Source organism: Urocampus carinirostris, chromosome 4 (assembly GCF_059441175.1).
Source record: "Urocampus carinirostris isolate Australia breed hairy pipefish chromosome 4, RoL_Ucar_1.0, whole genome shotgun sequence".
NCBI lineage: Eukaryota > Metazoa > Chordata > Actinopteri > Syngnathiformes > Syngnathidae > Urocampus > Urocampus carinirostris.
The window spans coordinates 52,228,268-52,364,426 of record NC_142352.1 but is presented as its reverse complement, the minus strand read 5'-3'; the positions used below and the strand labels follow the sequence as shown (position 1 = coordinate 52,364,426).

General features: G+C 40.9%; 1 protein-coding gene and 1 long non-coding RNA gene across 3 annotated transcripts; one reads left to right on the top strand and one right to left on the bottom strand.

Annotated features, from left to right (window-relative positions):
* The first annotated feature begins 76,316 nt into the window (after positions 1-76,316).
* Positions 76,317-131,770, top strand: chs1 (chitin synthase 1). Of its 2 annotated transcripts, XM_088334888.1 has the most exons (35): positions 76,317-76,363; positions 80,660-80,795; positions 80,890-81,075; positions 81,150-81,351; positions 81,440-81,600; positions 82,628-82,703; positions 83,118-83,236; positions 83,354-83,531; positions 83,601-83,697; positions 88,944-89,040; positions 90,434-90,555; positions 94,084-94,179; positions 94,263-94,427; positions 97,026-97,173; positions 99,107-99,169; positions 99,232-99,404; positions 104,834-104,892; positions 105,677-105,877; positions 105,940-106,108; positions 107,837-107,952; positions 109,192-109,371; positions 109,456-109,560; positions 109,655-109,772; positions 114,284-114,365; positions 115,169-115,356; positions 121,179-121,276; positions 121,351-121,432; positions 124,728-124,881; positions 125,204-125,308; positions 125,553-125,663; positions 127,409-127,546; positions 128,394-128,473; positions 128,556-128,622; positions 130,476-130,478; positions 131,699-131,770. In XM_088334888.1, the coding sequence occupies exons 1-35, from the start codon at positions 76,317-76,319 to the stop codon at positions 131,768-131,770; spliced, it is 4,194 nt and encodes a 1,397-aa protein (XP_088191014.1). The 2 variants fall into 2 exon arrangements, with proteins under 2 accessions (XP_088191014.1, XP_088191013.1); XM_088334887.1 differs by lacking the exon at positions 130,476-130,478.
* LOC148368158 (uncharacterized) lies at positions 104,203-108,976 on the bottom strand. The gene is made up of 3 exons (XR_015850374.1): positions 108,872-108,976; positions 105,889-106,100; positions 104,203-105,801 (listed from the first exon to the last, which is right to left on the bottom strand). It is a non-coding gene; the product is annotated as an uncharacterized LOC148368158 (long non-coding RNA).
* Positions 131,771-136,159: the final 4,389 nt, after the last annotated feature.

The window sequence follows — 136,159 nt, the reverse complement described above, 5'->3', positions numbered from 1 at the left end:
ACTCCAAAAGTTGAGCTTTTTTCACCAAATCTGCACTAAATATAGAAAATTCAGAAGATTTCCAACCCAGGAAAGCAAGAATCATGATTCTAGCATGCATGGTTCAAAAGTTATTGTCATTATTAAATGATTGCTTTTTTTGACGTTTCAGGCGCAGATACGCGTAAAGGAGAGCTTTTGAGCCTGCAAGTAACACTTGCATGAAAACTTGCATAACTCAAAACGTTGAGCTTTTTTCACCAAATCTGCAATCAATATAGAAAATTCAGAAGATTTCCAACCCAGGAAAGCAAGAATCATGATTCTAGCATGCATGGTTCAAAAGTTATTGTCATTATTAAATGATTGCTTTTTCTGACGTTTCAGGTGCAGATACGCGTAAAAGAGAGCTTTTGAGCCTGCAAGTCACACTTGTATGAAAACTTGCATAACTCAAAAAGTTGAGCTTTTTTCACCAAATCTGCACTAAATATAGAAAATTCAGAAGATTTCCAACCCAGGAAAGCAAGAATCATGATTCTAGCATGCATGGTTCAAAAGTTATTGTCATTATTAAATGATTGCTTTTTCGGATGTTTCACAGGCGCAGATACGCGTAAAAGAGAGCTTTTGAGCCTGCAAGTCACACTTGTATGAAAACTTTTATAACTCAAAAAGTTGAGCTTTTTTCACCAAATCTGCACTAAATATAGAAAATTCAGAGGATTTCCAACCCAGGATAGCAAGAATCATGATTCTAGCATGCATGGTTCAAAAGTTATTGTCATTATTAAATGATTGCTTTTTCGGACGTTTCAGGCGCAGATACGCTTAAGAGAGAGCTTTTCAGCCTGCAAGTCACACTTGTATGAAAACTTGCATAACTCAAAAAGTTGAGCTTTTTTCACCAAATCTGCACTAAATATAGAAAATTTAGAAGATTTCCAACCCAGGAAAGCAAGAATTATGATTCTAGCATGCATGGTTCAAAAGTTATTGTCATTAATAAATGATTGCTTTTTTGGACGTTTCAGGCGCAGATACGCGTTAAAGAGAGCTTTTCAGCCTGCAAGTCACACTTGTATGAAAACTTGCATAAATCAAAAGGTTGAGCTTTTTTCACCAAATCTGCAATAAATATAGAAAATTCAGAAGATTTCCAACCCAGGAAAGCAAGAATCATGATTCTAGCATGCATGGTTCAAAAGTTATTGTCATTATAAATGATTGCTTTTTCGGACGTTTCAGGTGCAGATACGCGTAAAAGAGAGCTTTTGAGCCTGCAAGTCACACTTGTATGAAAACTTGCATAACTCAAAAAGTTGAGCTTTTTTCACCAAATCTGCACTAAATATAGAAAATTCAGAAGATTTCCAACCCAGGAAAGCAAGAATCATGATTCTAGCATGCATGGTTCAAAGGTTATTGTCATTATTAAATGATTGCTTTTTCGGACGTTTCAGGCGCAGATACGCGTAAAAGAGAGCTTTTGAGCCTGCAAGTCACACTTGTATGAAAACTTGCATAACTCAAAAAGTTGAGCTTTTTTCACCAAATCTGCACTAAATATAGAAAATTCAGAAGATTTCCAACCTAGGAAAGCAAGAATCATGAGTCTAGCATGCATGGTTCAAAAGTTATTGTCATTATTAAATGATTGCTTTTTCGGACGTTTCAGGCGCAGATACGCGTAAAGAGAGCTTTTGAGCCTGCAAGTCACACTTGTATGAAAACTTGCATAACTCAAAAAGTTGAGCTTTTTTCACCAAATCTGCACTAAATATAGAAAATTCAGAAGATTTCCAACCCAGGAAAGCAAGAATCATGATTCTAGCATGCATGGTTCAAAAGTTATTGTCATTATTAAATGATTGCTTTTTCGGATGTTTCACAGGCGCAGATACGCGTAAAAGAGAGCTTTTGAGCCTGCAAGTCACACTTGTATGAAAACTTGCATAACTCAAAAAGTTGAGCTTTTTTCACCAAATCTGCACTAAATATAGAAAATTCAGAGGATTTCCAACCCAGGATAGCAAGAATCATGATTCTAGCATGCATGGTTCAAAAGTTATTGTCATTATTAAATGATTGCTTTTTCGGACGTTTCAGGCGCAGATACGCTTAAGAGAGAGCTTTTCAGCCTGCAAGTCACACTTGTATGAAAACTTGCATAACTCAAAAAGTTGAGCTTTTTTCACCAAATCTGCACTAAATATAGAAAATTTAGAAGATTTCCAACCCAGGAAAGCAAGAATTATGATTCTAGCATGCATGGTTCAAAAGTTATTGTCATTAATAAATGATTGCTTTTTTGGACGTTTCAGGCGCAGATACGCGTTAAAGAGAGCTTTTCAGCCTGCAAGTCACACTTGTATGAAAACTTGCATAACTCAAAAGGTTGAGCTTTTTTTCACCAAATCTGCAATAAATATAAAAATTCAGAAGATTTCCAACCCAGGAAAGCAAGAATCATGATTCTAGCATGCATGGTTCAAAAGTTATTGTCATTATAAATGATTGCTTTTTCGGACGTTTCAGGTGCAGATACGCGTAAAAGAGAGCTTTTGAGCCTGCAAGTCACACTTGTATGAAAACTTGCATAACTCAAAAAGTTGAGCTTTTTTCACCAAATCTGCACTAAATATAGAAAATTCAGAAGATTTCCAACCCAGGAAAGCAAGAATCATGATTCTAGCATGCATGGTTCAAAGGTTATTGTCATTATTAAATGATTGCTTTTTCGGACGTTTCAGGCGCAGATACCGGTAAAAGAGAGCTTTTGAGCCTGCAAGTCACACTTGTATGAAAACTTGCATAACTCAAAAAGTTGAGCTTTTTTCACCAAATCTGCACTAAATATAGAAAATTCAGAAGATTTCCAACCTAGGAAAGCAAGAATCATGAGTCTAGCATGCATGGTTCAAAAGTTATTGTCATTATTAAATGATTGCTTTTTCGGACGTTTCAGGCGCAGATACGCGTAAAAGAGAGCTTTTGAGCCTGCAAGTCACACTTGTATGAAAACTTGCATAACTCAAAAAGTTGAGCTTTTTTCACCAAATCTGCACTAAATATAGAAAATTCAGAAGATTTCCAACCCAGGAAAGCAAGAATCATGATTCTAGCATGCATGGTTCAAAAGTTATTGTCATTATTAAATGATTGCTTTTTGGGAGGTTTTAGGCGCAGATACGCGTAAAAGAGAGCTTTTGAGCCTGCAAGTCACACTTGTATGAAAACTTGCATAACTCAAAAAGTTGAGCTTTTTTCACCAAATCTGCACTAAATATAGAAAATTCAGAAGATTTCCAACCCAGGAAAGCAAGAATCATGATTCTAGCATGCATGGTTCAAAAGTTATTGTCATTATTAAATGATTGCTTTTTCGGACGTTTCAGGCGCAGATACGCGTAAAAGAGAGCTTTTGAGCCTGCAAGTCACACTTGTATGAAAACTTGCATAACTCAAAAAGTTGAGCTTTTTTCACCAAATCTGCACTAAATATAGAAAATTCAGAAGATTTCCAACCCAGGAAAGCAAGAATCATGATTCTAGCATGCATGGTTAAAAAGTTATTGTCATTATTAAATGAATGCTTTTTCGGACGTTTCTGGCGCAGATACGCGTAAAAGAGAGCTTTTGAGCCTGCAAGTCACACTTGTATGAAAACTTGCATAACTCAAAAAGTTGAGCTTTTTTCACCAAATATAGAAAATTCAGAAGATTTCCAACCCAGGAAAGCAAGAATCATGATTCTAGCATGCATGGTTAAAAAGTTATTGTCATTATTAAATAATTGCTTTTTCGGACGTTTCAGGCGCAGATACGCGTAAAAGAGAGCTTTTGAGCCTGCAAGTCACACTTGTATGAAAACTTGCATAACTCAAAAAGTTGAGCTTTTTTCACCAAATCTGCACTAAATATAGAAAATTCAGAAGATTTCCAACCCAGGAAAGCAAGAATCATGAGTCTAGCATGCATGGTTCAAAAGTTATTGTCATTATTAAATGATTGATTTTTCGGACGTTTCAGGCGCAGATACGCGTAACAGAGAGCTTTTGAGCCTGCAAGTCACACTTGTATGAAAACTTGCATAACTCAAAAAGTTGAGCTTTTTTCACCAAATCTGCACTAAATATAGAAAATTCAGAAGATTTCCAACCCAGGAAAGCAAGAATCATGATTCTAGCATGCATGGTTCAAAAGTTATTGTCATTATTAAATGATTGCTTTTTCGGACGTTTTAGGCGCAGATACGCGTAAAAGAGAGCTTTTGAGCCTGCAAGTCCCACGTGTATGAAAACTTGCATAACTCAAAAAGTTGAGCTTTTTTCACCAAATCTGCACTAAATATAGGAAATTCAGAAGATTTCCAACCCAGGAAAGCAAGAATCATGATTCTAGCATGCATGGTTCAAAAGTTATTGTCATTATTAAATGATTGCTTTTTCGGACGTTTCAGGCGCAGATACGGATAAAAGAGAGCTTTTGAGCCTGCAAGTCACACTTGTATGAAAACTTGCATAACTCAAAAAGTTGAGCTTTTTTCACCAAATCTGCACTAAATATAGAAAATTCAGAAGATTTCCAACCCAGGAAAGCAAGAATCATGATTCTAGCATGCATGGTTAAAAAGTTATTGTCATTATTAAATGATTGCTTTTTCGGACGTTTCAGGCGCAGATACGCGTAAATGAGAGCTTTTGAGCCTGCAAGTCACACTTGTATGAAAACTTGCATAACTCAAAAAGTTGAGCTTTTTTCACCAAATCTGCACTAAATATAGAAAATTCAGAAGATTTCCAACCCAGGAAAGCAAGAATCATGATTCTAGCATGCATGGTTCAAAAGTTATTGTCATTATTAAATGATTGCTTTTTTGGACGTTTCAGGCGCAGATACGCGTAAAAGAGAGCTTTTGAGCTTGCAAGTCACACTTGTTTGAAAACTTGCATAACTCCAAAAGTTGAGCTTTTTTCACCAAATCTGCACTAAATATAGAAAATTCAGAAGATTTCCAACCCAGGAAAGCAAGAATCATGATTCTAGCATGCATGGTTCAAAAGTTATTGTCATTATTAAATGATTGCTTTTTTTGACGTTTCAGGCGCAGATACGCGTAAAAGAGAGCTTTTGAGCCTGCAAGTAACACTTGTATGAAAACTTGCATAACTCAAAAGGTTGAGCTTTTTTCACCAAATCTGCAATAAATATAGAAAATTCAGAAGATTTCCAACCCAGGAAAGCAAGAATCATGATTCTAGCATGCATGGTTCAAAAGTTATTGTCATTATAAATGATTGCTTTTTCGGACGTTTCAGGCGCAGATACGCTTAAGAGAGAGCTTTTCAGCCTGCAAGTCACACTTGTATGAAAACTTGCATAACTCCAAAAGTTGAGCTTTTTTCACCAAATCTGCACTAAATATAGAAAATTCAGAAGATTTCCAACCCAGGAAAGCAAGAATCATGATTCTAGCATGCATGGTTCAAAAGTTATTGTCATTATTAAATGATTGCTTTTTTGACGTTTCAGGCGCAGATACGCGTAAAAGAGAGCTTTTGAGCCTGCAAGTAACACTTGCATGAAAACTTGCATAACTCAAAACGTTGAGCTTTTTTCACCAAATCTGCAATAAATATAGAAAATTCAGAAGATTTCCAACCCAGGAAAGCAAGAATCATGATTCTAGCATGCATGGTTCAAAAGTTATTGTCATTATTAAATGATTGCTTTTTCGGACGTTTCAGGTGCAGATACGCGTAAAAGAGAGCTTTTGAGCCTGCAAGTCACACTTGTATGAAAACTTGCATAACTCAAAAAGTTGAGCTTTTTTCACCAAATCTGCACTAAATATAGAAAATTCAGAAGATTTCCAACCCAGGAAAGCAAGAATCATGATTCTAGCATGCATGGTTCAAAAGTTATTGTCATTATTAAATGATTGCTTTTTCGGATGTTTCACAGGCGCAGATACGCGTAAAAGAGAGCTTTTGAGCCTGCAAGTCACACTTGTATGAAAACTTGCATAACTCAAAAAGTTGAGCTTTTTTCACCAAATCTGCACTAAATATAGAAAATTCAGAGGATTTCCAACCCAGGATAGCAAGAATCATGATTCTAGCATGCATGGTTCAAAAGTTATTGTCATTATTAAATGATTGCTTTTTCGGACGTTTCAGGCGCAGATACGCTTAAGAGAGAGCTTTTCAGCCTGCAAGTCACACTTGTATGAAAACTTGCATAACTCAAAAAGTTGAGCTTTTTTCACCAAATCTGCACTAAATATAGAAAATTTAGAAGATTTCCAACCCAGGAAAGCAAGAATTATGATTCTAGCATGCATGGTTCAAAAGTTATTGTCATTAATAAATGATTGCTTTTTTGGACGTTTCAGGCGCAGATACGCGTTAAAGAGAGCTTTTCAGCCTGCAAGTCACACTTGTATGAAAACTTGCATAACTTAAAAAGTTGAGCGTTTTTCACCAAATCTGCACTAAATATAGAAAATTTAGAAGATTTCCAAACTAGGAAAGCAAGAATTATGTGTCTAGCATGCATGGTTCAAAAGTTATTGTCATTATTAAATGATTGCTTTTTCGGACGTTTCAGGCGCAGATACGCGTAAAAGAGGGCTTTTCAGCCTGCAAGTCACACTTGTATGAAAACTTGCATAACTCAAAAAGTTGAGCTTTTTTCACCAAATCTGCACTAAATATAGAAAATTCAGAAGATTTCCAACCCAGGAAAGCAAGAATCATGATTCTAGCATGCATGGTTCAAAAGTTATTGTCATTATTAAATGATTGCTTTTTCGGATGTTTCACAGGCGCAGATACGCGTAAAAGAGAGCTTTTGAGCCTGCAAGTCACACTTGTATGAAAACTTGCATAACTCAAAAAGTTGAGCTTTTTTCACCAAATCTGCACTAAATATAGAAAATTCAGAGGATTTCCAACCCAGGATAGCAAGAATCATGATTCTAGCATGCATGGTTCAAAAGTTATTGTCATTATTAAATGATTGCTTTTTCGGACGTTTTAGGCGCAGATACGCGTAAAAGAGAGCTTTTGAGCCTGCAAGTCCCACGTGTATGAAAACTTGCATAACTCAAAAAGTTGAGCTTTTTTCACCAAATCTGCACTAAATATAGGAAATTCAGAAGATTTCCAACCCAGGAAAGCAAGAATCATGATTCTAGCATGCATGGTTCAAAAGTTATTGTCATTATTAAATGATTGCTTTTTCGGACGTTTCAGGCGCAGATACGGATAAAAGAGAGCTTTTGAGCCTGCAAGTCACACTTGTATGAAAACTTGCATAACTCAAAAAGTTGAGCTTTTTTCACCAAATCTGCACTAAATATAGAAAATTCAGAAGATTTCCAACCCAGGAAAGCAAGAATCATGATTCTAGCATGCATGGTTAAAAAGTTATTGTCATTATTAAATGATTGCTTTTTCGGACGTTTCAGGCGCAGATACGCGTAAATGAGAGCTTTTGAGCCTGCAAGTCACACTTGTATGAAAACTTGCATAACTCAAAAAGTTGAGCTTTTTTCACCAAATCTGCACTAAATATAGAAAATTCAGAAGATTTCCAACCCAGGAAAGCAAGAATCATGATTCTAGCATGCATGGTTCAAAAGTTATTGTCATTATTAAATGATTGCTTTTTTGGACGTTTCAGGCGCAGATACGCGTAAAAGAGAGCTTTTGAGCTTGCAAGTCACACTTGTTTGAAAACTTGCATAACTCCAAAAGTTGAGCTTTTTTCACCAAATCTGCACTAAATATAGAAAATTCAGAAGATTTCCAACCCAGGAAAGCAAGAATCATGATTCTAGCATGCATGGTTCAAAAGTTATTGTCATTATTAAATGATTGCTTTTTTTGACGTTTCAGGCGCAGATACGCGTAAAAGAGAGCTTTTGAGCCTGCAAGTAACACTTGTATGAAAACTTGCATAACTCAAAAGGTTGAGCTTTTTTCACCAAATCTGCAATAAATATAGAAAATTCAGAAGATTTCCAACCCAGGAAAGCAAGAATCATGATTCTAGCATGCATGGTTCAAAAGTTATTGTCATTATAAATGATTGCTTTTTCGGACGTTTCAGGTGCAGATACGCGTAAAAGAGAGCTTTTGAGCCTGCAAGTCACACTTGTATGAAAACTTGCATAACTCAAAAAGTTGAGCTTTTTTCACCAAATCTGCACTAAATATAGAAAATTCAGAAGATTTCCAACCCAGGAAAGCAAGAATCATGATTCTAGCATTCATGGTTCAAAAGTTATTGTCATTATTAAATGATTGCTTTTTCGGATGTTTCACAGGCGCAGATACGCGTAAAAGAGAGCTTTTGAGCCTGCAAGTCACACTTGTATGAAAACTTGCATAACTCAAAAAGTTGAGCTTTTTTCACCAAATCTGCACTAAATATAGAAAATTCAGAGGATTTCCAACCCAGGATAGCAAGAATCATGATTCTAGCATGCATGGTTCAAAAGTTATTGTCATTATTAAATGATTGCTTTTTCGGACGTTTCAGGCGCAGATACGCTTAAGAGAGAGCTTTTCAGCCTGCAAGTCACACTTGTATGAAAACTTGCATAACTCCAAAAGTTGAGCTTTTTTCACCAAATCTGCACTAAATATAGAAAATTCAGAAGATTTCCAACCCAGGAAAGCAAGAATCATGATTCTAGCATGCATGGTTCAAAAGTTATTGTCATTATTAAATGATTGCTTTTTTTGACGTTTCAGGCGCAGATACGCGTAAAAGAGAGCTTTTGAGCCTGCAAGTAACACTTGCATGAAAACTTGCATAACTCAAAACGTTGAGCTTTTTTCACCAAATCTGCAATAAATATAGAAAATTCAGAAGATTTCCAACCCAGGAAAGCAAGAATCATGATTCTAGCATGCATGGTTCAAAAGTTATTGTCATTATTAAATGATTGCTTTTTCGGACGTTTCAGGTGCAGATACGCGTAAAAGAGAGCTTTTGAGCCTGCAAGTCACACTTGTATGAAAACTTGCATAACTCAAAAAGTTGAGCTTTTTTCACCAAATCTGCACTAAATATAGAAAATTCAGAAGATTTCCAACCCAGGAAAGCAAGAATCATGATTCTAGCATGCATGGTTCAAAAGTTATTGTCATTATTAAATGATTGCTTTTTCGGATGTTTCACAGGCGCAGATACGCGTAAAAGAGAGCTTTTGAGCCTGCAAGTCACACTTGTATGAAAACTTGCATAACTCAAAAAGTTGAGCTTTTTTCACCAAATCTGCACTAAATATAGAAAATTCAGAGGATTTCCAACCCAGGATAGCAAGAATCATGATTCTAGCATGCATGGTTCAAAAGTTATTGTCATTATTAAATGATTGCTTTTTCGGACGTTTCAGGCGCAGATACGCTTAAGAGAGAGCTTTTCAGCCTGCAAGTCACACTTGTATGAAAACTTGCATAACTCAAAAAGTTGAGCTTTTTTCACCAAATCTGCACTAAATATAGAAAATTTAGAAGATTTCCAACCCAGGAAAGCAAGAATTATGATTCTAGCATGCATGGTTCAAAAGTTATTGTCATTAATAAATGATTGCTTTTTTGGACGTTTCAGGCGCAGATACGCGTTAAAGAGAGCTTTTCAGCCTGCAAGTCACACTTGTATGAAAACTTGCATAACTCAAAAGGTTGAGCTTTTTTCACCAAATCTGCAATAAATATAGAAAATTCAGAAGATTTCCAACCCAGGAAAGCAAGAATCATGATTCTAGCATGCATGGTTCAAAAGTTATTGTCATTATAAATGATTGCTTTTTCGGACGTTTCAGGTGCAGATACGCGTAAAAGAGAGCTTTTGAGCCTGCAAGTCACACTTGTATGAAAACTTGCATAACTCAAAAAGTTGAGCTTTTTTCACCAAATCTGCACTAAATATAGAAAATTCAGAAGATTTCCAACCCAGGAAAGCAAGAATCATGATTCTAGCATTCATGGTTCAAAAGTTATTGTCATTATTAAATGTTTGCTTTTTCGGATGTTTCACAGGCGCAGATACGCGTAAAAGAGAGCTTTTGAGCCTGCAAGTCACACTTGTATGAAAACTTGCATAACTCAAAAAGTTGAGCTTTTTTCACCAAATCTGCACTAAATATAGAAAATTCAGAGGATTTCCAACCCAGGATAGCAAGAATCATGATTCTAGCATGCATGGTTCAAAAGTTATTGTCATTATTAAATGATTGCTTTTTCGGACGTTTCAGGCGCAGATACGCTTAAGAGAGAGCTTTTCAGCCTGCAAGTCACACTTGTATGAAAACTTGCATAACTCCAAAAGTTGAGCTTTTTTCACCAAATCTGCACTAAATATAGAAAATTCAGAAGATTTCCAACCCAGGAAAGCAAGAATCATGATTCTAGCATGCATGGTTCAAAAGTTATTGTCATTATTAAATGATTGCTTTTTTTGACGTTTCAGGCGCAGATACGCGTAAAAGAGAGCTTTTGAGCCTGCAAGTAACACTTGCATGAAAACTTGCATAACTCAAAACGTTGAGCTTTTTTCACCAAATCTGCAATAAATATAGAAAATTCAGAAGATTTCCAACCCAGGAAAGCAAGAATCATGATTCTAGCATGCATGGTTCAAAAGTTATTGTCATTATTAAATGATTGCTTTTTCGGACGTTTCAGGTGCAGATACGCGTAAAAGAGAGCTTTTGAGCCTGCAAGTCACACTTGTATGAAAACTTGCATAACTCAAAAAGTTGAGCTTTTTTCACCAAATCTGCACTAAATATAGAAAATTCAGAAGATTTCCAACCCAGGAAAGCAAGAATCATGATTCTAGCATGCATGGTTCAAAAGTTATTGTCATTATTAAATGATTGCTTTTTCGGATGTTTCACAGGCGCAGATACGCGTAAAAGAGAGCTTTTGAGCCTGCAAGTCACACTTGTATGAAAACTTGCATAACTCAAAAAGTTGAGCTTTTTTCACCAAATCTGCACTAAATATAGAAAATTCAGAGGATTTCCAACCCAGGATAGCAAGAATCATGATTCTAGCATGCATGGTTCAAAAGTTATTGTCATTATTAAATGATTGCTTTTTCGGACGTTTCAGGCGCAGATACGCTTAAGAGAGAGCTTTTCAGCCTGCAAGTCACACTTGTATGAAAACTTGCATAACTCAAAAAGTTGAGCTTTTTTCACCAAATCTGCACTAAATATAGAAAATTTAGAAGATTTCCAACCCAGGAAAGCAAGAATTATGATTCTAGCATGCATGGTTCAAAAGTTATTGTCATTAATAAATGATTGCTTTTTTGGACGTTTCAGGCGCAGATACGCGTTAAAGAGAGCTTTTCAGCCTGCAAGTCACACTTGTATGAAAACTTGCATAACTTAAAAAGTTGAGCGTTTTTCACCAAATCTGCACTAAATATAGAAAATTTAGAAGATTTCCAAACTAGGAAAGCAAGAATTATGTGTCTAGCATGCATGGTTCAAAAGTTATTGTCATTATTAAATGATTGCTTTTTCGGACGTTTCAGGCGCAGATACGCGTAAAAGAGGGCTTTTCAGCCTGCAAGTCACACTTGTATGAAAACTTGCATAACTCAAAAAGTTGAGCTTTTTTCACCAAATCTGCACTAAATATAGAAAATTCAGAAGATTTCCAACCCAGGAAAGCAAGAATCATGATTCTAGCATGCATGGTTCAAAAGTTATTGTCATTATTAAATGATTGCTTTTTCGGATGTTTCACAGGCGCAGATACGCGTAAAAGAGAGCTTTTGAGCCTGCAAGTCACACTTGTATGAAAACTTGCATAACTCAAAAAGTTGAGCTTTTTTCACCAAATCTGCACTAAATATAGAAAATTCAGAGGATTTCCAACCCAGGATAGCAAGAATCATGATTCTAGCATGCATGGTTCAAAAGTTATTGTCATTATTAAATGATTGCTTTTTCGGACGTTTCAGGCGCAGATACGCTTAAGAGAGAGCTTTTCAGCCTGCAAGTCACACTTGTATGAAAACTTGCATAACTCAAAAAGTTGAGCTTTTTTCACCAAATCTGCACTAAATATAGAAAATTTAGAAGATTTCCAACCCAGGAAAGCAAGAATTATGATTCTAGCATGCATGGTTCAAAAGTTATTGTCATTAATAAATGATTGCTTTTTTGGACGTTTCAGGCGCAGATACGCGTTAAAGAGAGCTTTTCAGCCTGCAAGTCACACTTGTATGAAAACTTGCATAACTCAAAAGGTTGAGCTTTTTTCACCAAATCTGCAATAAATATAGAAAATTCAGAAGATTTCCAACCCAGGAAAGCAAGAATCATGATTCTAGCATGCATGGTTCAAAAGTTATTGTCATTATAAATGATTGCTTTTTCGGACGTTTCAGGTGCAGATACGCGTAAAAGAGAGCTTTTGAGCCTGCAAGTCACACTTGTATGAAAACTTGCATAACTCAAAAAGTTGAGCTTTTTTCACCAAATCTGCACTAAATATAGAAAATTCAGAAGATTTCCAACCCAGGAAAGCAAGAATCATGATTCTAGCATTCATGGTTCAAAAGTTATTGTCATTATTAAATGTTTGCTTTTTCGGATGTTTCACAGGCGCAGATACGCGTAAAAGAGAGCTTTTGAGCCTGCAAGTCACACTTGTATGAAAACTTGCATAACTCAAAAAGTTGAGCTTTTTTCACCAAATCTGCACTAAATATAGAAAATTCAGAGGATTTCCAACCCAGGATAGCAAGAATCATGATTCTAGCATGCATGGTTCAAAAGTTATTGTCATTATTAAATGATTGCTTTTTCGGACGTTTCAGGCGCAGATACGCTTAAGAGAGAGCTTTTCAGCCTGCAAGTCACACTTGTATGAAAACTTGCATAACTCCAAAAGTTGAGCTTTTTTCACCAAATCTGCACTAAATATAGAAAATTCAGAAGATTTCCAACCCAGGAAAGCAAGAATCATGATTCTAGCATGCATGGTTCAAAAGTTATTGTCATTATTAAATGATTGCTTTTTTTGACGTTTCAGGCGCAGATACGCGTAAAAGAGAGCTTTTGAGCCTGCAAGTAACACTTGCATGAAAACTTGCATAACTCAAAACGTTGAGCTTTTTTCACCAAATCTGCAATAAATATAGAAAATTCAGAAGATTTCCAACCCAGGAAAGCAAGAATCATGATTCTAGCATGCATGGTTCAAAAGTTATTGTCATTATTAAATGATTGCTTTTTCGGACGTTTCAGGTGCAGATACGCGTAAAAGAGAGCTTTTGAGCCTGCAAGTCACACTTGTATGAAAACTTGCATAACTCAAAAAGTTGAGCTTTTTTCACCAAATCTGCACTAAATATAGAAAATTCAGAAGATTTCCAACCCAGGAAAGCAAGAATCATGATTCTAGCATGCATGGTTCAAAAGTTATTGTCATTATTAAATGATTGCTTTTTCGGATGTTTCACAGGCGCAGATACGCGTAAAAGAGAGCTTTTGAGCCTGCAAGTCACACTTGTATGAAAACTTGCATAACTCAAAAAGTTGAGCTTTTTTCACCAAATCTGCACTAAATATAGAAAATTCAGAGGATTTCCAACCCAGGATAGCAAGAATCATGATTCTAGCATGCATGGTTCAAAAGTTATTGTCATTATTAAATGATTGCTTTTTCGGACGTTTCAGGCGCAGATACGCTTAAGAGAGAGCTTTTCAGCCTGCAAGTCACACTTGTATGAAAACTTGCATAACTCAAAAAGTTGAGCTTTTTTCACCAAATCTGCACTAAATATAGAAAATTTAGAAGATTTCCAACCCAGGAAAGCAAGAATTATGATTCTAGCATGCATGGTTCAAAAGTTATTGTCATTAATAAATGATTGCTTTTTTGGACGTTTCAGGCGCAGATACGCGTTAAAGAGAGCTTTTCAGCCTGCAAGTCACACTTGTATGAAAACTTGCATAACTTAAAAAGTTGAGCGTTTTTCACCAAATCTGCACTAAATATAGAAAATTTAGAAGATTTCCAAACTAGGAAAGCAAGAATTATGTGTCTAGCATGCATGGTTCAAAAGTTATTGTCATTATTAAATGATTGCTTTTTCGGACGTTTCAGGCGCAGATACGCGTAAAAGAGGGCTTTTCAGCCTGCAAGTCACACTTGTATGAAAACTTGCATGACTCAAAAAGTTGAGCTTTTTTCACCAAATCTGCACTAAATATAGAAATTTTAGAAGATTTCCAACCCAGGAAAGCAAGAATTATGATTCTAGCATGCATGGTTCAAAAGTTATTGTCATTATTAAATGATTGCTCTTTCGGACGTTTCAGGCGCAGATACGCTTAAAAGAGAGCTTTTCAGCCTGCAAGTCACACTTGTATGAAAACTTTTATAACTCAAAAAGTTGAGCTTTTTTCACCAAATCTGCACTAAATATAGAAAATTTAGAAGATTTCCAACCCAGGAAAGCAAGAATTATGATTCTGCATGCATGTTTCAAAAGTTAGTGTCATTATTAAATGATTGCTTTTTCGGACGTTTCAGACGCAGATACGCGTAAAAGAGGGCTTTTCAGCCTGCAAGTCACACTTGTATGAAAACTTGCATAACTCAAAATGTTGAGCGTTTTTCATTAAATCTGCACTAAATATAGAAAATTTAGAAGATTTCCAAACTAGGAAAGCAAGAATTATGTGTCTAGCATGCATGGTTCAAAAGTTATTGTCATTATTAAATGATTGCTTTTTCGGACGTTTCAGGCGCAGATACGCGTAAAAGAGGGCTTTTCAGCCTTCAAGTCACACTTGTATGAAAACTTGCATGACTCAAAAGGTTGAGCTTTTTTCACCAAATCTGCACTAAATATAGAAATTTTAGAAGATTTCCAACCCAGGAAAGCAAGAATTATGATTCTAGCATGCATGGTTCAAAAGTTGTCATTATTAAATGATTGCTTTTTCGGACGTTTCAGGCGCAGATACGCTTAAGAGAGCTTTTCAGCCTGCAAGTCACACTTGTATGAAAACTTGCATAACTCAAAAAGTTGAGCTTTTTTCACCAAATCTGCACTAAATATAGAAAATTTAGAAGATTTCCAACCCAGGAAAGCAAGAATTATTATTCTAGCATGCATGGTTCAAAAGTTATTGTCATTATTAAATGATTGCTTTTTCGGACGTTTCAGGCGCAGATACGCTTAAAAGAGAGCTTTTCAGCCTGCAAGTCACACTTGTTTGAAAACTTGCATAACTCAAAAAGTTGAGCTTTTTTCACCAAATCTGCACTAAATATAGAAAATTTAGAAGATTTCCAAACTAGGAAAGCAAGAATTATGTGTCTAGCATGCATGGTTCAAAAGTTATTGTCATTATTAAATGATTGCTTTTTCGGACGTTTCAGGCGCAGATACGCGTAAAAGAGAGCTTTTCAGCCTGCAAGTCACACTTGTATGAAAACTTGCATAACTCAAAAAGTTGAGCTTTTTTCACCAAATCTGCACTAAATATAGAAAATTTAGAAGATTTCCAACCCAGGAAAGCAAGAATTATTATTCTAGCATGCATGGTTCAAAAGTTATTGTCATTATTAAATGATTGCTTTTTCGGACGTTTCAGGCGCAGATACGCTTAAAAGAGAGCTTTTCAGCCTGCAAGTCACACTTGTATGAAAACTTGCATAACTCAAAAAGTTGAGCTTTTTTCACCAAATCTGCACTAAATATAGAAAATTTAGAAGATTTCCAAACTAGGAAAGCAAGAATTATGTGTCTAGCATGCATGGTTCAAAAGTTATTGTCATTATTAAATGATTGCTTTTTCGGACGTTTCAGGCGCAGATACGCGTAAAAGAGGGCTTTTCAGCCTGCAAGTCACACTTGTATGAAAACTTGCATAACTCAAAATGTTGAGCGTTTTTCATTAAATCTGCACTAAATATAGAAAATTTAGAAGATTTCCAAACTAGGAAAGCAAGAATTATGTGTCTAGCATGCATGGTTCAAAAGTTATTGTCATTATTAAATGATTGCTTTTTCGGACGTTTCAGGCGCAGATACGCATAAAAGAGGGCTTTTCAGCCTTCAAGTCACACTTGTATGAAAACTTGCATCACTCAAAAAGTTGAGCTTTTTTCACCAAATCTGCACTAAATATAGAAATTTTAGAAGATTTCCAACCCAGGAAAGCAAGAATTATGATTCTAGCATGCATGGTTCAAAAGTTATTGTCATTATTAAATGATTGCTCTTTCGGACGTTTCAGGCGCAGATACGCTTAAAAGAGAGCTTTTCAGCCTGCAAGTCACACTTGTATGAAAACTTTTATAACTCAAAAAGTTGAGCTTTTTTCACCAAATCTGCACTAAATATAGAAAATTTAGAAGATTTCCAACCCATGAAAGCAAGAATTATGATTCTAGCATGCATGGTTCAAAAGTTATTGTCATTATTAAATGATTGCTTTTTCGGACGTTTCAGGCGCAGATATGCTTAAAAGAGAGCATTTCAGCCTGCAAGTCACACTTGTATGAAAACTTGCATAACTCAAAAAGTTGAGCTTTTTTCACCAAATCTGCACTAAATATAGAAAATTTAGAAGATTTCCAACCCAGGAAAGCAAGAATTATGATTCTAGCATGCATGGTTCAAAAGTTATTGTCATTATTAAATGATTGCTTTTTCGGACGTTTCAGGCGCAGATACGCGTAAAAGAGAGCTATTCAACCTGCAAGTCACACTTGTATGAAAACTTGCATAACTCAAAAAGTTGAGCTTTTTTTCACCAAATCTGCACTAAATATAGAAAATTTAGAAGATTTCCAACCCAGGAAAGCAAGAATTATGATTCTGCATGCATGTTTCAAAAGTTAGTGTCATTATTAAATGATTGCTTTTTCGGACGTTTCAGGCGCAGATACGCGTAAAAGAGAACTTTTCAGCCTGCAAGTCACACTTGTATGAAAACTTTTATAACTCAAAAAGTTGAGCTTTTTTCACCAAATCTGCACTAAATATAGAACATTTAGAAGATTTCCAACCCATGAAAGCAAGAATTATGATTCTAGCATGCATGGTTCAAAAGTTGTCATTATTAAATGATTGCTTTTTCGGACGTTTCAGGCGCAGATACGCTTAAGAGAGCTTTTCAGCCTGCAAGTCACACTTGTATGAAAACTTGCATAACTCAAAAAGTTGAGCTTTTTTCACCAAATCTGCACTAAATATAGAAAATTTAGAAGATTTCCAACCCAGGAAAGCAAGAATTATTATTCTAGCATGCATGGTTCAAAAGTTATTGTCATTATTAAATGATTGCTTTTTCGGACGTTTCAGGCGCAGATACGCTTAAAAGAGAGCTTTTCAGCCTGCAAGTCACACTTGTTTGAAAACTTGCATAACTCAAAAAGTTGAGCTTTTTTCACCAAATCTGCACTAAATATAGAAAATTTAGAAGATTTCCAAACTAGGAAAGCAAGAATTATGTGTCTAGCATGCATGGTTCAAAAGTTATTGTCATTATTAAATGATTGCTTTTTCGGACGTTTCAGGCGCAGATACGCGTAAAAGAGGGCTTTTCAGCCTGCAAGTCACACTTGTATGAAAACTTGCATGACTCAAAAAGTTGAGCTTTTTTCACCAAATCTGCACTAAATATAGAAATTTTAGAAGATTTCCAACCCAGGAAAGCAAGAATTATGATTCTAGCATGCATGGTTCAAAAGTTATTGTCATTATTAAATGATTGCTCTTTCGGACGTTTCAGGCGCAGATACGCTTAAAAGAGAGCTTTTCAGCCTGCAAGTCACACTTGTATGAAAACTTTTATAACTCAAAAAGTTGAGCTTTTTTCACCAAATCTGCACTAAATATAGAAAATTTAGAAGATTTCCAACCCATGAAAGCAAGAATTATGATTCTAGCATGCATGGTTCAAAAGTTATTGTCATTAATGATTGCTTTTTCGGACGTTTCAGGCGCAGATACGCTTAAAAGAGAGCTTTTCAGCCTGCAAGTCACACTTGTATGAAAACTTGCATAACTCAAAAAGTTGAGCTTTTTTCACCAAATCTGCACTAAATATAGAAAATTTAGAAGATTTCCAACCCAGGAAAGCAAGAATTATGATTCTAGCATGCATGGTTCAAAAGTTATTGTCATTATTAAATGATTGCTTTTTCGGACGTTTCAGGCGCAGATACGCGTAAAAGAGAGCTATTCAACCTGCAAGTCACACTTGTATGAAAACTTGCATAACTCAAAAAGTTGAGCTTTTTTTCACCAAATCTGCACTAAATATAGAAAATTTAGAAGATTTCCAACCCAGGAAAGCAAGAATTATGATCCTGCATGCATGTTTCAAAAGTTAGTGTCATTATTAAATGATTGCTTTTTCGGACGTTTCAGGCGCAGATACGCGTAAAAGAGAACTTTTCAGCCTGCAAGTCACACTTGTATGAAAACTTTTATAACTCAAAAAGTTGAGCTTTTTTCACCAAATCTGCACTAAATATAGAACATTTAGAAGATTTCCAACCCATGAAAGCAAGAATTATGATTCTAGCATGCATGGTTCAAAAGTTATTGTCATTATTAAATGATTGCTTTTTCGGACGTTTCAGGCGCAGATACGCTTAAAAGAGAGCTTTTCAGCCTGCAAGTCACACTTGTATGAAAACTTGCATAACTCAAAAAGTTGAGCTTTTTTCACCAAATCTGCACTAAATATAGAAAATTTAGAAGATTTCCAACCCAGGAAAGCAAGAATTATGATTCTAGCATGCATGGTTCAAAAGTTATTGTCATTATTAAATGATTGCTTTTTCGGACGTTTCAGGCGCAGATACGCGTAAAAGAGAGCTATTCAACCTGCAAGTCACACTTGTATGAAAACTTGCATAACTCAAAAAGTTGAGCTTTTTTTCACCAAATCTGCACTAAATATAGAAAATTTAGAAGATTTCCAACCCAGGAAAGCAAGAATTATGATTCTAGCATGCATGTTTCAAAAGTTAGTGTCATTATTAAATGATTGCTTTTTCGGACGTTTCAGGCGCAGATACGCGTAAAAGAGAACTTTTCAGCCTGCAAGTCACACTTGTATGAAAACTTGCATAACTCAAAAAGTTGAGCTTTTTTCACCAAATCTGCACTAAATATAGAAAATTTAGAAGATTTCTAACCCAGGAAAGCAAGAATTATGATTCTAGCATGCATGGTTCAAAAGTTGTCATTATTAAATGATTGCTTTTTCGGACGTTTCAGGCGCAGATACGCTTAAGAGAGCTTTTCAGCCTGCAAGTCACACTTGTATGAAAACTTGCATAACTCAAAAAGTTGAGCTTTTTTCACCAAATCTGCACTAAATATAGAAAATTTAGAAGATTTCCAACCCAGGAAAGCAAGAATTATTATTCTAGCATGCATGGTTCAAAAGTTATTGTCATTATTAAATGATTGCTTTTTCGGACGTTTCAGGCGCAGATACGCTTAAAAGAGAGCTTTTCAGCCTGCAAGTCACACTTGTATGAAAACTTGCATAACTCAAAAAGTTGAGTTTTTTTCACCAAATCTGCACTAAATGTAGAAAATTTAGAAGATTTCCAACCCAGGAAAGCAAGAATTATGATTCTAGCATGCATGGTTCAAAAGTTATTGTCATTATTAAATGATTGCTTTTTCGGACGTTTCAGGCGCAGATACGCGTAAAAGAGAGCTTTTCAGCCTGCAAGTCACACTTGTATGAAAACTTGCATAACTCAAAAAGTTGAGCTTTTTTCACCAAATCTGCACTTAATATAGAAAATTTAGAAGATTTCCAAACTAGGAAAGCAATAATTATGTTTCTAGCATGCATGGTTCAAAAGTTATTTTCATTATTAAATGATTGCTTTTTCGGACGTTTCAGGCGCAGATACGCGTAAAAGAGGGCTTTTCAGCCTGCAAGTCACACTTGTATGAAAACTTGCATAGCTCAAAAAGTTGAGCTTTTTTCACCAAATCTGCACTAAATATAGAAAACTTAGAAGATTTCCAACCCAGGAAAGCAAGAATTATGATTCTACTGTAGCATGCATGGTTCAAAAGTTATTGTCATTATTAAATGATTGCTTTTTCGGACGTTTCAGGCTCAGATACGCTTAAAGAGGGCTTTTCAGCCTGCAAGTCACACTAGTCCCCAAACACAAGCCGGAAAAACATCCACTTGTGGCGGGCACCAGTCCTCAAACTCAAGACCCGGAGTTCAGCCGACAAGTCCCCAAACACACGCCGGGAAAACATCCACTATTGGCGGGCACAAGGGTGTTATCCATAAAGGGACAACGTGTGAACAAACCTGAGTCCCATGAAATTGTATCGACTCAAAGTGTATTTAGTTTGTGCCCACAGAACCCTTAAAAGCAGCCAAGTTTTGTCAGAACTTAAAGGGAGAGTGTTAAAAAGTTGAGACACATTCAACCAGCTCAGTAGCCTAGATGGTAAGGCGCCCGCTTTGAGACTGGGAGGTCGGTGGTTCGCGCCCCGGCCGAGTCATTCCTAAGACTTAAAAAGTGGTCGGCGGTGCCCTCTGTTGGCTGCGGCTGCATCGGCTCGCTACAATGGGTCAGGTGCAATCGACATTTCGTTCTGTGTACATTGTTACACAGAATGACAATACAAGGAAATTATTATTATTATTATTATTAAACTCCATTGCATCAAAGCATTATTCTAATGTGAGCTGCAGTACCGCAATATTGCCACCGGAGGGCCCTCGTTAAATAGGCGCCCATTTGTTTCCAATGGCTCAATGTATTTACAACGGGAGCAGCAGTACGGCAAAAATCCCTCTAGATGGCACTCAACCCAAAAGTGCAACACCGTTAAATAGGTGCCAATTCATTTGTATGGGAGAATCTGTATCAGAAAAGTCAATGTTTTGTCAGCCATTAAGAGACAATGTTTAAATTGAAAAAAAAGTATTTTTATTTACATTGATTCGTAGGGTTTTGTTTTTATTACTGCCTGCAGAAGAGTTGAAACAGCCAAGTTTTGTGAAAAATTAAAGGCACAGTGAGTGAAAAAACGTGAAACCCATTTAATGACTTTGGCTCAAAGTGTTTTTTCAAATTTCAGGTTGCAGTGCCTCAGAAATGCCCCTGCTTGCCTCGGACATGAAGGGACAATGTGTAAATAAAAAGAAGTAATTTTACGTAAATTGACTCTGACCCTAAGTCCTCAAACACCAGCCAGGAAAACATCCACTTGTGGCGGGCACCAGTCCTCAAACTCAAGACCCAGTTCTCCGCCCACTCATCCCCAAACACAAGCCAGGCCTACATACACTAGTGGCGGGACCAAGTCCCCAAACACAAGCCCCGGAGTTCAGCCGACAAGTCCCCAAACACAAGCCGGGAAAACATCCACTTTTGGCGGGCACAAGGGTGTTATCCATAAAGGGACAACGTGTGAACAAACCCGAGTGCCATGAAATTGTATTGACTCAAAGTGTATTTAGTTTGTGCCCACAGAACCCTTAAAAGCAGCCAAGTTTTGTCAGAACTTAAAGGGACAGTGTTAAAAAACTTGAGACACATTCAACTCCATTGTATCAAAGCAATATTCTAATGTGAGCTGCAGTACTGCAATATCGCCACCGGAGGTCCCTCGTTAAATAGGCGCCCATTTATTTCCAATGGCTCAATGTATTTACAACGGGAGCAGCAGTACGGCAAAAATACCTCAAGATGGCACTCAACCCAAAAGTACAACACCGTTTAATAGGTGCCAATTTATTTGTATGGGAGGATTTGTATCAGAAAAGTCAATGCTTTGTCAGCCATAAGGAGACAATGTTGAAATTAAAAAATAAGTATTTTTATTTACATTGACTCATAGGGTTTTTTTTTTTATTACTGCCTGCAGAACAGTTGAAACAGCCAAGTTTTGTCAAAAATTAAAGTCACAGTGAGTGAAAAAACGTGAAACCCATTTAATGACTTTGGCTCAAAGCGTTTTTTCAAATTTCAGGTTGCAGTGCCTCAGAAATGCCCCTGCTTGCCTCGTACATAAAGGGTCAATGTGTAAATGAAAAGAAGTAATTTTACATAAATTGACTCTGACCCTAAGTCCTCAAACACCAGCCCGGGGTTCGGCCCACTCGTCCTCAAACACAAGCCAGGTCTACATCCACTAGTGGCGGGCACATGTCCCCAAACACAAGCCCCGGAGTTCAGCCGACAAGTCCCCAAACACAAGCCGGGAAAACATCCACTATTGGCGGGCAAAAGGGTGTTATCCATAAAGGGACAACGTGTGAACAAACCTGAGTCCCATGAAATTGTATTGACTCAAAGTGTATTTAGTTTGTGCCCACAGAACCCATAAAAGCAGCCAATTTTTGTCAGAATTTAAAGGGACAGTGTTAAAAAACTTGAGACACATTCAACTCCATTGTATCAAATCATTATTCTAATGAGCTGCAGTACCGCAATATTGCCACCGGAAGGCCCTCGTCAAATAGGCGCCCATTAATTTCCAATGGCTCAATGTATTTACAACAGGAGCTGCAGTACGGCAAAAACCCCACAAGATGGCACTCAACCCAAAAGTACAACACCGTTTAATAGGTGCCAATTTATTTGTATGGGAGGATTTGTATCAGAAAAGTCAATGCTTTGTCAGCCATAAGGAGACAATGTTGAAATTAAAAAATAAGTATTTTTATTTACATTGACTCATAGGGTTTTGTTTTTATTACTGCCTGCAGAACAGTTGAAACAGCCAAGTTTTGTCAAAAATTAAAGTCACAGTGAGTGAAAAAACGTGAAACCCATTTAATGACTTTGGTTCAAAGCGTTTTTTCAAATTTCAGGTTGCAGTGCCTCAGAAATGTCCCTGCTTGCCTCGGACATAAAGGGACAATGTGTAAATGAAAAGAAGTAATTTTACATAAATTGACTCTGACCCTAAGTCCTCAAGCAGCAAAGATGGCCCACTAGTCCCCAAACACAAGCCGGGAAAACATCCACTTCTGGCGGGCACCAGTCCTCAAACTCAAGACCCGGAGTTCAGCCGACAAGTCCCCAAACACAAGCCGGGAAAACATCCACTATTGGCGGGCACAAGGGTGTTATCCATAAAGGGACAACGTGTGAACAAACCTGAGTCCCATTAAATTGTATTGACTCAAAGTGTATTTAGTTTGTGCCCACAGAACCCTTAAAAGCAGCCAAGTTTTGTCAGAACTTAAAGGGACAGTGTTAAAAAACTTGAGACACATTCAACTCCATTGTATCAAATCATTATTCTAATGAGCTGCAGTACCGCAATATCGCCACCGGAGGGCCCTCGTTAAATAGGCGCCCATTAATTTCCAATGGCTCAATGTATTTACAACAGGAGCTGCAGTACGGCAAAAATCCCACAAGATGGCACTCAACCCAAAAGTGCAACACCGTTAAATAGGTGCCAATTCATTTGTATGGGAGGATTTGTATCAGAAAAGTCAATGCTTTGTCAGCCATAAGGAGACAATGTTGAAATTTTAAAAAAAGGATTTTTATTTACATTGACTCATAGGGTTTTGTTTTTATTACTGCCTGCAGAACAGTTGAAACAGCCAAGTTTTGTCAAAAATTAAAGGCACAGTGAGTGAAAAAACGTGAAACCCATTTAATGACTTTGGCTGAAAGCGTTTTTTCAAATTTCATGTTGCAGTGCCTCAGAAATGCCCCTGCTTGCCTCGGACATAAAGGGACAATGTGTAAATGAAAATAAGTAATTTTTCATAAATTGACTCTGACCCTAAGTCCTCAAACACCAGCCCGGGGTTCGGCCCACTAGTCCCCAAACACAAGCCGGGAAAACATCCACTTGTGGCGGGCACCAGTCCTCAAACTCAAGACCCGGTGCTCGGCCCACTCGTCCCCAAACACAAGCCAGGTCTACATCCACTAGTGGCGGGCACAAGTCCCCAAACACAAGCCCCGGAGTTCAGCCGACAAGTCCCCAAACACAAGCCGGGAAAACATCCACTATTGGCGGGCACAAGGGTGTTATCCATAAAGGGACAACGTGTGAACAAACCCGAGTGCCATGAAATTGTATTGACTCAAAGTGTATTTAGTTTGTGCCCACAGAACCCTTAAAAGCAGCCAAGTTTTGTCAGAACTTAAAGGGACAGTGTTAAAAAACTTGAGACACATTCAACTCCATTGTATCAAATCATTATTCTAATGTGAGCTGCAGTACCGCAATATCGCCACCGGAGGGCCCTCGTTAAATAGGCGCCCATTTATTTCCAATGGCTCAATGTATTTACAACGGGGGCAGCAGTACGGCAAAAATCCCTCAAGATGGCACTCAACCCAAAAGTGCAACACCGTTAAATAGGTGCCAATTCATTTGTATGGGAGAATTTGTATCAGAAAAGTCAATGCTTTGTCAGCCATAAAGAGACAATGTTTAAATTGAAAAAAAAGTATTTTTATTTACATTGACTCATAGGGTTTTGTTTTTATTACTGCCTGCAGAACAGTTGAAACAGCCAAGTTTTGTCAAAAATTAAAGGCACCGTGAGTGAAAAAACGTGAAACCCATTTAATGACCTTGGGTTAAAAGCGTTTTTTCAAATTTCAGGTTGCAGTGCCTCAGAAATGCCCCTGCTTGCCTTGGACATAAAGGGACAATGTGTAAATAAAAAGAAGTAATTTTACGTAAATTGACTCCGAGCATTTTTAATTGCAGCCCTCGGAACCATTGAAAACAGTCACGTTTAGTCAGAACTTAAAGGGACAATGTGAAAAACTTGAGACACATTCACTCCTTAGTCTTAAAGTGTTTCTGTGAGCTGCAGTACCGCAAAAACGCCACTGGAGGGAACTCGTTAAATAGACGCCCATTCATTTCAAAAGACTCAATGTATTTACAATCGGACCTGCAGTACGGGAAAAATCCCACAAGATTGCACTCAACCCGAAAGTACAATACCGGTAAGGTGCCAATTCATTTCTATGGGGGGATTTGGAAAAAAGTCACAACGGTTACAAAGTTATTGTCAATATTAAATGATGTTATTTTTAAACCTTTCAGGTTGAAAAACGCATAATAAAGCGGTATTTAGGACGCCAGTCACACTTTTTCAAAATTTGCATAACTAAAATGTTGAACTTTTTCCACCATTCCTGCACTGAATATATAAAAATTTTCCAACCCGGGAAAGCAAGTTCAATGATTCTAGCTTGTACGGTTACAAAGTTATCGTCATTATTAAATGATGTTATTTTTGGAGTTTCAAGCTGAAAAACGCATTATAAAGAGGTATTTGGGATGCCAGTCACACTTTTTTAAAAGTTTGCATAACTAAAAAAGTTTAAATTTTCCACCATTCCTGCACTAAATATATACAATTTTCAGGTTTTCCTACCCGGGAAAGCAAGTTTTATGATTCTGGCATGTATGGTTACAAAGTTGTTGTCATTATTAAATGATGTTATTTTCGAAGTTTCAAGCTGAGAAACGCATAATAAAGCGGTATTTAGGATGCCAGACACACTTTTTTTAAAAGTTTGCATAACTAAAAGAGTTGAAATTTTCCACCAGTCCTGCACCAGCTTAGTAGCCTAGATGGTAGTGTGCCGGCTTTGAGACTGGGAGGTCGCTGGTTCGCGCCTCGACCGACACATACCTAATTGGCTGCGGCTGCACCGACTCGCTACAACGGGTCAGGTGTATCGACGTTTCGTTCTGTGTACATTGTTACAAAGAATGACAATACAAAGGAAAATATTATTATTATATTATTACTAAATATATACAATTCACAAGTTTTCTAACCCGGGAAAGCAAGATTTATGATTCTAGTATGTACGGTAACAAAGTTATTGTCATTATTAAATGATTGTTTCTTTGAGCGTTTCAGGCTGAGAAATTCACAATAAAACATCCACTAGTGGCGGGCACAAGTCCTCAAACACCAGCCCAACAATAAATCACATATAAACGATCACCAACCCAACAAATCTAAAAAACAAAGGGAAAAATAAAATGGGGGCGTACCTACGTGGCTTCGACTGCTCCTGGTTTAACCGCCATTTCGATTTACCAAAACCACTTTGTCTTGTATTTGTTGTGAATGTAATCGAACAGTAATGTACACCGTATATAAATAATTTTTGAGGACTGTTATGCACTCTACCGTAAAACTTATTATGATGAAATAAGCTTTACGGCAGAGTGCATAACAGTTTAAATACGAGCGATTTGAAAAAGGTAAAATGAACACGTTACCTGCTCAAAAGTGATTTGCGAGGGGATGAAAATCTCGGCTGGGATGCATTTCTCGGCATAACACAGCGATGCATTTCTCGGCATAACACCGGTGAGCAGTCCAATGGTTCGAGTTTGTCCAAAGCGGGCTCTGTCGGATTTAAAGTAAACAGCGGTGTCGTTCGGGAGCAATTTCAGCGAAATGCCGATTTTGGTACGTCTGCCATGTCCAAAACTGTGTGTCAAACACTTCTTAGTGTCCCTTAGAATGGTTTCACACGCAAAGGTGAAGGGTTGCGCAAACTACCTGGATTTGCTGCTTTAATTCAAATTAGCATCATCCCCTAAACTGCCGCTCAGTCCCCCCACCACCACCCACCCCCTCTCTCTCTCACTCACTCTCTTTCTCTCTCTCTCTTTCTCTCTCTCTATCTCTCTCTCTCACTCGTTCTCTCTTTCTCTCCTACACTCTTTTTTTTCTATCTAATTTTTTGGGGGCCACAAGATGCCCTCGTTTTTATCCCACTATGGCAAATGACCAAAAATAGTGTGGGCCTTGACATCGATGAAGTACATCCAATCCATTTAAAATCAATCAGGTCAAGTCAAGTAATGTTTTTTGTATATCCCTTAATCACAAGTAGTCTCAAAGGGCTGCAGAGATCAGACTATTGCAAAATACAGACTATCATTGCACCATCTGATTTAAAACCTGCATTAGGGCAAGGAAAAACTCAAATATCTCAGCTTGATAAAAATGAAGAAACCTTGAGAAGGTACCGCAAATGAGGTAATCCCCCTTCAAGGATGACGAGGCTGTAATGGATGTTGCATTAACAAATTTTCACAATATATTTTTTTTAATTTAAAAAAAGAAAAGTACAATATATAGTGAAGAATGAAAATTTAAAATAAAAAGGTTGACCGGGTTGCAATGGATGTAGCATTAACAAACAGTACACAGATACTGTCAAAATGGAATATAGGTCATTCTTATGCTTTATAATATAAGTGTGTTTTAAGCCTTGTCAAGTCAGATTCATTTATAAAGCCCTTAATCACAAAAATGTCTCAAAGGACTGTCAGGAACGGAGACGGGAACCCAATTGTGTTAGTTTCTAAGTTTTATTTGAAAAGAGATGTAAGCTAGCACCCATGATCCAGTGATCGTTGATTGTGGGGAGCAGGTCGCTTCGTGACGCGGAAGTGGCACTTCTCTTAGCGGGAGCTGAAGGTTCGCAGCAATCTGACGGACGGCAGTCCCGTGACAGGTAGGCAGAATCAATACGTCTTAGAGGGCAGGTTGATGGCCAGGGCAGGAGAGTAGCTCGTAAACGCGGGGCAGAAACAGGTCGGAACCGTAGGCAGGAATCAAAACAGGAGAGTAGTCTTTGGTACTTGTTAATCTGGCGAAACACACAGGAACACAAGAGTACGATCGGACGTCCTTGTCTGGACGCTGACCACTTAAGAAGTGAACGTCAGCAAATTAGAGAGCGCACTCCGGCGCGCCAAACGATTGCCACAGGTGTCTTCACTTCGGCAATCATGAGGACTGCACAGGATTACAATTACACAATTACCTGATCTTAAACCAACATGCGGGCAAGGAACAACTCAAAACCTCAGCGTGAGAAAAAAGAGAAACCTTGAGATGGGACCTCACAAGTGGTAATCCCCCTTTCAGGATGACCAGGGGTAACTAGATTTAGAATTACAGTACAAAAACATAGTAAACACTAGGTAACATGTTGAAAATTTGTCCGGAAAGTGCATGACAGCAACGACGCCCCCAGCCTGTAAATTAGTCGAGAAAGTCTATGACGGCTACGACGCAGCTTCCCATCTCTACCAGCTGGTCAATGCAGGCATTGACATGCTTCAGGTCAAACGCTGGTCCACTGACTCATCTCAAATCGTCCTTCTCCTTCGTATCACCACCAGCCAGGCAGTCGGAAAATTCAGATTCAGATTCAGATTCAGATCTACTTTATTGTCATTCTAGTACACGTGTATACAGAACGAAATGTCGATACATCTGACCCGCACAGTTTCCTCGAATGTACAGATATAAGTAAAAGTTGTATTGTATTATGGCTACGTATAGTATTTTACCATAGTGCCGATAGTGCAAGAGGAGTAGCTAACCAGATGTGCAAAATGGGCAGTCAGGTTAACAAGTCAGGTAGACAGTAACATTAACACTGTAACAATAACGCTGTAAGTACAATAGTGCAGAGAGCAAATGTGCAAGGAGTGGCAAGCTATAAAGAACTGCCAGTAGTGCAAAAAGTCAGATTAGCAGCCGTTTAGATTTAGGTTAACTATATGTTAGATTGACCATTTAACAGTCTAATGGCCAGGGGGACTAGACTACTGCGGAACCTGGTGGTCCTGCACCGCACACTGCAGTACCTCTTCCCAGAGGCTAGCAGAGTGAACAGTCCATGATGGGGGTTAGAGGGGTCCCCGATAATGTTCTTAGCATGGGATAGGCAGCGCTTCTGGCCAATGTCCTGAATGGAGGGAAGTGTAGTCCCGATTATTTTCTCTGCTGTCCTCGTTACCCTCCTCACACTACCCCAGTCGGTAGCGCTGCAGCCTCCACACCACACAGAGATACAGCTGGTCAGGATACTCTCTATGGTGCCCCTGTAGAATGTGATGAGGGAGGGTGGGGACAGGTGGGCTCTCCTCATCCTCCGCAGGAAGTACAGGCGCTGTTGTGCCCTCTTAACCAGTGATGCAGTGTTCACGGACCAGGTGAGTTTGTTTGTAATGTGCACCCCTAGGAACTTGATACTGCTGACAACCTCCACAGCCTTGTTGTTGATGCAAAGTGGGGCATGGTTGGGCTGGATTTTCCTAAAGTCGACAATGATCTCTTTAGTTTTGTCAACATTCAGGACCAGGCTGTTATCCCTGCACCAGGCCACCAACTGCTCCACCTCCTCTCTGTAGGCCAGGTCGTTGTCGTCCCTGATGAGGCCCACCACTGTTGTGTTGTCAGCATACGATGTGGTTTGTGGCGGACCTAGGGACGCAGTCGTGTGTCATCAAGGTGAACAGCAAGGGGCTCAGGACACAGCCTTGGGGGGAGCCCATGCTGAGGTAGATGACATCTGAGATGTTCTGACCTATCCGCACTGATTGGGGTCTGTCACTGAGGAAGTCCAGCAGCCAGTTCCGCAGGGGGGTGTTGAAACCCAGGAGTCTCATTTTGTCTACCAGATGTTGTGGGATGATGGTGTTGAATGCTGAACTGAAGTCCAGGAACAGCATCCGCACATGGGTGTTCTTCTCCTCTAGGTGTGTCAGGCTCAGGTGAAGCGCAGAGGAGATGGCATCCCTGGTGGAGCGGTTTGTCCGGTAGGCAAACTGAAAGGGGTCGAATGAGGAGGGGAGACTGGAGGTGATGTGCTGTTTAACCAGTCTCTCAAAGCACTTCATTATGATAGGAGTCAATGCAACGGGCCGGTAATCGTTGAATGATAAGATCTGGGGTTTCTTTGGCACAGGGATGATGTTGGCAATTTTGAAGCATGATGGTACTTTGGCTTGGTCTAGCGAGGTGTTGAAAATGTCTGTTAGTACGCAAGCCAGCTGATCGGCGCACTCCCTAAGTATCCGCCCCGGAATGTTGTCCGGGCCTGGAGCCTTCCTTGTGTTGACCCCTCTCAGGGTCTTTCTCACGTCAGTTGAGTCCAGGTGGAGTGCTCTTTCGTCCTGATTTGGAACCGCTTTCGCTGCAGGGGTGCCGTTTTGTGCCTCGAACCTTCCAAAGAATTTGTTGAGGTCATTCAGAAAGTCCATGCTAGTGTCCTGCACTGGGGCGGTGGTTGGCTTGTATTTGGTGATGGCCTGAATGCCTTTCCACATATCCCTGGTGTTGGTTGTATTGAGGAAACGTTCCTGGCTTTTTTGACTGTGCGTTCGCTTTGCTAGTCTGATAGCACGGTTCAGGTTAGCCCTCGCTGATCTCAGCGCCTCCTTGTCACCAGATTTAAAGGCAAGGTTCCGTACTTTTAGTTGTTTGCGTATCTCAGCAGTCATCCAGGGCTTCTGATTGGCACGGGTGCATATAGTTTTGGTATTGCTGACGTCTTCTGCGCATTTACTGATATAGGCTGACACAGAAATGGCGTACTCATCTATATTTATTTTGTTGTTGTAAGTGGCAGCCGATTTAAACATGTCCCAATCAGTGCAATCAAAGCAGTCCTGTAGTGCCTCCATTGCCCCCTCAGACCACACCCTCACCTGCTTCACTGTAGGTTTTTCTCTGGTCAGCAGGGGCTTGTATGCTGGAATTAGCATAACAGAAAGGTGATCTGATGAGCCAAGGTGGGGGCGGGGGGCTGCTTTATATGCACCTTTGATATTTGTGTAGGCCAGGTCTAATGTGTTCCTACCTCTTGTAGCAAAATTTACATGCTGATGGAAATGCGGGAGAACTGTTTTCATATTGGCCTGGTTAAAGTCCCCCGCCGCAATAAAAATGCACTCAGTGTAAGCATGCTGCAGTTCACTCACAGTTCGGTAGAGAACGTCCATTGCCTCCTTCGTATTAGCGCTGGGGGGGACGTACACGGCGGTAATGATGGTCGCGCTAAACTCCCTCGGTAGGTAGAAGGGTCTGCAGATCACCGTCAAAAGTTTAATGTCTCGTGAGCAGTGATTCGAGATTATCTTCGCATTTCTACACCAGTTGTTGTTGGTATAAATGCATAGACCGCCACCCTTGCTTTTGCCGGTGAGCTCGCCGCTTCTATCAGCGCGGAAAGCAGTTAGCCCCACAATGCTAACAGCGTCATTCGGGATAGATGAGTTTAGCCATGTCTCCGTCAGAATTAAAGCACAACAGTTCGTCAACTCGCGGTTCGATGTGAATTCCACTTGTAAATGGTCCAGTTTGTTGTCCAGGGAGCGGACGTTGGATAGGAAGATGGATGGTAGAGGCGTTTTGAAGGGTTTGGCCTTCATCCGAGCCGTTAGCCTGGCCCGACAACCTCTTTTCCTTCCCCGGTCACAGCGCTTCCGCTTGCCACTTTTACTCGCTGCTTTGTAGGCCGCTGTGTTCTGTTGACGTAGCACTCCGAGGCTAAGTAAACACTCCAGAGTGATCGTCGAAATTTGCGCTGGATTTCTGGATGTTCGCATATCCAGCAAAAAACTGCGATCGTATATTAATCTGCAGTTAGAGTTGTCTTTGTTCGCCCTCATAAACTGAGTCGAAGATTGGGGTTTTTGACCAGAATGTGAGAAACTGTCGGGAGCAGATGAGTACAGAATATGAGGTGGGCATCAATCATAAGCTTTGGAATAGAAGTGTGTCTTAAGCCTTGATTTAAAAACTTCCATTGAGGTTGCAGATCTTATCTCCGGAGGCAGGGCATTCAATAGCACCGGGGCCCGGATGGAGAACGCACTCAAGCCTGCAGACTTCTTGGCTCTCGGAGTCACAAGTAGACCGGCATTTTCCGAGCGGAGACTCCGTGCAGGAACATAGGGGGAAATCAAATCAGATAAGAGGGTGCAAGTCCATGCAAACATTTGTATGTTAATAAGAGAACCTTAAAGTCACATCTTAAGTGGACTGGGAGCCAGTGCAAGTTGGCCAATACAGGAGTAATATGCTCAAACTTTTTCGTCTTAGTCAAAAGTCTAGCTGCCGCATTTTGAACCTAGACATGGGGAGACCAGAAAGCAATACATTACAGTAATCAAGCCGAGAAGTAATAAACGCATGAATTAAAACCTCTGCATCTGATTGGGACAGCATCGAACGAATCTTCGCAATATTACAGAGGTGGTAGAAAGCTATTCTAGCAATATTTTTCATGTGTGACTGAAACGAGGGATTAGGATCAAATATAACACCTAGATTTTTGACCGAGTCACTATGGATGATATTACATTTGTCTAGATTACTGCCAATACACTGGAACAACATGGCGGCGCATGGATACATGCTTGCGGCTCGTTCTCCAGCTAATCTTCTATTTATTGCCGTTCTCTTGTCTTTTTTGCTTTCACTTTTAGACACATGTGTGGCCAAAAATACTTACAGTAGGGACGAACTTATTCGGTTGGGTGGGCGTCTAAATTTCGACTTTTCGGGCACTTTTTATACCGCCTATGATATACCGAGCGAACTTCAAAGAGACCCGGCATCCTTGTGGACGGCTATTCCGCTTAATAAACAACGGCAACGGCGCCGTAAGGACAGAAAACAGAAGCGTGGTTGCCGTGCAGGTAGATGTGTGAAGCGTGCGAAGTCTAAGCAGCAAGATGGACGCGAGGAAGGACGCGAGGATGTAACTAATTCCACCATTCATCCCTCGCCGGACAACCCACACGAAAAGCCACAAGAGCGGCAGCTTTTGAAGATTTCGACAAAGACTACAAAGAGTTCAGCTAAGTCAAATGATTCAGCAAAGCTGAAATTTGGTCTGTTAAATATTAGATCGCTTGCTCCAAAAGCTTTACTTGTTGATAACATTATTCGTGATTATAAACTTAACTGTATGGGTCTGTGTGAAACTTGGTTACGCCCGGATGAGTATTTAGCGCTAAATTATGCTTCTCCCCCAGACTACGAGAGTAGCCATATAGCACGCACGTTGAAAAGGGGTGGTGGTGTTGCGCTAATTTCTGAAAAATTGCTCAAATTTAATCCACGTACCTCTAATAATTACAAGGCGTTTGAGGCTCTTGTGATGCGGTCCTCTCTATTGTCAATTTATGTAATAACTATCTATCGTGCACCTGGGCCATACACAACTTTCTTAGACGAATTTGCTGAACTTTTGTCTGAACTAGTAACCTATGCAGACAAAATTATAATTATGGGAGACTTTAACATTCATATGAACTCCCCACTCAATTCACTTACTATTGCGTTTAGGTCTCTAATTGATGCATTTGGCTTTAATCAACTGGTTGATTTGCCAACCCATAAAAATGGGAACACGCTAGACTTGATTCTGACTCGAGGAGTTTTAACCTCAAACATTATGGTGTTACCGTGTACTACCGTTATCTCGGATCATTATTTAGTTACATTTGAGGTGCTAGCTAAGTGTAGTGTTAAAAAAGCTGAAGTATTTAGCGGACGCAATATAAGCACTGGCACAGTTTCTGAGCTCTTTGAACTCCTTCCTGGAGCAGTTGCGTCCTTTCCTACATACAGTGGCTCGATTGACTCACTCATGAATGAGTTCAATACCACCCTGACTAGTGTGCTGGATTCAATAGCGCCCATAAAACTAAAATCACGTCCTAAAAGACGCACGCCTTGGTTTACTGATGAAACTAGAACCCTTAAACAAGAATGCAGGAAATTGGAAAGAAAATGGCGCGCTACCAAGCTTGAGGTTTTCCATCAAACCTGGTGTGACAGCTTGTTAAAGTATAAAGCGGCCCTTGCCTCTGCAAAATCGGCCTACCTGTCGAAGGTGATTGCGTCTCAAAAGAACAACCCCAAAGCCCTTTTTGACACTGTAGCATCGCTTACAAGGCAACAGACTATCGCAGATAGTTCGACACACTCTGCTCAGGACTTAATGGTCTTCTTTACTAAGAAGATTCAATGCATACAGGAAGAAATTGCTAAAGAAATTATTAATACCACACATATTAAAAGACTGAAATTTACAGATGCACGACAGGGTGGCTGCCTTGGGAAAATGGCCGGTTTTAGTGAACTGTCACTTGATGATCTCAAACAGGTGGTAAATGCGGCCAAACCGACAACTTGCCAGTTCGACCCGCTCCCAGGTTCACTTATTAAAAGTCTTTTTGGCGTCCTTGGACCTTCAGTTCTAAATATTATAAACATATCACTCTCCTCAGGTGTAGTTCCAGCAGCTTTTAAGTCCGCCGTTATTAAACCCACACTGAAACGACCCAACCTTGATCCAGAAATATTAAGTAATTACAGACCTGTGTCAAACCTACCTTTCCTCTCTAAAGTACTCGAAAAAGTAGTGGCACAGCAGCTGAATGCTTTCATATCCGAGAATAACCTTTTTGAATCCATGCAATCAGGATTCAGGGCTAACCACTCTACTGAGACAGTTCTGATCAAGGTAACAAATGATCTCCTAATGTCAATGGATTCTGGCGCTTCATCACTTTTGCTGCTGCTGGATCTTAGTGCTGCTTTTGACACAGTGCACCACAATATCCTACTAGAACGGTTGGAAAAATGGATTGGTCTCTCAGGAACCGTCCTCTCGTGGTTCAGATCCTACCTCTCAGATAGGACGCACTGTGTTAAATATGGTGAAATGACATCTGAGCCCTTTAATGTTACCTGCGGTGTTCTGCAGGGTTCAGTGCTTGGCCCCCTTCTTTTCAACATTTACATGCTTCCATTAGGTGACATTATTCGCAAGTACAATATCAGCTTCCACTGCTACGCAGACGACACTCAACTCTATCTTCCGTTGGAGGAATCTTCCACACTAAACTGTGGAAATTTGGAGGCCTGCCTCACTGAGATAAAAGAGTGGATGTCACTCAATTTCTTGCGTCTTAACTCTGAAAAGACCGAAATGTTAGTCATTGGTCCATCTAAATGCCGTGACTTATTCTCAAAAACTGCTGTGAACATTGACAAATGTCACATCACACAGAGTGACTCAGTTAAAAATTTAGGTGTCATATTTGACCCTGATCTAACCTTTGAGATGCATGTAAAGAAAATTACTAGAACCGCTTTCTTCCATCTTCGTAACATTGCCAAAATCCGTTCAATACTGTCTCAGTCTGATGCGGAAACTATAATTCATGCATTTGTTACCTCCCGTCTCGATTACTGTAATGCACTACTCTCCGGTCTCCCGAAGTCCAGAATCAAGTCTCTTCAGCTAGTACAAAATGCCGCAGCGAGGCTTTTAACTAGGACAAAAAAGTACGATCACATAACACCGATTTTGGCTAACTTGCACTGGCTCCCAGTTAGCCAAAGATGTGACTTCAAGGTTCTCTTAGTATTGTACAAAATCATACATGGACTTGCTCCCTCTTATCTTTCAGATCTGATCTGCCCCTATGTCCCGGTCCGAAGCCTACGATCTGAGAGTGCCGGTCTTCTGGTGATCCCGAGAGCAAAGAAGTGTTCTGCTGGTTCGAGAGCGTTCTCCATTCGGGCACCGGTGCTGTGGAATGCTCTTCCCCCTGAGATCCGATCTGCAACCTCAGTGGAAATGTTTAAATCTAAACTTAAAACTCACTTCTACTCCATTGCATATGAATAATAGCCTACTCTTCTTGTCGGCTGAAAAATAGTCTGTGTAACATAGTGTACTAATCTGTGAAGCCCTTAGAGACTTATTGTGATTAAGGGCTATACAAATAAAAATGACTTGACTTGACTTGACTAGGGTCAGGGCAGTGTTTGAAAAAAACTCACAGCAGTGAGCTGGACCAATAATCAACATTTCAGTTTTTTCTGGGTTAAGGCGCAAAAAGTTAAGTGACATCCATCTTTGAATCTCAGTAAGACAAGCCTCCAGATTTCTACAATTTAACTGTCCAGTTGTCTCCAGTGGCACATACAGTTGAGTGCCATCTGCATAGAAATGGAAACTAATATTATACTTGCGGATAATGTCACCAAGCGGAATCATATAAATACTAAAAAGAAGGGGGCCAAGTACAGACCGCTGTGGAACACCACAAGGGACATCAGAGTGTTTAGAGGTCAGATTGCCATAGTTAACACATTGCATCCTGTCTGACAGGTAGGACCTAAAACACGAGAGTACAGTTCCTGAGATACCAATGCATTCCAGACTAACAAGCAATATGTTGTGGTCGACAGTATCAAAAGCAGCACTGAGATCCAGTAGCAGTAACATTGATGAGGCACCGGAATCTATTGCTAAAAGGAGATCATTGGTTACTTTAGCCAGGGCTGTCTCAGTAGAGTGATTTGCCCTAAATGCTGACTGGCCAGTTCCAAAGAGGTTATTTTCTGACACGAAGTTAGCTGCTGTGCAACGACCTTTTCAAGTAAAAATGGCAGATTTGACACTGGCCTATAATTACCTAGGCTTTCTGGGTCAAGGTTAGGTCGCTTAAACAAGGGTTTGATGACGGCAGACTTGAAAACTAAAGGAACAATACCCAAGGATAGCGATATATTAATAATATTTAAAACTGATGGTCCTAAGATCCCAAACAGATCCTTCACCAGTGAAGCTGGAAACGGATCAAGCAGGCAAGTAGTTTGTTTGGCCCTACTAACCATCTGTGTTAGACTATCAGAGGACAAATCATTGAAACTGGAGAATGTTTCTGAACAACCGCCGACACAGTCCTTTCCTAACACCTCCACATCTTTGAGGTAGGACTAGGTTACAGAGCGTTCATTTAAAATTTCATTCCTAATGAGTTGAATATTTTTATTAAAACATTCCATAAAGTCATCAGCAGAATAAATAGAACTATTGGGGTTAAGTTGTTGTCTGGTAAGTTTCGCAATTCTGACAAACAAAAATTTCGGATTACTCTTATGTATAACGATAATCTTAGAGAAAAACAATGCTTTAGCTGAGGCAAGAGCTACTTTATATTTCAACAAGTTGTCACACCAGGCCAGTCGGAAGACCTCCAGCTTAGTAGTGTGCCATTTTTGTTTGAGTGACCTGGTTTCTTCAGTAAACCAAGGTGTATGCTTCTTAGGTCGAAATGTATGCCTTAGGGGCGCCAAAGAAACAAGAACATTAACCAAAGCAGTATTAAAGTTGTTTGTGAGTGAGTCAACAGACCCAGTGTACGAAGGGAAGGCTGCAGTTAAAGCTAATCCCATTGCAGGTCGGATATTGCGACTGCTAAAACCTAAATTTTCCTTATCACAGTGAACATTAAACAGCACCTCTCACTTAACAAGATCGTGATCAGAGATGGCATTAGGATACGGTAACACTGTAACATTTGAGGCTACTGCGCCCCGGGTCAGAACAAGATCTAGAGTGTTCCCATCTTTATGAGTGGGCACATCAACTATTTGATTGAAACCAAATTTATCAATCAGTGACTTAAAAGCATTTGCAAGTGAATTTGATTTTATGTGAACATTAAAATCACCATTAATTACAACATTGTCCGCATAAGTTACTAAGTCTGTTAACAGTTCCGAAAAGTCATCCCAAAAATTTAAGTATGGTCAAGGTGGGCGATACACAACAACTACATAAATTGGTGTTGACATTAAAGACCTCATAACAACTGCTTCAAACATTTTAATAACAGTAGGGGTACCAGGAGTAAATTTCAACTTACTTTCCGATAAAAGAGCAACGCCGCTACCTTTTTTGCATGGTCATGCCAAGTGCGAACTCACAAAGTTAGGGGGAGAAGCCTCCTTTAATACTACAAACTCATTTGGTTTTAACCAGGTCTCACAAAGGCCAACAAGTTTAAGCTTGTTTTCATTAATAAGGTAATTGACAAGTAAAGCTTTGGAGGCTAGCTATCTAATATTCAGAAGGCCAAGCTTCAGCACTGTGGACGGAGCTGAGCCCTTTCCCGAGTTTTGAACCTTATGGTAACCTTGGTGGTAACCTCCACAGGATTATACTGCCAGTCCCGCGTCTTGTGCTTTGCATGGCAGCAGATGCGGCCCAAATTCCATACCACAGGAATATTTTTGACAGGTGGAGTAGCAGGATGACTAGTGTTAGAAAATAATGTTATTTCTTCTCCCTCCTCACAAGGGCGAATCAGAGGTAAGAAGCACAGAAGAAGATGCTATAGAAGAGTACAGTTCAGGGTATGTTGTGCAGGCAATGGAACGCTCTAAACTACAAAAACTATGTGAATCGCATGAATCTAGCATTGCGCTAGTTAGCCCTAGTGTTGTGGAAAATAGACTTGCATTTGTAGAATAGAGTTGCATACATTTAGAATTGTAGAAAGACTTGCTTACATTGCTTACAGTAGTGAGGGAATGTTGACATCATTCGAGAAGATCCTTGACAAGATAGTTGAGTTTCCCTAAAAGGGCATGAGACCTGCAAGGCCTTTCTTCAAGGACTCTCTGAGCAAACTGAGGCGAACAACATGTCCTAATAAGGGTACGACAGCATCTTCCGTGTTGATTACTGAGGACTAGGGCCGCCTTTTGGGTTGTACTCAAACTGAAGCTATAAAAGCATTGTTATGTCTGGAGTTCTCTGAATTCTTTTGGGATGACGAAATAAAAGGCTCCCCCTCATGGCTGGTTCCCGATGTACTTAATTCAATCACGAAAGAAGACTTAAAAGATTATCGAACCTACATTTTCTCTTACATTAAATGGCGCCCCAACGTGGTTTTTGGCTCAAATTGACTTCTTATCGTGAGCGCTGCCCTGACGAGCGGTTGAGGTAAGGACAAGGTTTTTCTTTCCTTATTTCGGTTTGCTTGTCGGGGTAAGTGAAGTGCATTGGGGCCTGTGACGTGAGGGCTAAATTATGGAAATGCGTGCACGTGGATAATCGGTCTGTAGTCCGGCAACAAGTTGGACGGATTGTATGAGTTGATATGAGATTTATGTCCGGCGACAATCTTGTGCTCAGGGATTGTTGTGATGTTTTTTGGTCGGGCTCCGGGGAGTCTAGATGAAGTAACAGTGAACTAAGTGTCGGTGTTTGTGCATTTGGTGACGGTTCGGTTCTCCGTGGCGATGTTAAAAGGGATCGGTCTAGAAGGCGATGATGAGACGTCATCAGTTGCTGATATTTTCGGTGACAGAGAGTAGACGATCTGTTAACGGTCCTACGGGGGGGGTGTTTTTTATGTGAAGAGTTATACCGGCAGAGGTTAATGAGCAGATGTTCAGATGTTGTATTATTGAGATGACTTCGCGTATAAACAGCGTCTGAGGAGCTGTGTGTGTACTGACGTTTTTTTCGTTCTGAGCGATATCTCGCTCGGGAATTTTCTTGTGACAATCTGCCGGTCCGTGGCGATGTTAAAGTAGATCTCGTCTAATAGGCGATGATAAGACGTCATCAGTTGCTGATATTTTCGGTGACGGAAAGTAGACGATCTATTAATGGTCCTACGGGGATGTGTTTTTTATGTGGAGAGTTATACCGGCAGAGGTTAATGAGCAGATGTTCAGATGTTGTATTATTGAGATGACTTCGCGGATAGACAGTGTTGGAGGAGCTGTGTATGAGAATTGCTGACGTAATTTCGTTTTGAGCGTTATCTCGCTCGCGAATGTTGGCTGTTGGTGTGTGCGTGAGTTGGTTGGTGTGCGTTTTTGCCTTTTGCGGTCTTGTGTGCATCTTTCGCGCGTCTGAATGCGTGTTAGGGATGGGAGTGTTTTTGAGACAGTTGTAATCGAACTTTGTGTGTGGGGGTGTGTGCCAGCTGGCGATAATTGTGCGTGTGTCTCTCTGTATGTGGATGTGTGTTCTGTTCGGTTCGGTTTCTCCGCCGCTCGCTCGACCCCGCCCGCCAGAGTGAGTGTGTGCGGATGATTTCTTAACTGTTTAAGGGCTGGGACGACGCTGTGCGGAGGAGAACCTTTGTTTCTTTTTGTCTGTTTTGTTTTTCGTTTTGTTTGGCGTTGGGAGGGGAGTTAAGGACGTCTGGATGAAAGATGGAGTGACTGCTTATTCTCGCGGGTGAGGACACAGTGGTAGTAGAGAGTGGTTTAACGGCATGAGGGGTTTTGGGAAGCAGTGAAACCGGGATGAGAAAATATTGCGCGATTGGTGTGTGAGATAAGTGTAAGATACTTACGTTACTGGGGAATACATTGGGATGAATGATTCGTCCAGCGCTTCGTCTGCGTGTGGCCTTTTAATTTGTGAGATCTTGTTTCGTTAAACGTGATAGGTATAGTTTGGGTAAATTAAGAAAACGATTTGTCAAGCATTTTCAAAAGACAATAAGGAGCAGATTACTCGATCTTGAGGAAGACCATGAAAAATTTAAGAATTTAATTGCTAAGGTGATGTCTTCATGGTCATTTAACCTAGACTAAACATCCGAGTTTGTAAACATGATCGATTTAACAGGATTCTGAAGTCAAACGGACTGTTGAAAAGGGCTGAAGATGGACAGAAAAACAAGCAAAGAACAAACAAAGACGTTCACTCATCCGTTGTCTGCGCCGCTTGTCTACAGCAGGGTCGTGGGGACACTGGAGCACATCCAGGCTGTCCTCAAACAGTGAGCAGGGGGCAATCTGAACTGATTGCAGCCAGTTTCGAGGAGAAAGAGGAGGAAAACTGGGCACGACCAAGGTCAGTGATAAGGCTCATGGACACATTCCTGCAGCGGATTGCGGTGGAACGTCACAATGGACTGAGCCAGACGGCCAAGGCCGTCGACGGGGCGGTGATAACAAACGACACAAGTCTGCATTGAATTACGTTAGGATCTTGTTGATTGACGTAGTGTTTGCAAATCTGAGGAGTATTGATACATTTGGATTGTAAATTATTATTATTTTATTTTTAACACAGGAATACTGCTAAAATTGTATTTTGAATCTGCTTTCCAGGAAAACGGTGATGTGTCTCTCCAGATGCAGGAGCGTCAGGAGGTTTTTAAGGAGAATAGGTAACAGGGGAATACCTTTGATTTTATATCAGTTGCATTAGCACAATTTAAAATAGCTGGAGAAATAAGGTTACAGGTCTCCGTATTTACAGGCCACGGTAGACGAAGTGCTCAACCAGTATATGAAATCTGTGCAGAGAACAATATCAGGAGCAGTTCCATCAAAAGATCTAGGTGCGGAAACAGTAGTTAAGTTTTTGATCAGAGAAGTTATTCCGCGATTTGGTATACCATCTTAAATAAGCTCAGATGGTCGTAATAAGCATTAGTTCAAAAGGTCGTGGAAAGAGTAAATGGAATATTAAAATCAAAGATAAACAAGATCTGTGTGAGTACTAGGCTCAACTGAGGGGATGCGCTACAGTTAGCGCTGATGAGTTATCGCATGCAAACTCATTGGATCACGCATTTAACACCGCATGAAATGCTAACAGGCAGACCAGCGCCGCATCTGGGAGGTCCCTACAAGGGACCGCCACTTGAGCAACTACAAACTGAACTGAGAGACTTTATGAGACAATTGACGGCTGTCATCTACCGGCTGGTTAAGAGACGAGAGTCCAAGGTCGAACGACCATTTGAGAAGACGGTGGTCCCAGGGGATCTCGTCTACATCAAGGTTTCGACGAAAGTGGAACCAACCGAGGCGTGAGGGATCGTACACCGTTGTGAGGGCAACGCCGACCGCAGTCCAGGTCGAGGGCAGCTCAACCTGGTACCATCTGAACCACTGTACCAAGGCTCACGCTGCCACCGTCAATGGGATCAACAAAGATCGACAGGGCAGTAATGTTAAATTAGGAAAACAAGATGTGTATGATACAGTGGTGTGTGGTAATAAGTTGTTTGATATGGTTGTCACTAGGAGCAGAGCTCGAGAAATCGCAACGGCGAATGGAAATCGCGGGTCCGGAAGTGCAGACCTTGACGCATCAAAAAGACAGCAGCCCGGTTAAGTGTGACACTACTGTACAACATGCCAAAACGGTTGAGAATTTGGAAAGTACAAGTACATTTTACCTCATGAAGGGCTCATTGGCCCTGAGGCCCTCGAAAGTACCCAAATTAAATTATTACAGGAAAAAAGAAAAAAAAAAAGAAAATGTGAGATAAGACGAAAACGTGTAAAATATAATTTGTAAAATATGGTGTCATGAGAAACATGCACTCAAAACCTTTTAAAGGGACAGTGTGTATAAATTGACCCCAAGATGTCCCTGCATTGTGTAGTGCAACCGAAATAAAAGTGCTTTACAGGAATAAAAAAGGAGAGTCAAAGTGCCCAAAGAAGCATTATTTTCTTCTAATTATTGTGTCATATCCACTGCCTCTAGGTGATGCTCATGTTATGGAGCATCTGAGGGAATGGACTCATACGATGATCTGGACTAAATGAAATATCTAATAGTACTTTCGGTTGACACACAACACACAATAGCGCTAGGAATAAAAGCTACAAATATGTTGTTTTCTAATTGTGATTCTCTTGTTGGTATGTCACACTGCCGGGGAGTAAGCTGCTGTCTAGGATGGTCAGGATGCATCGTCGCTTCCGGGTTTTGGGCTGCATGGAAACTGCGCGTGATGCCTGCTGGGATGAACACTCACTCCAACATCTGACTTCACGACACCCGTTGACGAATGCGACAATGCATGGTCTTCAAATTGTTCACGGGGGTCAGGCCAAAGGCCAATGTGTATACTGTATCACTATCCAGTCATGCACTCATCTTGAAATGTATCAACGACTGTTACCAAAATTTGTTATCACTTATCAGTTCAATTATTAATTTACCTTTATCACGTACCGATCAACCGTCGAGGGTCTACGTGTATAATCCAGTATGTACGGATAAAGATAAATGAAGGGGGGGTTAGTGCATGGGTCAGATGTTTGGAGTGTTGGTTTTTTTTTTATCGAAACATGAATAACAAGAGTTGGGATAATCGCAGCAGGCTGACCGCCAGGATCTTATTTTCATTTTTATTTTTTCCGATAATTCTGTGTAGCTATGATTTAAGATACTTTACCACTACCCTGTATTGATTTTTCAATTTTAATTTCCATTCAAAGTGGGAGTATAAACTCCCAAAGGAGGGATATGTTGTGGAAAATAGACTTGCATTTGTAGAATAGAGTTGCATACATTTAGAAATGTAGAAAGACTTGCTTACATTGCTTACAGTAGTGAGGGAATGTTGACATCATTCGAGAAGATCCTTGACAAGATAGTTGAGTTTCCCTAAAAGGGCATGAGACCTGCAAGGACTTTCTTCAAGGACTCTCTGAGCAAACTGAGGCGAACAACATGTCCTAATAAGGGTACGACAGCATCTTCCGTGTTGATTACTGAGGACTAGGGCCGCCTTTTGGGTTGTACTCAAACTGAAGCTATAAAAGCAATGCTATGTCTGGAGTTCTCTGAATTCTTTTGGGATGACGAAATAAAAGGCTCCCCCTCATGGCTGGTTCCCGATGTACTTAATTCAATCACGAAAGAAGACTTAAAAGATTATCAAACCTACATTTTCTCCTACACTAGCAATACAGACTCCACACCCGTGGTCACAGGTTCTCTCAGGTTCATCACCTGTGACCTGGCCTGTACCCTGTCATGGAAGGCTTAAACAGTAATCTATATTTTTAGAAAGAGTGAGAGCACCTTCCCAGTTAGGGTGAAGGCCGTCTCTCCTCAGCAGGTCAGGTCGGCCCCAGAACGCAGGCCAGTTATCCACATACCTAAATCCCCGCTGACTACAGAAACTTGCCAGCCACCGGTTTAGCGAGACTAGTCTGCTAAACCTCTCATCATTGCCTCTCGCAGGCAAGGGGCCAGAGACAATTACAGATGCAGAGTCATCTTTCTGGCGAGATTACAGGTCCTAGCAATATTTTCCTTTGTAATCTCAGATTGCCTCATTTTAGTATCATTAGAGCCGACGTGAATGACTATATCGGTGTAGCTAGCCCTGTACTGGTGTCTGGTGTCCTGCATGTCAGCTCCCTCAAATTAGCCTCAATGTCGGATGCTCTGGCCCCAGATATACACATAATCGTGGCTGGGGTGCTAATCTTTATGTTACGGGTGATGGAGTCACCTATAACTAGGGTGCGGGATCCAGTAGACCGGGTGGAGTGGGACTAGCTAGGGGGCTGAACTCATTATGTGTCTGGATTGGCTCACCGCGATTAGCATGCCGTTTAGGGCTAATGCTAACCGGACTAGCAGGTTTGCTACAACCCACGCTAGCAGTGGTGTCCGCGGCACCTAACATTTTTCTTTTAAACTGCTCTAGCTCAGGGACACGTCCCTCTAGAAGTGTTATTTTGTGTCTGTCTGTCAATCTTTGTGTCTGTCCGTCAATCTATGTGTCTGTCCATCCGTCCGTCCATCTGTCCGTCTGTCTTTCTATCTGTCTGTCTTTCTATCTGTCTGTCTTTCTATCTGTCTGTCTAGCAGCCAGCTAGCCAGCCGGCCAACCATCCATCTATCTACATACACATATAGAGCACTTATAAACTTAAATAAAATATTTTACCTCAAAAGTGCTAAATGTTGGTCTTTTTTGTCAAATGTTTTTGCAGTACAAATTGCTTGGACAAAAAAAAAAGGGAACATTTTGGACGGAACTCAGAAATGGAAAGGGAAATCTTTGTGTCGTTTTAAGCCCGAGACAAAATGATTGCGGAGTGTCTTTGCTGTGATAGAGTGATTATTAGCTCCTACAGTTTTTTTCTTTTCTTTTTTTAATTCTATTAGTCGTCTGTTTTAAACTGTTTTAGATTCAGATTCAGATTCAGATTCAGATCTACTTTATTGTCATTCTAGTACACGTGTATACAGAACGAAATGTCGATGCATCTGACCCCCACAGTTTCCTTGAATGTACAGATATAAATAATGTTGTATTGTATTTTGGCTACGTATAGTATTTTACCATAGTTCCGATAGTGCAAGAAGAGTAGCTAACCAGATGCGCAAAATGGGCAGTCAGGTTAACAAGTCAGGTACACAGTAACATTAACACTGTAACAATAACGCTGTAATTACAATAGTGCAGAGAGCAATGTGCAAGGAGTGGCAAGCTATAAAAAAAACTGCCAGTAGTGCAAAAGTCAGATTAGCAGCCGTTTAGATTTAAGTTAACTATATGTTAGATTGACCATTTAACAGTCTAATGGCCAGGGGGACTAGACTATTGCGGAGCCTGGTGGTCCTGCACCGCACACTGCAGTACCTCTTCCCAGAGGCTAGCAGAGTGAACAGTCCATGATGGGGGTGAGAGGGGTCCCCGGTAATGTTTTTAGCATGGGATAGGCAGTGCTTCTGGCCAATGTCCTGAATGGAGGGAAGTGTAGTCCCGATTATTTTCTCTGCTGTCCTCGTTACCCTCCTCACACTACCCCAGTCGGTAGCGCTGCAGCCTCCACACCACACAGAGATACAGCTGGTCAGGATACTCTCTATGGTGCCCCTGTAGAATGTAATGAGGGAGGGTGGGGGCAGGTGGGCTCTCCTCATCCTCCGCAGGAAGTACAGGCGCTGCTGTGCCCTCTTAACCAGTGATGCAGTGTTTACGGACCAGGTGAGTTTGTTTGTAATGTGCACCCCTAGGAACTTGATACTGCTGACAACCTCCACAGCCTTGTTGTTGATGCAAAGTGGGGCATGGTTGGGCTGGTTTTTCCTAAAGTCGACAATGATCTCTTTAGTTTTGTCGACATTCAGGACCAGGCTGTTGTCCCTGCACCAGCCCACCAACTGCTCCACCTCCTCTCTGTAGGCCAGGTCGTTGTCATCCCTGATGAGGCCCACCACTGTTGTGTCGTCAGCATACTTCACGATGTGGTTTGTGGCGGACCTAGGGGCGCAGTCGTGTGTCATCAAGGTGAACAGCAAGGGGCTTAGGGCGCAGCCTTGGGGGGAGCCCGTGCTGAGGTAGATGACATCTGAACTGTTCTGACCTATCCGCACTGATTGGGGTCTGTCACAGAGGAAGTCCAGCAGCCAGTTCCGCAGGGGGGTGTTGAAACCCAGGAGTCTCATTTTGTCCACCAGATGTTGTGGGATGATGGTGTTGAATGCTGAACTCAAGTCCAGGAACAGCATCCGCACATGGGTGTTCTTCTCCTCTAGATGTGTCAGGCTCAGGTGAAGCGCAGAGGAGATGGCATCCCTGGTGGAGCGGTTTGTCCTGTAGGCAAACTGAAAGGGGTCGAATGAGGAGGGGAGACTGGAGGTGATGTGCTCTTTAACCAGTCTCTCAAAGCACTTCATTATGATAGGAGTCAGTGCAACGGGCCGGTAATCGTTGAGTGATAAGATCTGGGGTTTTTTTGGCACTGGGATGATGTTGGCAAATTTGAAGCATGATGGTACTTTGGCTTGGTCTAGCGAGGTGTTGAAAATGTCTGTTAGTACACAAGCCAGCTGATCGGCGCACTCCCTAAGTACCCGCCCCGGAATGTTGTCCGGGCCTGGAGCCTTCCTTGTGTTGACCCTTCTCAGGGTCTTCCTCACGTCAGATGAGTCCAGGTGGAGTGCTCTTTCGCCCTGATTTGGAACCGCTTTCGCTGCAGGGGTGCCGTTTTGTGCCTCGAACCTTCCAAAGAATTTGTTGAGGTCATTCAGAAAGTCCATGCTAGTGTTCTGCACTGGGGCGGTGGTTGGCTTGTAACTGGTGATGGCCTGAATGCCTTTCCACATATCCCTGGTGTTGGTTGTGCTGAGGAAACGTTCCTGGATTTTTTGACTGTGCGTTCGCTTTGCTAGTCTGATAGCCCGGTTCAGGTTAGCCCTCGCTGATAACAGCGCCTCCTTGTCACCAGATCTAAAGGCAAGGTTCCGTACTTTTAGTTGTTTTCGTATTTCAGCAGTCATCCAGGGCTTCTGATTGGCACGGGTGCATATAGTTTTGTTATTGCTGACGTCTTCTGCGCATTTACTGATGTAGGCTGACACAGAAATGGCGTACTCATCTATATTTATTTTGTTGTTGTAAGTGGCAGCCGATTTAAACATGTCCCAATCAGTGCAATCAAAGCAGTCCTGTAGTGCCTCCATTGCCCCCTCAGACCACACCCTCACCTGCTTCACTGTAGGTTTTTCTCTGGTCAGCAGGGGCTTGTATGCTGGAATTAGCATAATAGAAAGGTGATCTGATGAGCCAAGATGGGGACGGGGGGCTGCTTTATATGCACCTTTGATGTTTGTGTAGGCCAGGTCTAATGTGTTCCTACCTCTTGTAGCAAAGTTTACATGCTGATGGAAATGCGGGAGAACTGTTTTCATATTGGCCTGGTTAAAGTCCCCCGCCGCAATAAAAATGCACTCGGAGTAAGCATGCTGCAGTTCACTCACAGTTCGGTAGAGAACGTCCATTGCCTCCTTCGTATTAGCGCTGGGGTTGGCGTATATGGTAATTTGTCATTTTTATTTTAATGCACTATTTTTGGGTGCCAGTAATCAGTAATCTTACTTTTTAAATGAAGTAAATAGTTACTGTAAAAATTTCTTTTTTCTGTAACACACCCAACATCGGATATAAATCCTCATTTATGGTATTCTTTTCAGGAATGCTTTTCAACATGGGCGTAACCAGCCTATTTTTTAGGGTGCTCAAGCACCCATAAAAAATACAGCCTTTTAAAACTCTCTTTTCTTAGCATTTTCCCTCTGCTCTTCCCTCTGAGATTTAATCCTAAACCTCAGTGTAACTGTTTAAATCTAAGCTTAAAACACACTTCTATTCGATAGCTTATGAATGACCGGTATTTAATTTTGACATTTCCTGTGTATCGTTTGTTGATGCCCTTGTAACATCCATTTAATGGTGGCGCACATACAGAAGATCCAACGGCTTGGAGCTCCTGTTTTATTTGTTTATTGTTTTGGTTTTGTTATTATTTCTGACTGTACGATCCTTCAGTACAGTAAAGATGGGCTAAAGGTTAACTTCTTTAAACTGTCATTCCTGACTATCTTTTTTTTCAATGCACGGTCAATCCGCGACAAACTGGATGAGATACAACTACAAATGGCGACACGGAAAACACAAAACCATTGTTTGTGCGTGATTTTCACTGAAACCTGGCTAGACAACTCATTTCCAGATGTGGTTATCAAGCTTGCTAGCCGCCAACGCATACCGCTTCGACAGGACGGCGGACTCTCATAAAAATATCGGTGGCGGACTATTCATCTACATAAACAACTCCTCGTGCACAAATATTAAGGTAAGGGGGAAACTTTGTTGCTGAGAATTTTTACTATTAAATTGCTGTCCTTTTTATCCCCCAGGGGAGTCCTCTTGTGTTTACATATGCACTGTATATATTCCACCGGGCGCTAATGCTAAGCTAACATTAGCAAAAGTGAGCAGCTGCATCAATAACAGACTGATAGCACATTGGGACAGTGTTTTTATTGTTGCTGGGGACTTTAATAACCGGATTTAAAATCAGTGCTTCACAAATTCCACCCAAATGTGAAGTGTGCTACCAGAGGAGTTATAACTTTAGACCAAGTGTATACTGATATAGCAGATGCATACAGAGCCCAGGCTTACCCCCACCTGTGTCTGTCAGACCACCTATCTCTTTTGCTTCACCCAGGGTACATACCAAAATTCAAGAATGTTGGGATTACAACAAAGACAGTGAGAATATGGCCACAGTCATCCCATGCTACAGGACTGTTTCCACTACACAGACTGGGATGCTTTAAGGGAACAGGACACTAATGATCGTGTCACACTGGACAGTTACACCTCTGCGGTGCTGGACTACATATGTTTCTGCATGGATATCGTCACATTCTGGAAACAGTTCTGTGAGTTCACCAAAACACCACCATGGATGACACATGGTGTAACAACTTATAAAAGTAAAGGACCATGCTTTCCACTCGGGTGACAAGGAGGCATACAGCATTGCTAGGGCTGATCTTAGAGAAGCATCCAAACCGCTGTTGAAATCCTAACTATAAGAATGTACCAAACGTTTACCAAAATGATCGAATTAGTTATCTGACTCCATTAACCAAAAACGACCTACATTCATTCAACAATTATGCGCGCTCGTATTTTGAGAGAGAAAAAAGACCAGGCAGTAGGCTGTTCCACACGGGGGCGGGTTTATTCACAACAGCAGATCTAAGTGTGCCCACAGGAGACGACTAACCCCCGATTTGTCCAGGATCATTTATACATTTCAACAAACAGATCAAAGACATCCCACTATTCCCCAATTTGCTATGTGTCATCTGCAACTAACTTTAGCTTTCTCTTATTGGCTATTTTCTCCCTGCATGATGGCGTCTCGGCTCCTCCTATGGGCGGGCTCCACAATTTCACACACCAGCGGCGCCCCGAAGTCTGACCTTCTACGTCTGACCTTCTGTTTCAGCACTCCCAGGCATTCTGTTATCAGAAGTGGCCTAGACAAAACAACTGCCATTTATGCATTGTGGGTCCGACACGGGGATCATCATGTACTGGCCACCAGGTGGCAGCAGGCCCAAGGTGCGCTTGAGTGTTTTAACTGTAAGAGATATGATACAAGGTATACAACAACATCCGCAAAGCACCATAATAGCTGTATATACTGCCACTGAAATTAATATAGAGCTAATCAGACTTTTCCATTTACCAAAGACATTCAACCATCCTGACCACATTTCCAAATCTACTCCTGAATGTTCTTTTATCTTTTCATTCAAAGTTTGCAAACCTTCCAATGTCTTGGTGAGACGCCCATCCGGTGCCGTGTTGTTTGGGACAAAATTACAACATTGATCTCGAAATATCCCGCACACACCTTGTTTTTCAGCCAATAACATATCTAAAGTAAACCTATTTTGAAACGTCATTAATGACGTTTTTGATAATTGTTCATGTACCTCTTCTAAAGCTTCTCAAACCCTGATGCGATTTGGTCTGCCAATTTGTATTCGTCCGGGACCCCTCTTGGTACACCTATTGCATCAATGTAGGTGGGGTCCCTCTGTTGTAACCAATATCTCAGGCCTCGTTTTTGTCTATCCAAACCGGACATCGGGATGACTTGATTGAATTGATCCCAATTCAACTGGTCTAAATCTGCAGGTGTCACACTCACCGGCATAATTAACGTCACCAGGGCACACCTGCCAGACGTCTGCACGGCAAAGCGGGGGTCCTGCTGGAAGAGACACATTCGTTTCACACCAATCCCACGGTATTTGTCCGATTGTGTGTCCTGCTCCATTCAACTTCAGACACATGAAATTTTGCTTGGCTACCTTATTATCAAAAATGGGTTTTTGTTTCTCGAGGGTTGTAAGCGGGAATATTCGGTCCAGATACGCACAATTTCCCTTCAAGGTTGTATTGTACATAAATGGTATTATACACGACCGCCCTACGATATCTGCCGCGACAACTTTCAAAAGAGGACGTGGTCCTAAACAAACGAAGCACGTCTCATTCACCGCCTTGGCAGCCTGTTTGCCATTAATAGCCAATTATTTGTTATCGCGGTTACTCCTGTGTGGACTGAAAACCAATCATCCACTGAAACAACCGCTGTTACCTTGACTCTTTGTATTTGTGCATAATCGCCTAAACGTGGTTGGTCTTTATCTGCCATAGTTTTTTTTTGGGCAAATGACAGCAGGAAAATATGGATCCGGGCCAGATGAATAAAGCCACAATAAAAAAAGTCCAACAAGATGTCTTATTCCCCATTGCCACCTTCAAAAGCAGTACTTCCTTTTTTTCGCATTGTTACTTTATTATAACATTTTGCCACTTTACTTGTTCCCAGAGGCCAAAAATCACCCTGTTGAGTTGTTATCAACGTCTCCCATCCTGAATCTATAACATGTCCCGTCATGTACCACCAATGCCCGGGATATGAAACACCGCTTACTGGTACCCTGTTTCGAAACCCCCGTGACGTTTCTACCGGAACCCTTAATTCTGTCGTATTCGGAGCCACTGTGACTAGTACAGAATGATTGTAAGCCCATCGCACCAACCAGGGCTTGTCGTTATTCTGTTTATTGTTTTTTACTTCCCTTTTATTGCACTGGGGAGGCCATTTAGTTATTTCATATGGTTCAAAATTGTGCAATCGTTCCCTTAAATTCTCCTAATCAATTGTGTGATTGAATAATTTCGCATATATACCAACCTCTGGGTCTTGGTCACGAATTTTATAGAACAATATCACCTGTGCGTCCCTTAACCTGTCCGAGCTGTCCTCCCATTCCTCGTACATGACCGTCTGGTTGCATTGGTTCTGTAACATCACAATCTTTGTCTCCACTCCGTCTGTCTGAAAAACAGTCTCAGTGTCGAGAAAGTACTCGCAAGTAGACGTAAGGCGTGAGTTGTGAATCCAAAGCGGGTCTGTGTCGATCGTATTCATCGTCACCTGAGCAGACGCACTGAAAACAAGTGCGTGTAAATATGACCAATATGATGCATGTGACAAGTCTGGCATAGGGACATCAATTGGAGGCATCAAGGTAGAGGTGGGCCCTGGCATTAGTCGGCCCATCAAAAGTTCGAATGGGGCAAATCCTGTAATTTTTTTAACGGTTTGTCGCACGTCTAACAGCGCCAATGGCAAAGCTTTTACCCAAGTCATATTAGTTTGAGCCATAATTTTGGCCAATTTTTCTTTTAAAGTGCGATTCATGCGTTCAACTTTTCCCTGAGTTTGTGGATGGTACACACAGCCTAAACGATGTTGGAGGCCTAAAAGGGCTTGAACTTTAGCCATTGCCCTGTTGTTAACATGTGTACCATTGTCTGACCGAATCAACGCAATACGATTTCGGCCCCTGGCCATGCCAATGGGGTAAAAACACCTGGTCTAGGCATCAAAGTGGGCCATGCGTTGAATATTTGACACAACTCACATGCTTCGACAAAATGCCAGACCACCTCCTGCAACCTGGGATGCCACCACTGTTTTAATTTTTGAAGCATCGACTGAGGGCCCACATGTGCCAATGTGTGCGCCTCACTCAATACTGATGTCATCGACTCACCTTCAGGAAGCAAGGGGTAGCCTTTTGGACTGAAGGATTTTATGCATTTGTGTTATAAAGGATATTATAAAATTAACTACAAAATAAGTACATGTACTCAGTTTGATGCAGTAGAGAGTTTCACTGACTGTTTTTCTTCAAGGTACATTAGAAGGTTAGGCTGTCTGGAATGCATCAGACGTATTTTGATAACAGAATTCCTGTGAGTGCTGACGGGAGAAGGCCAGACGTACAAGGACAAACATCGCGACACCCTTCGGCGAGGAGGTGGTGAAGCTGGCTCCTGGCGCGCCCATGGGAGGAGTCGGCACGCCCATGGGAGGAAACAGAACACGCCCATGGGAGGAGCCGGCCCGCCAGCTTGTGAATAGACGTGGGAAGACCGGAGAATATAGGAGAAGATCGAGGGAGAATGAGAGAGACACTAATTCGGCTAATTCCGCTAATTTGATGGAGTTCACTTAGTTAAATTATTTAAGAAAATAAATCTGCACCCGTGTGGAAATGCCGGTCTCTTGTCCGTCTTGTCACAAAAAGAAACGAGCATGCATTGTTAGGTGAATGAAGGTTATGTTTGGTTAATGGAGTCAGATAACTAATTTGAAAATTTGGTAAACGATACAGTTTTATATATTTATTTCCTAACAGGACCAACCCACAGCCCGTCAGAGCGCTGGGTGGCCTTTGAGGCTAACCACATCGAATTTGTTGTGGTGCTTCTAAAATGCTACTCAAACTTATGGCGGGCTCCACCGGCTGGCCTGGTGGCTCCCCTTCCCAAATGATGGGTTCAGAGGCCGCCGGCGGTATGTAACCTGCCAAATATTTTGCCAAGATATCAGCCTTGTCGTTCCCTCGTGCTACAAAAGTGTCGGCTTTGGAGTGTCCCAGGACTTTGACAATGGCCAATTCACAAGGGCCTTTGATAGCTTGATACAACCGCTCCATCAACGTTTTATCAGCGATTTCAGTCCCCTTTGTAGTCATCCAACCGTTCCAAAGCCAACCTTGCAAATGAATCAAAGCCGCTGCGATGGCATGGGCTGAATCCGAATATATAGTCAGTTTTTCACCCGGGCACTCTTCTAATGCCAAAATCAAAGCCAACACCTCAGCTGCGGGCCTGTGAGTCACTCTCAATGCTTTCACTGGAATAAAAGTAGAATCTCGCCATTCTGCTACTGCGGCGGCGGCATGCAAGGCGCCATCTTTGGCCCGCCAACAGCACCCCTTACAAGGGTTCCGAGTACAAATCTTGCCTTAAACGCTGATCGTTTTGAATCTTCAAAGCACATTCCTGTGCCCCCGTGAACAGTTGGTCTGCCATATTGACTCCATCATGCACGTACAGTGCATCCGGAAAGTATTCACAGCGCTTCACTATTTCCACATTTTGTTATGTTACAGCTTCATTCCAAATTGTATTAATTTAATCTCTTATCTCAAAATTCTACACAAAATACTCCATTATGACCATGTGAAAAAGTTTTTTTTTTTAACTTTTTTTGAATTTATTAAAAATAGAAAACTAAGAAATCACATTTACATAAGTATTCACAGCCTTTGCCATGAAGCTCAAAATTGAGCTCAGGTGCATCTTTTTTTCCACTGATCATCCTTGAGATCTTTCTACAGCTTAATTGGAGTCCACCTGCAGTAAATTCAGTTGATTGGACATGATTTGGAAAGGCACACACCTGTCTATATAAGGTCCCACAGTTGAGTGTGCATGTCAGAGCACAAAGACCAAGCATGAAGTCAAAAGAACTGTCCGTAGACCAGCGAGACAGGATTGTCTTGAGGCACAAATCTGGGGAAGGATACAGAAAAATTTCTGCTGCTTTGAAGGTCCCAATGAGCACAGTGGCCTCCATTATTCGTAAATGGAAGACATTTGGAACCACCAGGACTCTTCCTAGAGCTGGCCGGCCTTTTAAACTAAGCGATCGGGGAAGAAGGGCCTTAGTCAGGGAGGTGACCAAGAACCCGATGGTCACTCTGTCAGAGCTCCAGCGTTCCCCTGTGAAGAGAGGAGAGCCTTCCAGAAGGACAACCATCTCTGCAGCAATCCACCAATCAGGCCTGTATGGTAGAGTGGCCAGACGAAAGCCACTCCTTAGTAAAAGGAACATGGAAGCCCGTCTGGAATTTGCCAAAAAGCACCTGAATGACTCTCAGACCATGACAAACAAAATTCTCTGGTCTGATGAGACAAAGATGGAACTCTTTGGTCTGAATGCCAGGCACCATGTTTGGAGGAAACCAGGCACCGCTCATCACCAGGCCAATACCATCCCTACAGTGAAGCATGGTGGTGGCAGCATCATGCTGTGGGGATGTTTTTCAGCAGCAGGAACTGGCAGACTAGTCAGGATAGAAGGAAAACTGAATGCAGCAATATATAGAGATAGCCTGGATGAAAACCTGCTCCAGAGCGCTCTTGACCTCAGGCTGGGGCGAAGGTTCATTTTTCAGCAGGACAACGACCCAAAGCACACAGCCAAGATCTCAAAAGATTGGCTTCAGAACCACTCCGTGAATATTCTGGAGTGGCCCAGCTAGAGTCCAGACTTGAATCCAATCGAACATCTCTGGAGAGATCTGAAAATGGCTGTGGACAAACGTCTCCCATCCAACCTGATTGAGCTTGAGACTTATTGCAAAGAAGAAAGGGCAAAACTGCCTAAAGATAGGTGTGCTAAACTTGTGGGATCATATTCAAAAAGACTTGAGGCTATATTTGCTGCCAAAGGTGGATCAACAAAGTATTAAGCAAAAGCTGTGAATACTTATGTAAATGTGATTTCTTAGTTTTCTATTTTTAATAAATTCAAAAAAAGTAAAAAAAAAACTTTTTCACATTGTCATAATAGAGTATTTTGTGTAGAATTTTGAGATACGAGATTAAATTAATACAATTTGGAATGAGGCTGTAACATAACAAAATGTGGAAAAAGTGAAGCGCTGTGAATACTTTCCGGATGCACTGTACGTTATGTTAGGTGCGGTCAAAACTTTCATGATGCGCATCCGTCTGATGGGGGTCAACGAGAATGCTGCAAAAGCCACGAATGCTGACATAGAATGATCCGTCAACACCTTGACTGGATATCCCATAACCATATGGGCTGTTTTTTGCAGTATTTTGGCCAATCCTGCGGCAAAAAGAACACAGGCGGCTTGTCTCTGTTCCAAGCCGTCTAGCGACACACTACAGTACATCAGGACCACCCTGCCTGGCCCTGCTTTTTGGTACATTTTGGTACAACACAGCATTCACGTTTTGGTCGTTGTCCGACACGTCCAAATGGAATGGTTTGCCATAGTCTGGAGTAGACAACGCCTCAACCGATGCCAATTCCTGTATCAACTGAACAAAAATTGCCTCCACTTCAGGTGTCCACTGTAAAATTGCTTTCACATTTTTATGGCCTTGTTCCTTGATCAATGCTCGCAAACCTGATGTTTTGTCTAAGTAACACGGAATGTATGCACGGCCGTAGCCACAAAGTCATAGGAATGACAACATCTCCTGGACAGTTGATGGTCGAGTGTGTCGCAAAATAGAACTGCGGTGCTCTGGGGACATGGCCAGACCTCCCGGTGAGAGCACGTGCCCCAAAAACACCACTGATCTTCGTCAACACTTGAGCTTCTTTTTTGAAACTTTGAAGCCCAAGTAGGCCAGTCTCAACAGAACAGCTCGTGTGGCTTCGACACATTGTGTGGGTGTTTCTGCCCTTGTGCGAGGGAGCACGGGGCAAACACATCGCTCAAGATTTGATTGAAAATGCCTGGTGAATTTTTGAACCCTTGTGGCAGTCTCGTGTATTGCAATTTGACCCCTCTGTATGTGAAGGCAAACACGTGCCTAATGGCGCGGTCCAATGGCACACAAAAGAATGGATGTGCCAAATCAATCACTGTGGACCACTGCTGGCGGGGGTTCAAGGAAGATAGGATGCGGTGGGGGTCTGGGACAGGCAACACCGGAATGTTTTTGACTTTGGCCATTCTCCAATCGACACCGTTTGCCTTTTGGAAGGGTCCCAGAGGAGTGTTCCACGTAGATACTGATGTCTCCTACACCCCCGCATTCCATAGTCCTGTCAAAGTGTCCTCCATGCCAGCTTCAGCTTAACTGGGCCAACAATATTTAGGACGGTGAATCGGGACCGTTTCATCAATATCCAGTCGAACTGGATCAACGGAGTGACAGTGGCCCACGTCAAAGGGGCCCTGTGCCCACACCTTTTGCGGCATTTGTTCCGACATTTCCTGAGCCTTCTCATGATCTGTGTGTTCTCGGCCATGATGCCGATTCAGAAAAACCATTTCCAAAAGTGCCTCATCCACCATGTTAGCCATGGTCGATATGATTTTGTCTATGGTGAGTACCACATATCTGAAATGTGTGATTAGTGCGAATCTTGTAATTTCGTCAGCCGCAGGACCATGGGCCTCATGACCTGGGGCGATCGCTAATGACACATGTGGCGGCCCCTCATGTGCCATTTTAAACCATCCTTTCTAGTCTGGTGTCAATTGGGTATTTGCTGCTACGCCTTCAGGGTCGACAAAGATGCATGGTGATTCCAACCTCGAATTATTACCTTGAATTTTTTCAAAAGCATCTCTATACACTTCATCTGATTCTCATCATAATTCAGAGTGCAGTGCAACAGGTCCATTGTGGGGGTGGTACGGGGCCAGGGAAACAATCCAAGGTTTCCACAAAAGGTAGATACCTCCCCCAAATGGGGTCTCTGGGTCCAGCTTGGCCCAGTAGATTCATGCGGTGTCTTGGACAGGGGGCAAAGGTGCCATTAACCATTGCCCTTCCCCCACTGTTTGTGTACACTCCACAGACTGTCCATCCGGAAAAGTCACTGTGACCCCAGTTGGTCCACACAACACTTGAGCTCGCAGCATTGACAACATGTCTCTTCCCATTAAATTAATGGGAGCTTGGGTGGCATGGATGTACGAATGCTTAAAGTTCTGACCAGTTTTTGAAATTGTCGTTTGCAATAGCCTCGGGAGAGGCAGCGTCTGAGGTTGTCCCGAGAAGTCTACCAACGTTGTGTGTCGTTTTGACAATGCTGTCCTTGGCAGTGGCAAGTTAATGGATGAATGAGTCGCCCCTGTGTCCAACCAACATCTGGAGGGAATGGTCTGCCACTGTCAAAGAGCATTGGCTCTGCCTGGCCAGTACTTCCCGAGCTTCTCAGGCCCCCCTATTCACTGGTGTCATACCTGCCTGGGGGGGCACCACAGCCACGGCCTCTGCATCCACCCCGAAACAGCCCCTGACCTCTCCCAACCCCCACAGGAGTCTGGTACATTTGATCAACTTTATTTTTTGTTTTTTCCTGTTTTGCTTCACCATGCAGCTTTGCCTACCGTAATCTTATCAAAATTTTAGCCAGATTATCAGTTTCACTTTGTTCTTTAACTTGTTTCTCACTATGAGCCCGGCAATAATGCAACAAATGCCTTTTGAATCTTGCTTGTGGGCGAACCAGCAAATCAGCTTTCATTAAAGCTTGTACTTCATTTGGCAGTCCACCTACTATCGCCGTTCTCAACATCATTTCCGCCTCTGGGTTGCACCCTGGGTACTGTACTGTCAATCCACAAATCTATACATTGTGCATAATGTTGTTCTGGCACTGTATCTGAATCATACACAAAAATGGTAGGCGCCAAATCAGTTGGGTGAGGAAATGCTTGCCGCAGTTCCCTGAACAAGGGCTCCGCCACCTCCACCAAGGAGACCTTTCTCCCCCTCTCCTTCCGAGAACTACGGAGCCTCCCACGAGCGAGTCTAGCGCTACTAAGGATTACCTTAGGCGCCTTGAGTGACTCAACAACAACAACAACAACACCAGCGGTACATACCGCGGACCATGTGCGGTCTCTACCAAGGGTGCCATGTGTCGTGGTTTCTGCTGAACCATCTGCTACGCGTACCGTAGCCTTTTGTTTCCCCCTTGGGGTCTTTGTCCTCCCCCTCATCTTTTTTACCCACATCATCAAGCACTTTCTACATATACCTGTACTTTTGTTCCCGCATCAACTCATCTTCACTTTCTTCTTCCTTATCACTGTCTACTTCTCTGTCACTTATCTTGTCTATTTATCTTTTTATCTATTTGTGACTTCCCTTCTCACGCACCCTCTCACACTGACTCTCAAACCACTTCTTTCTCGATTCTGTATTTATCTCTGCCTACTGTCCCTGAGACTCCTGGTGTAGTCATCGGGTTGGCTTCCTGAGTTTGGACCACGCCTCGCACTCTCGCTCGTTCCTGATTTATTGGTTGCTTGATCAACTGGAGAGTGGCAAGTCCATTCGCGACTCACTTTCTTCCTCATCCATAAGCAAACATCCTCCTAAAGTCACCACCGGTGCCATGACCTGGTTTTGCAGGTACGGTGGTCGCTCCCCACTGAATACATGTAACCTGTAATCAATCGTATAAAATCCTTTCTAGTCAAATGTAAAAAATCCTTTACCGCCAAACTTCACCATCTGAGGCGTATTGAGGCCAGGTTTGAAAACACCAACCCGAGACAGGTCTGGGAAGGTATCGGGGCCATTACAGACCACAAGAAGAAGTTATTATCCACATCAGCTGGTAATTCCACTTTGGCTGAGGATCTTAACTTCTTTCATCCCCGCTTGGACAGGAAAAACGCTGCCCCCCTTACCCTCGACTGACCTCGCTCACGCACGCGTGAGGTGAGATGTGCCTCCCGCCATATTAACATCAGGAAAGCAGCCAGTCCAGATAAAATTCTAGAACTGGTGCTGAAAGATTGTTCTGCGGGGCTGGCTAACATTTTCATCTCCATGTACAACAACTCGCTTTCTTGGTCACTGGTCCCTGCCTCTTTTAAATCAGCACCCACCATTCCCGTCCCAAACCAGTAAAATGTCACTTGCCTTAACGATCTCCAGAACTCTGATGGCAAACTTCAACAACTCAATCAGGAGTGTACTAATGTACGGATGCTTAGTGTGGTTTTTCAACTGTCAAGCAGGCTTTCCAGCGGTTGGTGAAAGCTTCCGGGAAAATTATGGGAAAAACTCTCCCTGAGATCAGCACCACCAAGACCACTCGTTGTCTGAGAAAAGTCCTAAACATCTTGCGGGACCGTAACTATCCTGCTCACCACCTCTTCCACCTTCTGCCCTCAGGGAGCAGACTGGCCAACAGTCTATATCAGGGTTGGCGAGCATGCTTCTCTAGAGCCGCATGCGGCTCTTTGCCTCATCATATTTTCTATATACAGTGGAACCTCGGTTCTCGACCATAATCCGTTCCAGAACCCTGTTCGAAAACCGATTTGGTCGATCACCGAAAATCGTGTTTCCCATTAAAAGTAATGTAAAATTGTTTTAATCAGTTCCAACACCCTGAATGTTTACCATGAACGTAAACATGAAGCTAACCCAGGCAAATTGTATGTTCGTGTTAGCGTAATCTTCCGTACGAAAGATTACGCTAACATGAACGTGTAAAAATAAAAAAAATCAGGTTGTTTACACGTCATTTAGCACCCGGGTCTCCACAACAAGTGGCTAGCGCTTCATTGGAAAGGGAGCTCCGTTCCAACACCCTGAATGTTTTAAGTAAACAAAGCTAACCCAGGCTAATTGTACGTTCGCGTTACCGTAATCTTCCGTACGAAAGATTATACTAACATGAACGTGTAAAAATAAACAAAGGGTAAAGAAAAGAATTAGATAGATAGATAGATAGATAGATAGATAGATAGATAGATAGATAGATAGATAGATAGATAGATAGATAGATAGATAGATAGATAGATAGATAGATAGATAGATAGATAGATAGATAGATAGATAGATAGATAGATAGATAGATAGATAGATAGATAGATAGATAGATAGATAGATAGATACTTTATTCATCCCCGAAGGGAAATTCACATTTCCAGCAGCATCCCTGAGCTGAGAACAATACAATAATAAAGCAAAAAAAAATAGTAGAGTAGAGTTAAAGAGCCTCATGGCATGAGGAGAAAAGATCTCTTCAGTCTGTCCGTAGTACAAGACAGTGACAGCAGTCTGTCGCTGAAACTGCTCTTCTGTCTGGAGATAATGCTGTGTAGTGGATGCGATGGATTGTCCATGATTGACCGCAGCTTTTCCAGTGCCCGTCTCTCAGCTACTGTTGTTAGGCTGTCCGGCTCTTTGCCCACAACAGAGCTCGCTTTCCTAGCCAGTTTATTGAGACGAGAGGCATCCTTCTTCTTGACGCTGCCTCCCCAACACGCTGTCGCATAGAAGAGGGCGCTTGCCACTACTGTCTCATAGAATATTTTCAGGAGCTTTTTGCAGATTTTGAAGGAGGCCAGCCTTCTGAGGAAGTAAAGTCGGCTTTGCCCTTTCCTACATAGAGCTTCTGTGTTGGCAGTCCAGTCCAGTTTGTTGTCCAGCTGCACACCCAGGTATTTGTAGGTCTGGACAAATTCTACACATTCTCCTTTGATGGTTACAGGAACCGGGTGAGTTCTGGTTCTCCTGAAGTCCACCACCATCTCCCTGGTCTTGGTGGTGTTCAGGTGCAGGTGGTTTGCGTCGCTCCATTGGACAAAGTCCTGAATTAATTTCCTGTACTCCTCCTCCTGCCCATTTCTGATACATCCCACGATCGCAGTGTCGTCGGCAAACTTTTGCACATGGCAGGACTCAGAGTTGTACTTAAAGTCCGATGTATATAGAGTGAATAGGAAGGGAGAGAGCACGGTCCCCTGCGGAGATCCTGTGCTGCTAACCACAGTGTCCGATGTACAGCCCCCCTGTTTCACATACTGGGGTCTGCCTGTCAGGTAGTCAGTAATCCATTCTATAAGGTGTGAGCTAACTCCCATCTCTGTCAGTTTCCTACTCAGTAGCAGAGGCTGTATGGTATTGAAGGCACTGGAGAAGTCCAAAAATGTAATCCTCACAGCCCCCTTAGCCCTATCCAGGTGAGAGAGGGATCGGTGTAACATGTATACTATAGCATCCTCCACTCCCACCTTCTCCTGGTAAGCAAATTGCAGTGGGTCGATGGCGTGACGGACCTGTAGCCTCAGGTGGTGCAGCAGCAACCGCTCCATGGTTTTCATCACATGTGATGTCAGGGCGAACGGCCTGAAGTCGTTGAGTTCCTCAGGTCTTGATTTCTTTGGGACTGGGATGATGCAGGATGTTTTCCACAGCTGAGGGACCCTCCCCTGTTCAAGGCTCACGTTGAAGATGCGCTGCAGAGGGTCTCCCAGCTCAGACGCACAGGCTTTCAGCAGTCGGGGGGATACTCCATCTGGACCAGCTGCCTTGCTGGTTTGCAGCCTTCTCAGCTCTCCACACACCTGGGCTGCAGTTATTTTTAGTGGGGGGATGTCTTCAATGCTAGTGTCCAGAAGGGGAGGGGGAAGGACAGCTGCAGTACTCAGGGGTGAGGCTGAGGCGGAGTGGTCAAACCTGTTGAAAAAGTTGTTCAACTGGTTGACTCGCCCCACATCTACAGTATATCCACAGCCACACCCTGCTTGGTGCTGCAGCATGAATAGGATTTCTTACCTTTGTGGTGCTCAGCAGAAGCCATGCTGTATGTATAGCAAGATCGGAAACTCGCACACCTTCTTCATATTTTGCAAATATTTCTTTCTTAAATGCAATAGTTGTACCGCTACTCTTCTTTTCTCACCTGTAGCCACTTTGCTGCTTGCACCGACCTTCAAACACACTTGAATCCATCAGAGTTAATAACAAATAATAAATAATATTTTTAAATTAATTTGGCAGATGTGTTGTTTTTATGCTCCTCGGGACACAACTGCCAATCATCTGCATAGGTTACGTCTAATGCGGATCAGTGCGTGGTGTGGCTCTTTGTCTCTCACGGTTAAAAATTTCGGCTCTTTGTGTAAAACTTGTTCGCCACCCCTGGTCTATATCCACAGGCTGTAAGTCTATTGAACACTGTCCCCGCCCCTCTTTGCCTCCCACTCACACACACACTATGGACATCAATCACACCCACCAACTGACAATAGCTTAACTGGTTGCACTACTGCAGAACTCAATCACTATTCACGACTTGTTTCCATCATGATTCCCGAGTGAACGGTAATGACTGTCAGACTTGAAAGTTGACTGATTTAACTACACTGCTATTAAGTTTTCATGGTACCATGTCTGCACTTTTACTTTTAAGGTGTACAGTGGCTTGCAAAACTATTGGGCCCCCTTGAACTTTGTGACCTTTTGCCACATTTCAGACTTCAAACAGAAAGATATAAAACTGTAATTTCTTGGGAAGCATCAACAATAAGTGGGACACAATCATGAAGTGGAACACACTTTATTGGTTATCTTAAACTTTTTTAACAAATAAATATCAAAAAAGTTATTATTCAGCCCCATTGAGTTAATTCTTTGTAGCACCACCTTTTGCTGCAATTACAGCTGCAAGTCCGTGGGGTATGTATCTATCAGTTTCGCACATCGGGAAAATGATTTTTTTATCCCATTCCTCCTTGCAAAACAGCTCAAGCTCAGTGAGGTCGGATGGAAAGTGTTTGTGAACACCAGTTTTCAGTTCTTTCCACAGATTCTCAATTGAATTGAGGTCTGGACTTTGACTTGGTCATTCTAACACATTGATATGTTTTTGGTGAACCATTCCATTGTGGCTTTTGCTTTATGTTTTGGATCATTGTCTTGTAGGAAGACAAATCTCTGTCCCAGTCTCAGGTCTTTTGCGGACTCCATCAGGTTTTCTTCCAGAATGGTCCTGTATTTGGCTCCATACAGCTTTCAATTTTAACAATCTTCCCTGTCCCTGCTGAAGAAAACCAGGCCCAAACCACGATGCTGCAACCACCATGTTTGACTGTGGGGATGGTGTATTGAGGGTGATGAACTGTGCTGCTTTTACGTCAAACATAACGTCTTGCATTGTTGCCAAAAAGTTCGATTTTGGTCTCATCTGACCAAAGCACCTTCTTCCACATGTTTGGTGGGCCTCCCAGGTGGCTTGTGGCAAACTTTAAACAACACTTTTTATGGATATCTTTAAAAAATGGCTTCTCTCTTGCCACTCTTCCATAAAGGCCATATTTGGGCAGAATACGACTGATTGTTGTCCTATTGACAGATTCTCCCACCTCACTTGTAAACCTCTGCAGTTCATCGAAAGTGATCAAGGGCCTCTTGCCTGCATCTCTGATCAGTTTTCTCCTTGTATGAGCTGAAAGTTTAAGGGGACGGCCGGATCTTGGTAGATTTGCAGTCGTCTGATACTCCTTCCATTTCAATATTATTGCTTGCACAGTGATCCTTGTGATGTTTAAAGCTTGGGAAATCTTTTTGTATCCAAATCCAGCCTTAAACTTCTCCACAACAGTATCTTGGGCCTGCCTGGTGTGTTCCTAGTTCTTCATGATGCTCTCTGCGCTTTAAACAGACCTGTGAGACTATTACAGTGCAGGTGCATTTATACAGAGACTTGATTACACACAGGTGGGTTCCATTTATCATTGTTAGTCATTTAGAACAGCGTTGAATCATTTGGAGATCCTCACTGAACTTCTGGACAGAGTTTGCTGCACTTAAAGTAAAGGGGCCGAATAATTTTGCACACCTACTTTTTGTTTTTTTATTTGTTAAAAAAGTTTAAAATATTCAATAAAGTGTGTTCTACTTCATGATTGTGTCCCACTTATTGTTGATGCTTTACAAGAAATTACAGTTTTATATCTTGATGTTTGAAGTCTTAAATGTGGCAAAAGGTCACAAAGTCTAAGGGGGGCAAATAGTTTCGCAAGCCACTGTATATTGGGTTATCTTTGGGTGAAGTGTTTTTATCTATGTTCTTGTCAAGACCGGAGCAAACAGTGGTCCCAAATAGGTAACGTTTCACACAACACTATTTTTTTTTATAACTTTTTTTTTCTGGTACAAATTTTGACATAGGTTTGATTCCACCATCATACATCAACACAAACACAAAACATATACACTTAACACACCCCTAAATAACACAAGGAACAACAGGAAAAAAAAAAAAAAAAAAAAAAAAGAAAGAAATGTTAATACAATACAATCAATACAATAAAAAATGAGGGGGAGGTGTTTAGACATCAAGTAAAATTTGTGTGATAGGCTTCTATGTTTTCTCGAATGGATCGAGTTTCAGTTGAAGTCTTGCAGTGATTTTTTCCATAATGTACAGTTCCTCCAGGTGTCCCTCAAGATAAAACGGGACACCAGAAAGCGGCCATGTCACTCAGGTCAGGGTGACACAACACACTCTTTTGTGGGCCCGACAGCTTTCACTGGTTTACCCCTGCTTCATCATACGGGTGCCCACCCCTTCCTTAAGAACGCGTCCACAATCCCACTATCCTTTCACAACACCTCTCCACTCCTTTCTATCACCAACAAGAGCTCTAGCTTCAATTATATTTAGACCTCTTTCCTGCAGTGCAATCATAACACCATCCATCCACGTCAATCGCGGCCTTTCTCTTGGTCTCCTTCCATTGACTTCTGCACTGTAGATCCTCTTCAACATTCGCTCCTCATCCATCCTCTCCATGTGTCCAAACCAACCGAGTACTCTCTTATCAACACGCTTGCTCAGTTCCACGAATACTCCAGTTCTGTCTCTCACAATTTCATTTCTCAGTCTATCCAATCTTGTCACTCCTAACATAGTCCTCAAACACTTCATCATAAAAACATTCAACTTCCTTCTTAAATCTGCGTTCAGGCTTCAAGTCTCTGCACCATACAACACAGTCGGCACAATCTCACTCTCATACAGTCCCCTCTTAACATCCATTCTCATACTCTTGTTGTTCATCACTCTCCTCAGAGCACCCAAAACCTTGCTTCCTTGATTCACTCTGTGCAATACCTCACAATCCATTCCACCAACTGCAGCCACATCACAACCCAAGTACCTAAAGCTTTCAACTTCTTCCAGCACCTGTCCATGCAACCTGATTTCTAACGTCATGCCCACTCCATCACGTGAACACTTCATCACCTTACTCTTCCCAACATTGACACATAACTTACCCCTATCACATACTCTTCCAAACTCCATTACCAACCTTCTCAATGTTTCCTCAGAAACAGCCACAAGCGCTGTGTCATCTGCAAACAACAACTGACTTACCTGCCACACTGTTCCACTGTTGTCCATCATGTCTACCCCTCTGCCAAAAACTCTTGCATTCACCTCTCTCACCACACCATCCATGTACACATTAAACAGCCATGGTGACATCACACACCCCTGTCTCACACCAGTCAACACAGGGAACCACTCACTTGTCTCACTCCCTACTCTTACACATGGAGTATAGAAGAATTGCATTTTTACTTTCCATTCAAACTCCCTCCATGTCGGGCTGTTGGTTATTTTGTGTCCCCCTTTCAATGTTTTTTCCCATTCGTTGTCTTTTATCACTACATTAGTTTCTTGTTCCCATTTTTCCTTAACCACCATGTCATCATTACTGAGATCCATTCTCAGGGCTTTATATAGTTTTGATATAACCCCCTTTATTGATTGTCCTTTTGAATATAATATTAATAATTCCTCAACTTTAGTTGGCTCCTTACATATTTTCCCCCATTCATCATGTTTCTGGAGGTAATGCCTTAGTTGCAAATATTTGTAAAAATCGTTTCTAGTAGGTCAAATTCTTGTTGGAGTTGTTCGAATAATTTCATTGCCTGTCCTTCGAATACTTGGGTAATCAACATCAATCCTTTTTGGGCCCATTTTTGAATTCCTACCTCCATAACCCCAGGTTTAAAGTCTCGTTTTTTCGCTATTTTTGTAGCCCTATTCACAGATCTTGATATTTTTAATTTTTTTTTTGTATTGTTGACCAAGTTTTAATAGTTCCCTTAATCCATTCATTCTGGATTTTTGATTTCTTCTACCTCGTGACTGATATGTATGGTAACGATTCCACAGGCATATTTGTACAAGATCGCTGCTCCATGTCCACCCATATCGTATCTTTGTCTGTAGTAATCCACAAAATAAGTGCTTTAATTTGAGCTGCCCAATAGTAATATTTAATATTGGGTAGGTCTAGGCCCCCTTTTTCTTTAGAAGCTAACAGGTATTTTATTCTAGGTTTCTTGTTTTGCCAAAGGAAATTTGATATCAATTTATTTAACATTTTAAATGTAGATGCCGGGATCAGAATAGGAAGAGATTGAAACAGAAATAATAGTCTTGGCAATATATTCATTCTAATTGTTTCTATCCTTCCGGTAAGGCTTAAGGGCAAAAATTCCCATCTTTCCAAATCTTTCCTTATTTATTTTATCAACATTCCATAATTTGCATCAAACAGCTGTGTGGAATGTGGTGTAATGGTCAACCCCAAGTATTTAAACCCTTTATTTGTCCATTTGAAATCAAATCTTTCAATCACATCTGTTGGACATTTTCCTGATATCATCATTGCTATTGATTTGCTCTCATTATTTAAATACCCAGCTACTTCTCCATATATTTTAAGGCTCTCCAACTGTGGTGGTATTGATAACGAAGGTTCTTTCAGCATTACCAACAAGTCATCTGCAAACAATGATATTTTATGTTCTGTTCCTCCTTCATCTAATATCCCCCTTTTTCCTCATTTCGTCTTATTCATTCCGCGAGTGGTTCTATGCTTATTGCAAACAAGAGTGGACTTAAACAGTCCCCTTGCCGGACTCCCCTTTTGATATCGAAGAAATCTGAGCAGTGAACTTTTACTCTAAGACGAGATGTAGGATTTTTATAGATCATTTTCACCCATTCTAGAAATTTTTGAGGGAAGCCAAAGGCTATAAGTGTGTGATGTAAGAAGTTTCATTTCACCCTATCGAAAGACTTTTGTGCATCCAAGCTTAGTAACATCGAGGTTTGGGTCTTAGATTTTGTGCTCGTAATTATGTTTAGTATCCTTCTAATATTGTTTGCACCGTGCCTTCCCTGAATAAACCCTGTTTCATCATTTCTAATTAATTCCACTATGAATTTCTGCATTCTTTTTGCCAGTATGCTTGTAAGAATTTTTAGATCGTTACACAGTAAACTAACTGGTCAATAGCTTTCACACAATATTGGGTCTTTTCCTTCTTTGTGCAAGACTGTTATGACGGCTTCTGACCATGATTTGGGGGGGAGATCTCCTTCCAAGAGTCCAATCGGAGAGTTGTGGCTACCCTCCGGGAAATATGCACTCAGTGCGTGGACAACTTTTGTACAGTTGTCCATAGTTATAACTAACTAAATATTTTAGTGTGGCTCTATACAAAAATAACAAATATTGTTTTAATATCAAGATAATAATTTTATTTACTTTTAACTTATTGATTACTTAATAGAAAGGGCAGAAATGGTCCTTACTCCTTCACCCCAAATCAGGATTTAGCTTTGTTTTGCTCCATGAGAGCTTGTAAGTCACCTTCTGTGTTAGGGGTGTTCCTTCGCCTTCCTCTCGTTCCGGTCACTGTGGACCAAATAATCTTTGACACCATCTTTTGAAATGTCTCCGTATTGTCTTCTTCCACTACGATCCCCATTTCTTTTAGCAATGTTGCTGCCTCCGTCAGTGTAGAAAATGTTTTTATTCCTGAGTCCAAAAACATCTTCAGCTGGGCGGGATATGGTGATTGTGCCTTTACGTTTTTTTCCTTTAGCTTTTTGATGACAATCCTTACTTGTTTCCTCTTTTTTTCGATTTCCGTGGTGTCGTCTTGGTTGAAGTAAACGGTCTTGCCTTTGTACGTTGTCTTCTGTTTCCATGCTTCTTTCATCACGGATTCTTTCACTCTGTAGTCAGCGAAACGTACGATAATTGCCCGTGGCGGTGCTTTACCTTGAGACTTGTTCACCAGTGAGCGGTGTGCCCTCTCAATGCGCAAATCCATATGTCCCGTTGTCGGAATGTTCGACTTCACGAAGTTTGTTATGAAGCCGATTGTGTCGTTCCTCTCGGCACCCAGAATGCCATGTATTCGAACGTTGTTCCGTCGTGATCTTGACTCAAAGTCCTCACACTTTGTTGCTAGTTTGGCGGTTTGTTGGAGCAGGAAGGCTGTGAACTGTTCTAGTCGTATCGTTTGCGCTTCTGTGTTAGCATGTAGCTCCTCCATGCCTTCCACCCTCCGCTCCAGCAACGCAGTGCGCTCCAGAAGCTCTTTAATGTTTTTTTCAAGTCTTGCCATGGCAATCTTGTTCTCGTTGGCTGCTTCGGTATGTTCTCGCCTTAATTTACGGATTTCATGGATGATGGCCGAGTCACGTCCCTCGTGGACCGGTGACATTCGTTCTGCTCCCTCAATCTTTTTCTCTTTTCACTGCAAAAACTGCCTCTAAAAACAAGAAAATATAGCCACTATTGCAGGAAATTTACTTGTTTCAGGCAAAATTATCTGCCAGTGCAGCAAGAAAATCCGACTTATTAAGTATTCTTGAAACAAGAAAAAAAAAGAAAAGAAAATAAGATAACCAAAAATGATATTTTAAGCAGTTAATACTTATATTAAGTATACTTGTCAAGGTTTTTTTTGTCTCATTTTAAGATACTTGTGCTTGTTTTGGAGAATTGTTGTTTAGAAACAAACTGGGTTTAAGCCAGGATTGCTCAAAAGTAGATAGCAAGAAGGTTACAACAAGATCAATATTCTTATATTAAGTTGGAAATAAATTAGAAATGGGTCAAAAACAAAATAAATTTGCCTGTATTAAGTATTAAAAATCTTAGCCAAAGAAGTCTTGTTTCAAGAAATTCTCTACGTTTCGATATACTATACAAATGCAAAAATAGTTTTAATGCAAAATTACCATTTTATTGGCAAACCACAATATTTGTCATTATCACAAAACACAATTGACATATCAGTAACAGAAATACTAATTTTCTTGATAAGATCTTGAAACGTTTGTTGGCGAACTGTAAATCAAAGTTATCACTTACACATGTATCAGTGAACTGTCAAACAGACAACACATTTTTTTGCCAACAGGATATAAAGTGCAAGTTACCAAATTTCCAAGAGAACTGCAAACATTCTTTTTTGTCAGTTGCTATGTTTTGAATCAGTGCTTAAACTCAAAACAAGGCAAATAAAACACACACGTAAATTACAGGGAGACTGAGAGGCCAAAGTGTCAGGGGTCACAGATGTTTTATAACAGAAAAAGTTCTCAAAGTGTGTACATGGCTGGGTGTGTGTTCCCTAGGGGAGGCAGCATTATACAAAGTTATGCAAGAAAGGCAATCCAATCACTTCTTGCTCGTTTAAAAGCTGGTGTGGCATCTTTGTCATGGATTGAGTTCCCCAGGACGTCAGTTTGTAGAAGTGAAAGAACAGAGGCCACACATTTGGGGTAGGTCATATGTAATTCATAATAGTATGCAATTATGTACAATGCTGCATCCCCTAGGTACCTTTTGGGTAATGGGATTGCTTCGGTTCCAAGGCAGAGAAAGGAGTCTAGATTTTCATCCACCAAAAGGAGTGGTGTGGTGAGTGGCCTTCTGTTCAGGAACGTCTCGGGGTCCTCTGTGGGCTTAACAGAAAAACACAACATCAGTAGGACAGCAATCACATCCCTCTATTCCTCGACTAAACATGACAATTTAGTATGAACAGAATAGTGGACTTACAAAAGGATCAACCATATTTGAGAAAGTTTAGTATGCACTTATGTAAAAGTTTGTGACTTACCAGAAGAACATGGATGAGAGCTTCAGAGGCAGATATCATCTTCTTGGGCACAGCAACATCAGACGGGAACAGAGCTAGCAGCATGGTCAAGAGGTTTATTGCTTGCTCCTCTAAAAAAATAAAAAATAAAATAAAATATTTGTCTCTCAGTATACAGAAACAAAGTTACAGATTCTATTGGTATTACGTTGGCTGTCCTTACCAGCTGAAAGTGACATTGGAGGTTTCATTGCCCTCTTGTAAACCTCATAGAAGCATAATCTAGATTTGAATTTGACCCACCGCTCCCTCAGCTCTTGCACGAAGTTGGAGTTGTTCTTGTCTATTATTCGTCTTAGTTCATCAAGAACCTTTGGTGGGGAAGACACACAGAAATGTTGTATGGAAATATCCAACACATAGTAGTCAAAGCATCACTTGAAAACGACAATTAGATGTAGAGAGGTATTCTGAAAAACTATGTTCCCCCTTCCCCTCCTCCATTTGTGAAAATAAATCCATTCACACTGATGATAAAACGCTAATAGACAGGTGTGTTGCAAATAACTTGCGAAACCTATGGACTATCAGATATTCTAAAGAAGGAAAAAAATCACATTACAATGCATATATGCCGTTTTCCCTGTCTACATGCAGAAATAAAACCAGATTGCTCTTTTTTTTTTTTCAGAGAAAATACATGAATGGTTTTCCTGCATGTAAGTGGGGTCGAAACAGCTATTTAATGTATCAAAGCAGTATGCATCCAATGTTCAAAAAAACAATTTCACTGTTCAACTGAATCAAAGTGTGAATTGTGATCATACTTACATGGTCAATGTCTCTAAAGCATGGCTATGCCTCCAATATTTTTGCCGGTCTGTCTTGTTCCCTTATTGTGTCCAAATCAATGAAGGCCCTCCTCCCCTCAAACTCAAGGTCAAGAAGTTGTGCCACATCAGCTCTGTTCTGTTTGGTCTTGCGATATAGCTCCTGCAGAGTTGTGTAGTGTTTAGCCTGGGCCATTTGTCTGTCCATCCTACATTCTAAAAAGGTCAAAGAAAATATCACAACACAGTTGAGGTCAAAATTATTTGCTTCTTGCTAATGTTATTCATGCTACTGTTTCTACTGGAACAAAGACAAAATGTCCACTAGATCTAATGAAGACATTCATTAATATTACTTGAATAGAAACAGGAAAAGGCAAAAATTACAAGGTCAAGATTTTCACCCCCCTTGTAAAAGAAATAGTATTTATGAGTTTTTTGGTGCCTGGCCTTGTTCTTTTCTGCTTTTTCCTGTTTCTGTGCAGCCCACCAGTTGAAAATTTCAATAAAAGCTGGAGATTTTGTCTGTGTCCTCCTAAAAGAAGTAGAACGATGTGCAGTGCTGATTTATCTTGTATTTTGTGTAATTTCAATGAATGGGTCTACTCCATTTTTAGGTTTTCCCGTGTTTTTTGCTGCCTATTGTCCTGTGATGCTCCCCTCCAGGCCGATCACTTCGACAGCTATCCTATGACATTAGAGTGGGTTAATGCATTGTCACGACGAGATTGCAAAACTGCATGTTAGGCTACTCACTCCCAGTTGTTTAGTGGTGAACTTTTTCTTTGTGAACTGCTCATCATTTTCTGCCCTGAATTTGATCAAGGCATTGGTTTGCAAAGACTGAAACATTAGCCCACATTACCACATTAGACACAAGTTGCTCTGTAATAGGCCGATGCAACTTGATGTGAGACAGGAAAATATAGGATGTGTTCTGGATGATTATTTGATCGTGAATAGATGCACAAACCTGGCATGTTATTCTTATGGCTATAAGAGCCTTCTATTGGCCAGCATCACATATGCTTTAGAATTGTCTCCACATTTGGACAACATTTTGAGAAGGTAATTAATTTGTTTAATATGTGTTGACAGAGAATACAGTGGATTAGTGATAGTTATTTGTTTCATCTTTATTTCCACGTGAAATATGGAGACGTTACTCATGATGCATGATGAGAACTAATGCATTTAGATCTCACATGAAAGCTTCATGTTGGAAATAAAACAGGACTTCCGAAATTGTTTGCAGTAAACAAGTGCGTATATCCAGAACGTTATTGTGACTATGCTGCTTTAACGATTGGCCATGTAGATGTAAAGGCACGACTGGTTTAAGATAAAAACAGGGATAGGCTAAACCGTAATTTTCTGCAGTTATCCAACTCCACTGTTTGGAGTGTGAAGAGTTTTTTGCGGCTCCATCGGTACATTTCTGCACTGTGTAAAGTAGCGATTTTGCAATATTCGTGTTTTAACGCGAAAATACAATTTTATATTGCATTTCATTGGAGTATTTTTGTCATCCCGGAATCTTGGCTTTCCCGATGCCGCATTACAACTAGCAGGAGACTCCGGTAAAAACAGCGGGTGGAGTCTACGCGCTACAATAACAGCGGAATCATTGACACACACTGCTCACTCGATATGGAGTTTCTAGCAGTATCGTGCAGACACTTCTATCTACCGGGAGAGCTAACTGTGGTCATTGTGCTTGCTGTTTATGCTAACGTTAGCATAGCGCTAAATCTCCTGCCCGCTGCTATCAATAAACAGCAGCTTGCACACCCCAATGGAGCTTTTATTGTCGCCGGCTACTTTAATCGGGCATGTTTATGGACTGTATTTCCCAAAACCATTCAATATTTGGACTGAGCAATTCAGGAAAAAACACTGTACTGTGTGTACTGTAACATCAAACATCCAGTTGTATCCACCATTTCTGTTTGTCCCTCACCCCCCTCATCACCCCCCCCTCCGGAGGAAGCAGAGCCTATTTACAACAAAGACCGTTAAAACATGTTCTTTGTTCCTTTATCTCTTTGTTTCATTGTCGTCACTGTAAAATGTGGAACTGGAGTCGTCCAATTTCGTTGTTACAATATATCCCATGTTGTAACAATGACAATAAAGACATATTCTAATCTATTCTATTCTATTCTATTTATGTCTAACTAAGCATACATGTTAAGTTTCAGAAATGGGAAATCGGGAGATTTTTTTTTCGACACGATTATTATTATTATTATTATTTGAAAAGACAACAATAAAATTCGTTTTTCAATCTACTTTATTGTTATTTTATGTTTACATGTGATTATTACAATGTTTAATTATTCCAAATTTTCTGGTGTTCTTTAACATAGTCATATGTAGCACTCTTATCCGTCTTCAGCTCTCGAAGAAATGAGATCACGTGGAGTTCAACATTATGATTGCAGAGTCTCGATCAAAGCTTTTTCCGGTGCAGAACGGCGAAAAAGACGATGATAAAGACTATGGATAATTCGCCTACATTTTAATCGGCAAAACTTTGTTCAGATAAAAATTTCGGCGACCCAAAAAAATAATAATACATTTTTAGAAATCGGTAGATGTGGCTCTCAGATTGGTAGGCGGGAGAATTGTAGCTAAAGCGGTAGTCTCCAGACCAAATCGGGAGACTTAACAAGTGTGACTAAGATATCTCAATATATTTCGTTGCAAATACATGCGTAGTTGTGGAAAATGACTTACATTTGTGTGGTTCCTTTCCAGCCATGTTTGTTGATATTGAGAATTCGCATAGTCTTCTGGGAAGTCACTTCGTTCCAAGTCCGCTCTTGACCTCCCTCCATCTGAAGTGGTTATTTTGTGGGTTAAAGGGCACTTCTTCCTCGGTCTTGAGAGTATTGGGACACATCCCTTTTACACGTGCATGCGCAAAACCGAGTGACTAGGGCAAGTAGCGAGGGAAAGTGAGAAGAATGGGACGCAGCCTAACTCCAAATGGGGAGGGACTTGTTCGGTTGGGTTGGGTTTTTGCAGCCATTTTCACATTTAGAATGACCAACCAACCTGATTGCTTGTGAAGATTGTGATCCAGGCCAAACTTGTCCAGGGCTGGGAAAATAGAATGTGCTTATGGGAATGCTGCTGCATCAGCAAACCCCAAAATGCCAAGTCATAGTTTTTGTTTTCACATCGAGGGTAACTTGTAACCTGTAGCCTGTAAAAGCTTGTATTGATATTCAATATCTTTTTGGCCTGGTAGATTGGAATTTATTTTTGAGTCAACAAAACCAAAAGTGCTGATTCAGCCTTTTTCTGGCATTTTTCACATCTAAGGTAACCTAACTAACAGCATGTGAAAGATGGTGGTCATATCTAAACTCCTTTTTCTTGGATGGTCAGACACACATTCAAACAGATACATAAACATTACATGCTTAGATCCCAAACAAAAACATTGCTTTGTCCACGGATGATACTGGATACACGGATAGATGCCTGAATGAATCCATAAAAAAAAAAAAATAATATTAAGACCATCTACAAAATAAGATTAATATTTTAGTGGCGTACGACGTGCAGGATTTTCTTTGCTTGACAGCATAAAAGGCATTTGCTAAGTTAATTAAAAACTAAAGAGTCATGGAAAGGGCGTGTGTATGTGTGTCACCATAAATACGATCTTTGTACCCTTTTTATTGCCTCTTTCATAAAATTGAAGAGATTACAGTAACGCAGAGATTTTGTTTGTTTATTAATCATAGAGAGTCGAGTCATGTTGAGAGGTTACTGTGGGCGTTTTTACAGCATAGATCACATGGTTATCTCAAAGTATCTCTAGAAAGACACACACACTTCTTGGACTGTTGCACTTGCACGTGTACCTGAATGGAGTTGCAAAGAAATATTTTATCTTTCTTTCTTGAGCTAGGGACAAGTGTTGGTTAAATACAAAGGGGAAAACTCGATAGGAGTCGGACTGAAGACACTACTATCATCATTTAGACCATCTTTTTACTGTTTCGGAATTGGCTCACAAGTAGCTGGAGAAAATTACAGAAACTTACTCACAGCAAAAAACCTGGGCGAAAAAAATCCCAAAAAGGTAATACTTGAACTAAATGTCTACATTTTTTGTATTTCTGTTGCAGTACAAAAATACTCCTTGAGCAGGCATGTCAAACTCAGTTTGGCTCGGGGGCCAGATATAGATTTTATGTTCTCAGGTGGGCCGTAAAAAATTGTCAAATGAAAATATTTAGCTTTGTTTTTCATTACTATGCTTTATTATTCATCTTACATATGTAGCCTACCCTACAAATTACAATCATGGATGATAAGAGATCTTTTCTAAGCACAACACAGTAGCTCAGGAGGTAGAGCGATCGTTTTAGGATTAAGGGATCCCAGTTCGAATCCCGGCTTGTCCGTGTTACTTGTCGAAGTGTCCTTGGGTAAGACACTTAACCCCCAATTACCCCCAATAAGCAGGTTAGCGCCTTACATGGCTGCACAGATCACGGCCGCTATTGGGAAATGTGAAGCACAATGTAAAGCGCTTTGGGAAGTCATTGACTTGAAAAGCGCTATATAAATGCAGATCATTTCATTTCATTTCAACACAAAAAAACTTACATGTTTGGCATTGAATGTGTACAATGTGTAACAATTTGTTTATTTTAAGAGTTGAATAAATCCAGTTTTACAGCTCAACCAACTCACCACAAACATACAGCAATAACGAGCAATAACATCAGATCAAACTACCAGGCTGCTACTAAAGCTTGGAAAATACTGCACAACATTGTCTTTAACATAAGACCAGACTGGCTGTAATTTTTTTTACACTTTTACGGCCTTCTTGCGACAGGAAGGAGCATTTGGTTTATATGTATTTAAAAAAGCAAAACTTTTGATAGAGATGATCTCATTTTATTCCTCAGAATTTTACGCCGGGTCAGATTCAAGGTTTTGGGTGCTCTTATGAGAGTGATGAGCAACAAGAGTATGAGTGTGGATGTTAAGAGGGGACTGTATGATAGTGTGATTGTGCAGACTGCGTTATATGGTGCAGAGACTTGGAGCCTGAACGCAGATTTGAGAAGGAAATTAAATGTTTTTCAGTTGAAGTGCTTGAGGAGTATGTTAGGAGTGACAAGATTGGCTAGTTTGAGATATGAAATTGTGAGAAACAGAACTGGAGTAGTCGTGGAACTGAGCAAGCTTGTGGATATGAGAGTACTCAGTTGGTTTGGACACATTGAGAGGATGGATGAGGAGCGAATGTTGAAGAGGATCTACAGAGCAGAAGTCAATGGAAGGAAACCAGAAGGAAGGCCGCAATTGACGTGGAAGGATGGTGTTATGAGTGCACTGCAGGAAAGAGGTCGATCTAGTGAAAGCTAGGAATGGGTGGAGAGGTGTTGTGAAAGGATAGTGGAAATGGTCAGGGCACCTGTATGATGCGGCAGGGGTAAACCAGTGAAAGCTGTCGGGCCCTGCTGTTGAACAAAAGATTGTGTTGTGTCTCCTGACATGGCCGCTTTCTTGTGTACCGTTTCATCTGGAGGGACGAGAGCATGACCAACTTAGGTGCCGAGGTGCCTAACTTGTTTGGGTGTTTGGGCATTTGGGTGGCCCTGGTCCCCAAAAAATTATGTGTGTTTTTTGCTATTTTTTCCATTTTATTTTCTTTGTTATTGTATGTGTTTGTCTTGCTCGGTCACCCCTCTTGAGGGATATGAACAAGAGAGATAGATAGATTAAATCATCCAACACACCGGATCCCGCCTGCCACCAATATGTCTGTGCTGTCCTTAAATATCAGTAGTTTTAACTTTGTCTTTTCTCACAGAAAAAGACTGGACCTACAAGATGGAGGAAATAAAACAACGAATAGAAATGACACAGGAACGACTCAGGTAAGATGCAAATGAAGCAGGATCGAGTTTGAGTTTGAATTTTGCGGCACTTTGTTACCGGTGAGTGTGGATGTCATTCGGATTTTTTTTATCCTCCCGTGTGGATGGCACCATACAAAGCTTTTAGCTAAATTGATCAGTTTCTGTCACGGTTTCCATGGCGCCCAAACGGCCCCGCCCGTGGTCGCCAGCTGAAACTCGTTGACAGATTGACTCCCTGTCAGTATTTAAACGCTGTCCTGACAGTCGCCTTTGGTCGGTCCGTCTACGAATCTCCGTTTTTCCTGTGTTTTTGCGCTTGTTTTTCTTCCCTCCACGATCTGTTTGATTTCGACTTTTTCCATTCCCGGCACCGTCTTCCCTTGCCACGGAAGTCCCACTTCTGCGACTAGGCAACCTACTCCCCGCGACCAACAATCTCCGGATAGAGTGTGCTCTACTATCTTATTTCCCCCAATAAAAATGTGAGTAATGTTACACGAGTGGGTCCTGTTTCCTGTTTTGGTCCTGACAGTACGCACCAACCACAAAATGGACCCAGCGAACGCTCACACAAGCGCAGATTGGGGAGAGCTGGAAACTCGCTCTGCAGCAGTTGCACCGGACAGAAGGCGAGGTCTGGCGATTTTCCATTGACATCACCGCCTCTTCCAGCAAAATCTACAGAACATGCAGCGCCAGCGGGAGCAATTAGCTCAGCTGACTGAGCTCCTGTCGCGTCGGCCTCCCGGGGGCTCTCCTCCTGCCGTGCTGACGCATTTCCCACCCATTCGGACCACAGACTCGCCCGCCATGGGAATTGTTGTGCCTGGAATGGGGCTTCCGGAAAAATTTGGCGCCGACCTGTCCAAGGTCCCCGTCGGTGTCTCCGCCGCACAGGTCGGTCTCTCCGCTGCGCACATCAGCCTCTCTGCCACGGCCGTCTGCCGGCCTACCACACATGTCTGATTGCCTGACCCGACCGCCGTGGTCCCGCCTCACCCGACGCCGGTCATCCAGCCCAGCCTCTCCCTGTTCCTGCTTTTAGCACGCCTTCAGAGGCTGAGGTGGGGCCTCCTTCCTTGGGGGCATCAACCCATTCTGGAGAGCAATGTATTTTGTTATTTTTGAGGGACTTCTGGAGCCGTCCCTTGGGGGGAGGTTCTGTCATGGTTGCCATGGCACCCAATTGGCCCCCGCCGTGTTGCGCCAACTTCTGTCACGGTTGCCATGAGGCCCAATTGGCCCCGCCCGTGGGCGCTAAATGAAACTAATTGAGAGTATTGGCTCCCTGTCAGTATTTAAACGCTGTCTTGACACTCACTTTTTCCTATGTTTTTGCGCTTGTTTTTCTCCCGCCATGATCTGTTTGATTTCGACTTTTTCCGTTCCTGGCGCTGTCATCCCTCGCCACAAAGTTCCACTTCCGCAGCTGAGCAACCTACCCCTAACGACCAACAATCTCCGGATCGAGTTTGCACTCCTATCTTTTCTCCCTAAATAAAACTGTGAGCAACGTTATGCGAGTGGGTCCTGTTTCCTGTTCTGGTCCTGAAAGTTTCCAAAGAAAACGTACGACTTATTTGCTAAATGTCATTGCACTACTTATATTCTATTCCAAACTAGCGATGGTGATTTTTTTTTAAGCAGATGAAATCCCTATTTTTGTCAAGAGATTTTATTCTGACCTTATAATCTATGGTCGTGTAACTGTTTAAGATTTGCAAAAAGTAATTCATTGATAGCCCCATGGTTTGTCAAATGAATCACCCAATATTTTTATAAAAGAGTAATAGTTTGTCTAACTAGGAAATTATCCATACGCTCTAAATATCAACTTGTCAAGAAAAAAAGAATTCATTTAAAAATACAATATTGATTTGGGGCGGCAGGAGGTAAAGCGCTTGTCTTGGGATCAAGAGGTCGCAAGTTTGATTCCTGGCTCCTCCATGTTATATGTCAAAGTGACCTCCCTAATGCCACTGATAAGCAGGTAGTTGCTGCTATCGGTATGTGGGTGTGAATGGGTAAGTGTGAAAAAAAGGGCAGCACGGCAGATGTGTTGCTAGCGCGTCCACGGCACAGTTCTGAGGTCATTAGATCAAACCTTCCTGTGTGGAGTTTTCTCCCCGTGCTTGCCTGAGTTTCCTCCGGGCACTCCGGCTTCCTCCCAAAAACATTCGTGTCAGGTTAATTGGCTGGTCCAAAATATCCCTAGGTGTGAATGAGCAAGTGAGTTGTCCGTCTCTGTGTGCCCTGCAACCGGCTGGCAACCAGTCCATGGTGTCCCCTGCCCACTGCCCGAAAATGGCTTGGATGGACTTTAGCACCCCCGTGACTCTACTGAGGATAAGCAGTGCAGATAATGGATATTTATTTAAATAATAAGCAAAAACAAATGAACTATCCAGATAATCGAGCATTCTTAAAAATACTCGTGTTTTGAAAAATTTAGATTTATTTTACATGACATGAGCCTCGCCTAGAGGGAGCTGACATAATTGACGTCCGTCTTGCTGCTAAAAAATCGTAAAAGACTGAACAAAACAGAGAGAAGAAAATTAATTTTTGGTCACTTTTAGTTTGTATTCTTCCATGTGCAAATAATTCACCTTTCAATAGTAGCTGATTTTTCATGATATGTGGACCAAATACTTTTGTTTTGAATACAAACATTTTGTTTATGATGACAATTAATAACATCACTGGTCACTCTTTCATAGATGACTTTGTTTTCCCCAATATTGTTAGCACTGCTCATACCATTTGTGGATATAATTTTTAGTCATTCCTCACTACCGCTTATCTTAACACGAAATGGTAGTGTTCAAACAAAATGTAAATTTTGCGGGTTTTATTGAAAATCTTTGTTTTGAAAATAGGAAGTTTCAGCCCAACGCTGGTCAACTTGCTTTTGTTTTGAAAAATAATTATAAATATGTTTGGTTATTAAATGGCACATCATGGGCCAAACATTTAACTCAATTTTATTTAGTCCATTTAATAGATGAAATAAATTTAATTATCAGTCGTTTGGTGCAGGCCTGGAATACAGTAACTTTAAGTGTCACACCTTTAACATTTCATGATAAATGTATAATTTTTTAGATATAATTATTAAAGAACAGTATATGCACTATATAATTCATTTACCAGTGTCTGAAACTCGTCACCAAAAGTTACCGTACACTAGTGCAGACAACTCTGAAAAGTTGCCTGCCCAGCCATAAAGTTGCCTGCCCCATTTTTCACCACTTGAAACACAATAAAACGACTAATCGGGCAAAAAAAACAATTGTTGCAAAGTATTAAGGATTGATAATCAGAATATATGAAAGAACATCACATTAAAATTAAATTTATTATAAATCTACCTATCATATTCATTGCATGTATATGACATCGCTGTTTTCCATCTGCTATCAGTATATACCTGTATTTACTCATCTTCATTCATGCAATGTTTGCTTTGTGTTGTCTGCTACAAGCCACGTGAATTCCTCTTTCCAAATGCTTTAAATGTACGTTTACGTTTTGTAGCGTCATAAATGTTGCTTCTTTTGAATCTTTCTTCTGGGGATGAGGTTTTGGCTTGATTCTTAACCACTTATCCATTTTTCGTGTGTACTTTGGAAAATTATATGCAGATGCACGACCTTATAACACTCGGGAAAGTCCGGAAGCACAAAGTTATTCGATGCAGGCTTTTGATCAGCTGCCGAGTATGCAAATTGCTAAACGAACCGAAATTTCCAAACCGAAGGAAGATTTAAAAATCGGAATAAAGCTAACGTTTGATTTGAACAAAAGTTGTTTTTTTTCTTGAAAAAGTTGTCGGCCACCCGGGCGGAGACGTTTTGTAAGTTGTACAGCCGAAGTAAAAGATGCACGCCCCGGACATCCGGGCAGGTGTTATTTCAGACACTGCTTTTACACATCTGTCCATTACATATTACTAAAAGTGCTACAGTCTACTTTGCATCAGTGCCGAAGACTACCCACATACTGGTATATATTTAGTGGCAAAGCATATCAAATAGCCCCTTGGGTTTACTGAATAATGTAATTTTCCATTTTGAACAAAAAAGCGGAGCTCAGAAATAAAACAGACAGTCATTCACAAAGTCATGCTGAATCATTTTAGATGTGTTCACTGAAACATTTCCATACATCGTTAACATTTTAGATATAGGTAAACAAACATTCTTGCTCCAACAAATATTAAATGCCACTTAAGCAGTTTCTATGACCATTAAACTACAGTAAGCATAATTTTGATTGAATGTAACTCGAGATAACCAGTTTGATGTGATTCAGGGAAAGATGGGATCCATTCCAACTTCGACCAATAGGAGCTGAGAAAGAACGTAAGCGAAGATGTTTCCAATTGGCCCAGTACCTGGTGGCTGTCATCGTGGGTTTGGCCGTTTTGACCAGTGCCATTATTTCTAAGGTATGTTCTAAAAAGACAGCTGTAGATCTACTGTATTTCATTTTAATCCATGGGTGAAAATAATAAGTTTTAACCTTTTCCTCTGACCAATCAGGGCTCTCTTCTGATGCTGTCTGCGTTATCCAGTCCAAAATCCCTGCGCAACGCAAGGGAAAAGCAGTTCTACATGCTGATGTTGATGTTCTGCCTTGTTAGCCCAAATGTCTTGGTGTTGATCAAATCGCTGTGGCGGTGCGCCTTCAAGAGCTTCGTACAGCCAAATCTGAAGACAATGTCCTTTGTATGTGAAGATCTATTGATGTAATTTTACGACAAATAATGAACTGAACGTAACAACGTGGTTTTCTTTCGCAGATCTGTGCCATAGAGTGCATGGTGTCACTTGGTACCTCAATTTTAGTACTTGTGGTCATGCCTCAATTTGACATTCTGACAAATCTATTTATCAGCGGAGGTGTTTGTATTGTTCCAGCACTTCTTCAGATAGCCTTTCAGTTACAAACAGAATCTTGGAAAATTATTTTTCCGATCTGCTCTCTCATTCTAACATGCGCTGGTAATTGCACTTAGCATTTATAATTTGTTAGTTTGTTCTCTGGGTAACAAAACATTTGACCTTAGATTACATTTTTCTCTCTCAATAGGATATTGCCTCCTCGGGATTGACTACTACGTCCGTGTATCGTCGTATGTGGATAACCAGAGTGTAGACTGCTTCATCTATGTTGGAATTGGAATATTTGCCTCATTTCTTGTCTCTTTTTGCTGGTGGGAGAATTCAGTTCAAGCTTCTAATTGTATTCAGGTAAAGTTATATAGAATAGTGAAATTCCTTTTCAATCAGCTTGAGGTTAGAATCTCTATGAGAACTGAGTGACACATGACAACAACAAAATTGGGACTTGCCATTTTAACACTACAAAAAACTGCGTCAACCGAAACAATCAAAAAAAAAAAAAAAGAAAAGAATCAGCCATATCGGTTTACCTTTTTTGAACACTTTAAGGTTGGAACTGTGAAAAACTGACTTCCTACCATCCTTAAATTCACCTTTCCAACCAGGGGTCTTTGATTCAAATAATTTGGCGGCTGCGGGATTTAAGTTCTGGTTGAGGTTGGGCCAAATCAGGCTTTTTCACAGGAAAAGCTCTGATAAAAATATTCCACTGTTCTCATTTTTTTAAATATTTTCTTCACAAAATAAGATTAAAAAAACATTAGAAAATATTGTGGTATTCTATCTTACTGTACATTACTCTATCATTATCTTCATTTTAATTTCATTGTGCATTATACATGTTTCAATCATAAATTTTAATCCTATCTCAATTAAAATAAATATCTCAAATAGAAATAAATGTATTCCATAACCCGCATAGGCTGCACTTACATTAAAGTTTTATATTAAGGCAGGGGCCTGAAATCTATTGTCCAGGGGACCTCATTTGGCCTGCGGGGAGCAAGTTTAGGAGCCCTGTTTCAAACCAAAGGATACAAACGCGAATAATATTACAAAAAATATTCACTTGGGCTTTTTATACACTCCGTGAAAAGGAAAATGTCTAATATCATTATTTCACTTCAAATTTCATTTTATAGAACTGATATTTTTAATAACGGGAGACAAAAGTGCACCTGGTCTAAGGGTAAATACAGATGTCAGCAACACATTTAAATTTTCATCAATGTCTTTATTTGTCTGTGTATTTATAAAAAAAAATGTCTGTCTTTAACGGTTAATCCTTACATTTTGATCTCAGATTAATCCATGACATGTCTTAAATTTGTTTTGGATCTTTGTAATTGCATTACATTGTTGTGCCTTTCTCTAGGATACTCTAATGGAACTGGATGGTTTCAGAGACTTTGCGTTTGTCATCAGCAGTCTTTTGAGGATAATAGTCATAGGTAAACAACTGCATGCACTGAATGTAAATATGTACAGTTGACATCCTTTTTCAATTCTGACCAACCGGTCGTTAGTCCATTACAATGCTGCAATTTGCTGCAGAGACAGTATCCAGTTATTGTTTTAGTTGTAGATAGCTGTGTCGACTAAGTAAAAATTGGCGTACGCATTACAGGGCTGGTACACGCTGTGGCGCAAAACATTGAACTAAAAAAAGTCCCTTTCCTGGAATACTTTTACAAGGCAGTGTAGAAATATTAGTTAGGAAAAAGGATGTTTCAATTTAATTGGATGAGATAAAAAAACAAAAAAAAAGAATCAAAATCCAAGAACCTCTGTATAACATACATCAAGGAATACTGTAGTTAGAGTATTGCATTCCATGAAAAAACACTCATTGTTTTGATTTGTAGGAGTTGTATACATGGTCTACAATGTCCTCATTCGGGAATCCATCACATGGTCAGATTTTGATTTAAAAGGTGATGACTGGGAACTGCTACAAATAGGGCTGGTGCTGTTTTTCTTACAGGTGGGTGGAAGTTACTCAAACTGTTGGTTAAAAATCAGTGTGACCAAGGACAAACAATGCCCTCCAAAAAAGCGTATGCCTTTTGTTTCGAACTTTTTGCTTTCTCTTGTTTCCAAGACCTTCTGCTCAGCGGCCTGCCACTGGTTTGGGGTTGTGGCTTGTAAGATCCATGCAGTCAGGATGAGCTTTGCTATGCCACTATGTAGCACAGGACCTGCAGTGCTCCTATTGGGACTTGTACTTTTCATGACACAAGCTGAAGAACTCGAGGGAGCAAAACATGGTAGCATAACAGGTTGGTCATTAAAAAAGTCCTTGTTTTTTTTCTAAAAACCTTCAAAGAATGTTTTTTATGCCATTTCAGAGTTTTGTGAAAGTTTGGCCTCCTTGAGCTATAAGAATACAACCCGTGTGGTCTTCCTGGAAATGACTAGGAGCATCTGCCAGACAACACTTAACAGGTACATGTACAATAATGTTGTGTTGTTATGACGGATTACAATATATTTAAGGTGGACTTTAAAACCTGAAAAGCCACGACTTTTCTGGAGTGGCACCATGGATAAGCTTGGTAGAGGCTGTAACACTTCAAGCTTGAAATGGCAGTCATGAAAAATGCTTGAATTGAATGTTATGTATTTATGGGGTAAAAAGTGTTTGAATTTTGTATGAAGTGCATGAAATTGTTGCCATGCTTCTCAACAAGACTGCTTTAAAATGACACCGAAACTGCTCTCTTGTAGCTTCGCTTATCCATTGCATTTCTTCTTCTCTCTTAATGACAGTTAGCATTAGTTTGTATTGCATTATCCCATGAAGCGCTATCAACCTTAAGGGTGACGCCCAAGAGAACAGGTGCATAATAAACCTAACTAGAGCACTATCAAATGTGTAATACTACAAGGATTAGGTGTTGATTATAGACAGTACAAAAAATTAAGGTAGCATTTCCCAGTGGTAAATTGTAATAGGGAAAAGAATCCTGCAACGGAAAATGTAAGATATATACAGTGAAGAAAATAAGTATTTGAACACCCTGATATTTAGTTATTTCTCCAACTAAGAAATCATGGAGGGGTCTTCTCCTTGATCTGCTACCTTATCGTGGTGGAGGAGTTTGTGTGTCCCAATGATCCTAGGAGCTATGTTGTTGGGGGCTTTAAGCCCCTGGTAGGGTCACCCATGGCAAACAGGTCCTAGGTGAGTGGCCAGACAAAACGCAGATCAGAAGACCCCTAATGATGAGAAAAAACTTTGGTCCTCGATTTCCCTCGCCCGGACGCGGGTTACCGGGGCCCCCTTCTGGAGCCAGGCCTGGAGGTGGGGTCCGCTGGCGAGCGCCTGGTGGCCGGACCCTTACCCACGGGGGCCGGCCGGGCACAGCCCGAAGGGACGACGTGGGACCCTCTTCCCATGGGCTCACCACCTGTAGGAGGGGCCAAAGGGGTCGGGTGCGCAGAGAGCCGGGTAGCAGCCAAGGGAGGGGTCCTTGGCGCGACGATCCCCGGCTACAGTAACTGGCTTTTGGGACATGGAATGTTACCTCTCTGGCAGGGAAGGAGCCCGAGTTGGTGCGTGAGGTTGAGAAATTCCGACTAGATATAGTCGGACTCACCTCTACGCACGGCTTGGGCTCTGGTACCAGTCCTCTCGAGAGGGGTTGGACTCTCTTCCACTCTGGAGTTGCCCGTGGTGAGAGGCGCAGAGCCGGTGTGGGCATATTAATTGCTCCACGGCTCGGCGCCTGTAGGTTGGGGTTCACCCCGGTAGACGAGAGGGTAGCCTCCCTCCGCCTTCGGGTGGGGGGACGGGTCCTGACTGTTGTTTGTGCTTATGCACCAAATAGCAGTTCGGAGTACCCACCCTTCTTGGGGTCCTTAGAGGGTGTGCTTGAGAGCGCGCCCCCTGGGGACTCCCTCGTACTGCTGGGAGACTTCAACGCTCACGTGGGCAATGACAGTGAGACCTGGAGGGGCGTGATTGGGAAGAACGGCCCCCCTGACCTGAACCCGAGTGGTGTTTCGTTATTGGACTTCTGTGCTCGTCATGGTCTGTCCATAATGAACACCATGTTCAGACATAAGGGTGTCCATATGTGCACTTGGCACCAGGACACCCTAGGCCGTAGTTCGATGATCGACTTTGTCATCGTTTCGTCGGACCTGTGGCCGCATGTTCTGGACACTCGGGTGAAGAGAGGGGCGGAATTGTCAACTGATCACCACCTGGTGGTGAGTTGGCTTCGATGGTGGGGGAAGATGCCGGCCCGACCCGGCAGACCCAAGCGTGTTGTGAGGGTCTGTTGGGAACGGCTGGCAGAATCTCCTGTCAGAAGAAGTTTCGATTCGCACCTCCGGCAGAACTTCGCCCATGTCCCGAGGGAGGCGGGGGACATTGAGTCCGAGTGGACCATGTTCCGCGCCTCCATTGTCGAGGCGGCTGATCGGAGCTGTGGCCGTAAGGTAGTCGGTGCCTGCCGCGGCGGCAACCCTCAGACCCGTTGGTGGTCACCGGCGGTGAGGGATGCCGTCAAGCTGAAGAAGGAGTCTTATCGGGCCTTCCTGGCCTGTGGGACTCTGGAAGCAGCTGGCAGGTATCGGCTGGCCAAGCGGAATGCGGCTTTGGCGGTTGCCGAGGCAAAAACTCGGGCATGGGAGGAGTTTGGCGAGGCCATGGAAGCCGACTTCCGAACGGCTTCGAGGAAATTCTGGTCCACCATCCGACGTCTTAGAGGGGGGAAGCGGTGTGCCATCGACACTGTGTATAGTGCCGATGGGGCGCTGCTGACCTCGACCCGGGACGTTGTGAATCGGTGGGCGGAGTACTTCGAAGACCTCCTCAATCCTACCGGCACGTCTTCCTCTGGGGAAGCAGAGCCTGAGGACTCTGGGTTGGGCTCTCGTATCACTGGGGTTGAAGTCACCGAGGTTGTCAAAAAACTCCTCGGTGGCAGGGCCCCGGGGGTCGATGAGATCCGCCCGGACTTCATTAAGGCTCTGGATGTTGTGGGCGTGTCATGGTTGACGCGCCTCTGCAACATCGCGTGGACATCGGGGACAGTGCCTCTGGACTGGCAGACTGGGGTGGTGGTTCCCGTCTTTAAGAAGGGGGACCGGAGAGTGTGTTCCAACTACAGGGGAATCACACTTCTCAGCCTCCCTGGTAAGGTCTATTCAGGGGTACTGGAGAGGAGGGTCCGCCAGGAAGTCGAATCTCGGATTCAGGAGGAACAGTGTGGTTTTCGTCCTGGCCGTGGAACACTGGACCAGCTCTATACACTCTTCAGGGTCCTTGAGGGTGCATGGGAGTTTGCCTGTCCGGTCTACATGTGTTTTGTGGACTTGGAGAAGGCATTCGACCGTGTTCCTCGGGAGGACCTGTGGGGGGTGCTTCGGGAGTATGGGGTACCGCACAGTCTTATCCGGGCTGTGCGGTCCCTGTATGCCCGGTGCCAGAGTCTGGTCCGCATTGCCGGCAGTAAGTCGGATTCGTTCCCGGTGAGGGTTGGGCTCCGCCAGGGCTGCCCTTTGTCACCGATTCTGTTCATAACTTTTATGGACAGAATTTCTAGGCGCAGCCTTGGCGGGGATGGAGTCCGGTTTGGGGGCCTCAGCATTGCGTCACTGCTTTTTGCAGATGACGTGGTGCTGTTGGCTTCCTCAAGCCGTGATCTTCAGCTCTCGCTGGAGCGATTCGCAGCCGAGTGTGATCAGCACCTCCAAGTCCGAGGCCATGGTTCTCAGTCGGAAAAGGGTGGTATGCTCCCTCCGGGTCGGGGAGGAGGTCTTGCCCCAAGTGGAGGAGTTCAAGTATCTTGGGGTCTTGTTCACGAGTGAGGGTAGGATGGAACGGCAGATCGACAGACGGGTCGGTGCAGCGTCTGCCGTCATTCGCACCCTGTACCGGTCTGTCGTGGTGAAGAGGGAGCTGAGCCGAAAGGCAAAGCTCTCGATCTACCGGTCGATCTACGTTCCTACCCTCACCTATGGTCATGAACTTTGGGTCATGACTGAAAGAACTCGATCCCGGATACAAGTGGCAGGGTGGCTGGGTTCTCCCTTAGAGATAAGGTGAGAAGCTCAGTCATCCGGGAGGGACTCGATGTAGAGCCACTGCTCCTCCGCGTTGAGAGGAGCCAGTTGAGGTGGCTCGGGCATCTAACAAGGATGCCTCCTGGACGCCTCCATCGGGAGGTGTTCCGGGCATGTCCCACCAGCAGGAGGCCCCGGGGGCGGCCCAGGACACGTTGGAGAGACTATGTCTTTCGGCTGGCTTGGGAACGCCTCGGGGTCCCGTCGGATGAGCTGGAGGAGGTGGCTGGGGATAGGGACGTCTGGGCTTCCCTTTTAACGCTGCTGCCCCCGCGACCCGACCTCGGATAAGCGGAAGACAATGGATGGATGGATGGATGGAGGGGTCTGAAATTTTTATCGTAGGTGCATGTCCACTGTGAAAGAGATAAAGTAAAAAGAAAAATCCAAAAATCACAATGCATGATTGTTTAACATTTTTTTGTGTGATATAGCTGCAATTAAGTATTTGAACAACTGACAAATTGAATGTTAATATTTGGTACAGTAGCCATTGTTTGCTATTACAGAGGTCAGACGTTTCTTTAGTCTTTCACCAGGTTTGCACACACTGCAGGAGGGATCTTGGTCCACTCCTCCACACAGATCTTCTCTAGATCAGTCAGGTTTCTGGGCTGTCACTTAGAAACACGGAGTTTGAGCTCGCTCCAAAGATTTTCGATTGGGTTCAGGTTTGGAGACTGGCTGGGCCATGCTAGAACTTTGATATGCTTCTTACGGAGCCACTTCTAAGTTTCCTTGGCTGTGTTCCCTGGGTCGTTGTCGTGTTGGAAGATCCAGCCACGGCCCATCTTTAATGCTATGACTGAGTGAAGGAGGGTGTTCCCCAAAATCTCACAATACACAGCCTTAGTCATCCTCTCTTTATGCAGTGCACTCTTCCTGTCCCATGTGCAGAAAAACACCCCCAAAGCATGATGCTACCAGCCCCATGCTTCACAGAAGGGATGGTGTTCTTAAGACTGTACTATTCATTGTTCTTCCTCCAAACATGCTTAGTGGAATTATGACCAAAAAGTTCAATTTTAGTCTCATTTGATCACAAAACTTCTCCCATGACTCTTTTTTATCATCCAAATGGTTATATACAAACTTAAAACGGCCTTTACGTGTACTGGTTTAAGCAGTGGAACCTTTCACGCCATGCATGATTTCAGATCATGACGTTTTAGTGTATTACTTTTTTGTTTATCCCTCTCACAGTGGACATGCCCCTTCAAGGACAATTTCAAACCCTTCCATGATTTCGAAGTGGGAGAAATAGGAAAATAGCAGGGTGTTCAAATACTATTTTTCTTTACATTATAATGTAATTTTAATCCAACACCTATATTGGGAGAGGTCTGTCTAAAAAATATTTACACTTTATTCATGTATTTTTTGGATCCACAAGTATATTCGCCATTTACTCAAGATCTAAAACTCATGTCCTGATAAAATTGCATAAGTATATCACAGATATATTTGTAACTCTAAAAAATACATGAATCACACTGATTGTTTCATTTAATGGTACTGAAGAAATTGAAAATTGGCTTTGAAAGTCCTTGAAAAAAGCTGTAAGAACCCTGAACAATGTTCAAATGTGCTTCTTAATAATGCTATCTGATTGACAGTTATTACTTGCAATGGCCATTTTCTATGCTGGCACTTGAGGGAATATGCATGTGGTCAGGATTGGTCACATGCACCTACTACGTATGGAAGACAAAGGTAAGTATTAATTATATTAAAAAAATTAAATCATAATTCACTTATGGGTTTATTTAGTTTTCTTTTTTTGAATTTTGTTAATGGCAATTTAATTTTAAAAGTGGTTCGTTCAGTTTTATACAAAATGCTTTGTTTTAGTTTACTTTTAATATTGCTTGCATAGTACTTGTTGCATGATTAAATACTATAAACATTGTTTAAAAGTGAAAATATCACAGTAAACCTCACATACCAAAGTAATAAGTAACCTATTACGGTCAAATAATTGATAATTGATAGGGTCCATATCACTCAAATGAAATCCAGTATATGTTTCCACCTCGTTTCGAACCAGGGACCTATCACATGTTAGACAAGTGTGATAAACACTACACTATGGAAACAGCTGTTTCCATAAACTAATCAATCCTAATGCTAGAGTACGGCTATAAGGGACATTGAGTATTATTTAACACCTCTTAATATTACAAAAAATAAAACATTCATTTACAAAAACAAGACAGATATGAAAAATGAGCAAAATACATGCTTTTTTTAAATATGGTAATGGTGGGTCGATAAATTTGTATTTACTTTACATAATATTAAGCTCATCTTGGAAGAGCTGACATGATTGTCCGCCATCTTGCCGCTTAGGGTACCCTTCAAAACCTTGTGAAATGCTCGGCTCAACAAAACAAAGAAAATAATTGTGCAGTTTGGTCACTAAAAAACTGCATAGTTTGTAATCTTCATTGCGCTTTGTAGCACTTGTTTTTGCTTGCGCTACCAACTAGACCGACGTCTAGCAGTCAAATACTAAACAGTGTTCCTCTAAATCAAACAGTTGGTATTGTAACATTCAGCTTTTCTAAATTGTTAAATGTAGTGTATGTAAATTCAAAAAAATTCTACTTGCTGACGCCATCTTCTGGCTGAAATCCCCATTGCAGATCCTTTTGTTGAACGTGTAAGTGTGTGAAATTATTTTTGAATAAACTTTCTCTTCTATTTCCTTTCTTTTTTTGGAGTTAAGGTTTGCATTTAGACTGTATTTGAAACACTCCTTTTCTTACATTCACCATTTTTCCTGGAATAAAACAAAGCCACGACCACGCGTATAATATCGTTACGTCAACTATGCGCACATTTGACTCGACTTCGCCTTTGTTAGAATTGGAGTGCTATAGATGAGATTTGTATGAGCACAATTTCGTCTCTGAGCCATATGTACTAATGAAAATATATGGCTTGAAAGTCTTAGATTCCCAACCCCTGCTTTAGCGTAATGCTTTTCGTGGCCGTAACACCGATAACTTTCTGAATCTCAAACTAGGGCATCCCACCTTTAAAAAATTAAATATGGCAAAAAAGAAAACATTGTGGCAAAAATGTTTGTTTTGCTTTCTCTTAGGTCCAGCGTATTGAGCGAACCTCTCAGCTCTTCGTCCGACGTCTCTATGAATCTGCTTTTATCAACCTATCTTTGTTACTCAACACCAAGATGAAAGTGTTTCGGGCTAGAAATCAAGAAAAGTGAGTTACATTTTGGTGCACAGATTTAATAACACATGTAATCAACACTGCACGTAAAACTAAATGTCTTAAGGGTTCTGTTAGTTGGTTTGTGAAAGAAAATTACACAAAATTATTTTGCCTGTGTACAGTGTTCCCTCTAAGCTGCGCACGTGCGCACTGCTCGCACATTCTCAGCGCACAAGAAAATCTAGCCAGCGCACAAAAATGAGGGCTCAAAATCACTAATTAAGAAGCGACTCAAGTTAAAGTTACAGTGCATAGAGGTAAAAATACACGGGTTCCCCTGACGTTGTGTCCTTATTATTTTGAAGTCGAGTCGAAGGAGAACGAAGTTGAGTAAAGTTGGTAGAGTTTGTCGGGGAACCGTTCGTCTCGGCTCACTAAAGGGAACCGGCTCTTTCGGGTCCTAAACGGCTCTTCGGGTTGTTTTTGCTTCTTTAATCCCAACATGACCAAATATTATGTAAAATTATGCACAAAATGACTTGAAGGGGGGAATAGAACAAAAAGAAAAAAATACCAAAATCTAAAAGTTGTGAAAAGCTGAGAAAAAAACAAACAAAAGGAAGAGAAAAAGGAAGGAAAAGAAAGAAATGTAGGAAAAAAGTAAATAGAGAACAAAAAGAAAAAAGTAACAGCTCGGAAAAAATGAGATTTTTTTTAAAGGAATTTAAAATAAAGTAGAAAAAAACACAGAATAAAGAAGAAAAAGTTTGTGTTGCATTCAAATAATTCCAATTATATCAAGTGAATCTTGTTGCCAACATTGTACTTCCACTAAGAAATGTGATTAAATACAGTTCTGTATCTTACAACCGACTAAATAAGCCCCCAAAAATGTTAATATTATGTGACAAAATATATTAGGAAATAAAGAGAAATGGATTTCTTGTGAAAGAATTGTAAGAACAAACAACGTTTGTAGGTCGTACAACCTTTGCAATAGTACATGAGTCAATTAATTCAAAAGAGAAAAATAATTTTGCATTGCCGGAAACTCAGCAAAATGTAACTTGATGTCAAGTTTTGGACATGTTTGATAATTAATTATATTGCCACACTTATTATGGGGATTATGGTTGCTCAGTGTTGTTTCAAGTGCTACTCACCGAATTTGTGTGAACGCTCAGACCCGTGGAAAATTAGAGGGAACATTGCCTGTGTAGGGTATTTTTAGGCTAAAAGTTTACTGTTTTGTGCGGGGAGGGTTTGGTTTTCTATTTTTCTTGCAAACATTACATTTTATTTGGGTAATCAGAGTATTTTGTTTTAAAGGAATAACAAAAATACATGTATACAAATGTATACAGCTTAGTTAACCTTATTTTATAGCAGGCATTTAGTTTCGAAGAGTACTTGTGATATGCAAAATACATGAAGTCAACTTAGGTCAAGTCACATTTATTTGTATAGCCCTCAATAACAAGATGTATAAAAGGTGACAAACCATCTTAACAGGCGGGCAAGGAAAAAGTCAAAACCTCAGCACAATTAAAATAAGAAACCTTGAGAAGGGGCCACAAGTGGTAATCCGCCTTACACAAAAACATAATGAAGATCAATAAAAGAAAAAAATTGGTAATATTTTTAAATTCGTCCAGGGAGTGTATGACAGCAACGCCGCCTCAAGCCTGTAAAACAATCTAAAAAGTCCATAACAGCAACGACGCAGCTTCCCATCTCTGCCAGCTGGTCGATGTAGGCGTTGAAATGCTTCAGATCAGCTGCTGGTCCACCGATTAATTTAAAATTGTCCTTCTCCCTCGTATCACCACCAGCCAGGCAGTCGGAAAAAGACAGGAAAAGAAAAGAATGAGGTGGACATCAAACATAAGCTATTGAATAGAATTGGGTCTTAGATTTAGATTTTAAAACTTCCACTGAGGTTGCAGAGCATTCCATAGCATAGGGGCCCGGATGGAGAATGCTCATAAGCCTGCAGAATTCTTATTGGCACTTGGAGTCACAAGTGACCGCCATTTTCTGAGCGAATGTCCCATGCAGGAACATAGGGGGAAACCAAATCAGAGAGATAAGAGGGTCCATGCAAGCATTTGTGTGTTAGTAAGAGAAGCTTAAAGTCACATCCTAAGTGGAATGGGAGCCAGTGCAAGTTAGCTCATAAAGGAGTAATATGCTCAAACTTTTTTGTCTTAGTCAAGAGTCTAGCTGCCACATTCTGAACAAGCTCCAAACCTTTGATGCTAGACATAGGGAGACCAGAAAGCAATACATTACAGTTTTGTTGATATTATGAGTTTTTGAGAAATTAAAAGAGAATTTTTAAGTATGTAATTTGGCAAGCCATTTTACATATGTGTACATATTAAACCAAAATGTTATTTACACGCGGGTAGAGAAAAAACAGAAAGAATGTTAAGTCAATCAAATAGCAGAACACAACGCATTAGGCAAATCAGTGAAGTAGCAAAATAAGTGAAAAGTGAATGGTGTTATAGCAAGCTTTCACAATTCATGGGTTTGTTTAGCAGGACATTGGCAATAGTTCACAAAATGGTTGTTTTTGGAACACAGAATAAAACTGATTACAAGGGGATACTATAAATTAAGCCTTCTTCTCAGCCATGTTTGGATCGGGCAGGGCCTCTCTCTTCCTGACTCTTTTATTATCGGCACATCATTGCTCTTCTTTGTCTCTCTGCCCTCTCTCCAAGTGTCTGAGGATGCACTGCTTATGGCCTGATTTCCTCCCCGTAAAAATGACAGACGGGCATAAAATTTTCACGTCAATGATGGATGATTTTTTGTTAAAGTAACTTCTGAAGACACAGAAATTTAAAAATATGTCAATGTTTATAGTCTTGTTTAACTTAGAATTTGTTACAAAAGACAGGCTCAATGTGCCGCGCATTTTCGCAACTTGGGGTCCCTTATCTTTTCTCGAAAAGTGTCTGAAAATGCCCTTGACAGTTAATCTGCGACCAAATCAATTTCTTAATTCTCTTTCAGCTGTTGTAAGTTGACAAAAAAAACGCATTAAATCAATATAACAATATATTTGCTTGTGCAGCTCGTCTCAAGTTTAATCGAGGTCGCCACAATCCCTTTGGTACATTACCACCCCCTAACTGATGCTTCCTTATAGGCATAATAAGAAGGCTCTAGCAGGCCCTTTACCACCAACTCGAATTATAATTATTGAATTATCAAAAGCTTTGTCGAACACTGATTTTATACCCCAGAGGCCTCAGAAGTCGTTGTGATGGCCTCCAGACAGCTAACTGACTCTGGCAACAAGTAATGGCGGAAGTATTATTGGTTAAATGCTTGAATATGAAAGCACAAATCTGGAAGCAGCTCAACCAAGGGAATATCAATAAAAGGAAGTTGACACTCACTTTGGAATTATTTAGAATGTATTTGTAGATAAAGTAGAATAAGCATCACATGATTCAGATATTTTTTAGGCCAGCAGCGAAAGCCTTGTATGCCCTGAATGCCCACCACTGGTTGAAAAAGCGATTTGATCTGAAATACTCAACAGTTTTCGTGTCTTTCCCACAGCCAAGAAGATATCGAAGACTGTGTCATCTATCTGTGCGCCACCATGTGGCATGAAACCTATGACGAAATGCTTAAGATTCTGACCTCAATGTTCAGGTTTGTATTGTAGAAAAAGTTCGGTGAAATTGTCTATTTTTTTGTCTCCTGTGGTGGTTGAGATGATTATTTTCTGCCGTAAGGTTGGACCGTTACCGAGGTGATCCGAATAGGGAGCACAAAGACTGCTTTAACTTTGAGTGTCACATTTACGTGGACGACGGATTCATGACTGATAATGAAACAGGGAAGAGGCTTGTTAATTCTTACGTTAATGATTTGACTCAAGTTGTCATCGAGGTTTACAGGTGAGGATTTTTCTTTGATGCAAGTATTCTGGTTTGGGAAACCGAATGATTTATTGTTGATTAATAGCTTTAAAATGGAGTACTGTATTCGATTTTGCAGCGACTTTCTTGATATCACCTGAGCATGAAACCTGTGGAGGACCAAAAATGTCATGTAGATTAAAAATACTTGGAAAAAATTATAAAATAGAAACATAAGGTCACTGTCATGTGAAAAAAAAAAAATCGTTTTTTGGGGTGGATGAAAAAACACTCCTATTAAATCATAATTTTGGAAATATTTTCAAACATGAAAGAAACAACACTGCATTCAACCAATCTAAATAACTTATAAATATAAATTCATTTTTGTGTTTGTGGGTGTATGTGATTATAGGCTCACAACAACGAAGGAGGTTTTCATAAGGTGTACACAGTTGTACGATAAGCCTCTGCCAGTGTCTCCAGCTAGTTTTCGTGTCTAGGCCCCATCCAATAAATACCAATAAAATCGATAAACCTCTGCTTTCGTGTGGTCTACTTTTGTGGGGTCTCTAAACCCCTCCCATAGCCTACTTGGGTACTTCAGTACCCAACCACCAACCATTCCAAGCAGCCCAATCCAATCTTCAGTCGGCCGGGCGACGCCGGGATTTTGGAGCTATTTTTTTTTTTAAATGACACCAACAATATGTAAAAAATGAGGTAATTACTAAGTAGAAAAATAAATAAATATAATTAATTATTTATTGGTCTTAAAAATACATGCTAAAATATTTTAATATTCATTTTTACTTAATTTATCTTAGTTAATTATATGAATTTTGTTTTTAAGTCAATTTTACGCTATCATTTGAATTCTGTCCTCTCATTTAATTAGGTTTTATACATTTGTTTTAATGTTTGGCGGCACGGCAGCTGAGTAGTTAGCGCGTCTACGGCTCAATTATGAAGTCATGGGTTCAAACCCAGCCACCAGTCTCCCTGCTTGCGTGGGGTGGGTTTCCTCCAGGCACTTCAGTTTCCTCCCACAATCAAAAAACATGCATGTCCGGTCCAAATTGTTCTAAGATGTGAGTGAGTTGTCTGTCTTGGTGTGCCCTTGGATGGCCACCAGTTCAGGGTATCCCCTGGCCACTGCTCTAAGATAACTAAATTGGACTCAAACACCCCATGCAAGCCTAGTGAAGATGAGCAGTGATGATAATGGATGGATGGTTTTAACTTTTATTTATCAATGAATTTATGTTTATGTTTTCTGAAGTGCCACGGAAAATGAACCCTAAAGCACGACAGTAAAAGACGAAAAAGGTAATCAAAACGCATCTTATTGCTTTTGAAAAGTAGGGATAAGAAAAGAAAAAAGAGAAAAGGAAAAAGGAAAAAGGAAAAAAAAGTAAATAAGACAAAAGGTATAACTCAACAAAACGAAAAAAACTAGGCGGTAAACAGAAAATAGAAGAAAATAAGGAAATAAGACAAAAATTGTAACTCAAAAAAACAATAAAAAATGTAAATAACATTGCATTTTGGGGGTCTTTTTCCTCTTTAATTCCTTTACTTTTTCTCCATTTTCCCTTTCCTTACTTTTCCCATACTTTGTTTTATTACAATTTTTGCCTGTTTTTCTTATTTCCTCCTTCCCATGGTTTATTCCTTTTAGAAATATATTTTTCCCTTCTTGTTGTCTTTTACTAAGAAAGGGTGTGTAAAAATTGGAACAAAAGGGGTGTGTTTTGCTCACTTTGAGTCTCCGTAGTATGTAGTCTTCCTTGGACTCATTTTTGGTTGCACAACACATTACAGCGACGTCTAGAGTAAAAATATAAAAACACTGTCCCTTTAAGAACAGCAGAATTTTTTCATCAGGTGTGTTTTTATGGAAAATGCATTTTGGCACAACCTCAGATGAGTTTAAACCCCTGCATTAAAACATCCATCCATCTAATATCTGCACTGATTTTTCAGAGTAAGGTCGTGGGGGTGTTGGAGCCCATCCCAGCTATCTTAGGGCAGTGGGCAGGGGACATGCTGAACTGGCTGCCAGCTAGTCACAGGGCACACAGAGACAGACAAATCACTCGCTCTTTCACACCTAGGGAATATTTGGACCGGCCAATTAACCTGACATGCATGTTTTTGGAATGTGGGAGGAAACCGGAGTGCCCGGAGGAAACCCACACAAGCACAGGGAGAACATGCAAACTCCACACAGGAGGTTCGATCTCATGACCTCAGAACTGCTAACCACTGCTCCGCCGTGCTGCCCTGTAGCCTACCGTACATATGACAATCATGGATGAAGAGATTTTTTGTAAACATAACACATATATTCACAAAAAAGACAAAAGAAACAGACATTTCACTCTGTCATACACACCTGGGGGCAATTTGGACGGGCCTATTAACCTGCTATGCATGTTTTTGAAATGTGGGAGGAAACCGGAGTGCCTGGAGGAAACACATGCATGGGGAAAACATGCAAAATCCGCACAGGAAGGCTGGTAGCTGGATTTGAACCCATGTAGTCAGAAATGTGCCGCGAACACGCTAACCACTCGTCTGCCGTACCGCCCTGTATTAAAATATGTTTCTCATCAAATGAATTACTTTTTTTAGGGTCTTTAACAACAAAGAGCCTGATGATGTGTCCATTGTAGAAACACCATATGGAGGCAGACTTGTATTTGTTATGCCAGAAGGCAACATGCTCTACATCCACCTCAAAGACAAAAGTCTCATCAGAAACAAAAAAAGATGGTCACAGGTATGTATTAAGAAAGCTTTATTGAAACAGGTGATAAAAGGTTTTTGCAATTGAAATGTTTATTTCTCTGGATTAGATACAGTTATAAGATCAGATATTTACTTATTTTATTCATACTGCGTTTCCCATCAAATGTCAATATTTTCTTCAACCCACTCGTTCTCAACTGCTATCTCACCGTAATGGCAAGCTGCAACCCAAATCAAAAATACATTTCCACTTCTAAAGTTCATCCATTGGAAGGATTGTGCCATTTAAAGCAGAGATATTTTGATTTATTCACCTTTTTTTTAAAAAACTAAATGTTTAGAAAAACCAATACGCCTTCAAGTATCATATATAATCGCATATAAGCCCACAGCTCTTTTAAGCGATCTCTTAAAACTGCTTACAAATAGCCACATACTAAAATAAATTAAAAATATGAATAAAGTATGTACCTAAACATTGCTCATTATTTAATGACACCGTAAATAAAGACTAACACAGACGATGCCCTACGTACGAACGAGATTGTACGTAAGTTGAATTTCAGTGCTATATTTTGTATGGAATGTATGTTTAAGGTTTACATAAGTATGGTTAAGGCTTGTAAAAGTAATCTGCATTGTTTTGTACTAAGAAATAAAAATTTCCTGAAATAATATGCTTCATAAAGACAAATTAAGTTAAGTTTAACTTTTGAAAGTTGAGCTTCCAGAGTTAAGCGACTTCCTTCTTAAAAGTGGCTGAAAAAAAGCGATCCAACCATTTTCTCAACTGCATCAAGCTTTCTTATTCCACTTTCATTTTAAATGAAACGGCTCGCCTCTTCTTTACACTTATTGAATGGATGCATGAGATATTAAACAATAAAAATGTCAACGTTCTTAGCGCACTGGAGATACAGTATAGAATGTTTACACACGAACTAGGAAGAGGAAGCGGATTTCTTCTTCGGAGTGGATGCTGTGTGACCTCACATCGCCACACGCCGGTAGCGGCGGAAAGAAGCACTACAGTACTATCCCATACTCGGAAAATGGTGCATTAAATACAAAATCAAACTCACAGCAATGTCCAGGTATTTTTCGACATCCCCAAAAAAATGTTCGTATCTACCGTTAAGTCGAATGGTCGTAATTAGGGGAGCGTCTGTATACTGGTAAAAAGCTGAAATTATAACAATTGAAACCAACAAATCACAATATAATGAGATGTGGTCCCTCCTAAACCCGAGAAAAGACTTGAGGAAGTGGAAAAGGTCAAGCAGGGCATTAATGCCATCTACAATTAAGGAGTGTAATTGACCCTGTTCATTCTTATTCTTAGCATTATTATTACAACATTTTTGAACCATTTACTATACTAACCAACAGTGCCTCACTGGCAGACCCTCATTCACCATTTATATAATTCGTAGTCATTTATATCTTAGATTATATTGGTATTGTAACAGTTTTCCACTTTTTTCCCCTTCATCATTAACCTTCCTGCGACCCGTTACTATGGATAGAAAAATGAAATAATACCATCAACATAGAATGAGATGTGATTCCTCTTGAACGCTCTGAATGTATGACCAAGAGGAAGAAATTGAGCAGGGCATTAACACCATCAACTTGTAAGGAGCACTACAATCTCATCTCCTTAGCATAAACGCTGATTTAAATGGCAAATTAGCTGCATATTTTTTACTTCTAACTGCATTTTAACGGGGGTTACTAAAAAAGGTACAGGCGAGGGACCAACAAAATGTTCAATTCTCCTGTTTCATAGTTTGCTTTATCCAAGTCAAGTCACATTTATTTGTTAAACTCTCATCACAAAAAGTGTCAAAGGACTTAACAGGCCACAACTACGACATCTCCCGGTCTGAAATCTGCATGTGGGCAAGAAAAAACACAGGAGCATGTGGTCAAAAATGAATTTTTGTAACACTTTTGTCTTTTAGATTATGTATATGTATTACCTACTTGGCTGGAAGGGTTACCTAGCCAAAAACCCTCCGACACAGGTAGGTTCAGAATCACTTAAAACTATAATGTGCCTAGAAACAAAATGCCGTTTGTTTTGTAGCGGAAATACTTATGCAGGGAGTCTTTAATCTCTATGGATGGGGAGGCATACTACATGCCCCAATACGACAATGATAACAAAAGAAGACTCATCACAGATGACAACATTTACATCCTGGCTTTAGACGGCGACACTGACTTCCAGCCTAAAGCTGTGATTCTGCTAGTAGACAGGTCAGAATTCAGCATATGGATTTTGTCATGGCTTAGTATAGGCATGTTAAACGTACAGCCTTCAGGCCATATCCAGTCCTTTCAATTATTTAGTCCTGCCCGCCGTATATTAAGTCTCATTTCTGTCAAAAGATGTTCAGTGTTTTTGCAATGTAATGTTATGTTCCAGGCAAAATTTCCTCGTGTTTATGGAAAGAAATTGTTGAGATGTTGGCAATATCACAAATGCAAAAAATGATAATAAAAAAAGAGCACCGAAGTGTAAGTTCTGCTTGAAATGCTTGCTTTCACTTAAGAAACTGTTGTGTATGACAAAAATCACTCGCTGCTTCTTTCTATATACCATCACTTAACTAATGTGTGCAACACCTCCCACTAGACCAACTGGTCCAGGACCAAAGGAGATCACTACAAATAATGCAGCGTGTGCACAATATTTTTTTCGTAAGTCATACCATTCATTATAGTTTTTCCACAGGGATGAGGACCACTAGTCCTCTAGGGTGACAGCGATAGGGTGATAGCTGCTCAGGGTTTTTTCAGTGTTGTCCAACTACCTAAGAAGCAGGTAGGACATCACAAATCTTCACATCTGCATCCCTCACCAGCCTTTCCTTGTCTTTATACACCCTTTGAATTCCCCCAAACTGTAATTGACCTTGTACAGTGCTTCGTTCAGCAATCCACACAACCTCCCCAACCATGATTTTTCTCTGCGCTTGGTGCTATTTTGGCCAGATGAACGAGTTGGGTCCTTCACGTTTACTACATATTTTCCAGAACAAGTTTACGCCATCTGGATTGTTTCACTTGTATATTTTTTGTGGCATGTTCTCCCGAGGAGCAGCAGGGTGTTGAGTGTGAGATACTCGATGGAGTCTCCTTGTTCTAATGCCCAGCATTTCCAGGTTAGAATTCCACAGATTTTGGAGAGGTAACTGAAGCACTGGTGTTTCGCAAGGCCCACCAGGCTATTTCTCCAGGATTTTCTCTGCCTGCGTTCTGGTGCTTTGTCTGCAACATTTAAAATTTGCATCGAAATTGGCAATACAGGTCTGAAAAATCGCAGTCAGGCTTATTTCCAAAATCGTGCAGCCCTAAACTGCACCTTGGGTAAGTACAATATGTCTGCAAGATTATGAGGCCCTTCAATCCACCTACAGTCCTCCATTTGGGTAGCTTTCTAGCTCTCACCTATGCAGTCTGCGAAGAAGGTCTGATATGCATAACCATCCTTTTGGATGATTGCAAAGATTGTTTGGCTGTCCACATAGTAAATCCAGTGGTCAACTTTAATATAGCATTGTTTCTCAAAGTAGATTCTTAGTAGTGTAGCAAATACTTTACCACTTAGTTCCGCCTTGATCAAATCACCTTTTAGATCAAGAGGGGTGAGCTTTGTCTTTACTTCACCAGCTTGACTCCGACACCATTTTGAGTTTCCCACCAGAGGTAAGGGACTGCTCCAAAGGATCACTCACTTCCATCTAAGAATGTGACCCCTGTTGGTGAGGTAGTAGAACCAGGTGGCATGAGGCTTCTGTTAGACCTAACCTGGCTGAGTCTCACATACTCCTCAAAAAGGGTTATTGCAGCCTCTCAAAGCCTAGGAGAGTGGAGCATCTCAAGTGCCTTTGTATTGGTTATCCGTCCCTACCTATTGGGATGTTTCCCAAACTTTTGTTGATCCTTTCCAGAGCATTGAGGTCATTGTGTGAGGTCCGGATGTCATCCACATAGCTGTCTTCAATCACAGTTTCCGTTCTTCCACCATGTGAACAAACTGGGGAAGGTTGGCCGTTTCCTTCATGGGTCCTTGAGCAATGCATCCTGCTGGCTTATTGCCAATGTTAATGTTGTTACTTTTGCACTCCAGGCAAGGGTGTGTTCTTTTGAGCCCTGGAGACAGCTTCGTTATAGACCAATGATGCCGCCTGCATGCTTCGTGCAATGTGGGTCTTGGAGTAGTGCACAAGCAGGTCAATTTTCTCAAAGAAATCTGGATGAGTCCACCAGGTGTTTCACGAGTTTGGCTGAACAAGGAACCAAAGGGCCCCGGTTTATTCCTGCTGACATGGGGAAAGAACTTTTGCAGTTTCTTTAGAGACACTAAGTGACTTTTACGATTATCTTCAGGCCATAACAGAGGAGCTTGTGTTCATCTATTTTTACCTTTTTCGTTTTTATCTTCAGCCCAAGGGAGTAGCGCATGTTTGTGATTATTTTCTTCATGCCACCAACTCTGTGGATTACAAGTTTTATTTTTTCAACGCATAGCCCTAGGCAGCGTGTTGCGTGATTAGACCAAGAGGGGCCCTTCCACAATTTCTTCAACTGCTGCCATATTTTTGGGTGGCTTTTGACACAGCAGGTAGTTGTGGTCAGAAACACATTCATCTCTGCAGTCTGGGTTTGAGCAGAGGTATTTTGATGTACATCCTGGTCTATTTTTGGGTGGTATCTGAGGTTCTTAGACTAAAGCCCTTGTTCTTTTAGGTAAGCTCTTTTCCTGTCAGCATATTTGTTATCTAATAGCTTAAAGACTTCAGCAGCAGATCCACAGCTAGACAAAATAAGGTATTTCTTGACTTTTTGTTTAGACTGTTTATAAGGTAGAACCTTTGAATACTGTCAGATTGATGTGAATGGCCCACTTCCTCCAGATTCTCCCATTCTGCCCTCCAGCGATAGTAATCATTCAGAACCAGAAAACATGGGAACGCTTACCCTCTCAAGGCTAATTTGGGGTTTGACGGAGGGTTGCGTCATTGACTTTAGACTGCATTGATGAGAAGGTGACCTGACCTGTAACTTGGCTTCCACTTTGCTGCGCTTGAACTAAAGTGTTGGGTCAGTAGGCATGTCCGGGAGTGGCAAGAAGGAGGATAATTTTGGTGGGTCAATGGCCAAACTGCCTTTTTCTTGCTTTCTTCAGTAGGGACTCTTTTCTTGAGGCTTCTGTACCTTGTCTTGAGGTTTAGGACCTTTGGCAGAGAGTAAGTCCTTTTATATCGTAAAGAATGTCTGCAAGTTCTGCTACTTCACGGACAAGGCCTCTGTTCCTGAGTTTTCAGAGAGTTATTTTCTTCCTATTTAGTAAATCCAGGCTTGTGTGAAGAAGGCCTGCCTCAAGATAAGAGTCTTACTTTACAGTTGTCTTTCTTTTCCGATCCCGTTGCCAGCTGCCTTTGTATCTTCATCATCAACGCTATCATCCGTCAGAGCCTCCATGTACTTGATCTGTCACCTTTGTGAAGTCTGTCTTAAACCGCTACCGCTGCTCCAGGTTTTTGAAAAGTACCAGCAGTCTGTTGCCTATTTTGGTAAAGGCTGCTTGTGCCCTGGATCATGCAATTTCAAGTTTGTCCAAGTCCATGGTCTTTTTTTTTGTAGTTGATTTGGGGATTCATTCCCAATTGAGCTTAACAGGCAGGGTAAATGGGTTCACTTCGATGTCCAGCAAGCAGCTTATAAATGAATGACAATTTTAAGCAATATTTTATGCTATCTTGAGTTACTGCACTTTTGGTGCAGTACAGTGGTTTATAACTGTTCGACTTTGTTTGAATTGCCAGCCGAAAAGGGTGTTGAGTGAACAAGGAGTCCATTACAACTCAAAATGGCTTCCAATGATTTCATTTGTATCCACATTTGTTTGTTAGACAGTTAGTTGGCAGTAAGGTAACAAACCTGTTGACAGAGTTCAATGTGAGGCTATGAACTTCTGCCCCACAAGACGTGGGTTCTGTCCTGTTTTCCTGTGATATCTGCTGTCCGGTATTATACCCGTTTACTTTTCTACTGTTTCATTTCGGGTTCCAGTTTTGTTTTCCATATATTCTTGTCCTGTTGGTTAGTTTCTTCAGTTTTGGTTCCCGTCTAGTTTCTCCTGTTTATTTTCGTTAACTTGATTCGTTATCGATCTCGTCGATCTCTGGCGTCCTGTCCTTCCACGCCAGACCGGCGATTGGGTCCTGTGTCTGTTCTGGTTGTGACAGTACGGGCTGACCACAAAACGGACCCAGCGAACACTCACACAAGCGCAGATTGAGGATAGCTGTCAAGTGACGTCACCGTCCCTCAGCTGCTGTACAAGCAATTTGAACAGATCGTGCGGCGTCTGCAGGAGAAATTAGCTTAGCTTACTGAGCTCCTGTAGCATCGCCTCCCGAGGGCTCTCCTCCTGACATGCTGTCGAGTTTCCTGCCCATTTGGCCCATGGACTCGACCGCCATGGCAATTGCTGTGCCTCGAATGGGGTTTTTAGGAAAATTTGACGCCGATCTGTCCAAGGTGCTCGTCGGCCTCTCTGCCATGCACGTCAGCCTTTCTGCCGCGGCCGTCGGCCTGTCTGAATCGTCCATCGGCCTGCCCGTCTGCCTGCCTGGCTCGTCTGTCTGCCTGCCAGGCTCGTCCGTCTGCCTGCCTGGCTCGTCTGTCTGCCTACACGTCTTCCAGCCTGGCTCATTCATCTGCCTGCACTTCTTCCAGCCTGGCTCATTCGTCACTGCACGTTTTTCAACCTGGCTATTCGTCTGCCTGCACGTCTTCGAGCCTGGCTCGTCCATCCGCCTGCCTGACTCATCAGTCTGCCTGCCCGGCTCATCAGTCTGCCCGCCAGTCGACCCACCTGTCTCGACGCCCGTCGGCCTGCCGAGCACTGTATTTTGTTTTTTGGGACTTCTGGGGGGGGGGGGGGGGGGGGGGGGGTTTCTGTCATGGTTGCCATGGCGCTCAATTGGCTGCGCCTGTGTGTCACGGTTGCCATGGTGCCCAATTGGCCCCGCCCGTGTGGCGCAGCTGCTGCTTGTTGAGAGGTTGACTTTCTGTTTATATATAGCTCAGCGCTCTCTTGCCTGAGGGTCAGCCCGTCAACGAACTTCTGCCCCACAAGACGTGTGTTCTGTCCTGTTTTCCTGTGATATCTGGAGTCCGGTATTGTTCCTGTTTATTTTTGTACTGTTTAATATCGGGTTTCAGTTTTGTTTTCCGTCTATTCTTGTCCTGTTGGTTAGTTTATCCAGTTTTGGTTCCCGTCTAGTTTCTCCTGTTTATTTTCGTTACCCTGATTCGTTATCGATCTCATCAAAGTGATCTCACTTCCTAACGTGCAAGACTAGCCATTTCCCAAAATATAAAGGGCTTGTGTGAGAACGCCACACGATTGGGTCCTGTATCTGTTCTGGTTCGACAGCTGAAGCTAAAGATGAAGCATAATACTAAAAAACAAAGCTGAACATTTGCCGTTGAAAATTTTTTACTGATCCGGCTGACCTGAGAATATAAATCTGGATCCGGCCCCTGGGCCAAACTGAGTTTGACATGCCTGGCTTAGGAGAACCATGTTCCGCTTTAATTTTTTTAAAGCACATAAATGATCCAGGATAATGGACAGTTCACCTAATGATAAAGAACATTTTGATTAACAGGTTGCGGATGTATGATAATGTAGGGGCTGCCTGTGGACGAATTCATCCAACTGGAATGGGTAAGCAAATGGCAAAGGGCTTTTTTATATTCATCGAAAGCCATAAATAAAAGGGTGGGGAAACTTTTTGAGTCCTGGGCCGCAAAAGATTAAAGAATTTGGCAGCATGCAACTCCTTGGCACTTTTCCACAAATGTTTGGAAATGGATAATGATATGGTTTCTGTTGGACAGCAAACATGCTTAACGTTTTTCAATGAATGAAATGAAATGAAATGATCTGCATTTATATAGCGCTTTTCAAGTCAATGAAGACTTCCCAAAGCGCTTTACAATGTACTTCACACTTACCCATTCACAACATGCAAGGCGTCAACCTGCTCAATGGGGGCATTAGGGATTCAGTGTCTTGCCCAAGGACACTTCGACATACAAATTGGAGGAGCCGGGAATCGAACCTGCGATCTCTTGATCCCAAGACGAGCGCTCTACTAATTCCACAGTTTGGTCACTTTGGTTGAGGTGTAGCTTACCTCTTGGGCAACACCAGTAGGGGGCAATGACACTTCATAGGACAATGCCATACAAACTAATGTCAGCTTCAGTTAATCATTAAGGATGAAAGGATTCAATGACAAAGTAAATATACCAGAGAGCAGTGTTGGCATCATTTTTTAAAGAGACTTGTTGAGAAACATAGCAACAATTTCAAGCACTTCACCCAAAATGTAGGCACTTTTCAATCCTTGAAAACACAACATTAAAATTCAAGCATTTTCAAGGATTTCAAGCACCCATGAGAGCCCTGAATAAAATGGTGAAACAAAATTTATGAATGCTTTCAGGTCCTATGGTATGGTACCAGAAATTTGAGTATGCAGTGGGTCACTGGCTCCAAAAAACAGCAGAACACGTATTTGGGTCCGTACTCTGCAGTCCGGGCTGCTTCAGTCTATTCCGGGCGTCCGCCCTGATTGATGACAATGTGCTGAAGAGATACACCACTACTGCCACGAGGGCTGCAGAATATGTGCAGTACGACCAAGGTCAGGATTACCTTTTTTTGTTGTTTTTGCGCTATTCTTGCAAAACGATTCCAACTTTGCAGGAGAGGATCGTTGGTTGTGTACTTTGCTGCTGCAGCAAGGGTGGCGTGTGGAGTACAACGCTGCTTCTGATGCATACACCAACTCCCCACAAGAGTTTAAAGAGTTTTATAACCAGAGAAGACGCTGGGGACCTTCCACGCTGGCCAACACATTGGACCTCCTGCACAGGTCAGTAAGAGAACTTTTTACTGCAGTTATGAAGGACCAATTATGCCATATGTATAAGAAAATGAACAACTAAAGAAATACTGATAAATATGCCATATGAATAAATTATTACAGAAGTAAATCTCATAATACCCAAATATATGACATATTTATGGAATGCAGTGAAGTTGTTAGCATATTCGCCTAACACCTGAAAGGTCCCCTGTTCGAGACCGGGTGGAAACAAATTTTGGCCTGGAGAGGGATGGGCGCCACCAGATAAGGGATCCAAACAACCAAGCATGCATGTATTTATGCATTTTGCCATTTATTTTGTCCCTTTTTAATTTTTGAATTTATTTTGTCATTTAATTTGTTGTGCATTTTGTCATGTATTTTGATGTGTATCTTGTTGTGTTTCTGTCATGTATTTTGTCTTGTATTTTTCATGTATTTCGTCATGTAATTTGTCCTGTAATTTGTGTATCTTGTCATGTAATTTTGCATATATTTTGTTGTGGATTTTTTTTTTCATGTATTTCGTCATGTATTTTCTCTTGTGTTTTGTCATTTTTTGTGTTGTTTATTTTATAATGTATTTTGTCATGTATTCTGTCATTGATTTTGTCATTTATATTTTCACGTATTTTGTCATGTATTTGGTTGTGTATTTTGTTTTGTATTTTGTCATGTATTTTGTCGTGTATTTTGTAATTTTAATTAATGTCATTGCTGGTGTAATTTGTCATGTATTTTGTTGTTTTTTGTCGTGCATTTTGTCACATATCTTGTCGTGTATTTTGTCATGTATTTTGATGTGTATCTTGTCATGTATTTTGTCATGTATTTTTTTACTATATTTCGTCATGTACTGTGTCTTGTATTTTGTTTTGGATTTTATCATGGATTTTGTTGTGTATCTTGTCGTGTATTTTGTCATGTGTTTTTTCATGCATTTTTTAATCATGTACTTTCGATTGTTTTCTGTCTTGTTTTTTGACATGTATTTTGTCGTGTATCTTGTCGTGTAATTTTTCATGAATTTTGTTGTGGGTTTTTTTATGTATTTGGTATTGTACTTTCGCTTGTATTTTGTCAGTATTTTGTGATCTATTTTTGTTACGTATAATTGTCATCTATTTTGTCATGCAATTTGTCATGTAATAGGTCATGTATTTTGTCTTGTATTTCTTCATTTATTTTGTTATTTATTGTTTTATTGCGTATTTTGTCGGGTATTTTGGAATTTAATTTGTCATCTATTTTGTCATTTATAGTGTAATTCATTTGATTGTGTATTTTGTTGTAAATTTTGTTTTTTTGTTGTTTATTTCTTCATGTAATTTGATGTGTGTTTTGTTGTATATTTTATGTTATTCAAATTTGGGAGCAGGTTGAACAGTTTGAAGTTTTCACCTATTGTCTGATCAGTAATGAACGAATAAGCTGTTGTTGCAGTTGACTGGCGCACTCGGCGATCAACCAATAGGTGAAAATCTCAGCCATTTCAACCCAATCCCCTCATTTGAATAAGATTTTGTTGTGACAAAACACACAACAATATAAATGACAAAATGCATAATTAAATTAATGAGTTGCATTTATGTCATATATTTCTGTAGTACGTGATTATTTTTATGTATTAATTTCTTTATTTGCCATATAACAGTGGTATCTGTATATGCCATATATCTGTGGTATCCATATGCTTTAACAAGCGACATGATTTTATTCAATTGATGATTACAGCGGCACAGAGACAGTAAAGAGAAACTCCTCCATATCCAGACTTTATATTTTTTACCAGATGTTCACAGTTGGCTCCTCCATTCTTGGACCAGCCTCTGTGACTCTTATGGTGGCAGGTATGAAATTGATTTTCTCATTTCAGAATTTCTTTTGTTAACTTTTTAATTCGTTCTCTCTGTTCATCCCAATTCAAGGTTACCCTGATTTCAAAATCAACAACTTGCAATACATTTAAAACAAAAAAAGCTAGGGCTGACGGAAAAAAGTCTGAGTTTTCTTGGCCCTATCCCATCAACTGTCTTGACACTTTTTACTTTAGTACATGTATGCAAGAACCGGGATGAATAAAATATCAAAATATTTTTTTTTAAATCCCTATGTATCACATTGTTAGAATGAAACCTGGGATCCATTTTCATCAGTGAATGTCCCGCATAAGTCTGCACAAACAGTGATTGACTTTCGAAAGAAAAGTCAAACATTTGAACTCTTTCATGTAGACTAAGATCTGGATTGTTAAGGGGCAGAGATCATTAAATTTAGCAACATGCTGAAGTTCTCAGGAATTGATGGTGATGCTTGTGGGGATACTTTGGGGGTTGTTGGTCATTACTTTTTATTTTTTTGTGCCGATTTCCACCCCATACAGGGTTGATGCTTTGTCCAGGCAACTGACCAGATCTCTGAGTTCCTGTTCTTCTCCTGCCAATATCATTGGAAAAATGGCAATATGATATACTTAACTGAAATTTTTAACTGAATAAATAAATATTTATAAATGATAATAGTGAAAATGATTAGGGCTTCCCAACCTTTTTTATATGACTACTGTACGAATTGCACTAAATGTGTAACTCCCTCCCGAAGCACGACGACGCAAGGGGTTTTCTTTAAAGGGTTTATTCTTCGGTAAAAACCGTCTTCAAACCGTGAAAACTAAAAACACACACATAATACTCAGTCTTAAAATATCATAAGTCATAAAACTAACATGTAACTGAAATAACGAATGAAATGAATAAACAAATGTTTTACCTCATTGGCTGCGTGCAGTGAGAAAGTTGGGCTTACGAAATTTAGTGTTTGCTCTTTCTTGGGTGCCTCTTTTCCGTGGCCAAAACCAGACCAGGCTAAAGTCCCTTTGAATTGTGGCTCACTGGCGGCAGTTATGCACGTCACACCCACCAGACGTCACATATTTTCAAAATGAAAGTTCCAATTTAGGCACCCATGTAAATATACAAAACATCCAAATAAACACTTTTACACAAAACATTAATAAATGCTTGCAATCGTTACAAAATGCCTAAATTCCGTAATTCAAATATGTGTTTATTCTGTCGTTCCCCTTTCAGGTGCTTTTCAGTTTGTCTTTAAAATCAGTGGTACACTTTCCATCATCATCGCAAGCATTCCACCGGTGTTCTACATCGTTGTTTGTTTCATCACCAAACCAAACAACCAGATCACAATTGCCGCCATTATGAGTGTTCTCTATGCCTTTCTCATGACGGCGTCCTTATTTTCTATCATAGGTGAGCATATTTAGATTTTTTTTTTATCTCGTACCTATGATTGTTGAGAATTGTTTCTTTATTTTATTGTAATGTGCCTACCAGGTGATATGGTTATTGAGGGCACATTCCTGACCCCAACCGGTGTGTTCCTGGTTTCTATGACAATCATGTACATGGTGACCGCTATGCTCCACCCCGAGGAGTTTGGTATGAAAGGATTACGTTGTTAAAGACATCCTGATTTTCAAGTTGAATGATGTCATGATGTCAGAGCAATGCCGTGTTGTTTTTTCTGTGACAGGGATGATTATCTATGGCCTGATGTATTTCATCTGTATCCCAAGTGGCTACCTTCTACTTACCATCTACTCACTGGTTAACATGCACATTGTGACCTGGGGCACAAGAGAGTCCAATAAGTAATTCTTTCTTTTTAGTGGCTCAGGAGGTACAGCGCTCGTCTTGGTATCAAGAGATCGCAGTTCGAATCCTGGCTCCTGTCGAGGTGTCCTTGGGTAAGACACTGAACCCCTAAAGCCCCCAATAAGCAGGTTAGCGCCTTACATGGCTGCACGGCCGCTATTGGGAAATGTGGAGCACACTGTAAAGCGCTTTGGGAAGTCTTGACTTGAAAAGCGCTATATAAATGCAGATCATTTCATTTCATTACAATTTTGAAATACAGATTATATGGTTAATAGTAAAAGGTCTGCATTTATACAGCGCTTTTCAAGTCACTGAAGACCTTCCAAAGCGCTTTACAATGTGCTTACCCATTCACACACACACTCCCACACCGATATCCAGAGGCAGCCATGCAAGGCACATGCCTATTGGGGTGTTAAGTGTCTTGCCCAACTTCAACATTTAAATCTGAGGAACCAGGAATCGAAACTTTCGGTCCCAAGACAAGAACTCTCCCTTAAGGACACGCTGGAGAGTCACACTTTTATAAAAACTTGCATAACTCAAAAAGTTGAGCTTTTTTCACCAAATCTGCACTAAATATAGAAAATTCAGAAGATTTCCAACCCAGGAAAGGAAGAATTATGATTCTAGCATGCATGGTTCAAAAGTTATTGTCATTATTAAATGATTGCTTTTTCGGACGTTTTAGGCTCAGAGAAGCTTAAAAATGGGCTTTCCAGCCTAAAAGTCACACTTATATGAAAACTTGCATAACTCAAAAAGTTGAGCTTTTTTCACCAAATCTGCACTAAATATAGAAAATTCAGAAGATTTCCAACCCAGAAAAGCAAGAATTATGATTCTAGCATGCATGGTTCAAAAGTTATTGTCATTATTAAATGATTGCTTTTTCGGACGTTTTAGGCTCGGAGAAGCTTAAAAATGGGCTTTCCGCCTGCAAGTCACACTTTTATGAAAACTTGCATAACTCAAAAAGTTGAGCTTTTTTCACCAAATCTGCACTAAATATAGAAAATTCAGAAGATTTCCAACCCAGGAAAGCAAGAATTATGATTTTAGCATGCATGGTTCAAAAGTTATTGTCATTATTAAATGATTGCTTTTTCGGACGTTTTAGGCTCGGAGAAGCTTAAAAATGGGCTTTCCAGCCTGCAAGTCACACTTTTATGAAAACTTGCATAACTCAAAAAGTTGAGTTTTTTTCACCAAATATGCACTAAATATAGAAAATTCAGAAGATTTCCAACCCAGGAAAGCAAGAATTATGATTCTAGCATGCATGGTTCATAAGTTATTGTCATTATTAAATGATTGCTTTTTCGGACGTTTTAGGCTCAGAGAAGCTTAAAAATGGGCTTTCCAGCCTGCAAGTCACACTTTTATGAAAACTTGCATAACTCGAAAAGTTGAGCTTTTTTCACCAAATCTGCACTAAATATAGAAAATTCTGAGGATTTCCAACCCAGAAAAGCAAGAATTATGATTCTAGCATGCATGGTTCAAAAGTTATTGTCATTATTAAATGATTGCTTTTTCGGACGTTTTAGGCTCAGAGATGCGTAAAAATGGGCTTTCCAGCCTGCAAGTCACACTTTTATGAAAACTTGCATAACTCAAAAAGTTGAGCTTCTTTCACCAAATCTGCACTAAATATATAAAATTCAGAAGATTTCCAACCCAGAAAAGCAAGAATTATGATTCTAGCATGCATGGTTCAAAAGTTATTGTCATTATTAAATGATTGCTTTTTCGGACGTTTTAGGCTCAGAGAAGCTTAAAAATGGGCTTTCCAGCCTGCAAGTCACACTTTTATGAAAACTTGCATAACTCAAAAAGTTGAGCTTTTTTCACCAAATCTGCACTAAATATAGAAAATTCAGAAGATTTCCAACCCAGAAAAGCAAGAATTATGATTCTAGCATGCATGGTTCAAAAGTTATTGTCATTATTAAATGATTGCTTTTTCGGACGTTTTAGGCTCAGAGAAGCGTAAAAATGGGCTTTCCAGCCTGCAAGTCACACTTTTATGAAAACTTGCATAACTCAAAAAGTTGAGCTTTTTTCACCAAATCTGCACTAAATATAGAAAATTCAGAAGATTTCCAACCCAGAAAAGCAAGAATTATGATTCTAGAATGCATGGTTCAAAAGTTATTGTCATTATTAAATGATTGCTTTTTCGGACGTTTTAGGCTCAGAGAAGCGTAAAAATGGGCTTTCCAGCCTGCAAGTCACACTTTTATGAAAATTTGCATAACTCAAAAAGTTGAGCTTTTTTCACCAAATCTGCACTAAATATAGAAAATTCAGAAGATTTCCAACCCAGAAAAGCAAGAATTATGATTCTAGCATGCATGGTTCAAAAGTTATTGTCATTATTAAATGATTGCTTTTTCGGACGTTTTAGGCTCAGAGAAGCTTAAAAATGGGCTTTCCAGCCTGCAAGTCACACTTTTATGAAAACTTGCATAACTCAAAAAGTTGAGCTTTTTTCACCAAATCTGCACTAAATATAGAAAATTCAGAAGATTTCCAACCCAGAAAAGCAAGAATTATGATTCTAGCATGCATGGTTCAAAAGTTATTGTCATTATTAAATGATTGCTTTTTCGGACGTTTTAGGCTCAGAGAAGCGTAAAAATGGGCTTTCCAGCCTGCAAGTCACACTTGTATGAAAACTTGCATAACTCAAAAAGTTGAGCTTTTTTCACCAAATCTGCACTAAATATAGAAAATTCAGAAGATTTCCAACCCAGGAAAGCAAGAATCATGATTCTAGCATGCATGGTTCAAAAGTTATTGTCATTATTAAATGATTGCTTTTTCGGACGTTTCAGGCGCAGATACGTTTAAAAGAGAGCTTTTGAGCCTGCAAGTCACACTTGTATGAAAACTTGCATAACTCAAAAAGTTGAGCTTTTTTCACCAAATCTGCACTAAATATAGAAAATTCAGAAGATTTCCAACCCAGGAAAGCAAGAATCATGATTCTAGCATGCATGGTTCAAAAGTTATTGTCATTATTAAATGATTGCTTTTTTGGACGTTTCAGGCGCAGATACACGTAAAAGAGAGCTTTTGAGCTTGCAAGTCACACTTGTTTGAAAACTTGCATAACTCCAAAAGTTGAGCTTTTTTCACCAAATCTGCACTAAATATAGAAAATTCAGAAGATTTCCAACCCAGGAAAGCAAGAATCATGATTCTAGCATGCATGGTTCAAAAGTTATTGTCATTATTAAATGATTGCTTTTTTTGACGTTCAGGCGCAGATACGCGTAAAAGAGAGCTTTTGAGCCTGCAAGTAACACTTGTATGAAAACTTGCATAACTCAAAAGGTTGAGCTTTTTTCACCAAATCTGCAATAAATATAGAAAATTCAGAAGATTTCCAACCCAGGAAAGCAAGAATCATGATTCTAGCATGCATGGTTCAAAAGTTATTGTCATTATAAATGATTGCTTTTTCGGACGTTTCAGGCGCAGATACGCGTAAAAGAGAGCTTTTGAGCCTGCAAGTCACACTTGTATGAAAACTTGCATAACTCAAAAAGTTGAGCTTTTTTCACCAAATCTGCACTAAATATAGAAAATTCAGAAGATTTCCAACCTAGGAAAGCAAGAATCATGAGTCTAGCATGCATGGTTCAAAAGTTATTGTCATTATTAAATGATTGCTTTTTCGGACGTTTCAGGCGCAGATACGCGTAAAAGAGAGCTTTTGAGCCTGCAAGTCACACTTGTATGAAAACTTGCATAACTCAAAAAGTTGAGCTTTTTTCACCAAATCTGCACTAAATATAGAAAATTCAGAAGATTTCCAACCCAGGAAAGCAAGATTTATGATTCTAGCATGCATGGTTCAAAAGTTATTGTCATTATTAAATGATTGCTTTTTCGGACGTTTTAGGCTCAGAGAAGTCTCAGGGCAGGCCGAGAAACGCCTCAGGAGTCAAGAAACACATTCCTGACTCTTTCTGGGAGATTGATACAGAGTAGGGGATATCCAGCCCCCTTGCTCAACCCAACTGATGTGTTGGGAGTCGTTAGGTGACCAAACCCCCCAATTCCAACCCCTAATGCCGAGCGCCAAGCAGGGAGGCAATGAGTACCAATGTTGTAAGTCTTAGGTATGACTCGGCCGAGGCTTGAACCAGCAACTTCCCAGTCTCGGAGCGGGCGCCCTACCCCCAAAGGCCACCAAGCTGGTGTGTGTGTATATATATATATATATATATATATATATATACAGAGATAGAGATAGAGATAGATATATCTATATGTATACATTTTCTCCCCATGCTTGCTTGGGTTTCCTCCGGCCACTCTGGTTTGCCCCCACATTACAAAAACATACATGTCGTGTTAAATGGTCAGTCAAAATTGTGTGTTTATAAACTTGTGACTAAATGATTTGGATTGATTTGCATATTTATTCATTTCACACATATACACATACATTTTTCTATAGATTTTTATCACTTTGTGTTCATTTTGCTAGAGGAGGCACTGAGATAAAGAAGAACCAAAACGTGCTGTGTGACCGAAACTGCAGACTCTGCTGCTGGGACATGAAGTTTCAGGTGACGACCAACCTCATCTAACAAGCTCTGTCAACGCCTGATCTATAGCAGAGGTCTCCAACCTGGTGCCTTGGGCAATTCAAATCTGAAAATAGCTCACGGTGCTGGGTCATTGCGGTTTTCTAGTAAAATTATTGTTTTAGTGGTTGACTGGGTCAATTTAAATCTACTTCCAATAAATAATCTCGTAATAACACAATAACAACATAGTAATAACATGATATGTTGTTATTTAAGAAACACATATCAGACTGGTTGGCCTTTGTGCTAACGGGTAACATATACAGTGCATCCGGAAAGTATTCACAGCGCTTCACTTTTTCCACATTTTGTTATGTTACAGCCTCATTCCAAATTGTATTAATTGAATCTCTTATCTCAAAATTCTACACAAAATACTCCATTATGACAATGTGAAAAAGTTTTTTTTAACTTTTTTTGAATTTATATTCCAAAAGACTTGAGGCTGTATTTTCTGCCAAAGGTGGATCAACAACATATTAAGCAAAGGCTGTGAATACTTATGTAAATGTGATTTATTAGTTTTCTATTTTTAATACATTCAAAAAAAGTTCAAAAAAACCTTTTTTCACATTGTCATAATGGAGTATTTTGTGTAGAATTTTGAGACAAGAGATTAAATTAATACAATTTGGAATGAGGCTGTAACATAACAAAATGTAGAAAAAGTGAAGCGCTGTGAATACTTTCCGGATGCACTGTGGTAGCTCTCAGCTTGAAAAGGTTTAGAGAATCCCGATCTATAGCTATGCATTTTTAGCTCCTTTGTGTTGTGTCTCCAGATAACTCAGGAAACGGAGAACCTGGTAATTCAACAGATCACGGGACGGAATAGCCAACAAGCCTTTATCACAGCCCAGGAAGCAAACCAACACTTCGCTTCAAATGTGGTGACACAAGAAACCCAAAATGATCTACCTTATGCAGAAAAGATAGAGTTAAAGTCCTTTGACATCATGTCCAGAAACACGTACGTCAAATTCATTAGGAAAGTATGAATGAAACTCTATAAATATTTGTGATATGCCCTGTTCACAAAAATATAGATGCAACAGAACTGGCGGATAATGTTGGTCATATTCTTATTTTACTTTATCATTAACTCAAAGGTGTTGTCCGGGATTTTGAAACGCTCCCTTCGCTGACACTATCTTGTGGCTTTAATCATTGCAGCCTCTGTCAAGCTGCTTGTGTTGTGCGTGGAAGTACATTGATTTCTTAGCCTACTCAAATAAACGTCTGTTTTCATCCTTTTTGGAGTTTGGGTTGGCAATTCGACTGTATTTGAAACCGTCCTTTTCTTGCCTTCACCATTTCAAGTTAAACTTACAGGAAATCACGCCAACAAGCATGAAATCACTTTACCCCACCCAATGTTCCCTCTAAGCTCCTAAAATGCGGTATTTTGAAGTCAAGGTCTAAGTAGAACGAAGTTGAGTAAAGTCAGTAGAGTTTTTCGAGAACCGGCTTCTTCGGCTCGGCTCACTAAAAGGAACCGGCTCTTTCGGGTCCTAAACGGCTCTTCGGGTTGTTTTTGCTTCTTTAATACCAACCTGACCAAATATTATGTAAAATTATGCACAAAAAGACTTAAAGGAAGGGGGGAATAGAACAATAAAGAAAAAAATACCAAAATGAAAAAGTATGAAAAGCTGAGAAAAAAAGAAACAAAAGGAAGAGAAAAAAAGAAGGAAAAATTTTGAAAAAGCCAGAAAGAAAAGAAAAGAAAGAAACAAAGGAAAAACGTAAATAGTGAACAAAAGAAAAAAGTAATAGCCAGGAAAAAATAAACACAATGAGATTTTTTTTAAAGGAATTTTTTAAAAAGTAGAAAAAAACACGGAAAAAGAAGAAAAAGTTTGTGTCGCATTCAAATAATTTCCAATTATATTAAGTGAACCTCGTTGCCAACATTGTACTTCCACTAAAAAATGTGATTAAGTGTTCTGTATCTTCCAACCGACTAAATTATCCCCCAAAAATGTTAGTATTTTGCAACAAAATATATAAGCAAAAAAAAAAGAAATGAATATCTTGTGAAAGAATTGTAAAAACAAACAATAGTACATGAGTCAATTGTTTCAAAAGAGACAAATAATTTTGCATTGCCGGAAACTCAGCAAAATGTAACTTGATGTCAAGTTTTGGACATGTTTGATAATGATTTAGTTGCCACACTTGGGACTGCTGTTGCTCACTGTTGTTTCAAGCGTTGCTCACCGACTTTGTGTGAACACTGAAACCCGTGTAAAATTAGAGGGAACATTGCCCCCACCGCATTTCGGTGCTTCCCAATGTGTTGCAAGTCCCGTAAATCGCTGATGAAATATTAAAGCAAATAGAGGAGGTGGGAATAATAATTATATAGGCTAAACTCAGTTGGGAATTGATAACAGATAATCAATAGAGGAAATATTCTACTTTCAACTCTTTAAGAAACCTCAAATAATGCACCCTTCCTTTAAAATAAGCAAAATGGTCTTGCAATCAATGCAGGAACGTTTGTTTTAAAAAGACAGTGTTTAGCCACTATCTGTCAATCTCTTGTGAAGTGCAACCAAAAATGATTGCTAAAAAGTAAGAATACAAACTACTTACACTCAAAGTGACGATTTTCTTCTTATTGTTTTGCCCAACCTTTCGCAAGGTTTTTGATTTTTTTGGGTACCCGTAGCAGCAATACGGCCGACAATTATGTCAGCTCCCCCGAGATGAGGCTTATATTATGTAATATTAATGTAAATATCTTTACCTAGTTATTTAAAAACGCATGTTTGTATGAAAGTTCATGTATTTTCGTTAATTATTTCATTCTATATTTTTTCTTGATGACAGAAGTTTTTACTACTTGGAGGCACTAAATATGACACTGCCTCTTTAAGTATTATTTTTTGGAATAAAAAAAAAATTCATAACATTGGGGAAATAAAATTGTGTCCATAGACATATTACACTATAACGGTAATTTCTGGGGATTATTTTTCTTAATTTACCCAAAAACAAAGTTAAAATATAGTAAAATAAAACAGTACTTTCACATACTGGTGGCACTGGTTACATTCTTACACAACGGTCAGAAAAGGTTAATCATATTCAGTCTCATATTTCAAATTTTACTAAATCATTCATCTATAATTAGCGAAATGTTCTTGTAGCAGATGCAGAAGTTTTTTTATTAGCGACCCGTTGGAGTAAAAATACAAAAAACTTAATATATTAATGTCACGACCCAGAATGGAATCTCGGACCCAATTGCGTTCGTTTTAAAGGAATCTTTATTGGATTGAGCTGACAGAGCTTGCTTTGGAAGCCGATGGTTGTCGGTCGCTAGCAGCGTTGGACGGAATGGCAGTTCCGTGATAGGTAGGCAGAATCGATACGGCTTAGCAGGCAGGATAGCAGGTCGTAAACGTGGGACAGAAACAGGTCGAAACCGAAGGCAGGCAGGAATCAAACAGGAGAGGTCTTTGGTACTGGAATGTGGCAAAACACACAGAGAGACACAAGTACGGTCTGACACTCTCCTCTGGGCACTGACAGTTTAAGAGGAGAGTGAAGTCAAGTCAAGTCACATTTATTTATATAGCCCTTAATCACAAAAATGTATCAAAGGACTGCACAAGATTACAATTACACAATTACCTGATCTTAAACCAACATGCGGGCAAAGAACAACTCAAAACCTCAGCGTGAGGAAAAAGAGAAACCTTGAGAAAGGACCTCACAAGTGGTAATCCCCTTTCCAGGATGACCAGGGTGAATCACATTTAGCATTACTATACACAAGCATAGTAAACACTAGGTAACATGTTGAAAATTTGTCCAGAAAGTGCATGACAGCAGCGACGCCCCCAGCCTGTAAACTAGTCCAGAAAGTCTATGACGGCCACGACGCAGCTTTCCATCTCTGCCAGCTGGTCCATGCAGGCGTTCACATGCTTTAGGTCAAACGCTGGTCCGCTGACTCATCTTCAAATCGTCCTTCTCCTTCGTATCACCACGAGGCAGGCAGTCGGAAAAAGACAGGACAATACAGAATATGAGGTGGGCATCAATCATAAGCCCTGGAATAAAAGTGTGTCTTAAGCCTCGATTTAAAAACTTCCATTGAGGTTGCAGATCTTATCTCCGGAGGCAGGGCATTCCATAACACCGGGGCCCGGACGGAGAACGCTCTCGAGCCTGCAGACTTCTTGGCTCTCGGAGTCACAAGTAGACCGGCATTTTCCGAGCGCAGACTCCGTGCAGAAACATAGAGGGAAATCAAGTCAGAGAGATAAAAGGGTGCAAGTCCATGCAAACATTTATATGTTAATAAGAGAACCTTAAAGTCACATCTTAAGTGGACTGGGAGCCAGTGCAAGTTGGCCAATACAGGAGTAATATGCTCAAACTTTTTGGTCTTAGTCAAAAGTCTAGCTGCCACATTCTGAACCAGCTGCAAACTTTTCATGCTAGACATCGGGAGACCAGAAAGCAATACATTACAGTAATCAAGCCGAGAAGTAATAAACGCATGAATTAAAACCTCTGCATCTGATTGGGACGGCATCGAACGGATCTTCGCAATATTACGGAGGTGGTAGAAAGCTATTCTAGTAATATTTTTCACATGTGACTGAAACGACAGATTAGGTCGACAGTATCAAAAACAGCACTGAGATCCAGCAGCAGTAACATTGATGAGGCACCGGAATCTATTGCTGAAAGGAGATCATTGGTTACTTTAGCCAGGGCTGTCCCAGTAGAGTGATTTGCCCTAAATGCTGACTGGACAGTTTCAAAGAGGTTATTTTCTGACATGAAGTCATTTAGCTGCTGTGCAACGACCATTTCAAGTAATTTTGCAAAAAATGGCAGATTTGACACTGGCCTATAATTACCTAGGCTTTCTGGGTCAAGGTTAGGTCGCTTAAGCGTGGGTTTAATGATGGCAGACTTGAAGGCTACAGGAACAATACCCGAGGATAGAGATATATTAATAATATTTAAAGCTGATGGTCCTAAGATCCCAAACAGATCCTTCACCAGTGAAGCTGGAAACGGATCAAGCAGGCAAGTAGTTTTAGACCTCCAGCTTAGTATTGCGCCATTTTCGTTAAAGTTTTCTGCAACCTTGTTTAAGTGACCTGGTTTCTTCAGTAAACCAAGGTGTATGCTTCTTAGGTCGAAATTTATGCCTTAGGGGCGCCACAGAATCAAGAACATTAACCAAAGCAGTATTGAAGTTGTTTGTAAGTGAGTCAACAGACCCAGTGTACGAAGGGAAGGCTGCAGTTTCCTTAGGTAATAGTTATTTTAAAGCTAATACCGTTGTAGGGCGGATATTGCGACTGCTAAAGCCTAAATTTTCCTTATCACAGTAAACATTAAACAGCACCTCACACTTAACAAGATAGTGATCAGAGATGCCATTAGGATACGGTAACACTGTAACATTTGAGACTACTACGCCACAGGTCAGAACGAGATCTAGAGTGTTCCCATCTGTATGAGTGGGCACATCAACATTTGATTGAAACCAAATGTATCAATCAGTGACTTAAAAGCAATTGCAAGTGAATTTGATGGGGAGTCTATGTGAACGTTAAAATTACCAATAATTAAAACATTGTCCGCATAAGTTACTAAGTCTGTTAACAGTTCCGAAAATTCATCCAAAAAATTTGAGTATGATCCAGGTGGGCGATACACAACAACTACATGAATTGGTGTTGACATTAACAACCTCATAACAAGTGTTTCAAACGTTTTAAAAACAGTAGGGGTACCAAGAGTAAATTTCAACTTACCTTCCAGCAAAACCAAAAATGCAGAGTCAGCTTTTTTGAGCAGTTTTCACATTTAGAGTAACCTATTTGACTGCATGTTAAAGATGGTGTTGATATACAATTTCATTATGGCCTAGGAGAGACGAATGTCTTTCTGGGAAAATAAAATGCATAGTCAATAAAGCCAAAAGTGCTAAGTCCACTTTTTGGGGCATTTTTTCACATAAAAGTCAACAGTTCTAACAGTCTGCCAGATATTGTGTTTATTGAATGTTGTTCTGGCCAGGAAAATTGGAATGTCTTTTTGGTAAACCTGCTGAATCAGCAAAACCAAAAGTGCTAAGTCAGTTTTAGGGGGCATTTTCACCTCTAGAGTGACCTACCCGATTGCTTGTGAAAGATTGTGATCCTGGCCAAACTTGTTCTGTACTAGAGGGGGAAATTTGTTTCTGGGAAAGCAGCTAAGTCAGCATAACCAAACATTCCAAGTGTCAGCTTTTTTAGCAGTTTTCACATTTGGGGTAACCTTCATGGCTGACTGTATTAGATAGTGTTGATATTAATTGTCATTCAGGCCTGAGAGAGTGAAATGTCTTTGTAAGAAGAAATTAGAGTCACCAAAACCAAAAGTGCTGGGTCAGCTTTTTTGGAGCATTTTTCACATCCAGGATAGCCTACCTGACTGCCTGTAAAATATGGCAGTCATGTCTAAATTCTTACCCCTTTTCTTGGGTATATAGACACACAAACAAACAGACAGGTGAACAAACAAACGTACAAATATATACATAGATGATCTAGATCAAAAACAAAAACACCACCCTCGTTTTGCTCGCGGGTTATGATTACCCTTCTGAAACTGTTGAAGAAGATTTACATAATGAAAAGAACAATAACGAGTTTAGACATAAGGCCGTTCTTCACATACCAGTGATGATTTCTTCATTTGTAAAAAGAAAAAGAATACGTGAACACATTTTTAAAATAGTCATCAATGTGTCTGTTTGTGTGTCTTGTGCAGAGAAGATAGTGTCGAAAAAGAGAGCTTATCGTCCAGTGTGCTTGAAGAAGACTATGAAGACGAAAACAACCAGGAAAACCAAGAACTTCCCATCAGCGGTCTGATTTTTATAACACACGCAAAATTACATTGATGCACAAGCTTTTAAAAACTGTATTTGTAATTCTCTTAGATTGGGTGAATCCAGTAAAAGAAGAGTTTTTGAAGAAGTTGACTTTTGCCAACCTTAAGAGGAACTTAAGAGAACAAATACGGTAGGTGGTAACAGTAACATTTGTGTTTGGAGAGGCACAGTCAGATTTACAAATGAAGGAACCTACATCTTATTCACCATTTCATAGCTAGCGCAAGAAAGTAATATATAAACTGTAGCATAGAAAAAACATATCTTACCATAACTTATAAATTAAGTCTATGCGCTGCTCCAATATTAGTAAAAAGGCAATGTTGGCATGTTACTTTAACCCTCGTGGCATGCATTTTTTGGTGACACAATTTATGTCAGTGTATATTATTTGGACGTGAACTTAAAGTGTGATAAATCAGCCATTTCTGAATATTGTTTTACTTCCAACCCCTCAAAATGTTCGGTGGCATCAGACCTATCCATATATATGTACTGTATATACTGTATATATATATATATATATATATATATATATATATATATATATATATATATATATATATATATATATATATATATATATATATGTTATGTAACATTATTTTGTTGATGACTCATTGTTTTTGTCCTGTTTTTATCTTAATGTTCAAAATACAAGTTTTCATTCATTCAATATTGAAAATTTTATGTAAAGGCATTTGAAATACATCCAAGCAGTATTTGAGTCAGTTGAATAGTTGAGAGCAGACACACTTGTGTTAAAGAACCTCGTAATATTTATTGCTCCTCACCAGCAATGGATTTATCCTACACTTGAAGTGTAACTACAATCAACAATATAATGAAATAGCAGCAGTACATAAGCATACACAAGAACATACATAAACACAAACTAAGACATACATGAACACGCACAAAAACGCCCTTGTTGTTAAAAATCCACAAAAAGGTACGTAAACATGCACAAAAATGTATGTCAACCCACAAACATACGTAAAGAGCATTCTGACATACTGCATTACGGTGTGGCATGCTGGGTGCACGGCAGCAGACAGGAAAACACTTCAGAGGGTCATCAACACAGCCCAGAGAATCATTGGTTGCTCTCCACCCAGTCTGGAGGACATTGCCTGCTCTCGCTACCTCAGCAGAGCGGAAAACATCGAGGACTTTTCTCATCCCGGCCACCACCTTTTTGACCTGCTGCCTGCCGGCAAACGTTACAGGTCACACAAATCAAAAACAAACAGACTCAGAGATAGTTTCTTCCCCAGAACCATTACCACCCTTAACACACACCACACAAAAAACTGAAACTCTTGCAAACACACTACCTCATACAGATGTAAAATTGTATTCATGCCTATGCTCACTTTGCACAATGTTGCCTATTTTTGCACTACCGCAGATTGCACTAATACGATCCCAAGTGTATGTAACATCTTACTTGCCCACACTTCTTGTGCAAATATTGTGTAAATTATAACTTTTATCTTCTTTGTTTCTTTATCTTCTTTGTTTTCTTTTTCCCCACTGGTAAATGTGAAACTGGAGTGCCACGTCCAATTTCGTTGTCACAATATGTTCAACCCATTTTGTAACAATGACAATAAAGGTATATTCTGTGGGACCAGGAATGGAGACGGGAACCCAATTGCGTTAGTTTCTTAGTTTTATTGAAATAGAGTGAGACTAAGACTTGCTTGATAACTTGATCCGAGGACTGGCGAAGAGCGGGAGCAAGCAAGGCAGGAGTGACACTTCCGTGTCGGAAGAAGACAGGCGGGAATGCCGAGTCGTTTGACCAGGGCTGGAGATCAGAGGCGATGTCAAGTTCGTAAGAGAGGTCGTTGGCAGGCGTCGGGCAGAACAGTCGTGGTCTGGTTCAGAAACGGGTCGAAAAACGGGAATTGTACGGGAGTAAAAAACAGGGAGTCAGGTTCAGAAGGCTTGCCTTAGCGGGAGCTGAAGGTTCGCAATGATCGGACGCCGGTAACAGGGAGTCGGGGGGTTTAAACAGTGGCTAGGAGCCAATCAGCGACCAGGGCTGTTGGCGCCACCGGGGCAGCCGCAGGTGCCCCGAATCAGTGATCATCACATATTCTATTCTATTCCAAACACATGAAACGTAATTAAACGCACACACAAAAACGTACGTAAGCACACACAAAAACAAATGTAAGCACGCACAAAAACGTACGTAAAGCACTGCTCTTGACGTCATAAACGGTAACGGCATTGTAATGGCAGAAAAAGTAATGAGTTAGATTACGCTGTTACTACAAAAATAACGCTGTTACGTTATAGTTTTTTTTCATAGTTTGAAAACAGGAAGAGAGCGCATTAGGCCTGTGTTGATAATTTCAACATCGCCGTACATTGTGAAGATCTAGCCATTTTGAGAGAAAAAAAACGTTTTTTAAATGAGAGAACCTTCAAGGGCCAGTATGTAAAATGCTGTGCCTCCCTCGTGGTACTGTCATGATTGCCCTATTTGGAACACCTGTGGCAGCTTGATTAGGGCCAACAGCCCGGACAAGCTGATTGGTGGCCACACCCTTCTTAAGCCTCTGTCTTCTGTTCAAACTTTGTTAGATCGTTTGCGAGCTGTTGTGTTTTCACTCAGTGACCGTTTTAGTGCAACTCCATCCCTGCTAAACCTGTTTTCTGCCTGATTCCCGTTTTCAACCCATTTGTGAACCTGACTACGCCTGTTCTGCATGCCGCCTGCCTACGGCCACTATTACGAACTCTACATCGTCTCTGATCTCCAGCCCTGGTCAAACGACGTGCCATTCCCGCCTGCCTTCTTCCAACACGGAAGTGTCATCCCCACCTTGCTCGATTCCGCTCTATGCCAGTCCTCGGATCAAGCAATCAAGCCAGCCTAAAATCTCATTCTCTTTCAATAAAATCTGAGAAACGCATGTAATTGAGTCCTGAGTCCGTTCTGGTCTGTGACAGGTACAAAAGCTTTCATCTCATCTCATCTCATCTCATCAGCTGCACCGCTTATCCTCAGTAGGGTCGCGGGGATGCTGGAGCCCATCCCAGAAGATCTTTGGTAACCCTAATCAGGGCTGTCTCAGTAGAGTGGTTAGCCCTGAATCCTGATTGCATTGATTCAAAAAGATTGTTCTCGGATATAAAATCCTTCAGCTGCTGTGCAACAACTTTTTCAAGTACTTATATGTGTAGCCCTTAATCACAAAAATGTCTAAAAGGACTGCACGGGATTAAAATTACACCATCGCCTAAATGCTCACAATTCATGCAGAATAATATATTAGGCACCGGTTTTAAGCACTAAATTGGACTTTACTTTTGTAGATATTCTGTGGCAGTTTTTGGACAATTAGGACAAAGTTGGCAGCAAAAACTTTTTTGGGGTGAACTACCCCTTTTTTCTGATTTGAAAACAGGTACTCCCTTCGCAAAAATGATTACGAAGACTTGTGCAGCGATTTGACATCAATGCTAACAGACACGCTTAACAGACAACTTTTTGGAGTCGGACCTGAAGATGTTCTGACAGAGAGTCAACTGGAGGAACTTCTCCTGGAATTGACAGAGCAGGTACCAACCTCATAAAATCATATTGAAAAATTCCTTCGGGGGCCAAGAAATTAATTTTAATTGGAATTAAAGCCAAGACCGGGCCTAAAAAAACAGCCCGACCTTGACCAATGGACTTGATTTTGTATCCGGGTTGTTGGGTTGAGGGAAAAGGAGGAGATTTTATCTCTTGATTGTACACCAGATGTTTTTACACAGCACTTTGAGTTGCAATTACTTTCCTGAGTGCTTTCCAGATCAATTATGATTTGATTTGAGAATAACTTTTTTTTGAAGAGTAGATACAATGGACAAAGTGTGTATTTGTTTGTGCATGTTTTAGGCTCGACGAACGCTCAAAGTCAATCGTATGGAAAGATTTGAGAAAAAAATCAGGAGAGCCATCGAGAAAACGCTCACTGCTCCTCAGGTGCAGAAACTCGAAGAGGTAAGAGTCAGCTGACCAACTGTATATACAATATATACACTTATTTTATTTGTATAGCCCTTAATCACAAAAAGTCTTAAAGGGCTGCACAGACCACAGTAATTTTACACACACACACATATATATACTGTATATATATATATATATATATATATATATATATATATATATATATATATATATATATATATATAAATGTATATATACATGTATATATAAATGTTTGTTATGTTTTTATATTTAGGATGAGAATGACTTTTGGACAAAGTTAATCGACCGCTATTTGAAGCCCATTGTAGACACTAAGGCACATCTTGAGGAGGTCACCAGAGAGTTGAAGTCATTGCGCAATAAGGTCGGTAAAAGTTGAGGACCAATCCTGACATTTAAAGTAATGTATGAATAAATAAATACCTACAAATATATGGCATATAAATAAAATAACACATAAATAAATTACATAATACCTAAATATATGACCTAAGGCAGTTTACTCTTTTATTTATGCATTTTGTCATTTTGGGTCATTTTTTTGTTTCTGTATTTATTTATTAGTTATTTAGTTGTGTAATTTTTACCTATATTTCATTTATTTTGCTGTACATTATTTTTTGTGTGTTTTGTCATGTATTTTGTCCATTTATTTTGACTTTTTTTTCATGTATTTTGTTGTGTATTTTGTAATTTAATTTGGGGGGATTTTGTTATGAGTTTTTTGTGTACTTTGTCATGTATACTTCATGTATTTGTTTTGCTATGTATTTAGTCGTGTATCTTTTTGTGTATTTTGTCATGATTTTGTTGTGTATTTTGTCAGATTTTTTTTTCCCTGTGGGTTTTTTTCTGTATTATGTCATTTTGTCAATTTTTTCGGTCATTTGTTTGTTTCTGTATTTATTTATTAGTTATTTTGTTGTACACATTTTCACCCATATTTCATTAATATTGCTGGGTATTATTTTCGGTGTGTTTTGTCATGTGTATTGTCATTTATTTTGACATGTTTTTTTCATATATTTTGTCGTGTATTTTGTCTTTTGCCTTGTCGAATATTTTGGGAATATTTGTCATGGAATTTTCATGCATTTTTGTCATGTCATTTATTTTTTCGTGTATTATGTCTGGTTGGTGGGTTTTTGGTTGGTTGGTTGGTTGGTTGGTTGGTTGGATCCCTTACTACTAGGGTCATAAGGGCACCATTTACTGTGGTGTGTCTTGGGCGAGTACAGCCTGGTGGCACCATGTTTTTGTTAATTTGTCACAAGACAGATACGTGACAAAATACACAACAGATTACAGGACATGAAAAAAGTACAGGACAAATAGTCAAGTCAAGTCAAGTCATTTTTATTTGTATAGCCCTAAATCACGAAGAGTCTCAAAGGGCTTCACAGATTGTTACACTATATTACACAAACTATTTTCCGACACCCGACAACCGACAAGAGGAGTAGGTTATACACCACCACCATACACCACAAGATCCATGAAAAAACATGTGATAGGATACACGAAAAAATATGCGGCAAAAAATACATGACAAAATAAATGACAAATGAAAAAATGCATTAATGAATAAATACATTCCTCGCTGGTTCGCGCCTCGGCCGAGTCATACCTAAGACTTATAACATTGGTAAAATGGCGGCGCCCTCTGTTGGCTGCGGCTGCATCGGCTCGCTACAACGGGTCAGGTGTATCGACATTTCGTTCTGTGTACATTGTTACAAAGAATGACAATACAAAGGAAATTATTATTATTATTATTATTATATCATATGTGTTTCGTGATTTATTTATGGACACATTTATATGCCATATGTTTGTAGGCATTTATCTGTTTATTTCTACATACAGGAGGATTGTCCTCCATAAGTAAACTTTTCTTTCTCAGTTGTTCATGTTCATCAACTGGATAGAAACGAGGCAGCAAAGTTTTAAATGAAACATTTTTGCTAATCCAAAGCACTGCCTAGGTTTACCTGGTGGTGCGGTTTGGTTACTTTAATTTTATTCAGTTTTATCTAGTTTTTTCATCATGTTTTATATATTGTGTTGCTTCCACTTATGTTTGGAAATGATCTATTTTTGTGCTGACAGGCAGTCTTCCTTTACTTTATTGTCAACATTTTGTGGGTTGTCGCTACTTTCTTCCTGCAAGCCATCGGCACCGACCTCATCAGCATCAAGATCCCTAAATTCTATTCCAACGGAACGCAATCTGATGAGTACCTTAAGGTACTGTATTTTCACGATCATAAGCCACACAAGGGTCTCAAATTTTCTTCAAATTGCGCAGCGCACCCTATCGTGAAGTGTGCCCTGTGTGTGATGTAAGGGGCAGGCGTAGCTGAGGACACCAAGAGGCTGCCATTCACACTGCAGAGCTTAATGCTCAATTTCAGTTATTGGGTGAAATTTCCCACTAAACGCGATTTCTATGCGTCACCTGTGACTTTTGTGCGTCTCTGGTTTGATTGCCATTAAATCCTGCTTGCGCGGAAGACGACATGTGATGTCACATGCAATGCATTGTTAGCGGCAATGCTCATGGATAGTAGTGTATCTAGCAATTTAAGAGTTACTTAGCTAACAGGGTCAGAACAGAGTTGTCCCCCCCGAATATGAAATATATTCAAAACCTCCCGCTCCCTCTCCATTGAAGGCTTTCTATACCCAGCTGCCGTGAGAGAAATCAAGATAAATGAATCGAAGTTTCGCAAGTGGAGGAAGCTGAAAAACAAATTTCAACAAGCTTTTATTCGTGTGTTTTATTTTAAAATCAATACTTAAACCACAACGGAACTCCATTTTGCTTCAGCTGTATTTTTCAAAACACACACTTCTATACTTGTCTCTTTTTAAGGGGAACATGCTTTGATTGTGAGGGCAGGGGTGAGCCTCCTCTTTTGTGTTTGGAAAGTCGGTATTGTTAAGCGACATTTTCAATCTGTTTCATCATCCGTTCCAGGGTTTGTTGATGTGACACCTTAAGCGTAGACTGTACTTGAAACTTTACCCAATATATACTGGACTGTTTCCCACCCCTGCTGTAGATTGTTAACAGTCATTTTTATGTTGACAGGTGGAACCTCTCAGCTTGATGTTTTTGTTGTCTTTTGCGATCCTTCTTCTCGTCCAATTCCTAGCCATGTTGTATCACAGGTGAGCCCAACATTTTGCGGGTTTAGCCTTGGAAATCGGTGGCATCTAAGAACCGATTTACTCGAGTTTCATTTCATTACAGGGTATACACTTTGATCCACGTGGTGTCATATCGCAGCACAGAAAAGGACTACAAAGTCAAAGATGATGTAAGTAACACATGATTCCGTTGACATGATTCTCCAAAAACATATTATTTCACACTGCAAAATGAAAATGTGAGAAGGTGACTTCACCATATGATGGGTCTCTACTGTATTGTTGTGCTTGTCAGGAGAGAAAGTATATTTGCACAACACTCGATGAATATGTGATTGCTCCCCACAACCCAACAGTTTTTGTCTGTGTCCATGGCTTCCAAATTGGTCCTAACTGATGGTCACAGTCATTGTAAAAACATTGATTTCAAAAATGTATCTATTTAGTTCAATAACTGAATCGGCATTCAATGGTTTATTCAATGAGTTAAGTTATTAAAAGACAAACTTTTTTCTAAATTTTTCTAAATCAAATGCCAATGCTTTAATTTTTGTATTCTCCTAAATTTAATTCTGAGGGTATAGTAGAAGTTTTTCATCCTCTTGGGAAAGCAAATATTATCAACTAATTCAAGGGAATAGACCAAGGGTGTCAACGTCAAACAGATGGAGGAGCCTTATAAAATTAAACTTCAAGCTTGTAGAGAAAATAGCTTTGAATTAGATTTATTTGGTTCAGATTCTAATTTGGTGGTTACCGATTAGGCCAGCAGGTTGTGCTCACGATTACCCACACGAATTAGTTTCCAGAATAGCCTCTTTGTCTCTGTATTATTTATCATGAAGGAAGCAATACTGTAAACGTATTGTATGTTCGCTTTAAATTATAGATTTTTCAGTTGATTGATAATGATTGATCAGTCCAAAATAAAAATATGTAGACACACAAAAAACTGATGTATTGTAGAAATGTGTGGGTTAGTAAAATAACTAAATGTACGGTGAACCCTCATTCATCATTGGGTAACCTTCCAAAGAGAACCCGTGATAGGCAAAAATTTTGAATACCAACTTTTTTTCTTTTTTTATACAAATTGTATAAAATCAATTCATTTAAATCATTCATTGCTATTAGTTATAATTCCCCTTTCAGAAGTGAACTGTGAACTGCGATACACTTAATACTCTATCATATATTGAAATCGAAGAGCAAACCCTTTTTACAGGCCCAAACATCCGTTCAACAAATTAAAGGACGGTATATTGTACCTGTAAACATCAATTTTTAGCAATACTTACTCGCTTAGTAACAGTGAAAAGAAAAGTAATTAGTTACAGTTATTTGCTAATTCATTCAAAAAGTTATTCAGTTACCCCTGAGATTGGTTGGTTGGATCCCTTACCCTCTAGGGTTGTAGGGGCAACATTTCCTGTGGCGTGTCTTGGGCAAGTGGCGCCCATCCCTCTCCAGGCTATCCCCCCAAATGTAATGACACTAAAAAGTGTGTTATTCTTAAAGTAACTAGTTACAAATTACTTATATACTTGGATAGAAGATGACCTTCCTATTTACTTTAAAAAGCCGCATAAAAAAATAAATAGAAGAAATGTGTACACCAATGGGTCTCCAACGTGGTGCCCCTAGGGACAGCCAAGGTGCCTGTGGACCTGTTCTGAAAATAGCTCACCAGTGCTGGGTCATTGTCATCTCATCTCATCTCATCAGCTGCACCGCTTATCCTCAGTATGGTCGCGGGGGTGCTGGAGCCCATCCCAGCAATCATCGGGCAGTGGGCAGGGGACACCCTGAACTGGTTGCCAGCAAATCGCAGGGTACACAGGGACAGACAACTCGCTCGCTCATTCACACCTAGGGACAATTTTGGACCGGCCAATCCACCTGAAATGCATGTTTTTTGGAATGTGGGAGGAAACCGGAGTGCCCGGAGGAAACCCACGTAAGCACGGGGAGAACATAAGAACTCCGCACAGTAAGTCCGGTAGCTGGATTTGAACCCACACAGGAGGTTCCCGAGACCTTAGAACTGTGCCGCACACGCGCTACCCACTGCGCCGCCGTGCAGCGGGTCATTGTCATTGTCTAGTAAAACTATCTTTTTAGAGGTTGACTGAGTCTATTTAACCAAAGCATGTCCCTTTCGTGCGCACCTTTGGGTCGGACAAAGGACCATGTGGAGGAAAAGAGGTTGGGGGACAGGGGTTGCGGGGGGTCATGGCACACCCTCTGCCGGCAAGGCCACATGGTCCATGGAGAAAGTGGGATCTTTCTCCCCTCTTTTGGAAGACTGGTCTTGCAGACTTCATAGGAGGAAGGGACTGATCCGTGGGCCAACTAGGCCTCGTATTTGACGTGCAGAAGGCTTCCTCGCAGACAGGCCTGCTCTGCATCACACGGGGTAAAGGTCAGAAGGCCCCCCTTTGTGCTTGCTGTCCGGAAAGAAAGAGTAAGGGCAGGCGTTTTTAAATGAAGCGGATGTAATCCGTCAATGGAGGCTTGTCCTGTGAGCGGTGTAATTTCCTGTTGACGACTTTCAAAATAAAGTTCTCCATTTGGGTGATTATAATAATTGTTGATAATTGGTCAAATTTCATTCAGAGATGCAGCGAAATAACACATGTGCATGTCATTACTAGTTTGACAACAAATAAATAAACAGTCACTTCCTGTGAATGAATGCAATGTTTGTCCGTCGGCCCAATGGTGCGTGCTCTTATGTCCCCTTTTGGGTAAAAAGAAGAGTCTTGTGAACAAATTGTGGGTCTTTTAAAGTGTTGTCAGAGTTAGTAGTTAAAAAGGTTAGTGGAAATGCATTTGTAGCAGCATAGTACTCTACTAGCTGAAGGCCGAACTGATTGAATGTTCTGTGAACCTCATTGAACATACAAAAAATCTTACAAAATCTTACAAAAATATTGCCTCCTAATTCTCTTGAATTAGGAGGCAATATTTCCTAATGGCTCAGTCAGTTATCTTTATATTTCAACAGGCACAAAAGGGAAATTTCTATGATATGAAAATCCCCATTACACGAATATTAAATTAAAGAAGGCGGTACTATTCAGGCACCATCAGGATCGAAAATTTTATATTATAGCAAAAGTGGGCTGAAATTAATACAAAGATCATATCAACATAAAAATTATAAAACGATTTTTCATGACTAGACTCTAGAAAATATGTAAAAAATGTTTTGAGTTCTAAAAATGTTGTGTGTGTTTTCTGCAGGATGATGAGGACGCCCTCATTATGGAGAACCCAAATACCAGCGGACTAAACATTACGACCGACGACTTGTAACCAACACTGTTTTTTTTTATCAAGCTCATGAATCACGATGTTCCTTCAGAAGTGGAAAATTGTTCTTTTTTGGGTCGCAGCTAGTCATAGCTTGGAATGGTGGGTCCTGAAGTCAAACCAGTTAAGAGCCACTGGTCAAAAGTGTATCAAAAAAGTGTGGAATCTTATTTTCTGTATATTTGTGTTTAGATTGTACTTTCAAGTTTGTTTAATTTGGGACGAGGTAAGTTGTTACCCACAATGCTCCCATAAAAATGTATTGACAGCAAGAAATGGGAAAAATATTTAGACTTTACAACTGTACTTTTTCACTATATGGACATCAAGTTTTGTTTTTTTTGTAAATTCAACAATTTCTGTGTACTATATTGCATAAATTACCATTTCATTAAAAAGAGATCATAGACCTTATGTGTAGTTTGTTGTTTGTACAGCATCTTCTGTTACTTTCCAATTTATTTTTAGTTTAGCTCAAGATTGAAAGTAGTGATGGGTTGTTCGCAAACAAAACAGCCCTCTTTCTTTAAAATGAATGAAAGAGCCAGTTTCCCATTAAAAAGGAGCCGTATTCCTTCAAATATCTTTTTAGGTCTCTCTCTCTCTCTCTCTCTCTATGTGGCTATGGCACACTGCAAGGAAATCTGATTTCCTTTTGCATGGACGCAACCTGTATGTGATCTGTTCAAGTCTGTCCAAACGACTCATTTTCGCTTTTTTCACACAGGCCACTTTTATATGCGGTACCCGATCTTTTGGAGCGCGACTGCTGTCTGAATGGTCAAGGCGCATTCATGCAACCTGCACGTCAATAATATGAGGCAGACAACACTTTTCTGCCTTCAACCAGGCGGAGGAAGCAGAGAAATAAACAACGTCAAACGAAATCACAGAGTGTCATTAAATAACACATTAATGGAAGGTGAACACTTGTTTATTTTGTAACTCAGTGAACAGCCACAACATACTTAAAGCAATAATATCCTATAGTGGTAATAAAAAGTATTTACACTCAAATCCCACCACACAGAAATTATTAAATGGGGGAAAGCGAGGTTTTATAATTAACTAATATTGGGGGAACAACGCTCTGCTGTTTGCATCCATAAGTAATTCCTTTATCATGCATTGCTTGTCCTCTTCTGCACATGCAAAATAGTTTTAGCGCGTTCACATGGTAAGATCAAGTCGCACAAAAGTCGCATTTAGTTGATAATGTGAACGATTTCATCAGATCCAATCAGATTCCACACAAAAAAAAATCTGAATTCGGCATTAAACTCTATGGTGTGAAACTAGCCTCTTGAAGGCGTTTGTGACAAGTCAATGAAGTGGCGTCATCTTGTCTCCGTAATATAAACAATTTGAAATTTTAAAATAGGTAAAAGCTCACTATATACTGAAACAATAAAGACACTAATGACAATATAATAACAATAATAATATATGACAATGCTTCATGCAACAGAGCACAAACCGTGAAACCATTCCTTAGAGAAAGATGCATCCAGTCAATGTCATGGCTTGCAAATAGCCCAGATCTCAACCCAATTAAAAACCCAGTGCCCAGTGAGTTTCCACCTCCCACATTCCAAAGATATGAATGGCAGGTGAATGGACGACTTTGTATTGTCTTAGGTATGGGTATTGTTGGGCACGTTACTTTAAAAAGGTGATAAGTTATCATTACTCAATACTTCTTTCAAAATTTAAGTGAGTTAGTAACTAAAATTACTCTATTGTGAAAGTAACTAGTTACCAGGGAAAGTAACAATTTTTTTCCTTTAAAAAAAATTGCATGTCAAAGAATTAGACATGTTCTGTCTATCAGGAGAAGTGGTGAATCTGTAATAGTGTGTATTGTAAGGTTGTTGAGTGTATTTTTATTTCGTACTTTATGTGGTACCAGAGGACTGGCTAGTGTGTAGTAATTCGAGAGGTATAGGTCTGTTGAGTGCAGTGGGAAAGCTTCATGGCAGGATTTTAATTGGCAGAATCAGGGATAAGACAGAAGGAGTTTTTGGGGAGGAATGTTGTGGGTTTAGAAGAAGAAGGGGATGTACAGATTAACAGTTTGGCAGTGAGACAGTTGTGTGAAAATCCATCCATCCGTCCCTTATCTTCCGCTTATCCAGGCTAGGGTCGCGGGGGCAGCAGCCTTAAAAGGGAAGCCCAGATGTCCCTATCCCCAGCCACCTCCTCTAGCTCATCCGACAGGATCCCGAGGCGTTCCCAAGCCAGCCGAGAGACATAGTCTCTCCAGCGTGTCCTGGGTTGCCCCCGAGGCATCCTGCCGGTGGGACATGCCCGGAACACCTGCCGAGGGAGGCGTCCAGGAGGCATCCTTATCAGATGCCCGAGCCACCTTAACTGGCTCCCCCAATGCGGACGTGCAGTGGCTCTACACAGAGTCCCAACCGGATGACTGAGCTTCTCATCTTATCTCTTAGGAATAATGAGAAGTGTTCCTCGGGAGGCCCTGTGGGGGGGGGGGTGCTTCGGGAGTATGGGGTACTGGGCTGTGCGGGCCCTGTATGCCCGGTGCCAGAGTCTGGTCCGCATTGCCGGCAGTAATTCGGATTCGTTCCGGGTGAGGGTTGGACTCCACCAAGGCTGCCCTTTGTCACCGATTCTGTTCATAACTTTTATGGACAGAATTTCTAGGCGCAGCCTTGGTGGGGATGGAGTCCAGTTTGGGGCCTCAGCATTGCGTCACTGCTTTTTGCAGATGACGTGGTGCTGTTGGCTTCCTCAGGCCGTGATCTTCAGCTCTCGCTCGAGCGATTCGCAGCCGAGTGTGAAGCGGCTCCAAGTCCGAGACCATGGTACTCAGTCGGAAAAGGGTGGCATGCGGATGAGATCTTGCCCCAGGTGGAGGAGTTCAAGTATCTTGGGGTTTTGTTCACGAGTGAGGGTAGGATGGAACGTGTCACGGTCGCCATGACGACCAGTATGCCACGCCCCCGAACTCAAGCTGAAGCAGATCAGCTGATTGCTGTTCTGCTATTTAAGGCTGGATTTTGGGTTTGGCGGGTGCTGGTTCATTACTATTATTCACAATCCCGGTCTGTTATGCCTTGTCCTGTTTTAGTCTGTTATGCCTTGTCCTGTTTTAGTCTGTTATGTCTTGTCCAGTTGAGTTCGTGCCGGAGGAACTCTGTATTGTTCTGTTTTGCCTCGGAGTATTAGGCGACTTTTATTTTATTAAATAAAACCTATGGATCGTCAACGCATTTGAGTTCTCCCTTCATGCCTCCTGCCTCCGTTCTGGTCCGGTCACCTTCCACGCCACCACGCCTCGTGACAAAATGAACCAGCCAACAAATAGAACTCAGCGAACGATCCCAGCGCGACTTGGGGAGAGCTGGAGAGCGCAGTTCGGCAGGCGCCTACTGAGTTGGCCTTCCCTGCCCGTTCGAACCACGGCCCCGCCCGTCGTGGCCCTTGCTGTGCCTCGAATGGGGTCCCGGGAAGAATTGACGCCTGCCTGTTCAACTCTCATGCCTGCCTGCCCGACTCCCGTGCCGATTGCCTGCTATTCCGTCTCCCCTGCGTGCCAGCCCGACTCCGACTCTGCTGCCCGTCGGGCCGACTCCGACTCCGCTGCCCGTCGGGCCGACTCCGACTCCGCTGCCTGCCAGTCCGACTCCGCTCCTCCTGTTTTGTCTGTTCTGATTTTGACTCTCTCATGTCTTGTCTGTTCTGATTTTGACTCTTATGTCTTGTCTGTTCTGATTTTGACTCTCTTATGTCTTGTCTGTTCTGATTTTGACTCTCTTATGTCTTGTCTGTTCTGATTTTGACTCTCTCATGTCTTGTCTGTTTTGATTTTGTCCCTCTCATGTCTTGCCTGTTCTGATTCCGCCTGTCCTGTCTGAATCGCCACTCTGAACCCGAACCCCCTGAGTCTGACTCTTCTGAACCCGAACCCCCAGAGTCTGACTCTTCTGAACCCGAACCCCCAGAGTGCGACTCTTCTGCATCGGCCTGACCTGAGTGCGACTCTTCTGCATCGGCCTGACCTGAGTGCGACTCTTCTGCATCGGCCTGACCTGAGTGCGACTCTTCTGCATCGGCCTGACCTGAGTGCGACTCTTCTGCATCGGCCTGACCTGAGTGCGACTCTTCTGCATCGGCCTGACCTGAGTGCGACTCTTCTGCATCGGCCTGACCTGAGTGCGACTCTTCTGCATCGGCCTGACCTGAGTGCGACTCTTCTGCATCGGCCTGTCCTGAGTGCGACTCTTCTGCATCGGCCTGTCCTGAGTGCGACTCTTCTGCATCGGCCTGTCCTGTTTATCTGTTCTGATTTTGCCTGTCCTGTTTATCTGTCCTGATTTTGCCTGTCCTGTTTATCTGTCCTGATTTTGCCTGTCCTGTTTATCTGTCCTG

Bases quoted from the DNA above. Each gene is read 5' to 3' on its own strand.
- chs1 (XM_088334888.1), top strand. From the start codon at position 76,317: ATGGAGGAAATAAAACAACGAATAGAAATGACACAGGAACGACTCAG. The intron at 89,041-90,433 runs GTAAGTATTAAT...GCTTTCTCTTAG, and splicing joins ACTACGTATGGAAGACAAAG to GTCCAGCGTATTGAGCGAAC. The intron at 115,357-121,178 runs GTACGTCAAATT...TGTCTTGTGCAG, and splicing joins GACATCATGTCCAGAAACAC to AGAAGATAGTGTCGAAAAAG.